Raw genomic sequence first — 144179 nt, 5'->3', positions numbered from 1 at the left:
AAAACAACGGGTCAACAGGTCGGGTTACACGGATCCTAGGTCAGATTCAGGTGAACGCGTGGATCCTTCTTGGCCTAAACGACGTTGTTTTGGGTGATAACTTTCTATATAAAAAATTTTTTTTTTGTTCAGCTCATTTTCCTTCCGTTTCAAAAAAAAAAGAGAGAGACTCTGGGGAAGAGCTTCGGGCTCTAGCCGTCGGGTAGCCGGAATGCCGCATTGGCCGTCGGAACGTCTCGTCGATCGCCGGAACGTCGCGCTGACCGCCGCCTGGTTCACCGTCGGTGGTGGTCGCTGGTGGTTGAAAACTTCAAAACTGACCAAGAGGTTCCGTTCAACCTCCTAAGCTCAGATCTGGTGCTCATTTCGTCGAAAACGGCCTTGATTCACGTAGATCGAGTTTTGAAGTTTTCGGTATTCTTTTCTTTCTCTTTTTTTTTTTCAAAAACTAACTGATACCCTTCTTTCTTAGTGCAGGTGACTCGACAATGGGTTCCTCCCTGCGAGGAGGATTGTGTTTTATTTTTTTTTATTTTTTATTTTTATATTTTCATAGATTTGTTTGGGTATTTGGGGGTTTGTTCACGTTTTTTTCTTTTTCATGTCTGAGAGGTTTTTGATAGGAGTGGAATGTGCGTATTTCTGGTGTTGTCGAGTGAGGGGTGTCTGAGAGTTTTAGAGGAAGGAGATCAAGTATTGTATAAGGTTAGAAACAATGGTTGTGTGTGTTGATGGAGTGAAGGGACTGGACGAGGGGGTGGTATGATGGCTGGGGTAGTGGCAGGGCGTGGGTGGCCAACAGGTGCCGTGTACCAGCCCTTTCCAGTTTGTTTCTTCTTCTGTTTGGATTTTTTTGTTTGTCTTTTTTTTTAAAATTTTTTATTTAATTAAATTTTTAATTATAATTAAAAAAATATTATTATTATTATTATTTTAAAAAAATATTATTAATAAAAAATATAGACCTAGACAAAATCCGGTGTTTACAAGTAGATGAGAAAGTTATTGTTGAAAAATAATCGAAAAAAGACAAAAATAAAGGGACAATAATTCAAAATTGCATTAATGATGCCATGTCCCACGCATCAATAATTCTTCAAAAATTCGTATGAGCACAAAAAAAAACTGGCGTGAATTAAAGGCATTGCTCCCAATTGTCAAGAAAAGGACATGATGCTTGGCCCCTTGTTTAGCTGTCTTCCGCTAAGTAATTGAACAAGGAAAATGGTAATAATGATGATAAAAGAGAATCAAAGAAATTAAACAAGTCAATCGTGAAACTTTTCTTTGTAGTTTCAATAGGTCACAGAGATTTCCAGCAGAACTTCTCAATATTTGTGGATACTCGAAGCTCTTTGTTCATTTGAAACAAAGTTGGTTTTTACTTCAATTTTCTTTGAACTCAGAAAACAAAAAAATTTGCGTGGATCGAAATAGAAAGCTCCATCTTGGATCCTGAACATTCATATTTTCTAGGTATATTTATCTTTTATTTTTGTTTTGTCTATCTCTCTACAATAAAAGTAACAAAAATAGTATTGCTGTATAATTTTTTGCTTTCTTTGCTTTCTATTTTGTTTCATGCTATATCTATTCTGATTTGCTCTTGACTTCAAAAAAAAAAAAAATCAATGTTTTTATAATTTTATTGTTGCTAATCTTTATTTCCTTTTTCTTTTAGTTGGTCCTTAATTCTCCTTTCCTAATGATCTCTGAAGTTGGTGATGTAAAAAATTCTCAGATCTTAATTTAGAAGGTCCATCCCCAATTAGGTATGCTTAAATAACTATTTTTATTTCCATAAATTTTTATATGCTCAAAAGTTGTTTACTTGTTTGTTTCCCTACCTTATTTAAATAAAAAACTGCATCTATAAGAAAAAAAAATGAAATAAATAGATTTGTTTAAATATTGAGAAAATATTAGATGGATTAATGATCTAGCACATGTAACATATATTCTTAATATACGCATGAACACTGAATAATTTCTAACATCTGCAGAAATTTCATTTAAAAAATTTCATGTAAATTTTGTTTTTTAAATAAAAACTGTGTTTTTAAGGAAAAAATGGAATGAATAGATTTATTTAAAAATTGCTAAAATATTTGATAGAATCATCTTAATATATACCATGCCTTTAACACATGTATGATATATTCTTAATATATATGCCCACGAACACTGAAGAATTTCTATCATCCGCAGAAATTTCAATTTTCAAGTTGATCCATCAACAATCGTTTCTGTTTCTTACTGCAATGGATTAGAGCAAGTCTTTGATTTTCCCAAAGAAATTGGTGAGCTTGAGGTACCTCCATTTCTCCATTCTCTTACTTGTTCTTTTGCCCTATTAGACAAAATAGCTAAAAGAATAAATGGATAGGGAGCTGAGATGGGGAATCCTGCATTTGTGCGAAAATTTTATTTATAACTATCAATTATCAAATAATTGTTACCTTATAAAAGAATAGAAAATTTTATTATAAGATTTTAATTTTGATAAATTACTATAAGCATTGCAGTTTCACAGTTGTCTAATTATCTTCCACTGAAGCTTTGAACCAGGAAAATGGTAATAATAATGATAAAAGAGAATCCAAAGAAATTAAACAATCTTTCGTGAAACTTTTTTTTTTTCGTTTCGAAAGGTCACAAAGATTTCAAGTAGAACTTCTTAATATTTGTGGATACTTGAAGCTCTTTTTTCATTTGAAACAAAGTTGGTTTCTACTTCATTTTTCTTTGAACTAAAAAAAACATTTTGTGTGGATCGAAATAAAAAGCTCCATCTTGGATCTTGAAATTTCATATTTCCTAGGTATATTTATTTTTTTTCTGCTTGTCTTCCTACAATAAAACTAACAAAAATAGTATTGATGTATAAATTTTTTGCTTTTTTTTTTAATTTCTATTTTCTATTTTATTTCATGCTATATCTATTGTGATTTGCTTTTAACTCAAAAAAAAAAAAAGAAAAAAATAATTAATGTTCTTATAATTTTTTTGCTGCTAATCTTTAGTTCGTTTTTCTTTTAATTTCTATTAAGGTTGGTCCTTAATTCTCCTTTCTTAATGATTTGTGGAGTTGGTGATGTAGAAACGTCCACAAAACTTAATTTAGAAGGTCCATCCCAACTAGGTGTGCTTAAATAATTATTTTTATGGATTAATATTTCATATACATAGTGTATCATTTTTATACACTGTCAGTGAATAATACAAAATATCTCATTAATGAATAAAATTTTAAATTTTAAATCCTTAAAAATAAATATTAATAAATTTATTTAAAATTAATTAATTAAAATTAAAACTTTTCTCTTCTTTGTCACCTCTCTCTGCATTTACTGCATACTTTCTTTTCTACTCTTTCTCTGTCTCTGCACGAGGGCACAGGCACACAGACAAGTTGGTTGAACTCTACTCTCTTTCAATTGAAAAGATTCCGTTCTCATCTGTCCGCTTCGTTTCGGAGCCTATTCCAAGTCTTGCAATTCGCATTCATTTCCACTGGGGAGTTCCCTCTGGTGCTCATTCCATTCAATTCGAAACACAGCCGGCTTAGCGTCCTTACTTGCCCTGCCAACAATGACCTTTGAAAAATTGGGTTCTATCCAGCCATAGGTGCTTGCTTTATAGCCTATATGTAGTTGTAGACCCGAAATTGACTAACGAAGGACTGTCGAAGGTGAGGCAAAAGACACTTTTGCACGTTCTATCTGATCCAGTTTTCTTTTGACTATCACGGGCAACTGGCAAAGCCGTCTTTGATCGTCGCATGTTTCGAGTTGGAAAGATAAGAAGAGCTTGACCGATCCATTCAGAAGGGAAGAAGCACACTGGGTTAATTAATTAAAATTAAAATTTTTCTCTTCTTTGTCACCTCCCTCTGCAGTTACTGCCTTCTTCTTTTTATTTTCTAATTCTTTTTACTTGATTTTAATTCTCTTATCTTCGTCTCATCAGATTCTGCTTTGTCATTTTTGGATTTGTAGAAAGATCAATGACACATCCCATATCTTTATTAATATTTATTTTTAAAGACTTAAAATTTAAAATTTTATTTATTAATGAGGTATCATTATATTCTTTACTGACAATGTATAAAAATAATACACTATCAGTTTATAAAATATTAATCCTATTTTTATTTCCATAATTTTTTATATGCTCAAAAGTTGTTTTCTTGTTTATTTCCCCTCCTTATTTAAACAAAAAACTGCATTTATAAGGAAAAAAGTGAAATAAATAGATTTATTTAAAATTTGAGAAAATATTAGATAGACTAATGATCTAGCACATGTAACATATATTCTTAATATACGCATGAACACTGAATAATTTCTACCATCTGTAGAAATTTCAATTTCCAAGTTGATCCATCAACAATTTGTTCTATTCTACTTCACAATTGGTTCCCAAAGTAAATAAGGTACTTTTTAAACATTCACAATTGCTTTTGTCTATCTAGCTGTTTATATGATTACTAATCATTAAAGTTGTTTTTCAACCTCAGATCCTCAAAGAATGGCAGCTGAATGTGCTACCGGTGTTTTTACCAATTGTGCGGGAAACCTTGCAGCAGAACATGCATCACCTTATGTTAGTTACTTTTTCCGATTTGGAAAAATTGTTGAAGAATTCAAGAATCGGAGAAAAGAACTTGAATTGAAAAAAGATCGGGTAAAAAATGATGTTGATGAGGCTGTAAGGCAAACTGAGGAAATTGAGAAGGACGTCCAGAACTGGCTAATTAGAGCAGAGAAAGAACTGGAAGAAACCCAGAGTTTGGAAGCTGAAATAGAACGTAACAAGTGTTTCAACTGGTGTCCTAGTTGGGGTTGGCGATGCTGCTTAAGTAGGAAAATGGCAAAGAAGACGATCTCTATCAATAAACTTCTTGATAGTTCTAACTTTCCACGGATGGGCTACCGTGCTCCTCTTCAAGGAATAGAATTCCTCCCCTCTAAAGATTTCATGCCTAATGAGTCTTCAAAATTTACTTTCAATGAGATCATCAAGGTTCTAAATACCGATGGTGTGAACATGATTGGATTGTATGGAATGCCAGGGGTGGGCAAAACAACTTTGGCAAAAGAAGTTGGGAAGCACGCTAAAGCACAAAAGCTCTTTGATAATGTTCTGATGGTTACAATGTCCCAAACTCCAAACATCAGCAATATTCAAGATAAAATTGCTGCCTTACTGGGTTTAAAATTTCAAACAAGTATGGAAGATTTAAGAGCAGAAGAGTTACACGGTAGATTGAAAGCCGTGAAGAAGATTCTCATAATTATTGATGATGTTTGGAGGGATTTTGAATTGCAGGATATAGGTATTCCATTCGGTGTTGAACACAAGGGTTGCAAAATTCTTCTGACTACACGTGGTGCAGATGTCTGTGATCGAATGAAGTGTCGAGAGAAATTTCAACTCCAAATTTTATCCGAAGATGAAGCATGGGATTTATTCAAAGATAATGCTGGTCTAAAAGATGTTTCTTCGACATTAAATGATGTAGCCAAGGAGGTTGCTCGTGAATGTAAGGGTTTGCCTCTTGCAATTGTAGTAATCGCAAAAGCTCTAAACGGTGCAGATCTAGATGAGTGGAAAGCAGCAAATCAGCGACTCAAGGACTCAAGACATTTAGACAATGAAGATGTTTGTGAAGGTTTGTACAACCGCCTCAAGCTTAGTTATGATCATTTGAAGGGAGACAACATTCGATTATGTTTCTTGTTGTGTTCCCTTTTTCCAGAAGACTTTCAAATTGGTCTTGGGTGGTTGATTATGTTTGGAATTGGTTATGGATTATTTTCTAATGTTCGTCCAATGCAGTACTTCCGAACGGAAATTTGTGCCGCACTAAGAAAACTCCAAAAGTCTGGTTTGTTGTTGAAAGTTGATGTTCGTGAAGGTGCTTATGATAATGATGTTCGTGAAGGTGCTTATGATAATGAAATCTATGTAAGCATGCATGACGTGGTTCGTGACTTTGCTCATTGGATAACATTGAGAGAGGAAAATATTTTCATGGTAAAAGAGGGGTTAACGGAGTGGCCAATAAGTCAAAGTTTTGGATGCCATACAGCAATCTCCTTTTGGGACTGCAACATAAATATTTTTCCTGAAAAATTGGAATTTCCAAAACTCAAAATTTTGATTTTTACAGGATGGACTTTAGTGAAAGTTCCGGTTGCATTTGTTAAAGGAATGAAAGCCCTTCAAGTTTTACATATGAGAAATGTCATTTTCTCACTAGAAGTACTTAAATTTATAGCAAATCTTCGGACTCTTTGCTTTGAAGATTGTGAGCTCGAGAGCATCTCATCATTGAGAAATATGGAAAATCTTGAGATTCTTGCATTTTCTGATACTAATATTTATGAGCTACCTAAGGAATTAGTAGCATTGCATGAACTAAAATCGCTTCATTTTTCTCACTCTGGAAGCAAACAGATCAATTTTCCCCCTAACTTGCTATCAAGGTAATAGTAGATGCAATCATTTTTTTTATCATATTGCTCAAAATTAAGTATTTAGTTTTATATTATTTTTTTTATTTAGTTTATTAAGTAATTTGATTTTAGACAATGGGAAACATATCTACTATAAGCTTTTGATCACTCCCATTATTATGAAGCATTCAAAGCTGTAGTACTTTTTATTTTTAAAAAATGCTAGTATACAACATGATTGTCACATGAATTACGAAATAGTCAAAAAATGCTCAAACCCTTTTTTATAAGAAAAGGGGCTGAGAAATCATGCTATATTTGCTGAGATAATTAAAATTAATTTATGTTTACTTCTATTTTTATGATTCACATGAAGTGTTTGATAACAGTTTTTGTATTTGTGTAACAAACAGGTTGACATCACTCCAAGAGCTACACGTGACATGTGAAAACAATGTTAACTTATTGGAGCTGAATTCATTGTCTCGTTTAACTGCACTGTCACTGAGAGTTTCTACTGCTCAATGTTTTCCAGAAAACTTTGTGTTCCCTAAACTACAAAGCTACATTATAGCTGCAAATGAAAATCTTCAATTTATGCAGGGGCTAAAATTGAGAACCTTGAACATCGGAAGTTTCTCATATTCATTAAGTGCATTCAAGGAATTGTTTTGCAATGTGGAAAAGTTGAATCTGGAGAATGTCAAGGGACACAAAAATATTGTCCCAAATGTAGATCCAAAGGGCCTAAATGGATTAACTTCTCTTCATCTTGGAGATTGGGATGATATGGAATGCTTGATGGATACAGCAGGAGAGAAAGGACCAACCACTGCATTCTCTAATTTGGAGAAATTAAGAATGATGGCAATGACTTGTTTGAAAGAGTTGTGCCATGGTCCACCTCCGATTAGCTTCTTACAAAAGTTAAACGATGTAACCATTTTTTATTGTAAGCAGTTGAAAGTAGTATTTGAAATGGATGGACTTCTTGAAAAGGGAGAAATTAGTCAGACGCCGCTATTTTCAAATTTAACAAGTTTGAGTCTAGATTCTTTACCAGAATTGGAGAGTATATGGAAATTACAATCAGCCCATCAATATCATGCAAGCCTCCAAAGTCTAAAGGTTGTAAACATTTGGAAGTGCGGTGAATTGAAATCCACCTTCCCTCCTTACCTTGCTCAAAGTTTGTTGCATCTACAACAACTCGAAATATCTGAGTGCGATAGATTAGAGCAAGTCTTTGATTTTTTCCAAGAAATGAGTGAGTTTCAGGTATTTTTTCTCTTTCCATTTCTCCTTTACAAAATAATGAGAAATTACTAAATTTTATATATTTGATCATATAATTAACTTCTGTTTAAGTTTAAAAGAAAGAAAGTTTAATTAAATTATATTAGTAACTAATCTAAATGTATATTTATTGCATGACTTGCAGGTTGAGAAAACTTACATTATACATCTTTTTTTTTCGTTATTAACACACATTATAAAATCATTGTATTTTTTCTTTTTTTTTTATTCTTTATTTAATAATATATTATTCAATAACTATTATTATTACCTTTGTATGTACGTCTTGTCCAGATATTTATTTACATTTTCAATCAATGAATTGTCAGGTACAGCCACTCTCCAATTTAACTTCTTTGGAGCTAGTGTCATTGCCAGAACTGAAGTGGATATGGAAAGGACCCACCCATCTTGTTAAACTCCAAAGTCTTAAGACTATGAGCATACAGAAGTGTTTGAAGCTGGCATATCTCTTTCCAACTCCCCTTGCTCATAGTTTGTTGCATCTGCAACAACTCTCCGTACAATTATGTGAAGGATTAGAGCAAATCTTTAATTTTTCTCAAGAAATGGTTGAGCTTGAGGTACCTTTTCTTTTTCTATTTCTCTTTTAATAAATAGTAAGAAAATATTAAATTTTATGTATTCTTCATATAATTAACTTTTGTTTAAGTTTGAAAGAAAGAAAGTTTAATTAAATTATATTAGTAATTAATTTAAATGTTTATTTATTACATAGCTTACAGGTTGAGAAAACTACCGTCATGTATCTTTTTTTCCTCTTTATTAACACACTTTATAAAGTCATTGTATTTTTTCTCTTTTTTTTATTCTTTATTTAATAATATATTATTCAATAATTATTATTATTACCTTTGTATGTATGTCTTGTCAATATATTTATATACATTTTCAATCAATGAATTCATGTCAGGTACGCCCACTCTCTGATTTAACTTATTTGAAGCTATACGCATTACCAGAATTGAAGTGGATATGGAAAGGGCCCACCCATCTTGTTAAACTCCAAAGTCTGAAGACTATGAGAATAGAGAAGTGTTCGAAGCTGGTATATCTCTTTCCAACTCCCCTTGCTCAAAGTTTGGTGCATTTGGAAGAACTCAAAATAAGCCATTGCGACTCAATGGAACATATAATCTTTGGAGAAGCAGAAAATGAGGATGAGATAGTTTCAAACAAAGATGGTTGTCCTCTCTGTTGGCCTAAGTTGAGAACTCTCAAGATAATTAATTGCGAAAGATTAAAATATGTGTTTCCAATCACTTTGGCTCAAGGACTTCCATATTTGGAATCTATTCAGATAACTGATTGTTCTCAACTAGAGCATGTCTTCGACGTGACAAAGGACAAGGATGGACGTCCACCACAAGACATTGTGCTACAGAGATTACAAATTTTAAGACTTAAAAATTTAGAGAAGTTGAATAGTTTTTGTTCAGAAAATTCTGTCATGTCGTTATCTTTAAAGGAGATCGAAGTTAGCAATTGTCTTCAATTGACTGACCGAGGAATTAAGACGTTGCAGGCTTATTTAAAGGTACTTCTTTTAGACTGTCGTTTTATTTCAATTTTGTTTATTTTGGTAATAATTAATTGAATTATTTACCTCATAACGTAAGCGACAAATTTTAGTGCATTCACATCTACATGTAAGTGTATTATATAGTGTTATATATAATTAGCTTCTGTTGGATTTTAAAAGAAAAAAATTTAATTAAATGTATATTTATTACATAGCTTGCAGATTGAGAAAACTAACACTATATTGTTTTTTTTCTTTATTAACACACCTTATAAAATCTTTGTATTTTTTAATTATTTATATAATAATGTATTATTCAATAATTACTATTCTTGAATTTATAAAGCACCTAAATGGTGCGATTTGGGAAAGGGAAAAAATTTTTTAAAAAAAAAAGAAAAGAAGAAACGAAAAGGAGAAAAAGAAAAAAAGAAAAAATTTAGGAAGAAAAATAAGAAAAATAAGGAAAAAAGAAATGAAAAGAAAAGAAAGAAAAGGAAAAGTAAAATTATTTTAAAAGTTTAATATTTTATAATCTATTAGTATTAAAAATTAAATTAATAAAATTATTTTTATTTTTATTTTTTTCCCATATAATTTTATTCTTGTTTGCGATTTTATTTTATTTTACTTTTACACACATCATTAATTTATAATTGTGTCCAATTTATATTCATATAAAAAATTTATGGATAAAAAAATATTTTTTATTCCTTGTCTTTATATTTAAAAATTATTGTATAATCATATTCTTATCTTGTTGTACTTGTATCACTTTTGTGCTTCTTATGTACTATTTATACTCAGTTTAATTTGGATTGTTTAAATTTCTACAGTAATGAACCTTTAGTGAAAAGCAAGGGATAAAAGAAATCTCATTATATGTTTCTAATTTTGCTGCTATTTCCTCTATATCAGGATGTTTCATTATATGGTTTCAAGGAATTGTTATGCAATGCCAAAAATCTTACAGCGGATGAAATCATATATCCCAAAAATCTCATTCCAAACGTAGATCCAGAGGGACTAAATGAATTAACTTTTCTTGCACTTAATCATGGCGAGGAGTTGGAATGCTTGATTGATACAACAGATCAAGGCCATGTCTCAACTGTTCCACTGCTGTCAAATTTAACAAGTTTGGAGCTGGAATCATTACCAGAATTGAAGTGGATATGGAAAGGGCCGAGCCATTATGTTTGCCTTCAAAGCCTCAAGGTTGCAGAAATTAGTCGCTGCAATAGATTGAAATATCTCTTCTCACCATCTCTTGCACAAAGCTTGGTGATGCTAGAACAACTCGAGATAGAATGCTGCGATGAACTGGAACACGTTGCCACTGAGTTGGAAAGTGATGATAATATAGAATCACATGGTGGGCTTGTCCATCCTCCGCTCTTGCCCAAATTGACTTCTCTTGGAATAAGTTACTGTCCAAGACTAGAATATGTTTTTCATATTCCATTGGCTCAAGTTGTTCCACAGTTGACGTTAGTTTCAATAACTAATTGTCCTCAGTTAAAACATGTCTTCAATGTGGCAAAAGAAAAGAATGGAGTTGATCATGCCATTGCGCTCCCTCACCTCCAACATCTAGAACTTGAAAACTTGATAAATTTGAGTAGCTTCTGCTCAGCAAACTATCCCATCGTTTCACCATTCTTGGAAGAGTTAATCCTTGTGGTCTGTCCTCAATTGGAAAATTTCATTATTCAACAAGCAATCCACAAACAGCTTCAACCAAAGGTATTTTTACACTCTTTTCCTTCTATTGTGGTTCAAAATGTTGCCTTTGGTCCATATCTTGTCTATGCTCATAAAATAATCATGTTTTGATTCTCTTTTCAAAAAGGGGTTTTTATATAAGTTTTACATTATAAAAATTAGAATAAATCATTCAAGACTTAAGTTCAACTCTCATATTTAACAATATTTTATGTTCAACTCATTCAAGACTTAGTTAAACTTGTATTTTTTTTTAAAATGTTCCGTTTAGTAATAGAAAAATAATAAAATAAGCTTTCTAACTATATTATAATCAATTTTTCGCTTAAGCCCTTAGTTATTGTGTACAATTTAGCCATCCTACATTTTTGTTTAATGAAACCCAATTTTGATGGAAAATTCAAATTGGTGGCATACATATAGGCAAACTTTGATGACATGACACTCATTGAGAACATTTAAATGACATTTCACTTGCTTATACAATAAATAGAATTTGAAAATCAATTAAACATATTTAATTTGTACTTTAGAATTAAACCTTGGAAATGACAATGGTATTTGTTTTACATATATATTAGTTTGCCATGCACAAGTTTTTTTATTATTTTCATAATTTAAATTTATTTTTAATCAACTTTAATATTTTATATTTCTTTACTAAAAAATATATAAATTTTATTTGATCAACTATATATAATTATACATTCTTAAATGCTAAGGTACGATTAAATGACAGTTTACACAAAATGTTGTTTAAAGTCTAATCTTTTACAAATTTTCAAAAAATTATGCAAACCTTTCCTTTTCATCAAAAAGTTATTTTTATTCAATTTATTTGCTAAAAATAAAAAAATTTTGCTGCTGTTTGATAAAAAAAAGAAGAAGAAGCAAGATTTAGTCTTTAAATAGTCAAGATTAATAATTATTTTTATGATAATGTTGATATGGATATAAAAAATATATCATTTTATTAAGTTGTAAAAAACAATTTTTATACTAGTAGAATATTCATAAACTATTAAATCTTATAAAGTTGAACAAAAAAAAATGTCAAATAATAATAATTTCTTATATATATTTGATTGAACAATAAAGCATAATTATTAATTTGGTTATAACCATTTGCTTTTTATTAGTTCTAATTTTTGACATATTTTAACATTTATAGTTGCTTTTTATTGGAGCATAAACCAAAGATAAATCTACCAAAAAAACTAAATATAGAGTTGAAATCTCTTAAAATTATGCATAGCAAATATTCAACTTAACTATATATATATATATAAAATATATAAATCAGATATTTTTTTTGAATAAATCAAATCTAAATGTATGCATTATATAGTAGAAGTAAGACCAAATGAAAAGTTTGAAGAAACTAACAAATGGTGGAAATAAAAAATAAAAAAAGAGGAATAACATATGGAAAAAAGTAGTGAACCCTATAATTGTTACCCAGTTGAAACCAATCCAAATGTATACCTATTTTCTTTCCATTAATGAAATCTGATAAAATAATTAACATCATTAAAACAAAAAATATATATATAAATTAAAAAAATAATCCAACACCATCACTTACTTATTTTTGCAATTAAAAAAATAAAATAAAAGAAAAATGAAAAATGAAGGCAAAAACGGACTTTCTTGTTCATAATATGATGTGGTTTACTCATCTTTTTAACTTTTGATCATTCCTATCGAAACTAATAAATCGTAACGGTCAAGTAAAAAGAAAAAGCTTGTATTCTTCAATTTCTATTTCTAATAATAATAAATAAAATAACTTTGGTTAAGGGGCAACGCTCTTATTTTATAAGCTTTTTATTTTTATTTTTAGATTTTGATTTTATTTGAAAAAAATTTATTAAGCGTATATATTTGAAACTATGATTAAATTTAAAAAGAAAAAATAAATTATGATTTAATATATTTAAATTCAAATTTTATGTAAAATTTTCAATGGAGTTTGATTTGAACTTGAATAGTTATCCAAAAATATTAAATTTAGATAATTTATTAAATAGAATTATTTGACAACAGATAAAAATGTATTAAGCATATATATATTTGGAACTATGATTAAATTTAAAAATAAAAGATAAATTATGGTTTAATATATTAAATTCAACATTTATGTAAAATTTTCAATGTTTGATAGAGTTTGGTTTGAATTTAAATTAGTTATTCAAAAATATTAAATTTAGATCATTTATTATATAGAATTATTTGATAATAGATAAAAATCTATTAAGAATATGTATATTTGAAACTGTAATTAAATTTAAAAAGAAAAGATAAATTATGTTCTAATATATTTGAATTTAAAATTTATGCAAAATTTTTAATCTTTTATAGATTTTGATTTGAATTTAAATAATTAACAAAAAATATTAAATTTAAATAATTTATTAAATAGAGTTATTTGATCAATAATATAATAATATAACATTATTTTATGTATCATAAGAGAGATCATCTAGGTAAACGTACATATCAGCACATCTAATCTGATGATTTTGTATCTTATAATACATATTTATATTAGATTTTGTATTTTAGAAGTCATAAATTCTTTAACCATTGTAATTTATACAAATTTTAACGAAATTATGATATTTTTATATTTATACAGGAATTACGATTCTCTGAGTTGAGACAAGATAGCGTGTGTGATACTATTAATTGGGAGAAAATATTTCAAATTCAGAGTGGATATTTGTTCTCAAGAATAGAGATTTTAAATCTAGAAGGTATACATCAATTGCAGGGTCCCATCCAAGTTGCAAGCCTTTGTCATCTTAAAGACTTAATGGTGTCAAATTGTAATAGGCTGAAATCTCTCTTCTCTTCTATGCTTGCTCGAAATTTGCTGCAATTGCAATTTTTGCATATAAAGTGCTGTGGGGAGTTGGAAGAAATCATTGAAACGGACCAAACTTCAATTGCATCATCATCACATAGTCATCTCCAACCTCCATCCTTCCCTAGTCTTCAAAGCATATCGATTTTTGGGTGCAGCAATTTGAAAAGCTTGTTTCCTATCAGTGTCACTCGTTCGCTTTCAAACCTCCAGCATATGGACATTGAAAGGGCTTCTAAACTAGAGCAAGTCTTTGGGTATCAAGGTGAACTAAACATTGAAGATGATCAAAAGGGAATAGTGCTGCCTAAATTACAAGAATTGAATCTTTCTGAGCTATCAGGCCTAAAGAGTTTTTCTCCAATGGGTTATCATTTCCGATTCCCTATTTTGTATAGTTTTCACTTAACCAAATCTCCCCAGTTGACCACAGGTGTCAGCATGGATTCAAAACATCCTGTGCCTGCCATAACAGAGGTACCTAACTGACTTTTTTTCTAACTATTATGCTTAATTAATTAATTTGTTGTTTTTGATCATATTGATACTCGTGATGTAACGATGATGGAAACAAAAGTTATGTTAGTATAGAACTACAAATTATTATGAAATGGATGACTCTTTTATATACACACGTCATATGCATAATTAATTAATTAATTAATTCTAGCATAACTTAATGAGAATTGTCTTTTGTTGTGAAGGAACCCCAACAAGTTCAGAATAATACAACAGAAGGTTTCACTACAATAGAAGAAATAGTTGATAATCAATCCACCTGCAATGATATATCATGGGTTGGCCTGCCAGATGGAATGCCTCTATATATGACTGTGGGAAAAACAAGGATAACGGTACAAGAGGAAGTGAAAAATTCAGGAGAAACTTGTTAGCTAAGCAGGTAAATATTGCTTTTTTCCATGTACAGTGGCGGATTTACATGGTATTGTGGGGTGTCCATTGAAAAACAAAAAAAATAATAATAATAAAGGAAAATTTTGTGTTGATACCCTTAAAATTTTTTCCAAACATCTAAAAATTAGAAAATAAAAAAAAATCTAAAGGAAAATTTTTCATGAACATCCAAATTCTTCTGAACACCATTTTGATAGATAAAATTAATAAATCTGTTGATGGTGTTTTATATATTATAAGCAAACACACACCCTGACAAAAATCTTGAATTCACCTTTGTCTATGTATTTATGATTTCTTAATCAAGTTTCTTGTTTAAATTCTTATTGATTCTTTACTTCAATGATAGGTGGTTAATACTTGATTGTGCTTATCATCCATTGAGCTTCATGTTTTATGGCGCCATTAACTGCTTGGATCTCTGCTTTTTCAGTTTTACTTGGCAGTGAATAATTAATTTACTCTACGTTGCATTGCATTTGCTTGCTTGTTTGATATTGTAAAATAAAGCCATGTTTAGCCATTCATTTAAGACAAATTTCATGCATTTTTTTTTATATATTAGGACTTGAACTCAAGCTTGCATGTCTGACAAATCCTCTCTTCTTATATCTTGGCCAAGAGATTGTTGGCAAAATTCATGTATTGTTTAAGAAATATGGTTTTTTGTGTTCAATTTGGTTTGCTGGTTCTTTATTAGTTCCTTGTAGCAGATTGTATGGATGAGTAGTACATAGTTATTTCTACAAGCATGTCATGATGGTTTTCCATGCTTGTTTTATTATGGTGATTTAATAATTAATTCAATGATATGTTATTTATACGCAATGTTATATGAACTCGTGTGATAGGACATTGAAAGTGAATAAATTTTGTTTTTACAATTTTTATAGTAATTTTGAAAATTAAAGTATCCTATACATATGAACATTAAAATGTTAAAAAGTATCAAGACCATATGGGTACATTAAAATATAATGAACCAAATATCGTAACGGTTTTGGGACCGTCAGACGTAAAGAACTTTAAAATAAAAAAAAATAGGGAGTTGCCACCAATCTTTGTTAAGGTGTGATTGGTCACCCAAAAGTTTTTTTTTTTAATAAAGTTATAAAGTTGGTTTAAAGTTTATCAAAAAGATAAATTTCGATCCGCGAAAAATCAAGTTAAGTTTGAGAGTCGGTTACGCATGCCCATAAATTGGTACTAATTAATCATGCGCTGTTAGATGAAATAGTTTTAACTTAAAATTTAATAATATCCCTTCATTTTACAAAAAATAAAATTTTGCTAAAATCTTTTATTTAGGAATTTTGAGAAATCTTCAAGTTAAAGAATTATCTTAAAATTCTTCAATATCTAGGCATAATTTAAAATAACTCTTTTTCGCTTAAGATTTAACACAACAGTCTTTAAAATAAAATAACACTCTTTATAGATGATAATTTTTGGTGACTCTCCAACATTTAGGTAGAGTACCAAGAATTATTTTCTTTGAAATGTTATTTTCGTTTTAGTTTATAATATCACAAATTTTGAAAAAAATACATTGTCCCTTTTTAATATAAAACATTTTATCATCAAGTAATAAATAAAAATTAAAGATAGAAGAATGCAAATAATTGCCTATGATAACATGCTAAAGTATGTATGCCAATGAATGTTATGTAAGATGAAATGCAATTTTAAAGTTGGGCTCTTAAGTATAATGAGACCACCCTGATTCTCCAATATCTAGGCAGAGCTTAGGTGCAACTGTTTATACTTAAGAGTCCAATTTACTATTATACATTTTATTCATTAATTTCATTATTAATGCGAATTAAGAATTCGTATGAAAAAATTTAATGAAATAAAAATTTCTAAATACCCTATCATCTAAGCAGCATTTGGGAACAAATCATTTCATATGAGATTTTCACATGTATCCTTAAAGTTTCAAAATGATTTTAAGTTAAAGAAAACGCGAACATCTCTAAAAATCTCCAACATCTAGGCGAACTTTCGAAGCAAGTTCAATTTTTATGAATTTCAAAAATTAACATTTTTGTTATAAAGAGTTTATATTAAAAAAATATTTTTTTTATAAAAATTCTTCAACATCTAGGTAAAATTATCATTATTTAAAGCATGATTGTATTCCTTCCAACATCTAGACTAAGAAAAGTTTTATTTTTATTATTATTATTTTATACATATTTTATATTTTTATTTAATAATTGGATTATTAAAAAGTATTAAAAAGAACTTAAAAGTTTTAAAATCATTTGAATTATTGTTATAGTTATTGTCATTTAATCATTATTATTGTTAATTACTATAAAAAAATATTTATTTTAATAAACTCTAAAAGTTTTAAAACAAGCATGAATAACAATAATAATAATGTTAAAAATGATATAAATAAATAATATATAACAATAAAAATAACAAAAAATTTTTTTACTTGAACCAGACCGATCAAGATCCAATCAATACTAGTTCGGTTGGGCCGAAAATAGAGGCAGTTTGACAAGCGGTTCGGTTGGGCCGGTTTAAGGGCAGTTCAGTTGAGCCTGTCCAAAGTTGGTTGAAGGATGGGTTTTAGGGTCAGGTCACGCGGATCTCGGGTCTGGTTCGGGTCCACACGTGGATCTTTTTGGTCTAAACAATGTTGTTTTGGGCTTTAGTTTTCTATATAAAGCCAAAATTTTTTTTACTCCATTTCAAACCTTTCAGCCTAAAAAAAAGGTTCCCCAGCCTCTAAAATTCTCTCTGGCTCCGGGCAAGATCCGGTGCCACAGTAACAGTCGTCTGAGTCATCGTCGGTGGTTGTCGCCGGTGATCGCCAATGACAAAAAAATTTAAAATTCATCGAAATGCTCTTTTCGACCTACTGAGCTCAGATCCATTATCCTTTTCATGAGAAATAGCCCCGATCTTTGTAGATCGGGGTTTGAAGTCTTTTTTTTTCTTGGAGATTAACTAATGATCCTTTTTTTTTCTTTGGTGTAGGTGGCTTTGGCACTGAGGCTCCTCCCTACAAGGAGAATTGTGTTTTGTTTTGTTTTTTTTTTTTGTTTCTGTGCATCTGTTTTGGGTTTTTTTTTTGTTTTTTTATAGGTAGGGATAGGGGAGTGTTTGGGTTTCTAAGAATGATTCTAAACTTTTGGGTGTGGGAGTTTTGTGTTTTTTGGGAATGGAGATGTGTTTAAAAGAGGCTTAAAAGGGAAAGGTTGGGTGCTTTATAGGGTTGGGAATGGTGGTGGTCGGTAAAGCATACATCTGGCGAGGTATGGGTGCGATGGTAGGGTAAGGTTGGTGGTTCTGAGCAATTGGGGCAAGTAAGGTGCAGAGGCTCTAATGGGATTGGGGATGGTAGTGACAGGGCGTGGGAATAGGTTGGTGCCATGCACGGCACCATGCTTGTCCTTGTCCCAACTTTTTTTTTTTTTAATAAGTTTAACTTTTTTTTAATTTTAATTAAACTAATATTATTATTATTATTATTATTATTATTATTATTATTATTATTATTATTATTATTATTATTATTATTATACAAAAAATTGAAAATGGTAGACCTGGACAAGATTCGATGTCTACAGCTAGTTCGGTTGGGCTGAAAATAGAGGCAATTTGACAAGCGGTTCGGTTGGGCCGGTTCAAGGGTAGTTCAGTTGAGCCTGTCCAAAGCTGGTTGAAGGATGGGTTATAGGGTTGGGTCACGCGGATCTCGGGTTTGGTTCAGGTCCACGCGCGGATCTCTTTGGTCTAAACAACATCGTTTTGGGCTTTAGTTTTCTATATAAAGCCAAAATTTTTTTTACTCCATTTCAAACCTTTCAGCCTAAAAAAAAAGTTCCCCAGCCTCTAAAATTCTCTCTGGCTCCAGGCAAGATCCGGTGCCACACTAACAGTTGTCTGAGTCACCATCGATGGTTGTCGTCGGTGATCGTTGGTGATCGCCAGTGGCAAAAAAATTTTAAAATTCATCGAAATGCTCTTTTCGACCTACTGAGCTTAGATCCATTATCCTTTTCATGAGAAATAGCCCCGATCTATGTAGATCGAGGTTTAAAGTCTTTTTTTTCTTGGAGATTAACTAATGATCCTTTTTTTTTCTTTGGTGTAGTTGGCTTTGGCACTGAGGCTCCTTCCTATAGGGAGAATTGCATTTTGTTTTGTTTTTTTTTTTTGTTTCTGTGGATCTGTTTTGGGTTTTTTTTTTTTTGTTTTTTGATAGGTGGGGATAGGGGAGTGTTTGGGGTTTTGAGAATGATTCTAAACTTTTGGGTGTGGGAGTTTTGTGTTTTTTGGGAATGGAGATGTGTTTGAGAGAGGCTTAAAAGGGAAAGGTTGGGTGCTTTATAGGGTTGGGAATGGTGGTGGTCGGTAAAGCATACATCTGGCGAGGTATGGGTGCGATGGCATGGTAAGGTTGGTGGTTCTGAGCAATTGGGGCAGGTAAGGTGCAGAGGCTCTAATGGGATTGGGGATGGTAGTGACAGGGCGTGGGAACAGGTTGGTGCCATGCACGGCACCATGTTTGTCCTTGTCCCAACTTTCTTTTTTCTTTTAATAAGTTTTGTAATAACTTTTTTTTTAAATTTTAATTAAACCAATATTATTATTATTATTATTATTATTATTATTATTATTATTATTATTATTATACAAAAAATTGAAAATGGTAGACCTGCTTGTCCTTGTCCCAACTTTCTTTTTTTTTTAATAAGTTTTGTAATAACTTTTTTTTAAATTTTTATTAAACCAATATTATTACTACTACTACTATTATTATTATTATTATTATTATTATTATTATTATTATTATTATTATTATTATACAAAAAATTGAAAATGGTAGACCTGGACAAAATTCGATGTCTACAGCTGCCCCTCTTTGCATGTTACTGAGAATCAGTAATAAGGCAAAGACAAAGACAACGATTTTGTTCGAAGCTAACTAGATGACTTTCCTAACTTTTGGTTTCTTTTTTTTTTTTTTTAGGAGATTAACTATAGATTAAGTGAAAAAGAATGATTGAGATGATAACGCAAAGTAAAAAATAATGATAGAGATAGAATGATTGGGGTTAAAATGTGAGTAAGAAGAAAAAAATGACAACTGGATTTGAACCACAAGTCAAGAAAAAAAAAACAATTGGGATTAAATTGTAAGTCAGAGATTCATGATGAGTGAGATTGAATTGCAAGTTAGAAAAAATAAAAATGACTGGGATTAAACCACAAGTCAAGAAAAATAAAAATGACTGGGATTGAACCACAGTTAGAAAAATAAAATCAACTGGGATTAAATCGCAAGTCAGATATTATAAAAATGACTAAGATTAAATCACGAGTCAGAGATTAACGACTGGGACTGGACTGCAAGTCAAAAAAATAAAAATGATTGAGATTAAACCGCAAGTCAGAGATTATAAAAATGACCAAGATTAAACCACAAGTTAGAGATTAATGGCAACTGGGACTAAACCGCAAGTTAGAAAAGTGATTGGGATTAAACCGCAAGTCAAAAGAATAAAGAAATGACTGGGATTAAACCATGAGTTAGAGATTAATGACAACTGGGACTGAACCGTAAGTCAGAAAAGTGACTGGGATTAAATCGCAAGTTAGAAAAATAAAGAAATGATCGAGATTAAACCATGAGCCAGAGATTAATGATGACTAGGACTGAACTGCAAGTCAGAAAAATAAAAAGTGACTGAGACTAAAACGTAAGTTAGAAGAATAAAGAAGTGATCAGGATTAAACAACGAGTCAAAGACTAATGACAACTGGGACTGAACTGTGAGTCAAAAACTGACTAAGATTAAATCGAAAGTCAGAAGAATAAAGAAATGACCAGGATTAAACCACGAGTCAAAGATTAATGACAACTAGGATTGAACTATAAGTCAGAAAAGTGACTGGGATTAAATCACAAATCAAAAGAATGAAGAAATGACTGAACCACAAGTCAGAGACTAATGACAATTAGGACTGAACCAAAAGTCAAAAAAGTGATTGGGATTAAACCGCAAGTCAAAAAAATAAAGAAATGACCTGGATTAAACCATGAGTCAGAGATTAATGATGACTGGGACTAAATCGTAATCAAAAAAATAAAAGTGATTAAAATTAAACTGCAAGTCAGAAGAATAAAGAAATGATCGGGATTAAACACGAGTCAAAGACTAATGACAACTGGGACTGAACCATAAGTTAGAAAAATAAAAGTGACTGAGATTAAACCATAAGTTAGAAGAATAAAGAAATGATCGGGATTAAACCATGAGTCAGAGATTAATGACGACTAGAACTGAATTGTAAGTAAAAAAAATGATTGGGATTAAACCATAAGTTAGAAGAATAAAGAAATGATTGGGATTAAACCACAAGTTAGAGATTAATGATGATTGGGACTAAACTACAAGTCAGAAAAGTGACTAGGATTAAACTGCAAGTCAGAAAAATAAAGAAATGATCAGGATTAAACCATAAGTCAAAGATTAATGTAACCAAGACTGAGTTGTGACTTGAAAAATAAGGGATTGGGTACTCTATAAACCAATAGTTTTGGTTTTAAGAATCGTGCCAGAGGTAACATATCACCTTCAAGGCCATCATGTTTGTTTTGAAAAAGAAAAATGCTATCCTTCCTGATGTTTCATAAAGAAACTTTTTATGTACCTTATCAAGAGGTATGTGATGTATGCAATGATTATGATGAATGAAAAGATAAAGATGCAGTCAATGAATTATATCATGCATTTTCATCCAAGTTAATTCAACTTTTTAGTTCAATTTTTTCAAACTTTAAAAGCCACTTTCAGTAGTCTCGTCTTTCTGATCTTCATCTAGAAATCTCCGTCTTTTGATGGACCTATTTGACTTTAGTCACTCTAAAATCTTCTTTGAATCTTTTTTTTCTCCTTTTTTTTTTTTTAGTGATTAATCAATTTCAATTCATTCTTTCTGACCATGTATTATTATTTCCTTCATCCTTATATTGCATTCTCTTTTCGAGCGATGCATTGGTCTATTATGAACTTTATCATCATTATCTTTATTTTAAATGACAAATGCAATGATTCCAAGTTCAAGTTTGGGTATGAAATACTGTCAACAATGGAGGTGTTTTGGATTTAGAAAGATATAGATAAGCTTTTTGGGATAAAAAGAATAGTTAACTCAAAAGTATTTGAAGAATTAAATATCAATTTTCTAGATAATGGACATCTGAATGACTTTGACCTATAGACTAGGTCTTTTCTAAAAACTCATTAAATTAGCAATCTTGCCATGTTTGATTTCATATAACCAATCTTTGCCTCACATTTGTGACTAATGAGAACTTGCCCCTAAAAGTTATCTCTCTTAATTTTGGCACCGATTCATCCAGTTGGTGTCACTCATTCGTTCTTTGAAGGGTTTTCTCCTAGCTCCACCTTTATTCAAGCTGTCTTTTAGGTTTTCAGCTTAAATGACTCTCTTTTGGTTTAAACTACCCTTTTTGAGTTTTTAGTCTGAATCACTTTCTTTTTTTTACTTTTTCTTTTTTTTGCTTTTTCTTTCTTTTTTTTTACGTAAAATATTTCTTGACAATATCTGAATTCACAGGATTTGGCAATTCATCACTATCCATTTTTACGAGGATCAGAGCCTCACCAGAGAATGCCCTTTTTATCACATATGGACCTTCTCAATTGGGCATCCATTTTCTTTTATTGTCATATTGGTATGGTAAAATCCTTTTCAAAACCAATTCGTCCTTATGAAAGCATCGTAGTTGTATCTTCTTGTCATGTGTTCGCATGATTTTTCTTTGGTACATTTGTTCATGGCTAAGTGCTGAGAGCCTTTTCTCTTTAATAAGATTTAGTTGCTCAAAATGATCTCAAACCCAATTTGCTTTGTCCAATTTTTCCTCTATCAAAACTCTCAGAGAATGAATTTTCACTTCAATCAGTAGTACAACTTCCATCCCATACATTAGCAAAAACGGGGTGGCCCCCGTGGAGGTTCGAATTGATGTTCTATAAGCAACTAGAGCAAAGGGTAATTTTTTATACTAGTCTCTATATGTATCAATCATTTTCTCCAATATTCTTTTCATGTTCTTATTTGTAGCTTCCACTGCACCATTCATTTTTGGACAATATGGTGCTAAATGATGATGCTTGATCTTGAACTATGCACACAATTCTTTCATCATTTTATTATTTAAGTTGCTAGCATTATTTGAGATGATCCTTTTTGGGAGCCCATATCGACATATTATCTCTCTTTTTATAAATCTACATACCACTGATTATGTAATACTAGCATACGAAGCTGCTTCTACTTACTTTGTGAAGTAATCGATTATCACAAAAATAAAACGATGCCCATTTAAAGCTTTTTGGGTTTATGGGTCTGATCACATCCATTTTCCACATAGAGAAGGGCCATGGTGATGTTAAGACATGTAGTGGGATTAGAGGGGAATGAATTTTATTTGCATAAATGTGGCATTTATGGCACTTTCTTGCATAACTAATGCAATCATTTTCCATTGTAGACCAGTAGTAACCCACTCTCATAATCTGTTTGGCTATCATATGCCCGTTAGAATGTGTTCCACAAATTCCTTCATGTACTTCTTTAAGTATCCTTTGTGCTTCCATAGCATCGACACACCTTAGCAAAATCTGGTCTCAGCTTTTCTTATATAGGATTTCACCATCAAGCACAAATCCCACTGCTAATCTTTGGATGATCCTTTTATCATTTTCAGAGGCTTGTTTGAGGCAGTTTTGGCACTTATATACTATATAATGTCATAATACCATGGTTGCCGATCTACCTCCTCTTCTACATTCGAACAATGGGCTGGTGAATCTCTCATTTATATTCTGATGGGCTGGATTTTTGTACTATCGTTTAACTTAAATATTGCTGCTAGAGTAGCCAAGGCATCAACAATCTGATTTTTTTTTCGAGGAACATGCTGAAATTGAATCTCTTTAAACTATTTTATCAAGCCAGTTATGTGCCTTTGGTATAACACTAGTTTCAGGTCCTTGGTTTCCCATTCACCTTTTAGTTGATAAATTACCAATGATGAATCCCTATATACTTCTAGTGTTTCAATCTTCTTGTCAATGGCCATTTATAAACCCATGACACATGCTTCATATTCAGTAACATTGTTTGTGCAATTGAAGTCTAACCTTACAGTACAAGGGTAATAACTTCCTTCTAGGGATATTAGCATTGCCTCAATACCATGCCCTATTATATTGGATGCTTCGTCAAAAAACATCTTCCACACTTTTCTTACAGGCTTTTCATATTCTTCCTGCAAGATCCCCATTAAGTCTTCATCTGGAAATTCAAACTTCATAGGCTCATAATTTTTTGTAGTTCAATCAGCAAGAAAATTAGCTATTGCACTCTTTTTTATGGATTTTTATGTCACATATACAATATCATATTTCGAAAATATGACCTGTCATCTTACTATCTTACCTGATAGGGACGATTTGTAAAAAATGTACTTGAGGGGATCCAATTTTGATATTAGCTAAGTCGTATGATAGAGCATGTACTGCCTGAGTCTACGAGTAGTCCAAGCTAAGGCACATCATATTTTTTCTATTTAGGGATACTTGGCCTCATACTCTGTAAACTTTTTACTCAAATAGTAAATAGCATACTATTTTTTACCAATTTCATCTTTTTACCCCAATATGCATCCCATTGATTTTTCTTGCATCGTTAGATATAAAATCAATGATCTTCCTACTACTAGTGGTATTAACACTGGTGGGCTTGTCAAATACTCTTTAATCTTTTCAAAAGTATTTTGACATTGTTCATCCCATTCACTAGGATTATTTTTATGAAACAATCTAAAGATTGGATTGTATTTCGAGGTAAGTTGAGATATGAAACGAGAAATATAATTCAATCACCCTAAAAGGCCATTCACTTCCTTTTGCATATGTGGTGCTGACAACTCTTGAATGGCTCAAATTTTATCAGGGTCTACTTTTATACCTCTTTCGCTTATTATAAACCCTAACAATTTTTTAGATTTAACACTAAATGTGCATTTAGCTGGATTCAACTTAAGCTGGTATCTCCATAATCTTTCGAAGAGCTTCTTGAGATTACCAACATGATCTTGACCTTTTTGGGACTTAGCTATCATATCATCAACATATACCTCTATCTTCTTGTGCATCATATCATGAAAGAGAGTGACCATCATCTTTTGATATGTGGAACCAGCATTTTTTAACCCAAAAGGCATGACTTTATAACAAAATATGCCCCACATGGTTACGAACATAGTTTTCTCCATATCTTCCCAAGCCATTTTGATCTGGTTATAATTGAAAAACCCATCCATGAATGATAAAGTGGAATACTTAGTCGCATTATCCATAAGGGTATCAATATGTGGCAATAGGAAATTATCTTTTAAGCTTGCCCTATTCAAGTCTCAGTAGTCCACACACATTCTAACTTTTTCATCTTTTTTAGGAACTAGGACTATATTGGCTACCCATTTGGGGTACTTGGCTACCTCTAAAAAACTAGCATTAAATTGCTTATTTACTTCTTCTTTTATCTTTAATAACATTTCTAGATTCAAGCATCTTAACTTTGGCTGTATCGATCAACACTCTAGTTTTAAAGGCAATCTATGTTCAACCACATCTGTGCTAAGTCCGAGCATATTTTGGTAGGACCATACAAATACATCCATGTACTTTTACTGTAAATTCACTAGCTTCTATTTCTCAATCAGTGATAATAAAGTATCGATCCTAACTTCTTTCTTATTCTCACCATCTTCCAAATTCAAAAAGTCAGTTGATTCCTGATCGGGTTCTATAATTTTCTCCTTTTGCTCCATTCATTTCAACAGAGCATGAGGTAAATCATAGTCTTCTGAATCAACATTGTTATCAAGCTCGCTAATGTGAATCAAATTTTCAAAATCAAACCTGATATTATTGCCTTGGTCATCCATAATGTTCATTATTAGAAAACCTGAAAGTGGGTATAATGACAAAACATATATATATATATACTGATCTTGGCAAAGGTAAGGAGAATAGCAATGAAAAAAGAAAAAAAAAGAAGAAGAAAGAATGGAAAACATGGTGTCTGTGAAATGCATCGCATTTATCATTTTATTAAGACAATGAAAATAAGCCTATACATTTAACATTCGCATGCTCTTAGGCAGAAGCAATTGGAATTTTCAAGTTAAATGGTTCAAGGATAACAAAAATGGTACACCATTCTTAGGTCTCTTAACCTAAAAAGAAAAAAAAAGATCTTTTTATCTTACATGACTTTTTCATCTGTTCTAATTTGAAATCGAGAAAAAGACTTCCTCCAATCCCATTATTGGTTCTTTTTGTTCAATCTTTGTTGATCCAGGATAGACATGCCTACCTGAATGAAATGTTTTATACAAATAAAGGAATACCATTTTTCTATCAATTGAATTTTGCCCTTTGAGGAGTGCCATTCTCTTTTCTTTCTTTTTCGACATTATGTTTTTCTATCAGTAGTCGTAGGCTTATAGCTTAACCCTTATCTTTTTTTATTTTCAACCGAGCATGGTAATATTGTGATTCCTTGTAGAGCTTTTCCTAAGCCTTGCCCAGCTTATTAACCCTTGCCAACAGTCTGTCTAATCACCATTTTATAGTTTTTGACAATTGAAGGATCGATATTTTTTACCCTTCTCTAACATAAGTAGTGTTTGCTACTTTAAAAGCTTTGAATGAACATTTGATCACTTTTTTTACCGTCTCAACATAAGGAGTAGTTAAGGTTTTTGTTACCAATAAATCCTCTTCACATCTATATAGACTTGTTTTTCTTTCACAATAAATTTTACCTTTTGGTGTAGAGATAAAGGTCATCTCCGATCGTATGAATCTAAGGTCTTCCTAGTAAACAATTATATGCAAGAGTTATGTCCATCGCTTGGAATAGGATGTTGAATGTACAAGGATCAATCTGCAACAGAATCTCTATATCACTAATTAACTCTCTTCATGCTCCATTAGATGCTCTTACAATTATATGATTATTTCGCATGTGAGAGGGATCCACCGAAAGCTTTAACAATGTCATAAGAGGCATAACATTAATAAATGATCCATTGTCAATCAGCACTTTGGTCATAGTGTAGGATTTGCATTTGACAGTAATGTGTAAAGCCTTAACACTAATTCATCATTCTGGAGGTATTTTGTCATCATTGAAGGTGATAAAATTCGGGGCTATAATATTCCCAACTATGTGATCTACCTTTTTAACAAAAATGTTATGCTCGACATAAGCTTGGTTGAGCATTTTTAGCAAAGCATTCCTATATGGGTCAAAATTCAATAGTAGTGACAATAAAGAAATATGAGCTAATAGTTTGTTTAGCTAGTCAACCACACTGTACTCACTATGCTTAATGATCTTTAAAAACTCACAAGCTTTTTTTTTTTTACACTGGTTTGTTAACTTGCACTTTTAAGCATACCACCAGCTAATAATCTTGACTTTTCCTTTTGTCTTATTCTCTTATCTTACCTTTTTCCCTTTTTAGCCTTTTCTGACATTTCAAGAGTGTAAATCCAACCACTTCGAGTCATTCTTCCTATTCCCGCTATGTTGGCAGTATTTCTCATACTTGGATCATTTAAGGTCACATCAGACCTTTGCATCGTCACATCATAATCATATTTCTATGGGACTGCTCTATCAATTCGATAAGGGAATGGACTAGGGACATAAATAGTCATTGATGTCCTGAAAGAGGGAATGACTTTCTCAGTTATGAGCTTCAATTTTTCATCATAATAGATAGTGAGCGGTTTGGGAATAAAAGACTTGCCAAGATGTTCATTTCCTACTGTATTCACACTGTTTTCATCACTTTCATCATAAAACTCAATGATTGCCTCATCCATCAAGCTCTGTAATATTCGTTTAAAGATTTCACAACCTTGGATTGAATGTCCAATTGTTCCCTTATGGTATCTGCAAAAATGGTCAAGGTCTTCATGACTTCCATTGTCATCCAAAAATAACGGTTGGATCATGCCCATCTCATACAAACAGTCATACACTCATTCAAAATGGGTTTTTACTTTATCCACGCATCTTTTGATCTTCACATCTTTTTCTTTACCCACCATATTAATTTTTCCTGTAGTGTGATATAACAAGGGGTTTTCACTGACACTTGGCTTGAATTTGGTGTCAAAAGTTAAGAGCCCATCATTTATCAAACCTTGCACCTTATGTTTAAGTGCCACGTAATTTTTAGTAGAGTATCATGTAACATAATAGTGATAATTGCACTTAGCGTTAGGGTCATACCAACTCGAGTAAAGTAGCTTTAATGGTTTCACATAGGAAGGAGCAATAAGATGGCCTCTCACCAACTGAAGGTGCAAATCGGTATAAAACATGAGAATTGGATTGAAATGAAGTCTTTCTCGATTGTTGTTGCTTTGTGGGTTTTTTTGGCTATTGTTTTGGTAGGTTGGTTGGGGGAATGGTCGGGCTAGAGGTGTGGAGGTGTAATTAGATGGTTGAGGGCTAAAACTTGGTCTGGGCAATGGTTGTTAGGGTGCTCGGTAATGATATAGTTATTAAAAATTTTGGTAAGTAGTAGGGTAGTAGAAGGGATATGGTGGACTTGGATTATACGAAACAAAAGGAAAATGTGAGAGATTTTTATGTGTGACAGCATGTGTCTCATGTTCTTTCTTTTTTGAATTTGCTGCCTTCTTTTCGAGCCCTTCAATTTGATAGGATTTTCTATCATTTCTCTTAAGATTACCATATCAGAGAAGTTTTTCGTGGCATTCCCTACCAACCTATCATAGTATGAGGCTTTCTACGTGTTGACAAATAGTATAGTTATCCCCTTTTCAGTCAGTGGTGGTTGGACTTGGGCTATCGCATCTCTCCACCGATGCGCATATCCTTAAAGGTTTCCATTAATTTCTTTTCTATATTTTGCAATGATAGCCTATTAGGGGCCGTATCTAGGACATGCTTATACTGAGCAATAAAAGTTTTGGCCAAGTTTGTCAACGAATGAATTTTGCTATGATCTAACTGCATGTACCATTTAGCTACCAAACCAGTTAAACTATTTTGGAAACAGTGTATCAGGAGTTTGTCATTATGGGTATGACCTGTCATCTTTTGACAAAACATGATAATATGAGCAGAATGACATTTTGTTCCATCGTATTTCTCAAAATCTGGGATTTTAAATTTTGGCGGGATAACTAAGTCAAGTACCAAGCTCAGCTCATTAGCATCAACAACCCCATATATGTCATTACCTTATATAGCTTTGAGCCTGTTTTCAAGTTGATCATACTTGTTTTGTATTTCTGAATTTATAATAGGCTCTAACATTTCATGAGACTTCTCCTGTTTAATAGGGTCATCAAGATTTGGCACTATGATAGGTCAATTGAGATAGGTCCTAAGTTAGTATTCAAGTGGGTTGGTTGTTGACTTGCAGAATGATTGACATAGGGGTATGGTTGCATGCTTGGTGGTCGTATATGTATACCTTGAGTAGCTTGAACTTGAGCTTGAGGCGAAGTAAATCCCAAAGGGTATAGTGGTTTTTCCATATTAATTTCTTCCCATGTCCTTGACGTACCAATGACTCTTTTACCTTTCAATGAACTAGACAACAATTATTTTAATTCAGTCATCTGTGTTTTGATACTTTGCTATATTTCCATCACTCTTTCTCTTATTTCCTCTTATGCCCTTTCGACTCTCTCAAATTTGGTTATATTTTCTTCTTCTATAGCTCAAGCTTGAGAACAAGTATTATATCTATGTGAGATTGTCTGACTTAGGTTCCTTGGCTTTACTATCCTTGAACCTTAGTTAATAACCATGAATTAAAACACATGATATAATATCATTGTTTATTATTGTTAGTATTTGCTTTTATTAAAATGCATGTATGAAATGAATGTAATGCAAATTGGGGTTTTGTCTTAGATCAATCATAACAAAAAGAAACTTTCATTAACCATGGGGATTTTTATACATCATCCAATCATTCTTGCGTTAAAACCATAAAAACATTTGATTTGAGCATATTGCTCCCTAGCTTCACATAAGTAGTTTAATAATCTTTGACTATGGCTTTGGGTTGGTACGATCTCCCATTCTAGTGCTTTTGCCTTTTAGACCATGTTACCTATTTTTAAGATAGCCTTATAAATTTAAGCAGTCAAATGTTCGATGTATTGCTATCTTTCTAAACTTTTTGCTCTCCACATCTCTTTAGCATCTATTTTCACATTACAAGTATAGGCCCAATAATCCTTCCTCTCTTGCCATTCATTCAAAATCTTGTCTATGTGGCTCTAATTGTTGGTCAACTGAAGCTTCAGACTCATTAATTCTTGCTCCAAAGCTTTTTTCTCACTTTGCAAATCAGAATTCCTATTCTGTTCCTTCCTTAGTTCGGCCCTTAGCTTTTTACTTTCATTTTAGCACTTTGCTACCTTTGTAGAAGCTCCTAAAAGTTTTTCTTTCCATTCATGCTGTTCTTTGGTGAGTGCAGAGATCACTTCTTTGTTCTCTCGAGCTCTATTCTTCAAATACTCCACCATTTCTCTTAATTTTTCCATGTCTTTCTTGGATCCCTTCGAAGGTCTACTGTCCAACCTTAATTTCTTATTTTCTTGATGCAAATTTTACAGATCTTCTTTTAATACCTTTCATTTCTTGGTCAACTTCTGTATTGTATCATCTTTTATCATTAAATCATATCTCAGTTGGTTGACCTGATCCATCATGGCCATCTTCTCTTTCTCTAACTTTTTCCTTTCAATCTTGAATTCTTGTCGGGCAATCTCAAAAGTTGACAATACCGATACTGAAATAAGAATGAGCAGCCTTTTTGAAATATCAGTTGGCAAAGGTCTAACTTCATTAACCCTCTTTATTCTTCACACAAGGTAACCTTCCGCAACATTATTTGCAAATCTAGCTGGGCTCATTCGGTTGACCTGCTTCCATTCTTTGTTGATTTCATAGACCTTTTTCACATAACTGGGTGCCCTATAATCAAACTCGAGTGAACTAAGTTTATGAGTCATAGAGATGAATTGCTGTGAGTCATTTTGTCTTTGAACCATAAAGGGTGCACAACTCATTGCCCCCATATTTCTAACAAGGGTACTCATGACTCATCCCCACAACTATACAAGATGGCCATAGAAAGCATCCATGGTGCCCTCCACATTACATCTTCACTAGTGAGCTCCAAAAAGAATGACATCCACTAACATTTTGTCTAATCTTTCCTTCATTTTTTGGCAGCAAACTCCTTGATAGGAATGAAATGAATGGAGAATGGCCGAAATGATATCTTTTCTTTTCCTCAAAAGTGACTTCTGAGCCAAACAAAAGCAATTGAGCACATCCTATAAATCGCCCTTCACTCTTCCTTCGACAAAAATTAAATAATCTAATAGTCTCTACCAAAATATTCGGTGAAGGGTTTACACCTTTATCCAATCACTCAAAAAAATCAAGTACTGATGCTTTTATATGTCCTAACACCTTAGGGAATATCATTAATCCATACACGGCCAAAACAAATACATCCAACTCTTGATTAGCATCAATATGCTTCTTTATATGCTCTAAAAGAAAAGCTGATGGAATGGCCTCAACCCTGTTTTTTTCCTTCTTGTGCTTGTCTATCTCGATCCCTATTTGCATAATCTTGGCTAATTTTTTTCTATATCTAGTAGTCTTATACTCATTCCAATAAATCTTATCTTAATTCACAAACTCTATTTGAAGAAAAGCTGAGTATTCTTCAATTGTGGGAGCCAAGTTTTCTTGGTTAAACATAAAGCATCAGTAAGATGGATCCAAAAATTGTACTACTACTCTAATAAACTGTTCATCAATCTTTACCAATGTGAGTAGTGCCACATCCTTATATTTCTTTTAAAAGGATTCCTTTCTTTTTGTTCCCCACTATTTCCAAATAGCCTCCAATTCTAATGTGTCATTTTGATTGAGATCCATATGCACTGACTACGGTAGCGATGGGATATGACTATCTACTAAACAATTACCTAAGTACTTTTTGATTGGCTTTTAACCTCTAAGTAGCTCTTACACACGGATGACATTCGTAGGTTTCCTAAAATTTTTTCTTACTAAAGATTGGTCCAAAATAATACCCTCTTGAGAAATGTGATACTTATATGATGCATGCAGCAAAATTGAAGGCAACAAAAAAATTAAACAAATTATAATGTAAATAAAACAAATAAATAAAGAAGTAAATAAATGAACAAACATGTATATGACATAACAGAATATATAGTGTCCTAATTTTAGGTAATTTTCTAAAGGATGACATAGCTCTATCCTAAGGCTGGGCCTTACAGCTCACTATATGTCGGGTTAAGATTTACGTGTCTAAAGGTTTTTAGATTATTCCTTACATCATTGTCCATTATAGACTAGTAAGGTTCCCCGATCCTCACCCATTACGAGTTATTAACAGAAAAGGTTCAATCTGAATGGAAGTATTTCGCTAGCAAATTGGGAGGTTATCACTTCACGAGAGCGTAGCTACTTCACTTCTTCCCATAAAGGACAGAGTCTGGGTCTAGAGCTTATGCATGTAAGTGTATATGCTAAAGTGTGCAGAGTGACATATTAATCAAGATATCATAAATGCAAAATTAAAACAAAATAACAACTAACATACAATTTATCTTATTTATTAACATGTATATATATATTTTTTGAAAAATTAAAATGAAGGAGATTAAATTAAATGTCAAGTAAAACCAATTAAATCCAACAATTCTTAATAGCGCATAATTAAAATTTTGGCTTGACTTTTAAGATGTCCCTAGTGGAGTCGTCAAGCTGTCATAACGATTTTGGGACTATCAAACGTAAAGGATTTTAAAATAAAAAAAGAGAAGTAGCCACCAATCTTTGCTATGGTGTGATTGGCCACCTAAAAGTTTATCTTTTTAATAAAGCTATAAAGTGGGTTTAAAGTTTATCAAAAAGATATATTTCAATTCGCAAAAAATCAGGTTAAGCTCGAGAGTCGGTTATGCATGTGAAGGATTAGCACCCCCACAACACGCATAAAATTGGTACTAATTAATCATGCGCTATTTTCGGTGTTGGATGAAATAGTTTTAACTTGAAATTTAATAATATCCCTTTCACTTTAAAAAAATAAAATTTTGCTAAAATCCTTTATTTAGGAATATTGAGAAATCTTTAAGTTAAAGAATTATCTTAAAATTTTCCAACATCTAGGAAAAATTTAAAATAACTCATTTCGCTTAAAATTTAACACAACAATCCTTAAAATGAAGTAACACTCTTTATAGATGATAATTGTTGGTGACTCTCTAACATCTAGGCAGAGTACCAAGAATTATTTCCTTCGAAATGTTATTTTCATTTTAGTTTATAATATCACAAATTTTGAAAAAAATACATTGTCCCTTTTTAATATAAAACATTTTATCATCAAGTAATAAATAAGAATTAAAGACAGAAGAATGCAAATAATTGCCTATGATAACATGCTAAAGTATGTATGACAACGAATGTTATGTAAGATGAAATGCAATTTTAAAGTTGGGCTCTTAAGTATAATGAGACCACCCCGACTCTCAAATGTTTAGGTAGAGCTTAGGTGCGACTGTTTATACTTAAGAGTCCAATTTACTATTATACATTTTATTCATTAATCCCATTATTAATGTGAATTAAGAATTCGTATGAAAAAATTTAATGAAATAAAGTTTCCCAAATACCTCATCATCTAAGTAACATTCAGGAAAAAATCATTTCATATGAGATTTTCACATGTATCCTTAAAGTTTCAAAATGATTTTGAGTTAAAGAAAATACGAACATCTCTAAAAATCTCCAACATCTATGTGGACTTTCGGAGCAAGTTCGATTTTTATGAATTTTAAAAATTAACCTTTTTGTTATAAAGGGTTTATATTAAAAATTTTTTTTTAATAATAATTCCTCAACATCTAGGCGAAATTATCATTATTTAAAGAACGATTGTATTCCCTCTAATATCTAGGTAAGGAAAATGTTTATTATTATTATTATTATTTTATACATATTTTATATTTTTATTTAATACTTGGATTATTAAAAAGTATTAAAAGGAACTTAAAAGTTTTAAAATCATTTGAATTATTGTTATAGTTATTGTCATTTAATCATTATTATTGTTAATTACTATAAAAAATATTTATTTTAATAAACTCTAAAAGTTTTAAAACATGCATGAATAACAATAATAATAATGTTAAAGATGATATAAATAAATAATATATAACAATAAAAATAACAAAAATTATGAAATAAAAATTAAAAAATTTTTTTTTACCTGAACTAGATTGGTCAATAATCTAGTCAACATTGGTTTGGTTGGGCTGGAAAATAGGGGCAGTTCGGTTGGGCCAGTTCAGGGGTAGTTCGGTTGAGCCGATTCAGGGCTAGTTGAAGGATGGGTCGTCGGGTCAGGTCGGGCGGATCCCAGGTTGGGTTCGGGTCCACGGGTGAATCTTCTTGGTCTAAACGGCATCATTTTGGGCTTTAGTTTTTTATATAAAGCCAATTTTTTTTTACTCCATTTCAAACCTTTCAGCCCCAAAAAAAAAAGTTCTCTAGCCTCCAAAACTCTCTCTGGCTCAAGGTGAGATCCAGTGCATTGTTGTTGCACCGACAATTGTCTAAGTCACCATTGGTGGTTGTCGCCGGTGATCGAAAAATTTTAAAATTCACCAAAATGCTCCTTTCGACCTCCTAAGCTCAAATCCGCTATCCTTTTTGCGAGAAATAGCATCGATCGGCATAGATCAGGGTTTGAAGTCTTCTATTTTTTTTTCTTGGAGATCTTTTTTTTTCTTTGGTGCAGGTGGCTTTGGCGCTGAGGCTCCTCCCTACGGGGAGGATGGTGTTTTGTTTTGTTTTGTTTTTGTGGATTTGTTTTGGGTTTTTTTTGTTTTTTCATAGGTGGGGATAGAGGAGTGTTTGGGTTTCTAAGAATGATTCTAAACTTCTAGGTATGGGAGCTTTGTGTTTTTTGGGAATGGAGGTGTGTCTGAGAGAGGCTAAAAGGGGAAAGGTTGGGTGCTTTATAGGGTTGGGAATGATGGTGGCCGGTAGAGCATACATCTGGCAAGGTATGGGTGCGATGGCAGGGTAAAGTTGGTGGTTCTGAGCAATTGGGGCAGGTGAGGCACAGAGGCTTTGATGAGATTGGGGATGGTAGTGACAGGGTGTGGGAATAGGCTGGTGCCGTGCACGGCACCATGCCTGTCCCTATCCCAACTTTCCTCTTTTTTTAATAAAATTTGTAATAACTTTTTTTAATTTTAATTAAACTATTATTATTATTATTATTATTATTATTATTATTATTATTATTATTATTACTGTTATACAAAAAATTGAAAATGGTAGACTTGGACAAAATTCGGTGTCTACACCAAATTGAATTTGAAGTTAATTATATCACAAATTTACATTCAATATACTTTATGGAGATTTTTGGTTTTAAGTTGTAGCAAAATTTGTAGAAGATATAACCCAAATCAAACACACGTTGATTCGATGATAAAGAAAACCCAAAAACTATAAATTGCACGACTACAAAGGAATATTTGCATGTATATATAGGTTTGATATTTTGTACCAGTAATTAATTTGGATCTATACTAAAAAAAATGACATGGATTAAAATTTTAACAAAAATCATATATGATTTAATAAAAAGAAAAAATATATTTTATATTTTCAATATTAACATGAATTATGACAATAATTTTCATGTAAACACAATAAAATATATAAAATATCAATTTTTAACACAATACAAATACACAAATTATTAAATATGCAATTGAAAGCATATGACTCCAAGGGATGGTACATGGGATTCAAATTCTTTCTTTTCAATAATAATAATAATAATAATAATAATTTAATGGATCAACATAAAACCAAACAAATTTAATATAAAATTAGATGAAATCTAAAAATAATACAAATTGAACTTTAAGATTTCAATAGTTTAAAAACTTCCTCTTCCAACCAAGATAAGATCATTAGCAATATCTTTAAACTTTTAAACTATGATAAAGTGATTCAACAATTCTGGTGAAATTCACTTGTGTATGTTTAGTTTTTTCACCAATTTGGTTATTGATACAATAGATTGAGCAGCTGTGGTAACTAATTTATGTAATTTTGGTTACAATTGAATTAAGAGTCATTATGAACGAAGAATTAACTCAATCATAAATTTATTTGTAGCATGAGACCACAATTTGAGAATAAAAGTAGCAAGTACTTGAGATTACTTCTTAAAAACAATTTTATAAACCAATTGAACTAAGTTTCGTATTCATATTTATGATCATTTAATTAGTAAACATGCTAAACAAGATTTGTATGTCATGAAGAAGTGGTGATAACGAGGTCTCTTAATGATGAATTGGTAGAAGAATGGAGGTTAATCTATAGCAAGTTTTAACCCAATGCAAGAGTCAACCTGAGTTCTAAAACAAGCAGGGTTCGGGAAAACCCCATCATGATTTTGACATCACAATCATTTGCAAATGTTATCCATAGTCACTGATGATTTAATATTCCATAGAGACATTTAGTTTCCACTTAATTGACCACATCTTAAGTCTCATGCTAAATACCTGGATGATCATAATATCAGGAAGCCATAAATATTTAACAAGAAGATGGTCTTTACCTAAGGGTCCAGCCATAAAATGCATCTTTCAATGCAATGGGAACCCTTCAATCGGACTCTCAAATGGACCCTAGATGATGATAAAGCATAAAGTAAATAGGTTTTCTATAAATCTATAAAGTGAAAAAAAATCCTTAATTCCAAGTAATGGAATCAGTTTTGATCCCAAGGTTAAAGGAAAGAAGATCCCATGCAACCTTTTGTACCTTAAGGTCATAACCCTCCTGGATCATTTAGTTCCTTCACCTAGTTTAGGATCTAAAACATTTGACAGTATCTATCTGATTCAACTAAAACAATCTACAAAATGTGAGCTAGCCCAGAACCTGCCAGTAAAATGCCTGTTGAATTAGACATTTGAAGCCTGTGAATGCTTGTTGGAATCTTAAATTTCTTTATCTCCATGCTCAGTTTCTCCAAAACCAATGGCTGGTTCTTCAGTGCGAGATGTTTGGTTTTCCCTCATGTTTTCCTGAACAGCCTTGAAAAGAAGTGCAGTGTATCAATCTATGTCAAACCCCAAGTGCATAATAGATTAGTCAATCGAGAATAAAATTCTAGTTCAAATTTATTATACTTTAACAGCTCAGTCATCTTTTCAGTTCTAAAATTTTTCAAATGTTTGAACACATAAGAAGAATGAATAGGTTGTACAACTTGTAGTGGTTCAATAGAGAGTGGCTAATCATCTTTCAGGTTATCTCCAGTATCTTTAACCAACAAATTACCACCTTGAGCCTCCAATGGTTGTGGGGGGACTTGAGTCCTTTTCATGACTATAGTTTCATGACAAATTAGATTTTGTACTTTTGAAGTCATATTCTTTTACCATTGTAATTTATTCAAATTTTAATGAAATTATGATATTTTTATATTTATACAAGAATTACGATTCTCTTAGTTGGGACAAAACAATGTCTGCGACACTATTAATTGGGAAAAATATTTCAAATTCAAGGCAGATACTTCCTCTCAAAGATAAAGACTTTAAATCTAAGGGGTATACATCTATTGTAGGGTTCCATCCAAGTTGCAAGCCTTCATTATCTTAAACACTTAAAGGTGTCAAATTGTAATAACCTAAAATCTATTTTCTCTTCCGTTCTTGCTAGAAATTTGCCACAGTTGATCTCTTTGGATATGAAGTGTTGTGAGGAGTTGGAATTGAAATGGACAAAACTCCAATAGCATCATCATCACAGGGTCATCTCCAACCTATATCCTTCCTTAGTCTTCAATGCATATGGATTTCTGGCTGCAGCAATTTGAAAAGTTTGTTTCTTATTAATGTCATTCGTTCTTTTCAAACCTCGAGAGCATCGAAATTGAAGGGACTTCTAAACTAGAGCAAGTATTTGGGTATCAAGGTGGACTAAACATTGAAGATGATCGAAAGGGAACTGTTCCCTAAATTACTTTACTTGACACTTTCAAAGCAACCAAGCTTAATGAGTTTCGCTCCTATGAGTTATCATTTCCAATTCTCTTCTTTGCTTTATTTTAAAGGAGCCAAATGTTTCGAGTTGACTACTAGTTTCAGCATGGCGGCAAAACATCTTGTATATGCATGTTTAGTGGCATTTTTTCAATGTTTAACTACGTTATAAATACAACTAAAAGATTTGTGGCATTTGCAAGAAGCATTAGTCAAAGTGTAGGCAATGCATGCGTTAGGGAAAATAACGACGCTTTTTATAAAATGCTGCTATATTAACGACGTTTGTATAACCAAAAAATACTGTTATTTTAGTGGTATTTATATCTTTGAAATACCGGTAATTTAGTGACCTTTTTATCATAAAAATGTCGCTAATATGGTGGTATTTATATGATAAAACATTGCAAAATTAACAGCATTTGTATAAAAAAAATGCTGCTAATTTTAGTGGTGTTTTTTGGTGTAAATGCCACTAAATTATTCATTTAGCGGCATTCTTGAATGCGAATGCTGTGAAATTAAGAAATTTAATTTTTTTAAATAAAAAATTCTTGTTAATATTTATTATTTTCATTGACAAGAAATGTTAAAAGAAATAAAAACGAACTTAAATTCAGAAACTGAAATTAATAAATACTTAATTCACTTTCAAATATGCATTTAATTAACACAAAGTTTAATAATTAATATAATAACATTCAATTTTTTTTAATACATTAACAACAAAATTAAAATGTATAAAATTGATGATTGTATAGATTGGAAGACTACTAATTGATGAAAGAATTTTTTCACCTTGGTCACTAGCGTGCTCAAAAACCTATTGAATAATACCATACCATTTTTAACACTTCATAGTAAGCTATTTTTATATTAAAAAATATAAATATTTACTAAATATAATACTTGAGTTGGTGAACCACCGAGATTATTTCTTGGAAATTGTTGTTGCACAAAATTCATAAAATGATCGAATTGATTATGGAACTACTAAAATTTTGCATACTCTTACTCATTCTAGCACGTTCTTCCTCAATTTTGGCACGTTTTTGTTCTCTTTCTACTTCTATTTGCTGAAAACGTTGTTGCATAGTTTGCAACTCCTCTCTCAATATCAAAATGTCTCATGAAGACTGACTTGCTGAGAGCTACGTCCATAGTAGGTAGATGGTGTTGGACCTAATCCAAGGCCTCGAACTTGTTCATGCCTTTCTTTTCCAACAACTTTTATGAATATCTGATTTTTCAATGCTTGCATGTTGACAGAACCATCAGATACTACTTCAATCTCAACAGCCATTTACTCTTTCGCTTTTTCTTGTAAATTAGTCATATACAACTATCAAATTTAATGATTAATTGATAATATGTTAAAAAGAGTGAATATTTACTTTTTGTTAAAATAGATGTTACAAATTACCATAATTTTTTGTGTTTCGACATTCATATAAGATCCATCTTTTTTTGTGTATGTTAAGCGAAAAAGATTCACACGTCCAATTTTACCACCCATCTTAATCTCCTATACAAAAACATATGTTATTGTTAAATGCATATCAACTATAACTTATTCATACATATCAAGCCTATCAATCAAGTTTAAAAATTTTAAATAATTTTAATATCATGTATTTAATCTATCTAATTTGTTAAAATATAAATATAACTGTAAATTTATATTTTGGCCCCTTAACAACACAATAGTCATAAACAGACACAAACAATAAAAGTATTTTGGCCTTTCACACATATCGATCATGAAAACTAAATTCAATTATTTGGACAAGTTTAATATCATGGATTGAAGCCATACAAACTGTTCAAACCATCCAAAAGTTTATAATGTATTTTTGCCTTTTTCAAGGCAAAAAAAGTCCCAAATAGACATAAACGATAACTTTTTCACACATATCAACCATAAAAACCAAGTTCAATCAATCGGACAAGTTTAATATCAAGTATTGAAGCTATCCAAACTGTTAAAATAGAACAATAACAATTTTTTTTTACCTAAATAGACGTAAACAATAACTTTTTCATACATATCAATCGTGGCAACTAAGTTCAATACTTTCAATAAGTTTAATATCATGTATTGAAACTATCAAAACTATTAAAACAGAACAATAAATGTTAATTTGCATATTTACCTTTTAATGGCACAAAATGTTCTTTCATTGGAATAAGTTTCAAATCATAAACTTACTATTTCTTTTTGCTTTCTTGCAAAACTTTTTGAACCACTTGTGTGGCTATATTTTTGTTGCTTTCTCTACTAATCCCAATCCGTTCTCTTTCCTGTCATAAAAAATAATTGCGTATATGGTAGAAACACAAATATTACCAACTTCAAGTATAAAACACTTTCATTATTTCATTCTACTATACAAAGTTATAAATTAGTACCTTTCTTTTTCTTGAGAACCAAAATCTAACTAATTGTTCATATTGCCAGCTAATCACATTATGGGGTAGATTTTTCATTGTCGCCTCTACAGTAGTATTTCGATTGAAATATTTATTCTTCAAATTATGCTTATAGTTTTTCCATTTTTTTCCTAATGACTTAAGCACAAATGAAGTTGGTATTTCAAGTACAAATCTTGACTGTAAAAATACAATAAGAAAAGTTTGAATAAGTAAACAAAAAGTAAAATAATTATATTTTTATATGTAATTAATTACACTTATACCTTAAAAAAATTTAAAGCATCGACCTTAACTTTTGCTGGAACTTTATGCCATGTTTCATAATGAATAACCAATTTCATTCTATTACAGGCAAGCATGCCTAGAAATCCAATCAATAGTTGAGCCTCTTCACCAATTGGTTGCCTATCAAAGTTTGCAGACACTACAATATGCTCATTCGGAGGTAGTTCAAACAACTTTTTCAAAGTTGTCCGACTTTTAGTCCTCCGTTGACCATTATTATCAACTGTAAATACTAAAAAACCAATTAGTAAAATGTCAATGCTTTAATCATTATAATTGAATTCTAAATATGGGGTATATGATACTTGCATTCAAATTTAAAACATAATCAATTGACGAGATATTATGTAAACTTGGACTTCCCGTATTGCCAAATCCAATAGCGGTTGAAGGTTAGAAGTGATTGAGTTAGAATCGACAGTACATTCATTCTCCTCCAAATGATTTAGTCCATAGCCAATATCAATAGGTGTCGTAGATGGTTCTAAACTAATATCTTTGATATGTATTCCTTTCAATCTACTCTTTCGCATTGTAACTTACTTGCATCATAAAAGCGAATATATAAAAGATATTAGTTTTGAACATATATAAAGACATTGAGAAGTTAAGAAATCATAACCTATGATATATAAAGAACATATTGCTTTAACTAAATCAAAAGATAATGTATGATTTATAATACAATAAATATAAAATAGCAAATGCAACATTAATTACATACAAGCATTTACTATATTATGTCTTAAACACTCAAATTAAAAAATATAGATGATCCATCTGGTTCATAAATGTCTTTATTAATATTTTTGTAGACCCACTAAGTGTAGGTACTAGAGATATTTTCATCCAAGTTTTGTTCAGCAAAAGGATAACATTCAATTCCATGTTCAACATCATCTCTGGTATTAACCCCATATCAAATAAGTCTCTAGGTGTGTTTTAAAGAACAACAAACCAACCTAATTTTTTGGAATCTTCAGAATAAAAAACTTATTTGACTTAAAATGAAAAAACATAAGGTTCATTGATGAGCTATTGTTCAATGGGAATTAATCGAAAAAAATTCATAAGTGTAAATCTATACTGATATTTCTTAATACCCATCGCACTATTCATATCAACCCAATCATATCGAAATAAGACTACTTTCCATTTGCAATAATAATCCAATTTAATGATGTCATTAATATGCCATAATAGTCAACATTTCCCTTAAAAGGGTTTGTGTCTCTAGCAGTAGCATAGCTAGTAGTTGATAAAATAACAACTCTTGAATTTTGTGTACTTTTAAATCTCTCACGGGATTTAGTGTGAAATCTAATTCCATTGATGATGAATCCTTTGTATCATTTCATAATCTATTCGGACCATGTGAAAGATACTTCACCTCTTCACAACAAGCCTTCCACTCTAAACCTATAAAAGTGGAATAAATATATATATGTTATTAATGTTAATTATACTGTAAGCATTCTATGTTGATTTCTCATAAAGGGAAGTATGGCATTACTTACAGTTGCTCCTAACCATTCATGAAAGTTTTAGCAAATAACTTATCAAGCTCTCGAGGGTTTGATCGTTGATAATATGCACGAGCTCTCAAATTATTTGATAAAGTATTAACAATAAAAAAATACAATAAATTATGCTTAATGTAATGAATAATTTTCTTGCTAAAAAACTTATGTGCCAAATGATTCAATAAAGTCATGATAAAAAAGAACATATCGATATGCTTGTGCCCAAGATTTATCATCTAAGTCCACCATTTTAGCTTTGCCTATTGGTTGTCTAAAACTTTGAAAAAGATAACTGTAGGCAGAGTCATGTTACTGCATACCAACATTTCTTGATGGTCTATTAAACCTCATTTCAACATTTTTCAAATAATGAGAACAAAATATCAAACACTCTTCTACTAAATATCTTTCAGCAATAGAACCTTCCGAATAGCGTTTATTGCGATAATAAGACTTTAACCTGCCTATAAACCTATCGCATAAAACATTAGTCATATATCTTTTTAACTAGAGTGGCATGATCATCAATAAAAACCTAATCAATCTATTAAACAATAATACATTTTGATAGGATACATCCATCGATAATAAACCGGCCTACCGACTTTTGCTTCATATGAAAGGTGGATAACCAAATGCATCATAATAGTGAAGAAGTTAAGAAGGAAAATATTCTCTAAATGGCATAAAGTAATTATAGCTTGATCTTAAAATTTGTCAATCTCTTCCACATTCATACATTTCCCACATAGAGATTTAAATATGTTACTCAATTCAATTACCACAGAAGTGACTTGCTTTGACATTGATGAACGTAAAGTAATTGGAAACAAGTTTTGCATCAAAATGTGATAATCATGTGACTTCAATGAAAAAAGTTTCGCTCCTTCAAATTCACACATATCAATATATTTGACGTATAGTCATCTGGAACTTTAATATTTTTCAAAACCTTTCAAAACACATTTTTTTTTAGATTTAGAAATCCCAAAACAAGCAGCAAGCAATCGATATTTGCTATTAGGAAGCAACTTTAGATGAAGGTCAGGGCAAATCCCCATATCAACTAGGTCAAGCCAACTATTTAAGTCATCATTTGATCTTCTATTCACAATGAAAATTATCTCAATAAAATTTTCACAAATATTCTTCTTTATGTGCATCAAATCAAGGTTATAGCATAATAAATTATATTCCTAATAAGGTAACTCAAAAAAGATACTTTTTTCCACAGCTTAAACTCATTGGGGTCATCTTCTTCATTATCCTATTCATCATTTTGAACATCAAGATCACCAACGTCAATATCAGTATCACCAACTTGTGTAATATGAGGCCAGACACCTTTAAAGATGTCCCTCACTCTTTTTCTTAATGGAGTCATTTTTTCATAAGTGAAATTGATTATCTTTTAACTTTGACAAGATATTAGACCCACTAATGGGTAAAAGTAATCTCCTCAACTCTTCGGTTTCGTTAAACATATATTTTTGGAATCTAAATCAATGATTATCATCTAACCATCGATGATGTTTCATATAACAGAACTTCCTACCATTAGGTAAACACTTCGAAAATGTCTATACAGCACAATATGGACAACCATAATGACCTTTTGTACTCCAACCAGATAAATTTGCATAAGCAAAAAAATCATTGATAGTTCATAATAAAGCAGTAGACATATTGAAGTTCTCTTTTTTTTATGCATCATACATCTCAACTCTTTCCCATAATTGCTTTAACTCTTTAATAAAAGGTTATAAGTATATGTCTATATCATTACCTAGACCTTTTTCCTTAGGAATAATCATAGACAATAGAAATGACTATTGCTTCATATCTATCCATGGTGGCAAATTGTAAGGAATCAATACAACTAGCCAAGTACTATAACAAGCACTCATCATTTTAAACGGGTTGAATCCATCAGATGCTAGTCCAAGAATAACATTTTGAAGATCAGATACAAAGTATGAAAACCTATAATGAAATGATTTCCATGCCAAAGAATTTGTAAGATGCCTCAATGATCCATCATCTATCCACTTTTCATGATGCCGCCTTATTGAATCTACAGTTTTGGAAGACATGAAGAGTCATTGAAGTCTTGGTATTAATGAAAAATAGTGAAAACCTTAATAGGCTTCTTTTTATATTGACCTCATCACTATCCTTATTCAACCTTTCATCAGGATTTTTGTCCACCCAATGAGAAATACCACACACATGACAAGATTCTTTATTTTTTCTATCACCCTAATACAACATGCAATCATTGGGATAACTATGAATATTTTCATATCTAAGACCTAAATCCTTGATTATCTTCTTTGATTCTTTACAATATTCAAGAATTTTTCCAAAAGGAAACATTTCTTTCATAAACTATAATAATAAAGTTAGAGAGTTTCCCGTCCATCCATATAAGCATTTCAAGTAAAAATGATGAACACAAAAAGATAGACTTGAATGCTTCGAGCCCTCATAAAGTTCTTCATTCATATCCTCAAGCAACCTATAAAACCTTGATACTTCTCCTCTAGGTTGTTGGTCAGCTACACCTATCCCAAGTTCACTAAATTCATTCATAACATTGGACTGATTAAATCCATCATTTTAGGGAGAAGGATTATGAAAATGTTGGTTATGAATGTTAAAAGCATTTTGCAATGTGCCTTCAATGTCATCTGCTATAAAAGGATCATGTTGGTGTTGGAAAGCTTTTGAAGTTGAAGAAACTTTAGTGGAAGACCTTGACGATACAGACACTCCATGAAAATACCAATTAACATATCCCATGAGAAATCCAATACAAATTAAATGCAAAAACAACTTGGCGCATTTGTCAATCTATATTAGCACACTTCACACATGGGCATAATATCATATTATCTTCACTTGTATTCTTAAATGCAAAGTTAAGAAAATTTTCCTCTCCATCTTTATACTCTTGACTTAATCTTGACTTTTGCATCCGACTCTTATCCATTTAGTACTTGCTACATTATCAAACCAAATGTATATAAATAATTTATATGAAAACGAACATGTCAAATACTTAAGTTTACTATGTTTTAAACAAAAGATAATAACAAGACCAGTACTTACAGAAAATGAAAACTCCTTGTTATAAAGTATTTTATCAGGTACCTAATATTATGAATGTTAAAATCTGCTGCTAACATATATGGTATCCAAGATTTTTTGTAGTTGGGATTGAAATAAGGTAAAATAGGTATAGAAAAAAACCTAAAAAAAAAAAGAAAACGAAAGGGAAAGGGAAGTGAATGATGGGTTACAAATGGGTATTTGAGGAAGGTAGGTTTTGGAGAAAATTGTTTAAACCAAACTGAAAATCGCCAATTACAAAAGTTAAAAGAATAGTCGAATTAAGTAAAAATATCAGTAAATAACTAATGAATAGTCAAAATAGGGTTCTAAAAGACAACGCTCGAATAGTAAAAGCTGAAGGAAAGGGAAAGTAAATTATAGTTTGTCTGAAAAAAAATAGTAAAATAATGAAGATGAAGCTTCAAGTTGGTGATTAGATGCGCTAAGTTTGGAGACAATTTTATTGGACCAAATTATTGAAGGCATTTACTAAGAAAAATGCCTTCAATAATTTCCTCCTAAATATTTTTTAAATATATTATAGGTGCCATCAACAGAATCGTAGTAGAATAGTTTGTGATTATTAAAGGCATTTACACCCTAAAAATGCCTTCAAAAATTTCATCTAATTTTTATGATGTATTTATTGAAGGTAATTTTTGCATAATACGCCTTCAATAATTCCTTCCTTTTTATCTGTGAATATCAATGAAGGTGATTTTCTACTAAAAATGCTTTCAATAATTTTCTTTTAAAAATAGTTTGGGATTATTAAAGGCATCTTCTACACAAAACGCCTTTAATATTACATTTCTAAAATTTGAAAGGATCATTGAAGGCATTTTCTAGAAAAACGCTTTGACTAAATCTTTTTTTTATTGAAAGAATTTATTAAAGGCATCTTCTATTGAAATACGCATCAATGTTCCACTACTCAAACTTTAAGACAGTTAGCAAAGGCGTTTGTTGAGAACAAACGCATCAATAATTTCCTTTTAAAATTTTTAGGATTATTAAAAGTATCATTCAGTGAGAAACACCTTTAATTTTCTGCAACTCAAATTGTAAGACGATTAGTGAAGGCATTTATTCTAGAAAAACATCTTCACTAATTCTTTCTAATTTACGTACATAACTATTAAAGGCATTTTTTAGAACAAACGCCTTCAATAATTTTCTCTTAAAATTTTTTAGATTATTAAAGGCGTCTTCCAGTGAAAAACATTTTCAATTTTTCACAACTTAAATTGTAAGATGGTTAGTGACGGCATTTATTTTATAAAAACACCTTCACTAATTCCTTCTAATTTACGTACATAATTATTAAAGGCATTTTTTTAGAATAAATACCTTCAATAATTTCCTCTTAAAATTTTTGAGATTATTAAATGTGTCTTTCAGTGAAAAATGCCTTCAATTTTTCACTATCAAATTGTAAGATGGTTAGTGAAGGCATTTATTCTATAAAAACGCATTCACTAATTCCTTCTAACTTACGTACATAATTATTGAAGGTATTTTTTGAGAACAAACACCTTCAATAATTTTTTCTTAAAATTTTTGGGATTATTAAAGGCATCCGGTGAAAAATGCCTTTAATTTTTCACTACTTAATTTGTAAAATGGTTAGTGAAGGCGTTTATTCTATAAAAACACCTTCACTAATTCTTTCTAATTTACATACATAATTATTGAAGGTGTTTTTTTGAACAAATGCCATCAATAATTGCCTCTTAAAATTTTTGGGATTATTAAAGGCGTTTGCCAATGAAAAATGCCTTCAATATTTCACTACTTAAATTTTAAAATAGTTAGTAAATGCATTTATTCTATAAAAACACCTTCACTAATTCCTTCTAATTTATGTACATAATTATTGAAGGTGTTTTTTAGGAACAAATGCCTTCAATAATTGCCTTTTAAAATTTTTGGGATTATTAAAGGGTCTGCCAATGAAAAATGCCTTCAATATTCTACTACTCAAATTTTAAAATGGTTAGTGAAGGCATTTATTCTATAAAAGTCACTAATTCCTTCTAATTTATGTACATAATTATTGAAAGTATTTTTTGAGAACAAACACCTTCAATAATTACCTCTTAAAATTTTTAAGATTATTAAAGCCGTCTTTCAATGAAAAACACTTTCAATATTCCACTACTCAAATTTTAAAACGATTAGTGAAGGCATTTATTCTAAAAAAATGCCTTTAGTAATTCTTCTTAATTTTTGTACATAATTATTGAAGGCGGTTATCTACTAAAAATGTCTTCAATAATTTTTGTTCAGAATTATCAAAGGCATTTTTTGAGGAAAAACACCTTTAATAATTTTCTTTGAAAATTAATTTCTATATTACTAAAGGCATCTTCTATTAAAAAAAATGCCTTCAATAATATTTGAAAGGGATTATTAAAGGTGTTTTTTTCCAAAAAAATGCATTTAATAATAAATTTTATATTCATTCCCTGTTTTGGACAACAGAATCACAAACTATTAGTACACAGAATGATTAAAAGCTACATTGATCAACCAAACCAAACCAAACCCATAAACACATTTCTATTACACTTTTGGTTTCTTTATCCCTATCATTGCCATCGACCTTCAACAAATCAATGGCGCACACCTCTTTGTTTACCAGTATGTCTTTATAATTTTTTATTGTATTATTTATATTATTTGATAGAGCTATTTTTTTTAGTTCCTTACTATTTACATATGGATATATATTTTTATTAATTTCACTGTAAGCATAGTTTTCCAAGCACCTATCATTGCATGTATGCTATTGTTGTGTAGTTTTCTGTTAATAATGTGGTTTGTTAAACCTTGTTGTATGATATTATTTTGCTGAATGATATTGTATGATATTGGTATGATAAATAGTATGCTGAATAGTGTCTCTGAATGTTGTTTCTAAATGGTTTGCTGAATGGTGTTTTTGAGTGGTTTGTTGAAGGGTGTGTCTGAGCACATTGTTGATTGGTTTGCTGAATGGTGTTTCTATACATAGTATGGTATTGGTTGTATTTTTTTACATACAGTGTTAAATTTAGATTGTCATTTTATGTAATTCGTATAATTATAATCAAAATTGCAAGTCTTATGGACTTTGAACAACATCATTCTCCTTCTATTAAACATGCCAAAGACACACCTATATGCCAAAAAAGAAAGGGAAAGGGCATAAATAAACAAATTAAAGTGAGTGATACAAAAATTCACATTCACTTCAATCAAAGTAGGCAGCCTATGTCTGAAGGAGTTGCCAAGTTGGCTACTCATATTGGAGTCGTTGTCCATCGTAGGATTTTAATTACGTACACCGATTGGTGACGAGTTCCTGATGATCTAAAAGGATGATATATGGTAGTCGGTTGTGATATGTTTATTCAACTATTTTGTAAAATTTGTTAAATGATCATTTAATTAAAATTCAATGTGTTTTTACTAATTATGTTAAATAATTTAGGAATGGTTTGATGTCATAATTGACTATGAAAAGATTGTGTTGTAATCTACTACGAAAGCATTAAGAGACTTTAAAAGTATATTGACAACCCAATATATTTTACTGCTAGCTGATCATGGTAATGTATTGGCTATTCCACCTGCGGCATATGTAAATGTGATAAGTGTTGAAGATTGGATAAATTTTGTTCGATATCAGCTTTCAGAAGATTTCTCATTACGCAAACCAATTACCAAAAATATTATTTATAAGTCTTTATGCAATATAGCTTTTGATCTTCATATGTGATTGACGTAATTTCTTTCTTTTACAGAAAATCAAAGAAAACCAATGGAACATTTGGGCTAAATAATAATATCACCATCAGACAGCGAGAAAAGGATATGCAAATGTGAAGTATGAGCTTGTATGTATTCGCACACTTGTTTTGTACTCATTAATGAATATTTATGAGCATTCATTTCATACATTTTGATTCTTGTATTATGGTAATTTAATAGGAATCAACGAGCTTTGGCATCGAAGTTTCTAGATGGGATGTCTAGAAACAAGGACATTTACGAAAGGATGGATCCTTTACAGATGAAGCAACCGAATAAATGGCAAAAAAAATTGTATGTATAACTACTTTTTTAATATAATGTATGATTGGCATTATGGTTATATGCATGATTGTATACTAGCTTGTATAGATTTGTTATTACAGCCCATCTTGTTATTATCTTTTAGGATGATTATGCTACCAAAGTCAAATCCAGTGAACTGGCAACCCAGTATGGCACAAATCCTTTGTCTTTAGTATTAGATGCTAAAGAAAGCTTGGTTGGGTTTGTGAGGTTGGTAAATTTATCTTGCCATCAAAGTTTTTTGGTAATCAACACAAAACCCCACGAATGAGAAATACACAATATGAAGCAATCATTATGTAACAACAACAACAAATTGATGACCAAGAGCAACACCTCAATGAGCAATAACAAAGACTTGCTGTTTTGGAGTCCATGTTAGTAGTAATGCAACATAATATACCAGTAGCCCAGTCTGATAGCATTGTCCACATAGGACAAGCTTTCGTTACAAGTAAGGAAGTGAACCCATCCTCTACTACCAACTAAGAAGTATGATTTTGTTTATTATATTTATTGATTTGGTTTTAATACTTATATTTCATTAAATATTGTAGCAAGATGTTGGAACTCACAATATGACCCTTGCTCAGGCTACTATGGATAAGTTATCCAAATATTCGTTAGAGTATTTATCTAGAGGAAACTTCATAACCATTGAGTCTAAGGAAATGTTATTTGATAAACCATCATTTTCTTTCATTGGTGTGGAAGAGGTTAAAGAATTTTGTGAACTAGATGAATTATCAGCTGTTGATATTGTTGCTTATATGAAGTTAGCTTATAAATACAAATATGCACATTCAATATGTATTAACCTATATTAGGGTGTATTACTAACTAGCAGTATTGATTGTTATCGTGTAGCTTCCTATATAGAGAGCTCCAAGGGAGACAGTTGACCAATAGATTTAGATTCATTGACCCCAACTTCATTAGTGAGCAAAGTGGCACAGTCGCTTACCGCGCTAATCATGTGATCGAATGCATGAAAAGATTGGTTGATTATTATTTACTCTTGTATAATGCGTAATAAGTTATATTCCAACCTTACCCAAATTTGATCTGATGCGTAATCTGAGTATATCATTGTTATTATTTTGCAGTCGTCATTAGGTGCTTATTGTGATTGACATCAAATCCTTAACATCATACTTACTTAATATAGTTAATCCAACAGTGATGTCTAACCTCGATATTCAAACTTTTATACAGAGGTATTACACTTTATTATATCATATATCTTTTGTTACTTCATAAGTAATTTTATTTATGTATTAAGTAATTTTTTTTCTTTCCAATTTAGGGTAATATCTGCATTCCATAAGAAGACAGAGAAATCAAAATGGGTGTCATTATCGAAAAATATGAAATTTATTCTTTTATGCTAAGTTTGTGTACATAAATGCTTCCTAAACCCACTCAATTTAATTTTCAAGTACCTTGTCAGTCCAGTAATACTAAAGGTGGATATTATATCCTTTGTTTTATGCGGGAGATATTGTTAGATGATTTATGATCACACCATTCAAGGTTAGTATAAATTTCATAAACTCATTATATCTTCAAAAAAATAAAAAGGTACATTATGTTCTCATTTATTAACATTTACTTCTGATTTTTTTTTAGTGGAAGAGTAAAGAAAGCTTCATATAAGAGGTACTAGATGAAGTCCATAAAGAATGGTGTGAGTATGTATTATCATTTATCAATGTTGATAAACCTTGAGGTTAGACATTGTTGGTTGAATGTAAATATTTGAGGAACAAATTGTTATATTATTTTTAACATGCCATGTTGAATGGAAACTTTAAGTTTGTACATTGGGGTATTGGTTTAACATTATTGCTATACTTAATATGAATACACTATTTGTACTTAATATATTATTGAGAATGATTATTTCAGAAAAGTATATTAATATGGCAACGTTATCAATTTTAATTTTGGATGTGTGGTCAATTTATTGAAATACAACAATGTTCATTATGTAAATTCTAAAATATAATTCGTAGTATCACATATATAAACCAAATGTTTTTCGGGCATAAATATATAACAAATTCAAATGTTTTCTAGGCATAAATATACAACAGACTTTAAATGTGAAATGAAATTAATTAATAAAGATGCATGTGAAAATTTTCTACAGTCTTAAATTCGAATTATTAGGTTACTAGGTTTATTTATTTATTACTTATTATAAAAAAGATGCATTTCTATAGATAAAAAGTCAAAAAGTAAACCATGTGAATTTTAGGCTAATAATGCATAGCTAGCTGCTTAACACTTGCATACATCTTTTATTTTTATTTTTGATTTTTCTTAATATAATTAAAAAGATTTCGATTCTATGGTGAAGATAAGGTTTCTCTCCAACCATGGGCAAAGAGATCACTATTAGAAATCAAAATTGCGAGGTTGGAATTCAAGGCAAAAAAAGAGAGGATGCTAAAAAAGAATCTAAGACTTCAAGAAAAATTAAGATAATTGAGATATGGAGGCTATCATACAAAAAAAAAAAATCAACTGAAGAATGTTAAAAAGGACAAAGATGTAATTTGTGATTACCTCAAGAACTTGCATGAGGAAAATAAGAGATTAATAGGTTAGTTGAAGGATGAAAATATCAGACCCGATGGGAGGCAACCAAAAAAAAAATTGTTTCATTTAGTAATAGCATAACAATAAAATAAGCTCTCTAACTATATTTAATCAATTTTTCACTTGAGTCCTTACTTTGTTATTGTGTCATTAAACCCACTAACTTTAGTTTAATGAAACCAATTTGGATGGGAAATGCTAGTGATGATCCTGTTAATTCAAATTGGTGGCATGCATATAGGCAAACTTTGATGACATTGAACTCGTGGAAAAAATTAAAATGACAATTCACTTGCTTATAAAATAAATAAAAATTGAAAACTAATTAAACATATATTTGAAGTTATACATTCTTTGACCTTTGTAATTTATTCAATTTTTAATGAAATTATGATATTTTTATATATTTATAAGAACTGCAGTTTTCTAAGTTAGGACATGACAACATGTGCAACACAATTAATTGGGATTTCCTATGATAGGATAAAGATTATAAATTTAAAGCGTATAAATCAGTTGTAGGTCCCATTCAAGTTGCAAGCCTTCAATATCTTAGAGGTTGAAATCTCTCTTTTCTTCTATGTTGGCTAGAAATTTGCCGCAATTGAACTGTTTGCATAAAGATTGTTATGAGGAGTAGCAAGAAATCATTGAAATAGACCAAACTTCAATAGCATCATCATCACAAGGTGTCGTAATGGTTTTGTGTCCGTTTGACGAATTTGGAAACGAAATAAAAAATAACGGAGTCACCATCAATCTTTTTTTTTTACTAGGTGCGATTGGTCACCTACTAAAACATATCCTTTTAATAATGCTTTAAAATTAATTAAAATTTATTAAAAAGATAATTTTATGGTTTGCGAAACAGTCTGAGTTCGAGAGTCGGTTACGCGTGTGAAAGGATTAGCACCCTCACAGTGCCCGTTAAAAATGGTACCAATTAACAACGTGTTATCTTTTGATTTTGATAAAAATAGTCCAATTTTTGGTGTTCGAAAAATAATTTCATTGATTTTTAATTTATTAGAAAAAAAAATTTATTCTCGAGAAAAATAAATTAAAATATTTTTATTGAAATAATTCTTAAAATGTTCCAGTACGTGGGTAACATTAGAAGAATTTTTTCTCACTTAGAGATTTCTTAGGCATCGTTTCGCGGAATACCTTAGAATCTCATCCTCGAAGACTCAAATTTACTTTTCGTAAAAAATGTCATGCATGCAATACAAAATGTTACCATGTTGATGCACACATTTTATTCTCCTTTGTTAGAAATTTTATTAATTATTTTATTAATATTCTTATTTAAAATTTTGAAGAAAAATGAAATTTTCATTATATTGAAGATTTTCTATAAATATTTCAATACACTGGTAATATTTTATAAAAAATCTTCTCACCTAGGAATTTCTTAAAGCATCTCTACTCGAAATACTTTTAAAATCCCATCATCGGATAAAATTTCTTTTCTTCTCATTTTTATTACTTATATTTTTAATTTATTAATCAATTTTAATTTATTACTATTTTATAAGAAAAAAAAGAAAATTTTTATTGTATTGAAAATTTTTTATAAATACTCCAATACACTGGTTGTATTTTAAAAATATCATCTCACCTAGAGATTTCGTAAGTATCACTACTCAGAGTACCTTTGAATCTCATCGTCAGATAAAATTTTTTTTTCCTACATTTTTTATTAGTTTAGTATTATTATTAAATTTATTTTTATATTATTTTGTTTTGAAAGTTTATTTTAAAAATTAACAAAATTATAAAAAAAATTTAACTACATATTTCATCATTTAATCTAACAAATATAAATACTTTAATATGCATAAATATTAATAAAATAGTATATAAAAAATAAGAAAAATTCAAAAAAAAAATTTTTTTTACCTGAACCGGACCGGTCAACGGTCTGGTCAACATGCGGTTCGATCCGGTGGTTCAGGTGTGATTCGGATCAATCTGGGCATCGTCTAATTGGTTTAGTAGTTCGGTATCGGTTCGATTTAGGTTTAACGGTTCGATTTCGGTTCAGTCAGACCAATTAGAGGCAAATGGAAAAGCGAGTCGCGGGTCAGATGTGCGGACCCCGGGTCGGGTCGTAGGTTGACGCGTGCATCTTGGGTGCTTAAAACGACGTCGTTTTGGCTATTGACAGCTTATATAAAAGCTCAAATTTTTTTCTCGATCATTTCCTTTTTTTCTCAGAAAAAAAAAGCCTTTTTTTCTCTTTTTTTTTTCAGCCGACCTGGGCAAATGGCCATCAGTCAAGATAGTTGCCGTCGTCGGTGCCAAAAAATTCTAAAAGATACCCACAAACTCCTTTCGACCTCTTGAACTCAGATCTAACCTCATTTTCACTAAAAAGAGTCCACACTTCCCCATATCTATTTTCAAAGTTTCAGTGAAACTATTTTTTTTGTATTTTGACTTTTTTTTAAACTGACCTTTTTTTCTTTGTGCATGAAGCTCTTGGCGCTGGGTTCCTCCTTACAGGGAGGACTATGTTTTTTTTTTGCAATGTTTTTCTTTATTTTTTTACAGTGTCTCTCCTTCTCTGTTTTTTGTTGTCCAACCATGAGCTCTATTTATAGAGCTCTAGCAATGCCCTGTGCCTAAAAGAATGGCACATGGCTAGGCATGAGGGTGCAAGCACGAGCCCCATGCCTCTTTTATTTGTTTTTGGCAACATCTGACAATGATAGGGTTAGATAGCAGGATGGGTGGTAGGGCATGGTGGTCAGAGGGGTGGAGGGTAGGGTATGGTGGTAGTGGTGCCAGGGAAGACACCAATGCCATCCCCTATTTTTTCTATTTGTTTATTTTTTTTGGTATTTTGTATTATTTTTGGTATTTTTTTATATTATGTATTTTTGTTTAATGTTTATTATTGTATTTAATAATCTTTTTATTATTTTATTTATTTAATAAAAAAATAAAGCTATTAAGGATAAATTTGATGTCTACAGCTACCCATTTTTGCACGTTGCTGAGAATTAGGAATAGGGCAAAGACAAAGACAAAGACAATAATTTTGTCCAAAATCCAAATGGAATTTTCTTTTCCTTTTTTCCTCTTTTTTTTTTGAACATAGACTATTCAAAAAAAAATTCAAATAAAAAATGCTTCTCTCACTTGAGGCTCGACAACTTTTGAAAATTTAAAATCTAAAAAAGACTCCTCTTACCAAAGGTTTAACAACTTTAAAAAATTCATCTTGAAAAGGCTCCTCTCAGCAAAGGCTCAACGAGTTTAAAAATTTCATCTAAAAAAGCTTCTCTCAACAGAGGCTTAACGACTTTAAAAATTTCATCTTGAAAAGCTCCTTTCAACAGAGGCTCAACAACTTTAAAAATCTCATATGGAAAAAGCTCCTTTTAGCAGAGGCTCAACAACTTTAAAATCTTGAAAAAGCTCCTCTTAGTAAAGGCTCAACAACTTTAAAAATCTCATCTAAAAAAGCTTCTCTCAACAAAAGCTCAACAACTTTAAAAATCTCATATGTTCTTCAAATCGAGTTCTCATATTTGAACAAGTAAATTTTTCTTTTTTGAAATCTTTTCTTTGATTAAGAAATGGAAAGTCTTTGTCCTCATTATTCATGGATGCATGTATTGAGTGCTCTAAATGCAATGCATGTAATGCAATCAGAATTATTCATTGTGGTAAAAAGGTTCTTAAAATCTTTCGCTTTTTGCTTCTTTAATCAGAATTCTTAATAATTGCCAAATGATCAGTCTGTTCTCAACATTTGACCATTGAATTTTTCCCTACCAATACTTTTCTTCAAAAGTCTACAACATCAATGTTTTGTCATGCTTTTCTCTTCCTTTTTCATTTACCTTTGTCAACTTTTCAAAAAGTAATGCTAAGATCTTTCATGTTTGTTTTTCTTTCCATTATTTTAAGTCCAAGACCAATAAAATGTGATCACACATTTCTCTTATTCGTATGGCAATAAAAAAAAAGAGAATAAAGGAATGGATAGGTGTTATTTCCAAAAGAAAGATAGCATATTTTATTAGACTGGTAACAGGTGCATGGCAAAGTATTTGAGTTGAAACAAAGGTGCCCAAATAATGATCATAAGATAATCATGAACAAAATATTCCTAGATTCTTTTTCTAAAACTAAATTAGATGACTTCCTTAATCCTTCAAAGTTCATCAAACTATACTTGCCCCCATATTGTGGAATGATGCTTTTTCTTCGCATCCAAGCATTTTTTTTCAGGTTTTCAGCTTAGATGAGTCATTATTTTTCATTTTTTACTTTTTTCTCTTTTTTTTTTCAAGCAAAATATTTTTTCACAGCATCTAAGTTTATCAGAGTAGGTAAATCACTTTCGTCTATCTCTGCCAAAATTAATGCCCTACTAGAAAAAGCCTTTTTCATCACATACAGGCCTTCCCAATTTGGTGTCCATTTTTTCCAATTATCATATTGATTTAGAAGGATCTTTTTTAGCACTAAATCTCATTTCTTAAAGCAATAGGGATAGATTTTCTTATCATGTGCTCTCATCATCCTCTTTTGATACAATTGATCATGACAAAGTGCTGTAAGTCTTTTCTCTTTAATGAGGTTCAACTATTTGTAGCGATTTTGAACCCATTCTGCTTCCTTTAATTCTACCTCCATCAAGACTCTTAGCAAGGGAATTTCCACTTTGACCAGTAACACAGCTTCCATTCTATATACTAAAGAGAATGAGGTGACCCCAATAGATATTCGGACTGATGTTCTATAAGCATGCAAAGTAAAGGGTAACTTATCATGCCAATCTTTATAAGTATTAGTCATTTTCTCTAGGATTCTTTTGATATTCTTATTTGCAAGTTCTACTGCCTCATTCATCTTTGGACGATATGGTGCAAAATTACGGTGATGAATCTTGAACTGAGTGCAAACTTCATTCATCATTTTACTATTTAAATTTTTGGCATTATTAGAAATAATTGTCTCTGGAAGCCCATATCTGCATATTATCTCTCTTTTTATGAACTTGCATACCACAGATCAGGTCACGCTAATGTTTGATATGACTTCTACCCATTTTGTGAAGTAGTTAATCATCACAAAAATGAATCTATGTTCATTTAAAGCTTTTGGAGTGATGGGACTAATGACATCTATACCCCACATAAAGAATGGCCATGGAGGAGCCAAAACATGCAATGCTATTGGAAGAGTGTAGATCTTGTCAGCATATATCTGACACTTATGGCATTTTCTGGCATAATCAATACGTCACTCGCCATTGTCAACCAATAGTATCCAGCCCTCATAATTTGTCTAGCCATCATATGACCATTTGCATGTGCCCCACAAACTCCATTATGCACTTCTTCAATAATCTTTTTCGCTTCAGCTTTATTCACATACCTTAAAAGTACTTGATATCAACTTTTTTTATAGAGGACGTCTCCATCAAGAAAGAAACTCATAGCCAATCTTCTAATAGTTCTCTTATCATTTTTTATTACATGTTCTGGGTATTGTTGGCTTTTAATGTATTGTATGATGTCATGATACCATGGCTTCCCATCAACTTCTTCTTCAACACCTGAATAATGTGCTAGTTCATCCTTCACATCCAACTTAATAGGTTGAATTTCAGTATTTACATCTATTTTAATCATTGCAGCTAGAGTAGCTAGTGCATCAGTAATTTGGTTTTTCTCTCTAGGCAAATGCTCAAATTGAACTTCTTCAAATTGTTTGACCAATTGAGAGATGTACTTATGGTACCGTGTCAACTTGGAATCTCTGGTTTCCCATTCTCCTCGCAACTGATAGATGACTAGAGCTAAATCTCCAAACATATCTAATACTTTGATTTTTTTTGCAATTGTTGCTTGCAGACCCATAACATAGGCCTCATACTCAACCACATTATTTGTACAATTAAAATTTAACCTGGCTGTAATGGGGTAATAGTGCCCATCAAGATATATTAAAATTGCCCTAATGCCATGATCCAAAGCATTAGTAGCTCCATCAAAATACATTCTCCAAGACTCTTTAACATGTTCATTTTCTTTAATGGCCATCACATCTTCATCAAGGAACTCTAGGTTCATTGGTTCATAATTTTTGGTAGTATGATCAGTAAGGAACTCAGCTACGGCATTTCCTTTTATAGGTTTTTGAGTCACATAAATGATATCATATTTTGAAAGCATAACTTGCCACCACATTATTCTTCCTGTCAATGAGAGCTTTTTAAAGATATACTTAATAGGATCCAACTTTGCTATGAGCCAAGTAGTGTGATAAAGCATGTATTGTCTAAACTTTTGAGTTGTCCAGGCCAATGCACAACATATCTCTAATGGTGAATACTTAGACTCGTAATCAGTAAATTTCTTGCTTAAGTAGTAAATTGCTCATTCTTTCTTGTTAGTTTCATCTTTTTGCCCCAACACATATCTCATTGAATTTTCATATACTGTTAAGTACAAGATCAAAGGTATTTTTGGCATTGACAGCACCAACACAGGTGGATTTAACAAGTATTCTTTAATCTTATCAAAAGCTTCTTGGCATTCATCATTCCATTCTTCTGGATCATGTTTTCTGAGAAGCTTAAAAATAGGATCGCAATTATAGGTGAGTTGAGATATGAAACCAACAATATAGTTTAATCTCCCTAGGAAACCTTGCTTTTCTTTTAGGGTATAAGAAGGAGATAAGTTTTGGATGGCTTGTATCTTATCTGGGTCTATTTCGATTCCTCTTTCACTGGCCACAAAGCCCAATAATTTTTTAATTTAGCACCAAATGTACATTTAGCAGCATTCAACTTCAGCTGAAATCTTCTCAACCTATCAAATAGCTTTTTGAGATTGACTACATGATTTTCTCCTTTACGAGATTTCACAATCATATCATCCATATATACCTATATTTATTTATGTATTATGTCATGAAAGAGAGTCACCATTGTTCTTTGATAAGTGGCACCAACATTTTTTAACCCAAAAGGCATGACTTTGTAATAGAATGTCCCTCACATGGTCACAAATGTAGTTTTCTCCATATCATCTCAAGCCATCTTGATCTAATTATAGCCTGAGAAGCCATCCATAAAGGAAAATATGGAATGCCTAACAGTACTATCCACTAGAGTATCGATGTGAGGTAGAGAAAAGTTATCCTTATGGCTTGCCTTATTCAAATCTTGATAATCGACACACATTTTCACTTTTCCATCCTTCTTAGCATCTGGTACTATGTTGGCTACCCATTCAGGATATTTTACCACTTTCAAAAATCCAGCATCAAATTGCTTCTTCATTTCCTCTTTAATTTTTAGTAGCATCTCTGGTTTCATGCGCCTTAGCTTTTGCTACATCGGTTTACATCCTAGTTTTAAAGGCAACTTGTGCTCTACAATATCAATGCTGAGTCCTGGCATATCTTGGTAAGTCCACATGAACACATCTACATATTCTTGGAGCAACTTTTTTAGCTTCTATCTTTTAACTAGTAAAAGAGATATACCAAATTTAACCTCTTTTCTGTTTTCACCATCTCTCAAATTCACTAATTTCATAATTTTATGGTGGGGTTCAATTGGCTTATCTTCATGTTCTATTAATTTTAACAAATCAAGAGCAATGTGTAGTTATCTAAATCTTCCTTATTATCAAGTTCATCAACATGAGTTAAGTTGTCAAAATCAAATTCGAGATTATGACCATGATTATCTTCGTGTTCATTGTTTGAGACCTTGAAAAGGGTAAGATGAAGAGAATATTGGCACATAAAAATGGAATGGCAAGAAAATGATGGAAAGTGAAGAATGAAAAGCAAAATAAAAATGAAAACAATAGAAGAAATGTGGATACATCTTCTAAGTCTTTTATTAAAACGACAAACATAAACACACCACAAAAGATCTCTTAATACTCGTAAAAAACAATTAGGGATTTAAAGTTTCATAGTACATTACTTTTCCAAATTTTTAAAGACAATAGGTAGCTCTATAACTTTCTAATTATCCAGCTCAAAATTTGAAGGACAAGGGTACACGAACAGCTCTTCACTTTAACTCTTCTTTTCTCTATCATCCACTATTTGAATGACCAGCTCTAAAAATTCTTCCATGAATCCTACACTTAGGGCTTTCGGTAAATCTAGATAAATATATCCTCTCGAATGAAAAGAATCATAGAGGTATGGAATAACCATAGGCTCTGATTCCGGCTCATATCCTCTAAAATTAGCTATCCTCTTATTTATTTTCTCATTCACCATTCTTATTCTATCCCCTCTTGTTGGCTTATATCCCAAGCCAAATCTGTCTCTCTTTTTATATATGGTCGATGACTTTGTGATTCCTTGTAGGTTCTTCCTAAGTCTGACTTCAGGTCGCCATCCTATCTTGGTAAGCTGTTTAACTACCATTTTAGTTATCGTAGACAAGTGTGACAAATACAATTTAGATCCTCTAGCTATATATGTTGCATTGGCAATCTCGAAGAATCTATAAGAGCATTCCAGAGCTTCATATGTTGATTCCATATAAGAAGTATTTATCGGTTGAGTTACTAATAAATCTTTTTCTCTTACCACACATGTTAGCTTCCCTTCAACAATGAATTTGACTTTTTGATGTAATAAGGATGGAACAGCACCTGCCATATAGATCTACGACCTATCTAATAAATAATTATATGAAGGAAAGATGTCCATAACTTGAAATTTCACGTTGAAAGTGCATGGGCCAATCTGTAATAGCATTTTTATATCTTTCAGTACCTTTCTTCTGGTTCCATCAAAGGCTCGTACTATCATATGTCTAGGTTTCATATAAGATCCATCAACAATAAGTTTTTTCAAAGTAGTTATAAGCATAACATTGATGGATGAACCATTATCAATCAAAACTTTAGCGATTATATGACTTTTACATTTAACAGTAATGTGAAGAGCCTTGGTACTTCTTCTACCTTCAAAAGAAATCTCTTCATTACTGAAAAAGATATAGTTTGAAATCATCAGATTACCAACAAGCTGTTCCATATATTTAACAGAAGCATTGTGAGACACATATACTTGATTTAGCACCTTCAGCAAAGCATTACGATGAGACTCTAAACTGAACAATAATGACAATAGTGAAATTCTAGCTAACATTTTGTTAAGCTATTCTGCCACATTATACTCATTATGTTTTATTAATTTTAGAAATTCACATGTTTTACTCTCAGAGATTGGCTTCTGACATTTTTTTTTTGGGCTGTGTCAAGACCACTCTGACTTTCTTTTTCTTTTCCTACCTTGGTTTTCTCTTTTCTAGCTTTTTTTAGAGCCTCTGGGGTATAACACCTCTTACTTTGAGTTATGCCTCCTACATCTATTATGTTGGTAGTATCTGGGTTGACTACGACATCATAATCGTATTTTTAAGGTACTGTTTTATCATTCTGATATGAAAAAAGGCCAGAACTTTAATTGTCACCACTGGTCAAGAGACGGGCTTTTCTAGCTTTGATGTTGGCTTCTCATCATAATAGATAGTTGCTGGTCTATGCATAAATTTATTCTTTGAATCAATGGTAGACACTTCAGCTTTCACCAATTTTTCTCTCTCTCAGTAAAACTCTATTTGACCCATATCCATTAACTTTTTCACCTTTTGACGAAATTGGTGACAATTCTCGATAGAATGCCCTAAAACACCTCTGTGATAATTGTAGCTTCAGTTAAGTTAATATTAGCTTCAACATGTTGGCTTTGATCAAGACTTCGAACACCTTAGCCATCAGAGTCTTAACTTCATTTATTTTTTCCTTCACGTGGCTTCTTTGCCCATCAATTAAGGCATTTATTGATGGTCTGGTATGATTTGGTAGAGGGTTCCCATTAACATTTGGAGTCCCTTGTTGGTTGGTATCAAAGTTTAATACCTCTTCATTGATTAACCCTTACACTTTACACTTCAAAACAATACAATTTTCAGTGGAATGACCTAGATTCCCATAGTGATAATCATAATATGCATTGGAGTCATACCATTTAAGAAACAAAGATTTCAAGGGTTTAACGATAACAGAAACAAGCAGATGTTTCTCAACAAGTTGAGGATACAAATCTATGAATATCATGGGAATGGGATCGAAAGTGAATTTTTCTTAGGTATTTCTCGAGGCTCTCAAACCACTATTAGAACTAGGTCTTCATTCTGATTTGCTAGGTACAATAAGATGGTTATAGGTGGGTGTTCAAAAGGTTGGCTAAAAACAGAGTGGATAAGCCGATTGTGGTAATGACTAGTATGGATAAAGAATGGATGTAATATTATTTATGGAAGGGTAATGGGTTTGGTAGACTAGTGTAGGATAAGGTGTGAAACATTTGAATTGTTGCCCCATATAGTTCACTGCTTGAGCTTCATTCTCTTTCTTTTTAGGAGCTCCACCTTTTCTTACTCCACTTGTCTCTCTTGCATCGAGCTTGCCATTTTTATGGTACTTTTCGATAATCTCACCTGATATCACCTTATCTACAAAGTTCTTGGTTGCATTACCTATCAATCTCTCATAGTACGATGCTTTTAGGGTGTTCACAAATAAAATAGTTGTTTCTTTCTCAGTGAGAGGAGGTTGAACTTGTGCAGCCATATTTTTCCATCTTTGTGCATATTCTTTGAAGCTCTTAATTGCTTTCTTTTTCCATACCTTATAAAGATAGACGATCTGAAGCTAAACCTTTGACATGCTAATATTGTGTAAGAAATGCCCTTGTCAGCTCTTGCCATGAATGAATACAAGTGCTGTCTAGTTGGACATATCATCTAGCTGCAGATCTCGTAAGGTTATCTTGAAATATGTGCATCAACAACTTCTCGTCATGAGTATGTGCTATCATCTTATGATAATACATGGTGATATGAGTCATTGGACATTTCGTGCCATCTTATTTTTCAAATTCAAGGACCTTAAATTTTGGTGGAGTGACCATATCTGAAACTAAACAAAGGTTAGTCGCATCTGTGGTGCCATAAAAATTCATTCCCTCTACAGCCTTAAGCCTTTCTTTCAATAACTTCATCTTTTCTCAGGCACTGATATCTTCCACTTTCTTAGGTGTCTGTAACACCTAGCTTTTCTTTTTCCTTGGGATCATCCAAATCAGGAACTAAGATTGGCTCAGGTGGTTTTTTCATTATGACAAGATTAATAAAATTTTGAAATTATCCTGGAACAGGTGTGGATGTCATTCCTGGATAAGGATTGGGATATCCATTAGGAGTAAGAATTGGCACTCTAGTTCCTTGAGAAAGTTAGGTCGATCGTGGCTCAAACCCTAGAGGTTAAACAGGATCTACCGTATCTGACGATTGCTCTTGAAAACTAGGATTTTTTTCACTACTTTTCCTTTGTCAAGTTTTCTGAGCATATCCATTATTGTACTAAGATCCCCTCTTAGTTCTTATTGAACTTTTTCTATTCTCTCAAATCGACTGGCCTGTTCTTACTCCATGATTCTTGTCTGAGTTCTGGTATTGTATGGATGATGAGTAGGCTGGGTCAAAATTTTTGATGGATGAGCTATTCTTGAACCTTTATTACCACAAATTTTTATGAAAAAAAATAAGAATGCTATGTGTTAAAAATCTTCTTTTTTTATGTATTTTATGAAAATGATGTATATAATGCATTAATGCAAGTGGGAGATATTTGCTCTTGGATGAATTTCAACATTAGAAATTTTTATTGATTCCATACAACTTTTATTACATGCGATTTACCATCCTAGAATTATATCTATAGAAGCATTTGACTTGCTCATAATAGTCTTTTGCCTCATCTAGAAAGTTCACTAGGCGGTGTCCATATTCCCCTATGGGATTGATTTCTTTTCTTAATGCTTCTACCTTTTCAACCATCTCCTATGCTTTCTTTACTGCCTTGCAAACTTGATTAGTCAAGTGCTCTATGTATTGTTGCTTCCCTAAGCTTTTTGTCTTCCATCTCATGTGAGCATCCCTTTTTGAATCACATGTGAAGATCCAATCTTTTTTCCTTCTATGCCATTCATCTATTATTGCTGAAATATGGCTCTTGTAGTCTTGTAGTTGTATCTCTAACCTTTGGATCATCTGGTGAAGTGATTCTTTTTCATTCAGTACTTCGAAATGTTTTTTTCTCTCTTTTGTGAACATGACTTTCAACTTTTCCTTTTGGTTTTGGCATTCTACCAATCTTGTTGAGGTTGTAGAGTATAATGCTTTCCAATTCTGACATTCTTGAGAAATTCTGATGGTCTTCTCTTGCTTTTCTTGAGCTTTGCCCTTTTATGAGTTCATTCCCTCTAATAGCTCATCCATTTCATGTTGTCGACTAAGGTAAGACTTTGTGACTTTTTCAGTTTTGAATTGAACTCGTAACCTCTTATTTTTTTTATGTAGATCTTTCAAATCATTATTGGCCACATCTCATTTTTTATGACTTTTTCTAATTTGCTCCATTGTATCTTTATTTCATATTTCAATTACCTTACTTTCTTGTGAAGTTTCAAATTTCTCTTCTTATTTCTTTTTCTTCAGCTTCTAATTCTTTCTTAACAAGCTCAACTTCTGATAATTACACCTCTTCTGAAAGATTAACCAATTGATATGAGCTATCATCAGAAGGGAGTACTATATCTCTAGGCTACCTTACTTTCCAAATCTGGTAATCAGAAGTAACTTTGTCGATGAGAGGCCTTAACTTTATTCTTTGTGTCCTCTTCCATACTTGGATCAACTACTCTGAAGTTCTTAATGGATTCGATTCCCCATAAATGAATTCTACTTAGACTAAGCCATGAGTAGTAGGAACAAACTGCTTTGCAACAAATTACCTAAGTACCATCAATGAAGCATAACTTACAATACCCCATAATCTTAACAACGGTATCCATGGCTCATTTCTTTCATGATACAACAAAGGCACTCGAGGCATCCAAGGTGCCATCCATTCAATTTCATCCCCGGTAAGCCTTCGTAAGAAAAGGATCCACTCTTCTTTAGTCTTCAATGTTGGCCATTGACTTTTGCAAAGCTCTTCAATTGGTGTTTTATTTTGTAGATATGACTTTGAAAATGCACTCTTCCCACACTTGAAATGACTCTAACCTATACATATAATAAAGATGCACATCCTATGAATCATCCTTTTCCATTTCATCGATAAAAATTCAATGACCTGATGGTTTCAGCTAGGACTGCTTGGGCAAGATTAATTGCTTGGGTTTCAATTTGCTCAAAAAAATCTACCACGGTTATCTCAATGTAACCCAAAGTTTTCAGAAAGATTACCATGCCATACAATGCGAGAGCAGACACAACCATACCTTGATCATCATTTAAATGCCCTTGAATGAAGTTTCGAAGAAAATCCCAATGAACGCTGAGATGTTCACCTTTAGGCTTCACAAAGGAATTAATGGTTTCTACTTTAACCCCCATAAGCTTGGCTAACTTTTTGCGATAACCTGATTTTGACTTTCGGTAAATACTTTATCTAGATATTGTAGCTTTATTCCAAGCAAAATTGAATACTCTTTAATAGTTGGCACCAAATCTTCTTGATTAAAAGTGAAGCATCTATAAGATGGATTCCAAAACTGTATAACTGCTCTGATAACTGTTCATCAATCACTATCGAAATGAGGGATGCAATCTGCCTATACTTTTTGTAAAAGCTTTCTTTTCTTTCTTCATTTAATTGACCCCAGATGGTGGCTAAGTCTTCTATATCATTTTGTGTGAGATTTAAATGCACTTTTTCAGGTAATTCAGACACATAATCGATAGGCAAACAATCTCTATTCTTTTGTTGAGCTTTTTTCGACTAAACATGAACTTCATTATACGGCTCACATAGCACACTAATTGAGGATGAGCAAATCTGTAGTTCTATGGGATCCATGAAAACTTATTAGGAGAAATATGTCCTAGAGCAAATATCTCGATGCAAAATTGTATGATATGATTAATGCAAAAAGGAAAAAGAAAATGAAACAAAATTTAGTGTGAGGATGTGGTTTAAGAAAAAACATTTTTTGTTTTTTAGTTTTTTTTTATGTTTTGAGATTTTTTGTTTATTTTGTTTTGTTTTGTATTATACACAACTTTTATTCTTAGGTATTTCTTACAAAAAGGTGGACAAAGCTCTACATAAGGCCGGTTTCCTAGGTTTATTATATACTGGGTTTGGATTGACAATGTCTAAAGGTTCCCAAATTATTCCTCACTATCGTCCATGTTGGACTAGTAAGGCATCCCGATCCTCATCCATTACAGGCTACGAACGGAAGTGGTTCAATTCGAGTGGAAGTATTTCGCTTGCCATTGCAGAAGTTATCACCTCACGAGAGCATAGGTACTTTACTTCCTCCTATAAAGGACGGAGTCGGGTATAGAGCTCATGCATGAGATGCATCGTGCCATTGTGTGCAAATATATCCTAATTTATTGAGAGTAATATATACAAAAAAATAAAACATAAGCGGCATAGTAAAAGAAATGTGTGTAAATTTTTTTTTGCTTTTTATTTTCAATTTGTTTTGTTTTTTGTTTTTTGACCTTTTCTTTTTAAATGAAAAATAAAAATCTAAGAAATTGATTAAGACTGTTTAAATCAAAATTTGAGGATAACAAATAGTTAATTTTGGCCTGACTCTCGAAAATAAAAGGCAATCCCTAACGAAGTCACGAAGCTGTCGTAACGGTTTTGTGTCTGCCCGATGAATTTGAAAATGAAATAAAAAATAACAGAGTCGCCACCAATCTTTTTTTGGGCTAGGTGCGATTGGCCATCTACTAAAACATATCCTTTTAATAAAGTTTTAAAATTAATTAAAATTTATTAAAAAAATAATTTTACGGTCTGCAAAACAGTCTGGGTTCGAGAGTTGGTTACGCGTGGGAATGATTAGCACCCCTACAGTACCTGTTAAAAATGGTACTAATTAACAACGTGTTATCCTTTGATTTTGATAAAAATAGTCCAATTTTCGGTGTTCGAAAAATAATTTCCTTGATTTTTTATTTATTAGAAAAAATTTTATTCTCAAGAAAAATAAATTAAAACCTTTTTATTGAAATAATTCTTAAAATGTTCCAGTACATTGGTAACATTAGAAGAACTTTTTCTCACCTAGAGATTTCTTAGGCATTGCTTCTCGAAATACCTTAGAATCTCATCCACAAAGGCTCAAATTTACTTTTCGTAAAAAATGTCATGCATGCAATGCAAAATGTTACCATGTTGATGCACACATTTTATTCTCCTTTATTAGAAATTTTATTAATTATTTTATTAATATTCTTATTTAAAATTTTGAAGAAAAATGAAATTTTCATTATATTGAAGATTTTCTATAAATATTTCAATACACTGGTAATATTTTATAAAAAATTTTCTCACATAGGGATTTCTTAAAGCATCTCTACTCGGAATACTTTTAAAATCCCATAATCGGATAAAATTTCTTTTCTTCTCATTTTTATTAATTATATTTTTAATTTATTAATCAATTTTAATTTATTACTATTTTATAAGAAAAAAAAAGAAAATTTTATTGTATTGAAAATTTTTTATAAATACTCCAATACACTAGTAGTATTTTAAAAAAATCTTCTTATCTAGAGATTCCATAGGTAGCACTACTTGGAATACCTTTGAATGTCATCGTCGGATAAAAATTTTATTTTCCTACATTTTTTATTAGTTTAGTATTATTATTAAATTTATTTTTATATTATTTTGTTTCTAAAGTTTATTTTAAAAATAAACAAAATTATAAAAAAAATTTAACCACATATTTCATCATTTAATCTAACAAATATAAATACTTTAATATGCATAAATATTAATAAAATAATATATAAAAAATAAGAAAAATTCAAAAAAAAAAATTTTTACCTGAACCGAATCGTTGACGTGCCCGGCGGTTCGACTCGATCTGGGCGCGGTCTGGTTGGTTCAGCGATTCAGTACCGATTCGATTCAGATTCAGTGGTTCAGTTTCGGTTCAGTCAGACTGATCAAAGACTGATGGAGAAACGGGTCGCGGGTCGGGTGCACGGACCCCAAGTCGGGTCGCAGGTTGACGCGTGAATCCTGGGTGCTTAAAACGATGTCATTTTTTGTGTTTATTGAAACGACGTTGTTTTAGCTATTGACAGCTTATATAGCCCAAAATTTTTTTCGATCATTTCCTTCTTTCCTCAGAAAAAAAATGCCTTTTTTTCTCTTCTTTTTTTTTTTTCAGTCAACTTAGGCCGGTGGCCGTCTATCATGATGACCGTTGCAGTCCTTACCTGTGGCCAGCTCCGGCCACCATCGTCGGTGCCGAAAAATTTTAAAAAATATCCACACTCCTTTCGACCTCCTAAACCCAGATCCAACCTCCTTTTCGCCAAAAAGAGTCCCCACTTTCCTAGATCTGCTTTCAAAGTTTCGGTGAAATTATTTTTTTTTGTATTCTAACTTTTTTTTTTAAACTGACTTGTTTTTTCTTTGTGCAGGAAGCTCTCGGCACTGGGTTCCTCCCTACGGGGAGGACTGCATTTTTTTTTACTGTATTTTTTTTCATTTTTTTGTAGCGTCTCTCCTCCTCTGTCTTTTGTTGTCCAGCCATGAGCTCTATTTATAGAGCTCTAGCAATGCCCTATGCCTAAGGGAATGGCACAGGGCTAGGTATGGGGGTGCAAGCACGAGCCCCATGCCTCTTTTATTTGTTTTTGGCAACATTTGACAGTGGTAGGGTTAGGCAGCGAGATGGGTGGTAGGGCATAGTGGTCAGAAGGGTGGAGGGTAGGGTATGGTGGCAGTGGTGCCGGGGAAGGCACCACTACCATCCCCCATTTTTTCTGTTCTGTTTGTTTGTTTTTTTTTTTTTTATATTTTGTATTATATTTTGGTATTTTTTTTGTATTCTGTATTTTTGTTTAACGTTTATTATTATATTTAATAATCTTTTTATTATCTTATTTATTTAATAAAAAAAAAAAAAACAAAGCTATCAAGGACAAATTTGATGTCTACACAAGGTCATCTCCAACCTATATCCTTCCGAAGCCTTAAACGTATATGGATTTATGGGTGCAGCAATTTGATAAGCTTGTTTCCAATTATCATTATCAGTTCTCTTTCAAAACTCAAAAATATCGAAATTTGTGAGGCTTCCAAATTAGAGCAAGTCTTTGGGTATCAAAGTGAACTAAACATTGAAGATGATGAAAAGGGAATAATGTTCCTTGAATTAAAAGGATTGGGACTTTGAGAGCTATTAAGTTTAAATACCTTCGCTCCAATTGGTTATCATTTTCGATTCCTTTCTTTGCGATATTTTGGAGTAAGAGGTTGCCCCAATTTGAGTGCAACTTTCAGCAAGGATTCAAAACAGAGGTACCTAACCAACATTTTCTTTGCCTATGCTTAATTTCCTGTTCTTGGTGATTTTAATTAACAAAATCAATAATGAAAAGAAAAGTCATATCTATTATTTTGTTCTCATTGGAATACTCGAATATATGCACACATGAAGTATTCGGTCCATCACCTAGCTACACAAAATCAATTAATTAACTAATATACTTTTTTTAACTGAAATTATCAAAAATTAAATCTGAGTAATTAAACTAATAAGTCTAATAATTTATCAACAAATCACAATTAACATATTTTTCTATCCTTTCTTTTTCTACCCTCCTAACAAGAAAATAATAGTCTTAATTTGCTGTAAAGGCACCCCAACAAGTTGAGTATAATACAGCGGAGCGTTTAACCAGAATGGAGGAAATGGATGACAATCAGCCCACCTGCAATGATAAATTTTGGCATATATTTCATTCCTTAATTAAGGTGTGCTTGTCTAATGGCTCATGATAGAAGAGTTGTTCATTTCTTTGCTTCAATAATAATGAAAGTGATTGATATCAACAACATTTGAGCAGTCTGTTTTCATGGCACCATCAACTGTTGGATTTCTGTGTTCAGCTTTATTTTGCAGTAGTATAGTGAAGAACCAGTTTACTCTATGCGTCGAACGATCAATAAATTTTTGGTTGTTGGAGGCATTTGATGTTCTTACTCTTAAATATTGTGAAATAATGCTATGTTTAGCCATTTGTTTGAGTGAAAATTAATTCAACTACTCTAAAAAAGAATTGTTTTCTCTGTAATTCCATGGATCGTATGAATGATTATTAAGTCTACTTGCAACTCTGATGGAGTCACACATCAAAGAAATTTCCTGTGGTTTTCAAATGAAAAGTCTCTAGTTCTAAATTTTGAATTATTTGGTTACCAGATTTTTTTTATTTGTTTATTATAAAAAGATTTAAAATTTGAAAAACTCTTATGCTAATCCTAGTTTTGAAAATTCTTTGATCTACAAAATTCAAAAGTTCATTGTCCCATCTTCCATTTTGAATTTCTTATGTTTTTTATTTTCATATTTTTTTATCTTTTTTTAATTAATTTCCACAATAATAATGATAAAAAAGAAAGTAAAATAATTAATAATTAATAAATGAAAATAAAAAAATGCAAAAGAAAAAGAAATAAAGTTAGAATTGGACCTTTGAATCAAATCCAGTCAAATTGTAACTAGACTTTAAACAGACCAGATTAAGGTCCAATTAAGAATTAGAATTTTATTAACAATCTCAAATCGAATTTAAAAGCCCTGAACTAAACGAGGAATCTACAATATTTATTTATTTTTTCTATGTTTATCTATTTGTAGTAAAAGGAAAAAGTGTTACTGTATAAATTTTTTGGTTTTTATTTTATTTTATTTTATTTCATGTTATATCTATTCTAATTTGTTTTTAACTAAAAAAAAATTAATTCTATGTTCTAATAATTTTATTGCTGTTGGTCTTTTATTTCTTTATTTTTCTAATTTTTATTGAAGATTGGTCCTTAAATTTCCTTTCCTAATGGTCTCTCAAGTTGGTTAAAAAAGTCTACACATCTTAATTTAGGAAAGTAACCTCAAATCCATCAATCATATAAGTAAGTAGAGGTATGATCAAATTATAAATCATCTACACAAAAGATAACAATTAAATATGGTTCAATCCAATCGAAAGTGGCCTACATCCACGAATAAAAAAAAAGATCAATTAATTGTTTCAACATGTTTAACATTCAAACAAGCGGAAGTAAAATCAAACCATAAATTATCTATATAAGAGACAATAATTTAATGTAGTTCAGTTTAATCCAAAATAACCTATATTCATGGATGAGAGAAAAAATTAAATAATTATTCGAATATATTCGATATTCAAGCGAGCAAAACTAAAATCAAATCCATCAATCATATAAGTAAGTAGAGGTATGATCAAATTATAAATCATCTACACAAAAGATAACAATTAAATATGGTTCAATCCAATCGAAAGTGGCCTACATCCACGAATAAAAAAAAAGATCCATTAATTGTTTCAACATGTTTAACATTCAAACAAGCGGAAGTAAAATCAAACCATAAATTATTTACATAAGAGACAATAATTTAATGTAGTTCAGTTTAATCCAAAATAACCTACATTCACGGATGAGAGAAAAAATCAAATAATTATTCAAATATATTTGATATTCAAGCGAGCAAAACTAAAATCAAATCATAAATCATCTATATAAGAGATAATAATTTAATGTAATTCAACCAAACTCAAAGTGTTATATAGCAACAATTTAGCGTAGTTTAGCCTAACCCAAAATGGCTAACATTTATGGATAAGAAAAATATTCACTAGTTATTGAGAATTTATACAATTAAATCAATCAACGCTCACAATCAATATCCATAAAGTCTTTTATTCTATTCTAATCCTATAAAATATACTCAATCCAAATAAACAAAATCACACACATAAGGATGCTCTCAATCTTCTTTACTCCAGTCAAATATACATGCTCATATGGACCTTCTTAATCTTCCCTAGTACTATAAGATGTCTACTTGATAAACCCTACAATTTTCTTTACATTTTTCTGTTATACCTAATCCCTAACATTTATAAGACTTAACTTATCACAAAAAATAATTTCTCTTAAAATTTTTTCCTTTCTAGTTTTTTTATCCATCATGCAATACTAATTAATCTCGAAATAATTTCGAACAAGTCTATGTCGAAGTCTTTTAAAATCTGAATTAATATTTCTGACAAACATGTTCAGTGATTTCTTCGTATAGTCATATATGCCTTTTCATGTTTAGATTTCTTTTACTAAATGGTTAGAAAGTTGAGATGGGAATTCTGCATTTGTGAAGAAATAAGAATCAACATACAACTATGAATTATCAAATAATTGCTACTTTATAAAAACAATAGAAAATCTTACTATACGATTTTAATTCTGATAAATTATTATAAGTAGTAAAGTTTCACAACAAATGTGGAAAAATAATTTAAAAAAAGAAAAAGAAAAAAAAATAAAGGGATCAATAATTCAAAAGTGCATCAAGGATGCCATGTCCCATTAGCAAAAGCAGTGAAGAATTATAAAAAAAAAAAAAATCTGTGAAGAATAAGTTTGCAATCTTGATAATGATAAAAAGTTAAAGGTGTAAACTTAATTGCCTTTTGAGTCATGGTTCAATAACAAACAAAAGATGTTTGGTCCTTTTGTCTTCCACTAACGAGGATTTGAATGACACCCACCTCCCTCTTGCCATTGCACTTCCCGAAGAGCATCGTCATCTTAATTTTTTTTCTTCTTTTTCATTTTTTTAGAGATGTAATTGGAATACTTTTTCTTTTCTTTGAGATCATGATGGATTTAATTATTTGTCTTCTTCTATCTTAACCTTTTAATCATTCATATTTAGCCTTTAATTGAAATATATATTATGTGTCTTCATAATTTAAGATATATTAAATCAATAGACTTTAGCTAGCTGTCTTCCATAAAGGATTTGAGTAATAAAAATGGTAATAATAATCATAATAAAAGAGAATCCAATGAAATTAAACTAGTCTTTGATGAAACAAGAATTGCATGATATCTTTTTATACTCTAATTAAAGTATCTTTTGATATTAAAAAATTAAATAATAAAATTTTAAATGTAAAAAATTTAAATACGGAATTTGTTTTGATATAAATTTATTTTATATAATACTAAATTTTTTAGTTTTTTGATAAGTGAGGATAAATCAAGGGAGGGAAAAAAGATTTTGAATCATGAATCCATTTTTTGTTTGGCCATTAAATCGTGCATCTCATGGACCACAATTTGATATAGAATTTTAATCCCTTGAATAAGAACAGAACTATGAAAAATAATAAAAAAAACACAAAAATAAAAATAAGAATTAAAAAAAAGAAGTTAGAAGAGAGTACAGTCTCTTATCGACAGATACTTTTCCTCGTAGTTTCAAATGAATTGAGAGAATACTTTTCCTCGTAGTTTCAAATGAATTGAGAGATTTGAAGCAGAGTTTCAAAATTTGTGGTCAGTTGAAGATTTCCTATGCATTTACATCCTAGTGAGACGCACACCTCTTGCCATTACACTATTATTTTGGTTAAATAATTTAGGAAAAAAAGAAAGTAAAGCAATAGCCCCATAAAGAAAAAGATGTTTGGGCCCTTCTCCCGTTGTCTTTCACTAAGGATTTGAATAAAAAAAATGGTAATAATAATAGTAGGAAAATTAATAGGTTTTTAATGTTATTTACTCTGATGTTAATTTCAATTTTCAAATGTTAATTTACCATTTTTTTCGTGAACTTTTGAGATTATACTTTTCATACTACTCTTTGAACAATTTTTTTGACCTTTTTAATTTATGAAACAACCATTAGAATTATTCATATATATCGAATTATGAGATTTGTCTCTTTATTTTAATTAAAATAAAGATTTAGTTTGTTGGACATGAAATCTTGTATCGCATGTTGCATAATTCGATACAGAATCTGATCTCATGAAAACCAACAAAACTAAGTAGGTGAAAAAATTATGATGAAAAATAATTGAAAAAAAAAAGAAAGACAAAAATAAAAGGATCAATAATTCAAAAGTGAAATCAATGATGTAATATCCCACTAGCAATTGCTGTAAAGAGCTAGCTTTAATAATAATCAGGTTTCTTCGAAAGAAAAGAAAAAAAAAGTTAAAGGTGTGAACTTAAATATATTTCTCCCAAGACAAGGAAAGGATGTTGATTTGAACCCTTTTGTCTTTCACTAATAATAATAATAATGATAAAAAAAAGACTCCAAAGAAATTAAAGAAGTCTTTGATGCAATTTCACTAGGTAGTTTCGATTAATTACAAAGATTTCAAGTAGAACTTTTCTATATTTGTGGATAGTTGAATTTTTTTTTTTTCATTTGAATCAAAGTTGCTTGAATTTCATGAGTTTTCTTTGAACCCGAAAGAAAATTGAAATTAACAGAAATTCATCTCTTATATTAATAGAATATTTTGAAAATATTTTTATTTATTATTTTTATTTCAAAATCAATATATTAAAAATACAATGACAAAGTTTAATATTAAACCGTACTATAATGGCAAATTAAAGAAGGTACATCTCCCAAGAAAAGAAAGAGATGTTTAGGCCCTTGTCTAATTGTCTTTCATTAAGGATTAGAATAAGAAAAATAGTAATTACAAAAATAATAAACAAAGACTCCAAAGAAATTAAAGAAGTCTATGGTGAAACTTTTCTCTGTAGTTTCAATTGGTCACAGAAGTCTTTGATGGTTGAATTTTTTATTCAATTGAAGTAAAGTTGTTGGATCTTGAAACTTCATATTTCCTTGTTATCTTTTCTTCTTCTGTGTTGCTGCCTTACTTTACTCTTACAACTCTCTCCTCAAACAGTTTCCATTGAAGCAATCAAGCGTCGTCTTCTATCATTATCTCCACATCTTCCAGCTAGCTAAACTACCAAATCCTTTGTTTGATTCTGCCTTATTGCTTTTCTTTTTATAACTCAACAAAAAAATTTTGGTGCTCTTTTAATTTCCTTGATTTTCTACTTTGCCTTTATAACTAAAAAAAGGGTTTTTTTTTTTTTTTTACTTTTATTGATTTCTAATTTTCTGTTCTTTTAACAGGGAAAAAGAAAAAAAAAAACTGATCGACGCAGTTGGTGAAGTAAAAAAGTCTATACAGCTTTTGAAGATCCATCCCAAGCGAGGTATGCTTCAATAAACCATTTATATATAAATTTTATTCCCCATAATTTTTGCTATGCTCAACTTAATTTCTCGTTTGCCTCTATTAGTCTTCACTGTACGTACTACAAAAATTAGTCTTCGATTTTACACTTTCTTAGTTGTTTATGAATTTACTTAAAAATAATAATTAAAATATTTATTTTTAAAAAACTTTAAATAATTGGTATTTCTTAAAATAGCTAAAAAGTATTATTAAATAAAAAGTATGATTTTATATAAATTAATAAAATATTAACATAAAAAATAATTTCAAGGAAAAATGTACAAGAATTGATATTTTAAAATGAAAGATTAAAAATATATATTAATGTAAAGAAGTGAGAGTTAGGAATAGTAAAATTTGTATTAATTGACATAAAATGTGTTAGAAATGTTGTAATATCTTAAAAAATAAGTTATGAAAATTTTAAAAGTAATAAAAGGTAAGAATAAGGCTTTGCTTGGTATAGAAGATGAAAAGGGATAAGAAAAAAGCTTTTTAGTCTAATGGCTAAGCTACAAAATAAGAAAGTAGTTACAAATTTTAATGATTGGATTAACAAGTTTTTCATTCATAACCTTTTCAATCTTTTTAACCAATAACATTAAGTGTTAGAAGATATTATTTTAATGTAAATAACTAAGTTTGTAATGCAAAATTTAAATTAATTATTTTTCTAATAATTAGATATATAACATCAATGGCTAAACAAATATTTCCAAGGCTAAAAATAAGTTAGAAGTGTTGTAATATCTTAAGATAGGATTATAAAAATTTTAAATATAATCAAAGATAAGAATAAATGTAAAAAGATTTTTTTAACATAAAGAATTATGTTGTTATGTAAAATTTAAATTAGTTATTATTCATATAAATATTTTTAGGCCAATGACTAAAAAATACTTAAAAGTAAAAAAGGACAATATTAAAAAATTAATGTTTGAAAATTAAAAAAAGTTCAAATAAACTTATTAACGTAAACAAGTGTGGGAAATTATAAAATTAGTATAATTTGTTGCAAAATGAGTTAAAAGTGTTGTAACACCTAAAAACATAACTATAAAAATTTTAAACATAATGGAAGAAAAGAATAAGTATAAGAAGATATTATTTTAACATAAATAATTAAGTTGGTAATATAAAATTTAAATTAATTATGTTTCTTGTAAATATTTTTAGGCTATGAGTAAAAACTATTTTAAAGACTAAAAAAATAAAAAGACAATATTAAAAATTAATATTTGAAAATAATTAATTTTCAAAAAAAAATATTAACACAAACAGGTGAGAGAAATAATAAAATATATATCATTTTCTGTAAAATAAGTTAAAATTGTCTTAGCACCCTAATAAAGAATTATGAAAACTTTAAACATAATAGCAGGTAAGAATAAGTGTAAGAAGTTATTATTTTGATGTAAGTTAACATCGTAAAATTTAAATTAATTATTTTTCTTATAAATATTTTTAGTTCATGGCTTAGAAAATATTTTAAAGGCTAAAAAAGAAAAGATATCTTTAAAAACTAATATCTAAAAAAAATTTCAAAAAATTATAAGTATGAATAGGTGAGAGAAAAAAATTAAATTCGTATTATTTGACGTAAAATAAGTTAGAAATATCATAACATTCTAAGAATGAGCTATGAAAATTTTAAATCAATTGGCATAAAATAGGTTATAAATGTCATGTAACACTTTAAGAAAAACTATGAAAACTCTAGATGTGATAAAAGGTAAGAACAAAAGTAAATAGGTGAGAGTAACAATTTGTGTAAATTGGATTAAAAGTGTCTTAACACCATAAGAAAGAGTTAAGAAAATTTTAAACATAATAGAAATTAAGAATAAGTGTAAAAATATATTATTTTATAGTAAATAATTATGTTGATAACGTAAAATTTAAATAATTATTTCTCCTACAAATATTTTTAGGCTAGTGCCTAAAAAATACTTTAAAATAAAAGATAATTTTAAAAATTAATAATTGAAAATAAAAAATAAAAAATTATTAACATAAACATGTCAAAAGAATAATAAAATTCGTAGCATTTGACTTAAAATGGATTAAAAGAGCCTTAACATTCTAAGAAAAAGTTATAAAAATTTTAAATGTAAAAAACTAAGAGTAAGAAATGGGCTTTATCCTATTATACATAATAAAGCAAATGAGCCTTATCCATTATAAAAAATAAAACAAATGGGTCTTGTCTTATTATAATAAAAATATTTTTTAATTTTTGGGTCGAGCTAGGTCAACCCGATCCTTAAATGGTAAAATCCAAGCCCGGCCCTATTTTTTTATCGAGTTTCATTTATTTGTTCAAATCCATTTAACATGTTTAATATTAATGTCCAAACTCCTTAAAATTTTGTTTGGTTTTTTGGTTTAGACAAACTGCTCGGCCTATGAGCAAGTTTAATCGGTGTATGTTAAGCTAGACTTGTTGTAACACTATTATAAGAAATAACTAAAAAATTTTGAAAAAGTAAGAATAAGAATAAAAGCTATTATTTTAACATAAATAATTAAATTGGCAACTTAAACTTTAAATTAATTATTTTCTATAAATTTTTTAGGCTAATGGCTTAAAAAATTAATGTTAAAAATTAATATTAAAAAATTAAAAATAACATAATTAGAAGTGTCATAACATGATAATAAATGTAAAGAAAAGTAAAAATAAACATAAATGTGTAAGAATCATAATAAAATTCGTATCAATTAAGGTAAAATGAGTTTAAAATATTTTTAAAAAAACTATTAGTGTAAATAAGTGAAAGGAATGATAAAAATTCATATCAATTAGTATAAAATGGTTTAGAAGTGTCAAATCACTATAAGAATGAATTATGAAAATTCTAAATATAATGGAAGAAAAGAATAAATGTAAACACATGAGAGTATTAATCAAATTCATATCAATTGACGTAAAAAGTGTTAGAAGTGACATAATAGACTAAGAATGAGTTATTAAAATTATAAGTGTAATGGAATATAGGAGTAGACATAAGACAATATTATTTTAACATAAATAACCTAGTTGATAACGTAAAATTTAAATTTATTATTTTTCCTATAATATTTTTAGGTTAAAGGCTAAAAAATATTTTAAAGTCTAAAAATGTTAACAATTAATATTTGAAAATAAAAAATAAACTTCTTTAAAAAAATTAATAACATAAATAAATGAAAAAGATAATAAAATTAATATCATTTGACGTAAAATAAGTTAGAAGTGTTATAACACCTTAAGAATGACGAAAATTCTAAATATATCATAAGGTAAGATTAAAGTAGGCAACATAAAATTTAAATTAATTATTTTCTTGTAAATAGATAAGGTAAATGGCTAAAAAATACTTTTCAGGATAAAAAAAACCGTAAAAGGATTGATATTTTAAAATTTAAAAAATATCATAAAAGTATTAACTTAAATAGGTAAGAGGAATAATAAAAACATTAACTTAAACAGTGTTGCTGTATTTTTTTTGCTTTCTTTGCTTTCTATTTTCTTTCTCATTTTTATTTATAAAAAAGTATTGTATTATTTTGTTTCATGCTATATCTGTTTTGATTTGCTTTCAACTCCAAAGAAAGAAAAAAAATAATTCTATTTTCTTATAATTTTATTGTTGTTGATCCTTATTTTTCTTTCTTTATAAATTTCTATCAAGGTTGGTCCTTAATTTTCCTTTCCTAATGATATCTGGAGTTGGTGATGTAAAACGTCCACATATCTCAATATAGAAGGCCCATTCCAAGTTAGGTAAACTTAAATAATATATTTTTTATTTTTTATAATTTTTTATGAATTTATATTTGATGCACTGTTAATATATAAATTTTATATACTGTTAGTGAACTAGATGATACCATTTCATTAACAAAGTGAATCAAATAATGCTACTTCATTGATAAGTAAGGTTTTTTTTTAATATTAATTTTTGTATATTAAATTTAAAGGCCGATATTTCCTTATTAATAAAGAGGCATTATCTAATTTACTAACAGTATATAAAATATATATATTTACAGTATGTTAAATATAAACTCAATTTTTATATGCTCTAAAGTTTCTTACTTGTTTGTTTCCCTGCCATATTTAAAAAAAAAAAACTGCATTTATACTATGCTTTTACTCTTACACATGTATGATATATTCTAAATATATTTGCGAATGAACAATGAAGAATTTCTACCATCTGCAGAATTTTCAATTTCCAAGTTGATCCATCAACAATTGTTTTTGTTTGTTACTGTAATGGATTAAAGCGTCTTTGATTTTTCCAAAGAAATGGGTGAGCTTGAGGTACCTATTCTCTCTTCATTTCTCCATTTCTTTTACTTATTTTTTTTCCTATCAGACAATATAGTTAAAAAGGGTAAATGGTTAGAGAGTTGAGATAGGGAATTCTGCATTTGTGTGAATAATCTATTTACAACTATCAATTATCAAATAATTGATACTTTATAAAAGAATAGAAAATCTTATTATAAGCCCTTTTCTAGTTGTCTTACACTAAGGATTTGAACAAGGAAAATGGTAATAATGATGATAAAAGAGAATCAAAAGAAATTAAACAAGTCTTTAATCAAACTTTTCTTTGCAGGTTCAATCGGTCACAAAGATTTCAAGCACAACTTATCAATAATTGTAGATAATTGAAACTCCTTGTTCATTTGAAATAAAGTTGGATTCTATTTCAGTTTTCTTTGAACGAAAAAAAAAATCTGCGTGGATCCTGAAAATTCATGTTTTGTAGGTATATTTATCTTTTTTTCTATGTTTTTCTCTCTACAATGAAAGAAAATAGTGTTGCTGTACATTTTTTTGCTTTCTTTTCTTTCTATTTTCTATTTTGTTTTATGCTATATCTATTCTAATTTCCTTTTAACTCCAAAAAAATGAAAAAAAAAAATTCAATGTTCTTATAATTTTATTGCTGCTAATCTTTATTACCTTTTTCTTTTAATTTCTATTAAGGTTGGTCCTTAATTCTCCTTTCCCAATGATCTCTGGAGTTGGTGATGTTAAAAGTTCACACAGCTTAATTTAGAAGATCCATCCCCAATTAGGTGTGCTTAAATAATTATTTTTATTTCCATAATTTTTTATATGCTCAAAAGTTTACTTATTTGTTTCCCTGGCATATTTTAAAAAAAAAAACTGTATTTCTAAGGAAAAAAGTGAAATAAAAAGATTCATTTAAAAATTGAGAAAATACTAGATAGATTAATGATCAAAAAATATGCTATGCCCTTACTAACACATGCAACATATATTCTTAATATACACATGAACACTGAATAATTTCTTCCATCTGCAGAATTTTTAATTTCCAAGTTGATCCATCAACAATTTGTTCTCTTTCATTTCACATTTTCGTAGAGCTATATATTACTCCTAAAGTAATTAAGGTACTTCGCAGCATATCAGTTAAGATAATCTAAAAATTTACTTCTTTCAAGTGTTAGGATGAATCAATGGAGGAGAAAAAAAACAAGCGATTTAGAATCATTAAACCTTTCTTTTGTTTTTTTGGTCATTAAATCTAATTGCATTGCATGGGGCATAATTTGATACAGAATCCAATCCATGAACCATCAAAACCGAGTACGTGAGAAAATTATTGTTGAAAAATAATTGAAAAAGGAGAAAAATAAAGGGATCAATAATTCAAAAGTGTATAAATGACGCCATGTCCCACTAAAAAAAGCTCTGAAGACCTGACAATTGTGATAATGATATATCATATTTCTTAAAAAATTCATAGTACCACAAATAATTAAAGGAGTGAACTTAAAAGGTATTGCTGTTAAGTGCATAAAGGTTCGTAAGCTACAAAATTTAAAATTGATATATTTATTATAGAGTTGAATTTGAATTTGAATAATTTTATATATTGAGTGAGTAGAATTTTATTATTTTAATAATTAGTTTGAATAATTTGTGAGTTTAATTGAATTATTGTATTAACTTAATATATATGTTTTATTATTTTAATTAAAAATTATTAGTTTATTTATATATATTAATTTGAATTCAAATTTATGTTTGAAAATAAATAATTGAATTTAAAATTAAAAAATTAAATTTATTTTTATTCAATAAATAAATTTAATTAAATTAATTTAAATAATTTAATTTTTATTTCAAACTAAATTTATATTTAAAAATTAAAATTCAAACCAATTTAAATTAAACTTCAACATTGACTTTGAAATTGAACTCCAACTATAAATTTTCACCATATTTGCACGACTATGACGCTATTAATATTATAGCCGTAGTGGCTCCCAGACCCCAAGAAAAGGAAAAGATGTTTGGGCCATTGTCTTGCTGTCGGTCTTCTCTAAGGATTTGAATAAGGAAAAAAAATAATACTCCCTCATTCCTTTTTTTTATTATTTTTATTTAGAATTTATCTTTTTTTATTATCTAAAATTTTTATTTTTTATTTTGAAATATTAAAAATTATGAAATTTTAATTTTATAAAAAATTTAAAATTTAAAATTAAATATTAAATATATTTAAATCAGTTTCTTAATTTCATAAAAATCAATACCATTTAAATAATTTAAAAAGGAGAAAATAGTAATAATGATAAAAGAGAATCCAAAGAAATTAAAAAAAAATTATTCGACGAAATTTTCTCTGTCGTTACAATTGGTCACACAGATTTCAAGCGGAACTTCCTAATATCTATGGACACGTGAAGTCTTTTTTTTTATTCATTTGAAGTAAAGTTCATTTCTACTTCAATTTTTTTTGAATTAAAAAAAAAAAAAAACTTTGCGCCAACTTTATCAGTGTCTTTAATAAGTTGTGCGTGGTGGAAATAAAAGCTCCATCTTGGATTCTAAAAACTCATATTTCCTTGCTATATTTATGTGGGGTTTTTCTTCTGTGTTGCTGACCTATCTTAATCATACTACTTTACCGTCAGTCGTCAAACAGTTCCATTGAAGCAAACCATCGTCTTCTATCATCCCCACATCTTGGGGCTAGCTACAGCACCAGACACTTCGTTTCATTTCTGCATTGCTCTTCTTTCTATAACTCAACCAAAAAAAATTAGGTACTCGTTTTTGTTTCAGTTCTTTTTTTTTTTCATTGGTTCGGTCTATACTTATCTTTTTTATTATTATTTTAATTTTATTGACATATATATGAAATCCATACATAGGCTGGTCCTTGAATTTCCTTCACTGATCTATGGAGTTGGTGAAGTAAAAAGTCCATATAGCTCTTGAAGATCCATCCCAAGTGAGGTATGCTCCAATAAACCATTTCTACTTTATTCTCCAAAGTTGAGAAAATATTTGATAGAATCATGGAAATATATACTATGCCTTTACTCTAACACATGTATCATATATTCCTAATATATATACACATGAACACTGATATACCTTTACTCTAGCACATGTATCATATATTCTCAATATATATGCGCATGAACACTGAAAAATTTCTATCATCAGCAGAATTTTGAATTTCCAAGTTAATCCATCAACAATTGTTTCTGTTTGTTGCTGTAATGGATTAGAGCAAGTCTATGATTTTCTCAAAGAAAGGGGTGAGCTTGAGGTAACTTTTACATCTACATTTCTCAATTTCTTTTACCTATTCTTTTTCCCTATCAGACAAAATAGCTAAAAGAGCAAATGGAAAGAGAGTTATTCTTTGTAGTTTCAATAGGTCACAAAGATTTCAAGCAGAACTTCTTAATATTTGTGGATACTTGAAGCTCTTTGTTCATTTGAAACAAAGTTGGTTTCTATACTTCAGTATACTTCAGTTTTCTTTGAACTAAAAAAAACGTTTTATGTGGATCGAAATAGAAAGCTCCATCTTGGATCTTGAAAATTCATATTTCCTAGGTATATTTATTTTATTTTTGCGGTGTTTATCTTTCTACAGTAAAACTAACAAAAATAGTATTGCTGTATAATTTTTTGCCTTTTTTTATTTCTATTTTCTATTTTGTTTCATGCTATATCTATTCTGATTTGTTTTTAAGTAAAAAAAAAAAAAAAGAAAAAATAATTCAATGTTCTTATAATTTTTTTTCCTGCTAATCTTTATTTCTTTTTTCTTTTAATTTCTATTAAGGTTGGTACTTAATTCTCCTTTTCTAATGGTCTCGGGAGTTGGTGATGTAAAAAGTTCTCACAGCTTAATTTAGAAGGTCCATTTCCAAGAAGGTATGCTTAAATAATTATTTTTATTTTCATAATTTTTTATATACTCAAAAGTTGTTTACTTGTTTGTTTCCCCGGCTTATTTAAGCAAAAAACTGCATTTACAAGGAAAAAAGTGAAATAAATAGATTTATTTAAAAATTGAGAAAGTATTAGGTAGATTAATGATCAAAATATATACTATCCCTTCAATCTAACACATGTAACATATATTCTTAACTAGTTTTTGTAACGTGCATAATGCAGGTGTAATTCTTATCTATAAAATTTTATTTTAATAAATAATTTTTATATTATGATAATATTGATAAATACTAATATTTTAATTTTAATTTTGATAAAATATAAGTAAAATTTGATAACTTTTAATATAATTTTAATTTTGATAACTTTCAATATAATTTTGGTAACTTATGATATAATTTTGATAACCATTAACATAATTTTGCTAATTTTTTATAAAATTTTAGTAACCTCTTGATATAATTTTAGTAATCTTTTGATAACTTATGATAGATTTTTTTGTAATTATTGATAAAATTTATATCATCATATATTTAATAATAGATTCCTCTATGAAAATGGGAGTTCAGCTATAGTATAAAATAATTTTTTTTATACAATAACATTATTATTATATTCAAATTTAGAATTTTTTCGCTAAATTTTTTTTATTGAATAGGTTTATGGTAGTTTTATCCTAGTCTTTCAAGATAAAATTTCTAGCTCCATTTTTGCTAGTAACTAAAATTCAATTCCTAACAACTTTAAGTATAAAAAAATTTATCAATGATTGACAATTACGTTATCATTAATTTACTATTATATTCTCAGCAATTTACTACTAAACTGTTAATCAAATACTGTTAAACTATCAATGATTTACCATTAAATTAGTATTTATTTACTACTAAGTTATGATTAATTTAATACTAAATTATTAATGATTTATTACTAACTGATGATTTATTACAAAGTTATAATTGATTTACTATGAATTTATCAATGGTTTACTACAAAGTTATAGTGATTAACTAATTTGCCATTAATTATCACTTATTTACAACAAATTATTAGTAATTTACTACTAAGTTATCAATAATTTACATCTAAATTATCAACTATTTACTATTATGTTATCATTGATTTACTACTTACTTTTGGATTTTTTACTACAAAATCATCACAAATTTATTACAAAATTAACCATGATTCATTATCAAATTATCATTATTTTATATTAAATTGTTCATGATTTACTATCAAGTTATCATTAATTAACTATTATGTTATTGATGATTAACTACTACTAAATTACATTGATTTACTTTTAGGTTTTCAATAATTAACTACTAAATTATCATTGATTTACTATTAAATTATTTATGATTCACTACTAAATTTATCAATTAATTACTATTAAATTGAAACTAATTTACTATTAAGTTATCATTAATTTTCTATTAAATTATCATTGATTTTTTTATTAAGTTATCAATTATTAACTAATAAGTTATCACTTATTTTTTATTAACCAATCATTGATTTACTATTATGTTGTTATGTATTTACAGTTATGAAACATGAAATTTAAAAATCCACTAATAATATATGTGATAATTTTCTCTTTATACAATAACATTATTATTTTATTCAAATTTATAACTTTTTTACTAATTTTTTATTGAATATGTTTCATGGTAGATTTATCCTAATCCCTAAAATGAAAATTTTGACTTTATTTTTGCTAGTACCTAGGGATCAATATCTGACAATTTTAAATACAATAAAGCTATCAATGATTGATAATTAAATTAGTAGTTGTTTACTACTAAGTTATAAATAATGTACTACTAATTTATGAATGATTTGCTACTAATTTAAAAAGATTTGCTATTAAGTTATGAACAATTTACCAATCATTATTGGTGATTTACCATTAAGTTATTGATGATTTATTATAAATTTATAACTAATTTATTACTAATTTATTGGTAATTTACTAAAAAGTTATCAATAATTAACTAATTTATTACTAAATTATCACTGATTTATAACTAAGTTATTAGTAATTTGCTATTATGTTATTAGGGATTTACTACTAAATTATCAATTTAATACTAAATTATCAATGATTTACAACTATATTTTTATATATTTATTATTACATTATCATTGATTTAGTATTTATTTTTTAATTATTTATCACAAAATTATCATTGATTTATCACTAAATTATTTATGATTCACTACCAAGTTACTACTATTTTTATTAAATTATGGAAGATTTATTATTAAGTTATCATTGATTAATTATTATATTGTCGATGATTTACTACTAAGTTGTACTGATTTACTTTTAAATTTTCAAGGAATAACTACTATCAATTAATTATATTAAACTGAAACTAATTTACTATTAAATTATTGCTAAAATTAGCAATGATTTATTACTAAGTTATAAATAGTTAACTATTAAGTTGTCACTTATTTTTTGTTTAATTATTCTTGATTTAGTACTAAACTGTTATACATTTATAATTATATTATAATTAATTTACCATTAAAGTCTTATGCATTTATTATTGTATTATTACCGATTCAATAAAAGGTTATCAACTATTAACTATTAAATTATCATTCATTTATTATTAAGTTATTACTAATTTACTATTAAGTTATTGATGATTACTACTAAATTATACTAATTACATTTAAGTTTTCAATGATTAATTACTAAGGTATTAATTATCCACTACTATGTTATCATTGATTTATATATATCCAAAAATAAAATAATCACAAGGTATGCTATATGATGTAATTTGTAAGGTAAAGAAACAAAAAAGAAAAAGTTCAAGTGTAAATTACTTGAAAAATATGAGTAAATACTTTTAATTTATTATCAATATTTTAACACATAGTAATAAATTAAAATCATAATACTAATGTAAGTATTAAAATTAAATTAAATTAAATAAATAAATATAATATACATTAAGTATACATTTCTAAGATGTTCTTCAAAACTTTTAGTTCATGATAAAATAGTACATATTAAGATAAGCTTTGTTAATTATTTGATTGAATTATTAGTGTGTATATTTCCATACCTGTTAGTGAAGTACAACCGTATATAAAATATTAGAAAATTTGAAATGTTCTATCACCAATAAAAGTAATAAATTTTGTCTTATGTTTCTATCTTTAAGTATATAATTTTGGGTAAAACTTTTGTTATATATGTGATAAAAGAATGAGAACAAATTTACTAAATAAAATTTATAAAAATTAAACAAACTATAGTTTTAAAAAATATTAAATTTACAATAATTACCTTTGTATTCTACATTAAAATTTTATTCTACTAAACAAAAAGATGATATATTTTTAATTATTGCTTTATTGCTATTATCATAATTCAAAATGGCATTTTTTATATTTTGATGCGGATCAACTTCTTTATTTGAAAAGAATAAAGAAAATTATAAGGGATCATAACAACTTAAATAATGTTTAACTCTATGTTATCTTCTTGGCCGAGTATAAATTATGATATTTCTGTCAAATGAAATATTTGAATTGTTCTTCTCAACTCATATAACCACAACTTCATCAACAAATTATAAACTCATTGATTTAGATTAACTTTTATGCTATATGAATTTAAAAATCCTCAAAAAAAGATTTATGATTTAATCTCTGCAAAAGTTGGACATAAAGATTTCTTCTTTAATTATTATTAATATCTCTATATTTTGCACTTAAATTTATAAAATGTTGTGTTCTCATTCTATTTTGAAATTTTATTTAATGTCACAAAAGTATAGCTAAAATAGCATGGATTAATTAATTCAAACTTAAAATAATTCAAAACTCAAATTAAGTATAAATAAAATTTTTACTCATTTTAAAATTTAATTTAAAAAAATATAATATACATAATTATAAAAATAAACTAACTTGACTCGATTTTAATTTTTTTTAAAAGTCAACAATTTTGTAGTTATTTAAAATCCGAAATGATTGAACATAACTAAAATTCAAATTGAAACAATAACCCAATTAAAATATAATATTTCTTATTTATCTTCCATAATAATTTAAAAATTCCTTATTTAAGTTTTTTTTCTTAATCCTCAATGTCTTATTTTTATTGTCTTTGTGGTTGAATTAATTAATTAATTTTAAAATATTTCTAAAATGAAATTGCAATTATAAGTAATTGAGTGTACTTTTTTATCTGGATTTAGAATGATTTGAATTCAACTATTTAAATAAAGAAAAATATGCATTAATTATTGCGTCAAATTTACTCAGTTGCAGCAGAAGTAAATAATTGAGTAGAATAGAATATGCCCTTACTAACACATGCAACATATATTCTTAATATACACATGAACACTGAATAATTTCTTCCATCTGCAGAATTTTTAATTTCCAAGTTGATCCATCAACAATTTGTTCTCTTTTACTTCACATTTTCGTAGAGCTATATATTACTCCTAAAGTAATTAAGGTACTTCGCAGCATATCAGTTAAGATAATCTAAAAATTTACTTCTTTCAAGTGTTAGGATGAATCAATGGAGGAGAAAAAAAACAAGAGATTTAGAAATCATTTAGCCTTTCTTTTGTTTTTTTGGTCATTAAATCTAATTGCATTGCATGGGGCAGAATCCAATCCATGAACCAGCAGAACCGAGTACGTGAGAAAATTATTGTTGAAAAATAATTGAAAAAGGAGAAAAATAAAGGGATCAATAATTCAAAAGTGTATAAATGATGCCAAGTCCCACTAAAAAAAGCTCTGAAGACCTGACAATTGTGATAATGACATATCATATTTCTTAAAAAATTCATAGTACCACAAATAATTAAAGGAGTGAACTTAAAAGGTATTGCTCTTAAGTGCATAAAGGTTCGTAAGCTACAAAATTTAAATTTGATATATTTATTATAGAGTTGAATTTGAATTCAAATAATTTTATATATTGAGTGAGTAGAATTTTATTATTTTAATAATTAGTTTGAATAATTTGTAAGTTTAATTGAATTATTGTATTAACTTAATATATATGTTTTATTATTTTAATTAAAAATTATTAGTTTATTTATATATATTAATTTGAATTCAAATTTATGTTTGAAAATAAATAATTGAATTTAAAATTAAAAAATTAAATTTATTTTTATTCAATAAATAAATTTAATTAAATTAATTTAAATAATTAATTTTTATTTCAAACTAAATTTATATTTAAAAATTAAAATTCAAACCAATTTAAATTAAACTTTAACATTGACTTTGAAATTGAACTCCAACTATAAATTTTCACCATATTTGCACGACTATGACTCTATTAATATTATAGCCGTAGTGGCTCCCAGACCCCAAGAAAAGGAAAAGATGTTTGGGCCATTGTCTTGCTGTCTGTCTTCTCTAAGGATTTGAATAAGGAAAAAAAATAATACTCCCTCATTCCTTTTTTTATTATTTTTTATTTAGAATTTATCTTTTTTTATTATCTAAATTTTTTTTATTTTGAAATATTAAAAATTATGAAATTTTAATTTTATAAAAAATTTAAAATTTAAAATTAAATATTAAATATATTTAAATCAGTTTCTTAATTTCATAAAAATCAATTCCATTTAAATAATTTAAAAAGGAGAAAATAGTAATAATGATAAAAGAGAATCCAAAGAAATTTAAAAAAAATTATTCGATGAAATTTTCTCTGTCGTTACAATTGGTCACACAGATTTCAAGCGGAACTTCCTAATATCTATGGACACTTGAAGTCTTTTTTTTTATTCATTTGAAGTAAAGTTCATTTCTACTTCAATTTTCTTTGAATTCAAAAAAAAAAAAAAAATCTTTGCGCCAACTTTATCAGTGTCTTTAATAAGTTGTGCGTGGTGGAAATAAAAGCTCCATCTTGGATCCTGAAAAGTCATATTTCCTTGTTATATTTATGTTGGGCTTTTTCTTCTGTGTTGCTGACCTATCTTAATCATACTACTTTATCGTCAGTCGTCAAACAGTTTCCATTCAAGCAAAGCATCGTCTTCTATCATCCCCATATCTTGGGGCTAGCTACAGCGCCAGACACTTTGTTTCATTTCCGCATTGCTCTTCTTTCTATAACTCAACCAAAAAAAACTAGGTACTCGTTTTTGTTTCAGTTCTTTTTTTTTTTTTCATTGGTTCAGTCTATACTTATCTTTTTTTATTATTTTAATTTTATTGACATATATATGAAATCCACACATAGGCTGGTCCTTGAATTTCCTTCACTGATCTACGGAGTTGGTGACGTAAAAAGTCCATATAGCTCTTGAAGATCCATCCCAAGTGAGGTGTGCTCCAATAAACCATTTCTACTTCATTCTCCAAAATTGAGAAAATATTTGATAGAATCATGGAAACATATACTATGCCTTTACTCTAACACATGTATGATATATTCTTAATATATATGCGCATGAACACTGAAGAGTTTCTACCATCTGCAGAATTTTCAATTCCAAAGTAGATCCATCAACAATTGTTTCTGTTTGTTAAAGTAATGGATTAGAGCAAGTCTATGATTTTCTCAAAGAAATGGGTGAGCTTGAGGTAACTTTTCTCCCTCCATTTCTCAATTTCTTTTACTTATTCTTTTTCCCCATCAGACAAAATAGCTAAAAGAGTAAATGGAAAGAGAGTTATTCTTTGAAACAAAGTTGGTTTCTACTTCACTTTTCTTTGAACTAAAAACATTGTGTGGATCAAAATAAAAAGCTCCATCTTGGATATTGAAAATTCATATTTCCTAGGCGTGTATATATATATATATATATATATATATATTTGTGTTTATCTTTCGACAATAAAACTAACAAAAATAGTATTGCAGTGTAATTTTTTGCTTTTTTTTTTTAAAATTTCTATTGTCTATTTTGTTTCATGCTATATCTATTCTGATTTGCTTTTAAGTCAAAAAAAAAAGAAAAAAATAATTCAATGTTCTTATAATTTTTTTGCTGCTAATCTTTATTTCTTTTTTCTTTTAATTTCTATTAAGGTTGGTCCTTAATTCTCCTTTCCAAGGGTCTCTCGAGTTGGTGATGTAAAAAGTTCTCACAGCTTAATTTATAAGGTCCATTTGCGATAAGGTACGCTTAAGTTATTATTTTTATTTTTATAAATTTTTATATGCTCAAAAGTTGTTTACTTGTTTGTTTCCCTACCTTATTTAAACAAAAAACTGCATTTATAAGGAAAAAAGTGAAATAAATAGATTTATTTAAAAATTGGCAAAGTATTAGATAGATTAATCATCAAAATATATACTATGCCTTTACTCTTAACACATGTAACATATATTCTTAATATTTTCTGAATAATTTCCACCATCTGCAGAATTTTCAATTTCCAAGTTGATCCATTAACTATTTGTTCTCTTCTACTTCACAATTGGCTCCCAATGTAATTAAGGTACTTTGCAAACATTCACAATTGCTTTTGTCTCTATAGTTGTTTATATGTTTACTAATCATTAAAGTTGTTTTTCAATCTCAGATCCTCAAGGAATGGCAGCTGAATGTGCTACCTCTGTTTGTACCAATTGTGTAGGAAACCTCACAACAGAATATGCATCACCTTATGTTAGTTACTTTTTCCGATTTGGGAAAATTGTTGAAGAATTCAAGAATCGGAGAAAAGAACTTGAATTGAAAAGTGATCGGGTAAAAAATGATGTTGATGAGGCTACAAGGCAAACTGAGGTAATTGAGAAGGACGTTCAAGACTGGCTACAAAGAGCTGGGAAAGAATTGGCAGAAACCCAGAGTTTGGAAGTTGAAATAGATCGTAAGAGGTGTTTCAATTGGTGTCCTAGTTGGGGTTGGCGATATTGCCTAAGTATGAAAGTGGCAAAGAAGACGATCTCTATCAATAAACTTCTTGAGAATAACTTTTCACGGGTGGGCCACCGTGCTCCTCTAGAAGGAATAGAATTCCTCCCCTCTAAAGATTTCATGCCTAATGAGTCTTCAAATTTTACTTTCAATGAGATCATCAAGGCTCTAAATACTGATGGTGTGAACATGATTGGACTGTATGGAATGCCAGGGGTGGGCAAAACAACTTTGGCAAAAGAAGTTGGGAAGCATGCTAAAGAACAAAAGCTCTTTGACAAAGTTGTGATGGCTACAATGTCCCAAACGCCAAACATCAACAAAATTCAAGATAAACTTGCAGAATTATTAGGTTTGAAATTTGAAGCAAGCACGGAAGAAGGAAAAGCAGAAGAGTTATGGAGGGGACTGAAAGGCGTGAGCAAGATCCTCATAATTCTTGATGATGTTTGGAATGAATTTAAATTGCAGACTGTAGGTATTCCATTCGGTGTTCAACACGAGGGTTGCAAAATTCTTCTGACCACACGTCTTGAACTAGTCTGTGTTCGTTTGAATTGTCGACAGAAATTTCAACTTCATATCTTATCCAAAGATGAAGCATGGGCTTTGTTCAAAGATAATGCTGGTCTAAAAGATGTTTCTTCGGCATTGAATGATGTAGCCAAGGAGGTTGCTTGTGAATGCAATGGTTTGCCTCTTGCAATTGTAACAATCGGAAAAGCTCTAAAAGGTGCAAATCTAGATGGGTGGAAAGCAGCAAATAAGCGACTCAAGGACTCAAGATATTTAGACAATGAAGAGGTTTCTCAAGGTATCTACAACTGCCTTAAGCTGAGTTATGATTATTTGAAGGGAGATAATATTCGGTCATGTTTCCTATTGTGTTCCCTTTTTCCAGAAGATTGGAATATTGATATTGAGTTGTTGATTATTTTTGGAATTGGTTATGGATTATTTTCTGATATTTACTTAATTGAAGACTTGCGCAGGGAAATTCGTGTAGCTCTAAGAAATCTCCAAGAGTCTGGGTTGTTATTGAGAACTGATGATGATGAAAAATATGTAAGAATGCATGACGTGGCTCGTGATTTTGCTCATTGGATAACGTCTAGAGAGAAAGATATATTCATGGTAAAAGAGAGTTTAACGGAATGGCCAATAAGTCAAAGTTTTGGATGCCATACAGCAATCTCCTTTTGGGACAGCGACATAAATATTTTTCCTGAAAAATTGGAATTTCCAAAGCTCAAAATTTTGATTTTTACAGGAAAGACTTTAGTGAAAGTTCCAGTTGCATTTGTTAAAGGAATGAAAGCCGTTCAAGCTTTATATTTGAGAAATGTCATTTCTCACTGGAAGTACTTAAATTCATAGCAAATCTTCGGACTCTTTGCTTTAAAGATTGCGAGCTCGAAAGCATCTCATCATTGAGAAATACAGAAAATCTTGAGATTCTTGCATTTTCTGATACTAATATTTATGAGCTACCTGAGGAATTAGTAGCATTATGTGAACTAAAATCGTTTCATTTTTCTCACTCTGGAAGCAAACAGATCAATTTTCATCCTAACTTGCTGTCAAGGTAATAGTAGATGCAATTATTTTTTTTATCATATTGCTCAAAATTAACTATTTAGTTTTATGTTATTTATTTTTCTTTTATTTACTTTATTAAGTAATTTGATTTTAGACTATAGGAAACATATCTACCCTAAGCTTTTGATCACTCCCATTATTATGAAGCATTCAAAGATGTAGTACGAAATAGTAAAAATAATGCTCAAACCTTCTTTTATAAGAAAAGGTGCTGAAGAATCAAGCTATATTTGCTGAGATAATTAAAATTAATTTATGTTTACTTCTATTTTTATGATTCACTTGAAGTGTTTGATAATAGTTTTTTGTATTTGTGTAACAAATAGGTTGACATCACTTCAAGAGCTACACGTGACATGTGAAAACAATATTGACTTATCGGAGCTGAATTCATTGTCTCGTTTAACTACACTGTCACTAAGAGTTTCTACTGCTCAATGTTTTCCAGAAAACTTTGTGTTCCCTAAACTACAAAGCTACATTATAGCTGTAAATGAAGATCTTCGATTTATGCAGGGGCTAAACTTTAGAACCTTGGAAATTACTAAATTTTCATCTTCATTAAGTGCATTCAAGAAGTTGTTTTGCAATGTGGAAAAGTTGGCTCTGGAGAATGTTGGGGGACACAAAAATATTGTCCCAAACGTAGATCCAAAGGGCCTAAATGAATTAATTTCTCTTCAGCTTAAAGATTGCGATGATATGGAATGCTTGATGGATACAACAGGAGAGAAGGGACCAACCACTGCATTCTCTAATTTGGTGAAATTAAGCATGAAGGAAATGACTTGTTTGAAAGAGTTGTGCCATGGTTCGCCTCCGATTAGCTTCTTACAAAAGTTAAAAGATGTGACCATTGACTATTGTAAGCGGTTGAAAGTGGTATTTGAAATGGATGAACTTCTTGGAAAGGAAGAAATTAGTCAGATACCGTTACTCTCAAATTTAACAAGTTTGGATCTATATTCTTTACCAGAATTGGAGATTATATGGAAATTACAATTAGCCCATCAATATCATGTAAGCCTCCAAAGTCTAAAGGTTGTAAACATTTGGGAGTGCGGTGAATTGAAATCCATCTTCCCGCCTTGCCTTGCTCAAAGTTTGTTGCACCTACAAGAACTCGATATATCTGAGTGCGATAGATTAGAGCAAGTCTTTGATTTTCCCCAGGAAATGGGTGAGCTTCAGGTACTTTTTCTCTTTCCATTTCCCCTTTAATGAACAATGAGAAATTACTAAACTTTATATATTGATCGTATAATTAACTTCTGTTTAAGTTTAATAAATTATATTAGTAACTGATCAAAATGTATATTTATTACATAACTTGCAGGTTGAGAAACCTAACATTATATATCTTTTTTTTTTTTTATTAACACACTTTATAAAATCATTGTATTTTTTCTCTTTTTTTATTCTTTATTTAATAATATATTATTCAATAACTATTATTATTACCTTTGTATGTATGTCTTGTCCATATATTTATTTACATTTTCAATCAATGAATTTATATTAGGTACAGCCACTCTCTAATTTAAATTCTTTGGAGCTAGAGTTATTGCCAGAACTGAAGTGGATATGGAAAGGGCCCACCCATCTTGTTGAACTCCGAAGTCTTAAGACTATGAGAATAAGGAAGTGTTTGAAGCTGGCATATCTCTTTCCAACTCCCCTTGCTCAAAGTTTGTTGCATCTGCAACAACTCTCTGTACAATTTTGTCAAGGATTAGAGCAAATCTTCGATTTTCCTCAAGAAATGGGTGAGCTTGAGGTACCTTTTCTCTCTCCATTTCTCTTTTAATAAATAATAAGAAAATACTAAACTTTATATATTGATCATATAATATACTTTTATTTAAGTTTGAAAGAAAGAAAGTTTAATTAAATTATATTAGTAATTAATCTAAACGTATATTTATTACATGACTTGTAGGTTAAAAAAACTAACACTATATATCTTTTTTTTTCTTTATTAGCACACTTTATAAAATCATTGAATTTTTTCTCTTTTTTTATTCTTTATTTAATAATATATTATTCATTAACTACTATTATTACCTTTGTATGTATGTCTTGTCCATATATTTATTTACATTTTCAATCAATTAATTCATGTCAGGTACCGTCACTCTCTAATTTAACTTCTTTGGAGTTAAAGTCATTGCCAGAACTGAAGTGGATATTGAAAGGGCCAACCCATCTTGTTAAACTCCAAAGTCTTAAGACTATGAGGATACAGAAGTGTTTGAAACTGGTTTATTTCTTTCCAACTCTCCTTGCTCAAAGTTTGGTGCATTTGGAAGTACTCGAAATAAGCCATTGCAACTCTTTGGAACATGTAATTTTCGGAGAAGCAGAAAATGAGGATGAGATAGTTTCAAACATGGATGGCTATCCTCTCTGCTGGCCTAAGTTGAGAACTCTCCAAATAATTAACTGCAAAAGACTGAAATATGTGTTTCCAATAACTTTGGCTCAAGGACTTCCGTATTTGGAATCTATTGAGATAACTTATTGTTCCCAACTAAAGCATGTTTTCGACGTGACAAAGGACAAGGGTGGACGTCCACCACAAGACATAGTGCCACAGAGATTAAAAATTTTAAGACTTAAAAATTTAGAAAAGTTGAACAGTTTTTGTCCAGGAAATTTTGTCAGGTCACTATCTTTGGAGGAGTTCAAAGTTCGCAATTGTCCCCAATTGACCGAGCTTAAGGTGTTGCAGGCCCATTTAAAGGTACTTCTCTTACACTGTCGTTTTGTTTCAATTTTGATTATTTTGATAATAATTAATTGATTTATTTATCGTAAATGTCAGATTTTAGTACATTAACATCTACGTATAAGTATTTTATAAACTATTATATATTATTAGCTTCTATTGAAGTTTAAAAGAAATACAGTTTAATTAAATGTATATTTATTACATGGTTTGCAACTTGAGAAAAAATAACACACTTTATAAAATATTTCTAAGGTTTTTTTCTTTTTTTTTTTAATATATTTTTTTATCTTATAACATATTATTCAATAACTACATACTTTCTTTTTATATTTATTTTTTAATTAAATATTTTTTATATTTATTTTTCTTTTTATATTTAATAAATATTTTTATATTTTAATTTTTTTATAGGCCTCATTAGATATTATTGATTAAAGTTTCGTCTCTCCCACAGATATATAAATATATATTTTTTATTATTTATTTAATTTTATATTTATATGTGTATTATATTAATAAAGTTAATATTTAATATGTTAATTTGATAAATCAATGTGGCATTCCCATTTGGCTCATTGTTTTGTCATTTTTTTTGTTTTTTATTTTTTTAATTAGATAAATTTTTTTAAAAAATCGGTAAATGTGAAGATATTAAAATAACTCATATCTCAAGAGTTTCAATTTGTTCCCATCCAATATGTGAGGGTTTTAAAAAAATTTGAGGTCAAGTCAAGGTTTTTCCTTTTTAAAATCGGGATTTGGTCAGAGGATAACTTAAAGTATTTTGACTTATCCCAAATATATATAATTATATTTTTAATTATTTATTTAATTTTATATATGCATTATATTAATAATATTATTATTTAATATATTAATTTAATAAAAATATTATATTATACATAATTAAGATTTAATCAATCCATCTATTATATAAATTGTACTCATTTTTATTTTTGTTTTATTTTCAAAAAGGTATTAACGTGGCACCTTTTTATATTTTTTATTTAGATAAAACTTACAACATTTATAACAAAATGTGTCAATAAATGGATAACCCAAAACAATTTATATATGACATATTTTGATTCATCCCAATCCAATAGGAAGTTTTTTTTTTAATTGTTATCTAGTTGTGATAGGTTACGTTTTTTTTTAAGGTAAATGGGATCAAGATGTAAGTGTGTTAGAGTGCTTTATTTCGATCCGTTTCAGAGTATATATAAAATTATATATTTATTGTTAATTTAATTATATATACTATATCAATAAAATTATTTGATATTTTAATTTTAAAAATTAATATTTTAAGCTCAATGAAGTATTCATGTGGCATCCTTTATGTGCTATTTTCTTCTTCTTTTTTAATTTTTTCTTCTTTTATTGTCTTTTTTCACTTTTTTATTTTTATTTTTTATTAGATGAATTTTATAAGAAATGAGGTCAGTTAAAATATCTACATGTTACATTATTTAGCTTTTTTTTTTTTTTACCTTTAGCCTTTTCTTTAATAGGTAAATTTGCAAAAAAAAAAAAAAAAAACCAATGAATATGGATGGCAAAACAAAAAAATATTATTTCGCGACAACACATATAAATCCACGTAATTTTTTTTAAATGTATATCTTGTTAATATTTATTTACATTTTCAATCAATAAATTCATGTCAGGTACCGTCACTCTCTAATTTAACTTCTTTGGAGTTAAAGTCATTACTAGAACTAAAGTGGATATGGAAAGGGCCCACCCATCTTGTTAAACTTGAAAATCTTAAGACTATGAGAATAGAGAAGTGTTTGAAAATGGCATATCTCTTTCCATCTCCCCTTGCTCAAAGTTTGGTGCATCTGGAAGTACTCGAAATAAGACATTGCGACTCTTTGGAACACGTAATCTTCGAAGAAGCAGAAAGTGAGGATGAGATTGTTTCAAACTTGGATGGTCATCCTCTTTGTTGGCCTAAGTTGAGAATTCTCAAGATAATTAATTGTCAAAGACTGAAATATGTGTTTCCAATCACTTTGGCTCAAGGACTTCCGTATTTGGAATCTGTTGAGATAACTGATTGTTCTCAACTAAAGCAGGTCTTCAACATGACAAAGGACAAGGGTGGAGATCCACCACAAGACATTGTGCTACAAAGATTACAAATTTTAAGACTTAAAAATTTAAAACAGTTGAGCAGTTTTTGTCCAGCAAATTTTATCGTGTCACTATCTTTGAAGGAGGTCAAAATTAGCAATTGTCTCCCATGGACTAACCAAGGAGTTGAGATATTGCAATCTCATTTAGAGGTATTTATCTTATATTGTCGTTTTGTTTCAGTTTTGTTTATTTTGGTAATAATTAAATGAATTATTTATCTCATAGCATAAATGTCAAATTTTAGTACATTCACGTCTACATGTAAGTGTATTATATACAATTAGCTTAGCTTCTATTGAAGTTTAAAAGAGAAAAAGTTTAATTAAATGTATATTTATTACATGACTTGCAGATTGAGAAAACTAACACTGTATAAATTTTTTTCTTTTTTTTTAACACATTTTATAAAATCTTTTTATGTTTTTTTGTTTTTTTATTCTTTATATGATAATATATTATTCAATAACTATTATTATTGGATTTATAAAACACCTAAACAGTACAATTTGGGAAAGGGAAAAAGGAAAAAAAAAAGAAAGAAAAAAAGAAGCGAGAGGAAGAAAAAAGGAAGAAAGAAAAAAAGAAAATGTAGAAGAAAAAGCAAAAGAAGGAAAAAATGAGAAGAAAAGAAAAGAAAGAAAGGAAAAATGAAATTATTTAAAAAGTTTAATATCTTATAATCTATTAATAATAAAAATTAAATTAATAAAATTATAATTATATTGACTATTTTTTCCTATATAATTTTAATCTTGTTTATAAATTTATTTTATTTCACTTTTACACACACCATTAATTACTTTATAATTGTGTTCAATTTAAATTCATATAAAAATTTTATGGATAAAAATATATATAAAAATATTTTGTATTGTTGTTTCCTTCTATATCAGTGTCCTCTATTTTTAAAATTATTATATCGCCATGTCCATGTCATATCATACTTGTATTGTGTGTCACTGTCCATGCTTCTTAAGTACTATTTATGCTCAGCGTAATTTGGATTGTTTAAATTTCTATAGTAATAAATTTTTTATACAATGGGAGGGATAAAAATAATCTTTTGACTGAAATATTTCTTTCCTAATAACAAAAATCCCATTATATGTTTCTAACTTTGTTGCTATCTTCCATTATATTGTGAATTTATCAGGATGTTCCATTATATGTTTTAAAGGAATTGTTATGCAATGCCAAAAAGCTTACTATGGATGGAATCATGTATCCCAAAAATCTCATTCCAGACGTAGATCCAGACGGGCTAAATGAATTAACTTTTCTTGCACTTAAACATGGCAAGGAGTTGGAATGCTTGATTGATACAACAGATCAAGGCCATGTCTCAACTACTCCACTGCTGTCAAATTTAACAAGTTTGGAGCTGGAATCATTACCAGAATTGAAGTGGATATGGAAAGGGCCGCGCCATTATGTTTGCCTCCAAAGCCTCAAGGTTGCAGAAATTAGTCGCTGCAATAGATTGAAATATCTCTTCTCACCATCTCTTGCTCAAAACCTGGTGATGCTAGAACAACTCAAGATAGCATATTGTGATGAACTGGAATGCATAGCCACAGAGTTGGAAAGTGATGATAATATAGAATCAGACGGTGGTCTTCTCCATCCCCTGCCCTTGCCAAAATTGACATCTCTTAAAATTCATGATTGTCCAAGACTAGAATATGTTTTTCAAATTCCATTGGCTCAAGTTTTTCCCCAGTTGACATCAGTTTCAATAACTAATTCTCCTCAGTTAAAACATGTCTTCAATTTGGCAAAAGAAAAGAATGGAGTTGATCATGCCATTGTGCTTCCTCATCTCCAACATCTACAACTAGAAAACTTGATGAATTTAAGTAGCTTCTTCTCAGAAAACTATCCCATCAAGTCACCATCCTTGAAGAAGTTAATCATTCTGGTCTGTCCTCGATTTGCAAATTTCATCATTCAACAAGTAGTCCACAATCAGCTTCAACTAAAGGTATTTTTACACTCTTTTCCTTCAAATGTGGTTCGAGATTTTGTCTTTGGCCCAAATCTTTTCTATGCTCATAAAATAATCAATGTTTTGAATCTCTTTTAAAATTGGGGTTCTTATGTAGGTTTTACATTATAAAAATTAGAATAAATCATTCAAAATTTAAGTTCAACTCTCATCTTTAATAATATTTTATGTTCAACTCATTCAAGACTTAATTAAACCTTTTTTTTTTTATTGTTCCGTTTAGTAATGGAAAAATAATAAAATAAGCTTTCTAACTATATTATAATCAATTTTTCACTTAAGCCCTTACTTTGTTATTGTGTGCAATTTAGCCATCCTACATTTTAGTTTAATGAAACCCAATTTTGATGGAAAATTCAAATTGGTGGCGTGCATATAGGCAAACTTTGATGACATGACACTCATGGAGAATATTTAGATAACATTTCACTTGCTTATACAATAAATAGAATTTGAAAATCAGCTAAACATATTTAATTTGTACTTTAGAATTAAACCTTGGAAATGACAATGGTATTTGTTTTACATATATATTAGTTTGCCATGCACAGGTTTTTTATTATTTTCATATTTTAATTAACTTTGCTTGTTTATATTTCTTTAATAAATAATATGCAAAATTTAATTGATCAGCTATATATAATCATACATTCTTAAATGCTAGTGCACAATTAAATGCTAGTCTACACATAATATCGTTTAAAGTCTAATCTTTTACAAATTTTCAAAAAATTATGCAAATCCTTTTATTTTTCATCAAAAAGTTATTTTTATTCAATTTATCTGCTAAACATAAAAAATTTTGCTATATACTGTTCAAAAAAAACGATTTAGTCTTTAAATAGTTAAGATTAACAATTGTTTTTATGATAATGTTGATATAGATACAAAAAATATTATTTTATCAAATTGTAAAAAACATTTATATTAGTATAATATTCATAAACTATTGAATCTTATAAAGTTGAACCAAAAATAAAACTTCAAATAATAATAATAATTTCTTATATATATATATATATATTTGATTAAATAATAAAACATAATTATTAATTTGGTCATACCATTTTTTTTTTTTGACATACTTTAACCTATATTGCTTTTTATTAGAACATAAACCAAAGATACATGTACCAAAAAAAACCAAATATATGAATTGAGAACCCATATAGATTTGAAATTTCTTGAAATTATGCATAGCAAATATCCAACCTAACTTAATATATATAAAAATATATAAATCAAAATTTTTTTAGAATAAATCAAATCTCAATGTATATATCGTATAATAGAAATAAGACTAAATGAAAACTTTGAAGAAACAAACAAATGGAAAAAATAAATAATAAATAAAATATGAAAAAAGTAATGAACCATACTTATTACAAAGTTGAAACCAATATAAATGTAACTCATTTTCTTTTCATTATTGAAAGTTGATAAAAAAAATGAATATCATCAAAAATATATATATATATATATATAAAAAATAAAAACAATACAACACTATCACATATTTATTTTTACAAAAATAAAATAAAATAAAACAAATATAAGAATAATAAATGCAAAAATGAACTTGCTTGTTCATAGTATAATGTGGTTTACTTTTTTTTTCTTTAATTTTTATCCATTCTTATCAAAACTAATGAATAATAACCATCAAAGTAAAACCAAAAAAAAAAAAAAAAAAGGTTTGTATTCTTCAATTTCTAATTCTAGTAATAACAAATAAAAATAAGCTTGCTCACAAGCGATGCTCTTACTTTACAAGCTCTTTATTTTCAATTTTAGATTCTAATTTCATCAGATAAAAATTTTTAAGCATATATATTTGAAACTAAGATTAAATTTAAAAATAAAAGATAAATTATAGTTTAATATATTTAAATTCAAAATTTATGTAAAATTTTTAAACGCTAATAGAGTTTGATTTGAAGTTAATAGTTAACCAAAATTATTAAATTTAGATAATTTATTAAATAGAATTATTTGGCAGCAGCTAAAAATCTATTAAGCATATATATTTGGAACTATGACTAAATTTGAAAAGAAATGATAAATTATGATTTAATATATTTGAATTAAAAATTTATGTAAAATTTTTAATCTTTTATAGATTTTAATTTGAATTTAAATAATTATTCAAAAATATTAAATTTAAATAATTTATTAAATAAAGTTATTTGATAAGTAATATAATAATATAAACATAATCATATATGTCATAAAAATATTATCTATGTAAACATATATGTCAGCATATCTTATGTGATAATTTTGTCTTTTGTAATACATATATATATATATATAGTCATGTGATAATTTTGTCTTATGTAATATAATATATATATTTAAGAATTGATTTTGTACTTTTGAAGTAATATATTCTTTGCCATCGTAATTTATTCAAATTTTAATGAAATTATGATATTTTTATATTTATATAGGAATTACGATTTTCTGAATTGAGACAAGACAACATGTGCAACACTGTTAATTTGGAGAACACATTTCAAATTCAAGGCGGACACTTGCTCTCAAGGATAGAGGTTTTAAATCTAGAGGGTATAAATCAGTTGCAAGGTCCCATCCAAGTTGCAAGCCTTCCTTATCTTAAACACTTAAACGTGTTAAACTGTAATAGGCTAAAATCTCTATTCTCTTCTATGCTTGCTCAAAATTTGCTGCAATTGAAATTTTTGCATATAGAGTGTTGTGGGGAGTTGCTAGAAATCATTGAAATGGACCAAACTTCAATAGCATCATCATCACAGGGTCATCTCCAACCTATATCCTTCCCTAGTCTTCAATGGATACAGATTTCTGGGTGTGGCAATTTGAAAAGCTTGTTTCCTATTAGTGCCACTCGTTCTCTTTCAAACCTCCAGCACATGTACATTAAAAAGGCTTCTAAACTAGAGCAAGTATTTGGGTGTCAAGGTGGGCTAAACATTGAAGATGATCAAAAGGGAATAGTGCTCCCTAAATTTCAAGTATTGTGTCTTCATGAGCTATCAAGCCTAAAGAGTTTTGCTCCAATGGGTTATCATTTTCGATTCCCTTCTTTGTTTCGTTTTGACATAAACAAATCTCCCAAGTTGACCACAAGTGTCATCATGGGTTCAAAACATCCTGTGCCTGCCATAACAGAGGTACCTGACATACTTTTTTTTCTAAATATTATGCTTAATTAATTAATTTGTTGTTCTTGATCATATTGATACTAATGATGAAACGCTGATGGAAACAAAAGTTATGTTAGTATATAAATACATATTATTATGAATTGGATGATTCTTTTATATACACACAAGTCATATGCATAATTAATTAATTAATTACTTCTAGTATAACGTACTTAATGAGATTGTCTTTTGTTATGAAGGAACCCCAACAAGTTCAGAATAATACAACAAAAGGTTTCACCACAATGGACGAAATAGTCGATAATCAATCCACCTGCAATGATATACACTGGTATCGTAGCTGGGACGAAAAAACACCTCTATATATGACTGTGGGAGAAACGAGAATAATGTTATGCGAGGAAGTGAAAAATTCAGGAGAAACTTGTTAGCTAAGCAGGTAAATATTGCTTCTTTCCATGTACAGTGGCGGATTTACATGGTATTGTGGGATGTCCATTGAAAAACAAAAAAAAGAAAAAGGAAAATTTTGTGTTGATACCCTTGAAATTTTTTTCAGATACTCCTAAAAATTAGAGAATAAAAAAAATTTAAAGGAAAATTTTCATGAACATCCAAAACTTTCTTTTGAACACCATTTTCATGTAAAAAATTAATAAATTTGTCAATAGTGTTTTATATATTATAAGCAAACACTCCCTGACAAAAATTTTAAATTTGCCTTGTATTTATGATTTCCTTAATCAAAATTTTTATTTAAATTCTTATCGATTCTTTGCTTCAATGATAGGTGGTTAATACTTGATTGTGCTTATCCTCAATCGAGCTTTCTGTTTTATGGCGCCATCAACTGATTGGATCTTTGCTTTTTCAGCTTTACTTTGCAGTGAAGAACTAATTTACTTAATGTTGCATTGCATTTACTTGCATGTTTGATATTGTGAAATAAAGCCATGTTTAGTCATTCATTTAAGACAAATTTCATGAATTTTTTTTTTTTTTATATTTGTACTCAAACTCAAGCTTACATGTCTTATATATCCTCGTTTTATCACTTGACCAAGAGATTGTTGGCAAAATTCTTGTACTCTTAAGAAACATGGTTTTTTGTGTTTAGTTAGGCTTGCTGGTTCTTTATTAGTTCCTTATAGCAGCTTGTATGTATGAGTAGTACATAGTTATGTCTACTTGCATGTCATAGATGGTTTTCCATGCTTGTTTTTATTGTGGTGATTTAATAATTAATTCAATGATATGTTATTTATACATTATGTTTTATGAACTCAAGCGGTATAACATCGAATGTGAATAAATTTTGTTTTTAATAATTTTTATATTAATTTTGAAAATCAAAATATCTTATACATATGAATACTAAAGTGTTTAAAAAGTGTTGAGATCATTGCGGGTATCTTAAAATATAATGAACTAAATTAAATTTTAAGTTAATTATACCACAAATTTACAAACAATATATGTATACTTTGTGGAGATTTTTTGTTATAAGTTGCGGTGAAACTTGTAGAAACAGCCCCAACAATAATACCAAAAGATATCATGCAATAATGATGATGAATTCATGACATTTACAAAGGAAAATAAAAAACATAACCCAAATTAAACACATGTTGGTTTAATGATAAAGGAAACCCAGAAACCACAAATCGTACAGCTACAAATGAAAACCCATGTTTAAGATAATTGATGAAGTTATAAGAAATTTTTGGAGACAAAAATTAAAAGAAAGTTATATATAAGTTTAATTAAAGATAGTTATATACCTTACTTTAAGTTTAATTTCTGTGATAAGAGAATATTTATATATATATATATAGAGGTTCGATATTTCGTACAAGTAATTAATTTGGATCTACACTGAAAAGAATAAAAAATAATACAAATTAAAATTTTAACAAAAAACATATATGATTTAATGAAAATAAAAAAATATATTTTATATTTTCGAGGTTGACACGAATTATAACATAATTTTCATGTAAACATGATATAAATATATGAAATATTAATTTTTTATATGATACGAATATATAAATTGTAAAATATACTCAAATTGAGAGCATATGACTTGGGGTAGTACATGAGATTCAAATTCTTTCTTTTTTCAATAATAATAATAATAAATTAATGGATCAACATAAAACTGAACAAATTTAATATAAATTTTGATAAAATCTAAAAATAATAGAACTTGAACTTTGAGATTTCAATATTTCAAGAACTTCTTCTTGCAACCAAGATAAAATCATTAGTAATATTATAAGAGTTTTAAACTATCATAAAATGATTCAACAATGCAGGTGAAATTGACTTGTATGTCATTTTTTTCACCAATTTGGATTATTGATAAAACAGATTGAGCAATATGGTAACTAATTTACATAATTTTGGTTAAGAATTAACTCAATCATAAATTTATTTATCGAACGAGACTACAGTTCAAGAATAAAATGAGTTACAAAAAGTTTAGAGATTCGAATTTCAGATATGTTAAATACCACTTCTTAAGAATGATTGCATAAAACAATTGAGCTAAGCTTCATATTCAAATATTCAAATCTACGATCATTTTATAAGTAAACATTCCAATCAAGATTTGTATTTCACGAAGAGGTGGTGACAACAATGTGAATCTCTCGATGAATTGGTAGAAGAATGGACGCCAATCTATTATGTTCAATGTGAGAGTCAGGACTCTTCTTTAGATCCGTGACATTCTCCCGCACCCAACCTCGTGACGCTCTCATCACGGAGGCTGGCCACCCTACCTACCTACCTCCCTCGAGGTGTTCGGCATGGATCGAATGGTTTAGGGCTAGCTCTGATACCACTTGTCACGGGTCGAGACTTAAGCTCCAAACCCGCACCCGAGACTTAAGCTCCAAACCCGCACCCAACCTCGTGACGCCCTCGTCACGGAGGCTGGCCACCCTACCTACCTCCCTCGAGGTGTTCGGCATGGATCGAACGGTTTAAGGTTAGCTCCGATACCACTTGTCACGGGTCGAGACTTAAGCTCCAAACCCGCGCGGCTCCGGGACCTGGGCATTCACCCTTCCGACGTCCCAGATCAGCCTTCCTGTCACGGTTCACCCCCTTGTGAGGTATTGTCCACTCAGGCCCCACTGGCCTCACGATTTTGTCCTACAAAGGACGTCTCACAAGACAGAGGTGGTGTGAACCCTTTTATACCTAAATGACCCTCTTATTATGTTCGATGTGGGATTCAGAACTCTTCATTAGGTCCGTGACACAAGAGTCAACCTGACTTCTAAAACAAGCAGAGTTAGGGAAAACCCTATCATGATTTTGATATCAATCATTTGAAAACGTTCTCCATATTCACTGATGATTTGATATTCCATTCAGAGACATTTAGTCTCCACTTAATTGACCACATCTCAAGTCTCATGCTCAATACTCGGATGATCATAATGTAAAGGAAACCACATATATTTAACAAGGAGCTGGTCTTTGCCGTTTACTAAGGGAACCATAAAGGGCACCTTTCAATGCAATGGGAGCCCTTCAATCGGACTTCCAAATGGACCCTAAATGATGACAAAGCATAAAGTAAAATGAAGATAGATTTTCTATATATCTATGAAGTTAAAAAAAAAAGAAAGCTTTAATTCCAAGTAAAGGAATCGGTTTTGATCCTAAGGTTAAAGCAAAGAAGATTCGATGCAGTCTTTTGCACTTTAAGGTCATAATCCTCCAGGGATCATTTAGCTCTTTCACCTAGTTTAGGATCTAAAACATTTTACAAAATCTATCTGATTCAACTGAAACACTCTACAAAATGTGAGCGAGCCCAAAACCTAAGAGTAAAATGCCTGTTGAATTAGACACTCAAAACCTGTGAATGCTTGTTGGAATCATGCATTCTTTATCTCCATGCTCAGTTTCTCCAGAAGCAATGGCTGGCTGTTCAGTGCAAGATGCTTGGTTTTCCCTCATGTTTTTCTGAACAGCCTTGAAAAGGAATGCAGTGTATCAGTCTATGTCAAACCTCAGGTGCACAACAGATTAGTCAATTGGAAATAAAATTCTAGCTCAAATTCATTATACCTTCAGCAGCTCAGTCATCTTTCCAGTTTTAAAATTTTCCAAATGTTTGAGCACAAAAGAGGAAGAAGAAGAAGAATTAGGCTGTACAGCTTGTAGTGGTTCAATATAGAGTGGCTGATCATCTTCCAGGTTATGTCCAGAATCTTTGACTGACCCATTACCACCTTGATCCTCCAATGGTTGTGGGGGGACTTGAGTTCTTTTCATGACTACAGTTAATAGTTTCTCAAAAGGCATGCCAGTCATTGACTTGGCTTCTGTCTCCTGCAAAACCTCTGTTGCGGGTTGATTATATGAAACAGTTTCACTTTGTATGCCTTTTGGCATGCTGTGGTTACTACTTAGAGATTTAGTAGGAAATATTTGGTTTCCAACTGTTGGCATCTGGTTGGTAGGTGTTCCCTTCTTTGATGTATCAGCAGCTTCAGACATTTGTTTGCCTTTATAGGCCATCAAATGAGCTGGTTGGCTTGCAACCAGAGATGGTTGGTTGGCAACTGATTCGTGGTTTGATAAATTAGCAGGTTGGAACACAACAGGCAGCACATTGCCTCTGGTCATTAGTGGAGAAGTAGATTGCGTTGACACCAACTGCACATGTTTGCCTTTTGAGCATCCAAGATTTGAAAACCAGGCTCGAGGCTCCTGGTTGACAACAGTTGGTTCATTGAATGGATGAGCAGATACATTTCCACGAGAATGCACATGCTGCTCATTCCTCTCCCTTGGGAAGGAAATCTCATTTCTTCTCATCATTTGAACATCTGGAGCCACATCATTCTCAGCTGAAACAGGAACAAAATGCCCAGGCTTGAAAACCACACCCCTTAAAGTGGCGTCAGAGTTACCAACCCTAACAGTGAGCAAATATCCTACATCAAATGCTGCCTCAATAACACCATAAACAGCCTGACCCACCATTATATTACTTGCATCATTGATTGAATTCACTTGAAGGGGTTAATTTCCATTCACCCCTTCAAATCCAGGTCGGATACAGGTATTCCCTGCATGGTTCAGATTGGATTCTTCCCCTGAATTAGATTATATTTTGGATGTTTCCTCGGGCGACCATGACTGCGCTTCAGCAGAACATCTGCTGATGCATCAGGGTTATTCTCTTGGTCATTGTCTTGATCCATCACAGTATTTGCAGCAAAGAAATTGCTTTTTCCACAAGTCTTAATACTATTTCCTTCCTGGAAGACAAAACGCAGGTATAATAAAGTCTATACAATCAAGCTGGTACAAAGCACAACTGTGTTTAACCAACATGTCGAAAAGCAAACATTCAACTTCATAAACCATCAAGCAAGAATGATGCCTTCTCAACATCACTGCAGGTCATTAAGGCCATGTTGAACACCTTTCCTCTTTAGGAATATCCAGGTCAACGGTCTTGTATCTTATTTAATGAATCTATCGAGGTAATGTCGGCGAAAATGGGCAATCACAATCATGTATCTTATCAAACATAAGGCATGTCGATGTCAATAGTACTCATGCAACATATATAGATCCAGCAAAGCAACATATTTCATAGCCAACAGGTTGAATTAGCTAATTACAATAGGAAGTAAAACCATGAGATCATGGCTGAACATATTTTACTACACATCTATCCGTTTGCATTCCTATAACAAAAAATAGACTATAATTTTTTTTCCCACAAATTAAAAAATCTCCTCAAATTTCCATAAAAACTCTTAAAATTGTTCCTACAATTCAAACTTTCCACAACTTAAAGGGCATTTGATAAAAACTTTGACAAAAACAACAGGATAAAGATCTCCCTCCAGCCTTGGATTCATTGAAGACTAAAGATACTTGGATTCATTGAAGACAAAAGATAAACCCCCGATTAACATGTTTCTTTTCTAGAATTTATGAACACTGATTTAATGCAAAATTAATAATAACAAACAACTCAAACAAAGAAACTCAATTCATGCATGCAATCTATGAGATAAGCTACACATTAATTTAATGACAACTAAATCATAATTACAAAATAATAATAATAATAATAATAATAAAAGCCCTTCACTCAATATTAACAACAAATTGCAAACATGCAATACATGCACAGTGACAGTAACATAGAGGAAATCAAAGAGAAAAAAAACGCAGGATAAAGAACCCAACAAAAGCCTAACATCTGAGTCAGAAGAGTAAAAAAGCATTACAAAAACCATTGAAACCAACATTTTCAACGATAATAAATAAAAATTCCATAAATTACTGGTGAGAAAAGTGAAAAGAGTAGACCTTTCCACAGCATTTTCAACAACTCCAATCAAAAGGAAAATCCTGCAACAAGCATAAATAAAGCGTATATTAATAGATATGAAAAAAAAAAAAACCCAGAAAGGAAAGGGAAGTGAACAAAACTGCAGAAAAAAAAGCAATAAATTTAAAAACCCAAACTGTTTTTTTAAGACAAAAACCTTAAGTTTTGCGAAAACAAAAATATATACATAGATTTCTTACAGGGTTACATGAAGTTAGGGATTAAAAGAAAACGGCTGACTCTTTTTTGATGGTGTCTTTCACTTATGCTTGTGTGGGTTTTTTGTTTTTTTTTTTTTTGTTAATATGTGACCCATAAAATATATATTTTTCATAATTTAGTATCTATAAAATATTTACAATTAGATACTTAAATTTTGTTTGTGACAAACATTTTGTTCTTACTAATAAATTAATGTAAAAATGATTAATAAAATCATAATATGTCATGTATTTTTATTGATCAATATTTATTATAATAAAATTTTAACTTAATTAATGGTATAAACTGCTTGAAAAAACAAATTTTGAATACCTAATTTTAGTTTTTTATAAATATTAAATCAATAAAAGTAATTCCTTAAAATTACTCAAATCTAAAACAATTTCAACTCAAAAAATTTCAATTTCAATTTCATTCAAACTCAAAAGTATGTTGAAATAATTATATCTTATATAAAATTAAAAAAATACCTGATGAATCAAACTTAAAAACTTAAAAAAAAAAAAAAAAAGAAAAGAAAACTTGAATAAAAAAATACCTATATATTATATTTATCGGTTAAATTTCCACCAAAGGTAAATTTGAAACTTATCTGTATCTAGTTCTATAAGTTAATAAATTTATTAGACAGCAAAAACCATTAATTTCTAAAAAGCCCAAAAGATCGACATTTTGCATAATTTCCCTCTAATTTAATACTCCCTTCACACAACGTGCAAAAATTATTAAAATTTGCATTTCTTGAAGCCTGGTTATTTTGCCTCAAGCTAAGCGAGCAAATACGAGATTTTCTCTCGATACCATCTGCACTTCCTCTTTCAATTTCTTTGGGTTTCAATTTCTCTTTCTTCTTATTCTTATCGACAGATTGTTACTCTATCAGGTAAATTATGGTTCCTTTTACTTAAAGCTATTACCCTTTTTTGTTCTTTTTTTTTTTTTAATTTGTTGGGTTTGGATATTTCTTTTTAATGTTGTCAAAGATATGGGTTTTATTTGGTTTCTGATGAAATAGGAAGAAAATAGAAATTTTGGTCTTTGGGGCATTGTTTTAAAACAAAAAAGTTGCAAAAGGCTTCAAATTTGGTGCCTTTTAGTTTCTTTTGTAATTGAATTTTGAAAAGACAAATTTTATATTTTTCTTTTGTTTTCTTAGCTAATGGCTTCTTAGAAATTAAGCAAATTGTTAATGGTTTAATGCTGGTTTTCTTCTTTGTAGCTTTTGGTGGTGATTCTTTGAGGTATAAGGAGGAAAATTTGAGAAATTTAATGCAATTTAGTTGTAGAGTTTGATTCAATCAAGGTTTTTTTTTAATTTCCTTGGTGGGTTTTGGATAAAATTCTTGTTTGTGGTGAGTTGAAATGAGTGTTGTAGGTTTTGATATTGGAAATGAGAACTGTGTTATTGCTGCTGTAAAGCAAAGGGGTGTTGATGTGTTGCTCAATGATGAATCCAAACGTGAAACACCTTCTGTGGTGTGCTTCGGAGAAAAGCAGAGGTTCATCGGCTCTGCTGGTGCTGCCTCTGCTATGATGCACCCCAAAACTACGGTATCTCAAGTGAAAAGGTTAATTGGTAGGAAATTTCAGGAACCTGATGTTCAGAATGAGTTAAGATTGTTACCATTTGAAACTTCAGAGGGTCAGGATGGTGGCATTTTGATTCACTTGAAGTATTTAGGTGAGACTCATAGATTTACGCCGGTGCAGATTATGGCAATGCTCTTTGCACATTTGAAATATATGACAGAGACAAATTTGGGAGTTCCTGTTTTGGATTGTGTTATTGGGATTCCATCTTACTTCACTGACTTACAAAGATGTGCGTATCTGGATGCTGCTACAATTGCTGGGTTAAAGCCTCTAAGATTGATGCATGACTGTACTGCAACTGCACTTGGTTATGGGATTTACAAAACGGATTTCTCCAATGCTGGTCCAACATATGTTGCATTTATTGATATTGGTCATTGCGATACCCAGGTCTCAATTGTATCGTTTGAGGCTGGAAACATGAGGATATTGTCACATGCTTTTGATAGCAGCTTGGGTGGAAGGGATTTTGATGAGATTTTGTTTGAATATTTTTCGGTGCATTTCAAGGAGCAGTATAATATAGATGTATACACCAATATCAGGGCTTGTATCAGGTTAAGGGCAGCATGTGAAAAACTGAAGAAGGTTTTGAGTGCAAATGCAGAGGCACCTCTAAATATCGAGTGTTTGATGGACGAAAAGGACGTCAAAGGTTTCATAAGGAGGGAAGAATTTGAGAAGTTGGCTTCCTGGTTGTTGGAGAGGATTAACGTTCCTTGTACTAAAGCTATAACTGATGCAGGGTTAGCTGTGGAGAAAATCCATGCTGTTGAGCTTGTTGGATCAGGGTCCAGGATACCAGCTATAACAAGACAGTTAGCTTCTCTATTTAGGAGAGAACCCAGTCGGACAATAAATGCAAGCGAGTGTGTGGCACGGGGATGTGCTCTCCAATGTGCGATGCTCAGTCCAATTTTTCGGGTTAGAGATTACGAGGTTTGTAATTAGGTCAGAAGTATAACTCTCTGTACTACTTCTAATGATTCTTTTCTACATGGTTCTTTCTTTTGTTCACATTTTGTTACTAGTTTCACCATGTTTACATTTATGGTAATAATATGGAGTGCAAAAGTTTACTTCAACTTTTGCAAACACATTCTCCCCCTCCTTGCTCATTGTTCTCCATGATATAACAACAGAGATCAAGGGTTAACCACTGCATGCTCTCTCCTATATGAGGAACTATTTTTTGCTTATTTTTATGCATTCTTGTGTATGGTAAAGGCAACTTTGTGTGTTATTTTTTGTAGGTTCAAGATTGTATTCCATTCTCCATAGGATTCTCTTTAGATGAAACCCCAATTTCACAAGAAGAGTCAAATTGCGTGTTGTTTCCTAGATGCCAACCAATTCCAAGTGTTAAAGTTCTGCAATTACAGAGAAGTAGTTTGTTCCATTTGGAAGCATTCTACGCTAATCCACATGAACTGCCTTCTGGAGTATCCTCGAAAATAAGTTGCTTCACGGTATATATACCTTAAATGAATGTTTCTTGTTTGAACGGAAAAGTCTGTCATATAGATTGATGATCATTTGGTTTTGCAGATTGGCCCTTTCCAAGCTTCCCATAGTGAGAGGGCAAGGATTAAAGTCAAAGTTAAGTTAAACATTCATGGCATTGTCACCGTTGAGTCAGCTACAGTAAGTAGGATTTCACATTTTCTTCAATCATCTTATTGATATTTCATTTCTGAGAGATTTTGCCTTCAGTTGATCGAAGAGCATGTAGATGATACAGTTACAAAGAATTATACACATTCAGAAATGAGCACAAAGGAGGCCCAGCATGTAGCAAATGGCGGTGAAGATGGTACTGTTGTGCAGTCCAAACCATCACATGCTTCTGTGAGTTTTTTGTCCAATGCTAACATGGCATGAGTATATTTGTTTCCAGTCCTGCAAAGATATAATTCTCTCTCTCTCTCTCTCTCTTGATGGAGGAGAAAGCCTTGTAGTTGAAAAGTTCGTTATGTTTTCTTTTCTATGCAGGCTGATGGTAAGACCAATGATAAAGCAACCAGGAGGCTTGAGATACCAGTTCGTGAAAACATATATGGTGCAATGACAAAGACCAAGCTCATCGAAGCTCAAGATAAAGAACTTAAGTTGGCCCAACAAGACAGGACAATGGAACAAACCAAAGAGAAAAAGAATGCTTTGGAGTCTTATGTCTATGAAATGCGGAATAACGTAAAACACTTGATCTGAACTACAGGTGTTAAATTTCTGTCTGTTTTTCTCAATATGCTGACTTATAATAATATATATGTGAAGCTTTTCAACACATATAGGGGTTTTGCATCTGATAAGGAGAGAGAGGGCATTTCCCGGAGCCTACAGCAGACAGAGGAGTGGCTTTATGATGATGGGGAGGATGAAACTGAAGGCGCTTACACTTCCAAATTAGAGGCTCTCAAGAAGGTTATCATTTATTTAATCTTAAAGTTTACCTTTGTTGCTCTCGACTTCTCCCTCACTGCCTATTTTGTTTTATAGTTGGTGGATCCAGTTGAGAATCGATACAAAGATGAAGAAGCAAGAGCACAGGCTTCAAGAGATCTGCTGAAGTGCATTGTGGATTATAGAATTTTAATAGAATCTCTGCCAAATGAGAATAGAGAATTGGTATGATAATTAGTGATTACACATTATAAATGCGATATTCACTCACATTCAAACTGATTGCAGCTTTTTGTTTTTCAGATCATGAACGCGTGCAATCAGGCTGAGCAGTGGCTGAGAGAGAAAACTCAACAACAAGACTCTTTACCTAAGAACATTGACCCTCTATTATGGTCAAGTGAGATTAAGAGCAGGACTGAGGATCTAAACATGTACTTTTCTTGTGCTTCCAGTTTGCACTTCTCATTCAGATTTTTACGGTTCAATTTTGGCTTCTTGGAACAATTTTATATCTGTGAATCTTAGATGTCATCTACTAATTATTGTTTAATGGATTTCAGGAAATGTGAGCGAATAATGACACGCAAGGCTTCTCATCGGGATGTAGAGAACCAGGGCCCGGACCAGCAAGAATAGGTTAGATGTGTACGGAACATCTTTGCAAAAGTTTACAGTTCACACACGCTTTCAGTAATTAGAAGAGCACACTGATTAATTGAGTTTGACGTTGCAAGAAGCAAGACCTCATTTGAATTCAGTGCATAGGGGGAGGGAGGGTCACGGACCAGGTAATATACGATTGCCTTTTGAGGGATAGTAACTCATTAGAAACTTTGATGTAGTTTAAGAGCTTGCCAATTCAACCAGGCTTTTTGTTGGACATACTCGAGTAATGACATATAAGTAAATTTAATAATTCGTGTATTTGTATTTTTTTGTTTCATGTTTAATACATGTAAAACATGAAGATTGTTGTATCAGAATTTGTACACGTCAAACACATAATACTTATGTTTTTGCCCAATCATTTATGATTTTTGTTAAAATTTAAAAAAAAAATGCAAGTTTAATTTGTCAGTCTCCATATAATGTTGCAGTCATACTGAGGTCATCAAGAACCCAAAGCTTGATATGGGTCCTTCAATGACCAAATTAAATCAGAAAAATAATGCATATGGGTCCTTCCTTCACATTATCAAAACATAAAACCAGATTTTGTTCCATCAATTTTTCTAAACAAAAGCAACAAATTCCATCAATTCAGACCTCATCACATTTTTAGTTTGGAAAAACATGAATCAAAACACAACTTATAAGTACCACATATTATGAAATTGAAAATTTCTATGGTATTTGGTAAATTTAAGTTCAAAAAAGAAAATTTTGAAGGTTTCCCTTTGTTTTTAATGTTTTTGGCATTTTGATTTGTTCAAGATTGAAGTTTTGAGTAGTTGCTATTTGAAGCCATTATCAAACCTTCATTTTTGTTCCTGTGATGTCATTGTCACAATCTTTGGTGGTTAAATGAGTAAGAAATGTTTGAAAGCCAACTTGAAAATCAGCATAGTGACTTACAATCTGACAGTTGAATGGATAAATTTCATGAGTCAGCAAATAAAAAATCTCTTTACTGTTCAAATATAAACTAAGCTTTTATCTAAGTACCTTTCAAACTAATAATTTGAGTTATAATTACCTAATAAATATGACTGAATCATCATCAGCATATATACCGAGTCAGATTTGAACAGAAATTTTAATTAATTAACAAAAAAATCAAATATGAAACACTTTAATCAATAAAATAAAAAAGGTACTGTTTAACTCTATACAACAAAACCTTCTTCTTTCTATATACAAACTGATCAACAAAATCTATAGAACTTTTCTCTACCCTCCATTTCTGTCGCTTTCCCAAGAAAATAAAAGTACCATACAAGAAAGAAAACCCCAGTAATGAAAATAAAATTTCTAGTTTTCTTTCCCTTTTCACCATGATCAGCTCAATTCACCTCAGGAATGCTTTGCAGTGCAGGCCTCCAGGACCGTTGGTTTGTTTCATATTGATTACTAACAGTGATCAACTGTGCCAAAACCTGTTGCACTGATAACTCTTTTACAACAACCCTACCTAATAACTCCTCCAGCTGCTTCTTTGTTATCTTCACTTTCACTTCATGAGTAGTAGTAGGAGATGAAGATGTTGTAAAACCAATTTTTTGATGATTTCCAATAAGACCCTTTTCTTCTATGTCCATCATACCCTCATATTCACACGTGTCACGTCCTGTTTCGTCATCGTCGTCCCTCGCCGATGTTCCCCAATCATCGCCGGCCCATTGTGCCGATGATTGACGCCGCAAACAATTTCCCATTGGTTTTTTTTTTCCCCCTTTTTTTTTTTTGTCTGAATAAAGAGAACAAGGACTTGAACGTTAATAAGTAATGGGGTATATATATAGGAAGAGGAGGAAAGGTGGTGGTGGCGGAGGTGAAAAATTCAAACCTAAAATGTTGCCACGTAGGATGACATGCCGTCCGACGTGGCTGATGATAAATGGTTGACCTCATCACCAAGTATTTCGGTTGGTTTTGGGTTTCAACTGAAATGCATGTGATTGACAACTTTATTGGCTAACGATGTCGGTGAAGTTGGCTTGGCTTGGGTATGGCTTAGCTTCTTTAGATTTGTTCTTTGTGGCCGCCCATTTAATAGTAGTTATTAGATATGTGAAATTTTAACATTTATTTTAATTTATTCGTACAATTATTTTAAAAAATAATATTTAATAAATTTTAATTTTTTTTATTTTTTATATAAAAATTAAGAATTTGATTGAATATTTTATTCAATAATTAAAATATAATTTTGTATTAACAATAAGATTTGAATTTTCTAAATAAAATAATAAAAAAAGATTAAAAAGAAAAACTTGTAGTTATTTACCGTGATTAAGCTCTATTTTAGTCCATAGAGCTATATAATAAGGATCAAATTATAAAACATTACTATTGTCAATAATTTTCTAATCTCATCAAAATTCAAAGATGTAAAATCATAAAATAAAAAAAATAAATAATTAAGTATATTATGATTCGAATTATTTTAATAAGATGTCGTGAATAATAATTAAAGGAATTTATTAAAAAATTTAGTTATTATTTTTCATATGCTTTTGTTACTACATAATAATGTTTAATCAAAAAGTTTGATTTCTTATATTAGTAAGGAGTTTTCTTTTATCTTGAATAAATGCAAAAAATATATATTTATAGAAAAGTCTTTGAGTTGGGATATGAACTCAAGCCATAAAATTCAATTAATATCCAAGCCAACTAGCCAAGCCATTTTCAAGCTTTAAAATAAAAAAAAATTCATAAAGCAGCTAAATCAAGCCTAAGATGGCACAGGTGTGAACGCGGTTAGGAGTGGAATCTAACAAGTGTGAACACAGGTTAGAGAAAGGAATCTGACAAGCACAGGTGCCATTTTGCGCTTTCACGTGTGCTGTTGCTGCCTGGCATTATTACATGACACGATTTTGATTTGTAATCTAATCATGTTTTTGTTAATTAACCACTTTCATCATTTCTTAATTATTCACAGAAAACTAAGAAACCAATTTTTTAAGACACTGTAACGCAAAAAATTCTTAGTATTTGTGTTATGTGTTATTGTCAAATATCTAAAATATAAAAATCACCTTATTATAATTTATATTGATACATGTAAATATAAGAGAAATTTTTTTATTTTTTTCAAATTTTAATATATTTTTATCAAAATTTTAATTTATATAAGTTTTATATTAATTTAATATTTTTGTTATATTATATTATCATATTTAAAATTATCGATTTTTTTGTAAAAAATAACTACTAAGATAAAAGGAAACCCAATTTTTTTCTGTTTAATAAGTTTGGCATGCAAAAAAAGATATGAAATAAATATTTAATTCATACCCATTGTTTATCTTTTTTGACAAGGTAAAAGGCAATTAATGTTGTTTGAAATTAGATTATTTTGGTAAAAGAAAGTATTAAAATCTATTAAACCATGAGTAAAAAAAATAAATTTGTGATGGGTACACCAATGGAGAAAATTAGAATCCACCCTGATAAAATTAGCTAAAAAAAGGGTGACCCTTTATTTGCGGCAGGTTGGTGAGTCTAAATTGGCTCCTAACCCTTAAATCCCAATCCTCTAATCCAAAAATCACTCACCAAAAAAATGTCTAAAAATCTTTTGTAAATTGCTTTCATAATCCTAACATCTATATTGTCGTCATCTTTCACCTACTTGATGGGGCTAGCTGGTTTTTTACAAGTGGCACTCAATTTGCATGGTTTTGAAGAATTTTTTTGTGATGATTTCCATACATGATGTTGATAGCACCATGTTGATTGAGTAGGATTGTGGGAAAATTAGGAGTCAGCTTTGCATAGTGCTGTTAAAAGCAACCATGGCAATTTGCCTGTTGCCTTTTCTTTTTCTCATGTATGTGGACAGTGGACGTGATTATCAGAAACAAAGATTTTTGTTTGAAATTCTCATTCTGAATAGTATATAGATATGTTAATTTAAATAAGATATGAAAAAATGTATAAAAATAATATGATTTAATATTTAATAAAAATTATATATTAATTAAAAAATAAAAAATATATTTTGTTTTGACGTATTGATAAAAATTATAATATAATAATTTTCCTGTTTTAATATATTAGATATAAAAAAAACAAATTTGAATACATGAATTATTAGATATAATAAAGAAAATATTTCTTTTCTTTTCCAAAATGAAATTGTTGATTTCAGTGCAATGAGAATACTTACCAAAATAAACCATTCGTTCACGTAACTTAAATAAGACAAATTTAAAAAATAACAATAATAATAATAATAATAAAACGACAATGGTGAGACTTATTACTTATAAAATGAGAAAAGTTACATTTACTTTATGTAGTTTTATAAATGTCAAGTGAATCTTTATATAAGTAAATGAAAATAAGAGCATTTGTCTTGTAAATAAAAATGAATAATATTAAACCAAATTTGATTTCTTTCAATATGACAAAAAAGAATTGATATGTTGATGAAATTAACTATATAAATCAACAATCCCATATCATTTATTTTTTTTAACAAAAGGGGTTGTACTATGGATATATAATAAGGGATTATAAGTATTAAAAGTTGAACTCTAAATAATTTAGATGCGAGTGATTGTATGAATCGAGTAGATTTAGGCTAAGTTCAATCCCATCCCATATCAGTGTTGTTCCTTTGAAATAGTTAAAAGATTCAAAATGAACGTGAATAATTAGTCTATAAATCCAACCAAATTCTGTTGTCCCAACCTTAGTTTTATCACCTAACCACTATTTTTTTTTATATACATAGTTACTTTTTTGGGGGGGGCAGAATAGTAGCTTGATACGAGATGCATAGATTCTTTTCATGGAAATTTTTGCCCCTTTTTTCATTATTGTATCATTTTCTTTCCTTGGGGTAGGTGGTCGTTCGATATCTATGCACTTCCCTGGAAAATTTCCAGCATTTGGCCGTCAGAATTTGATGATTTCGCAAAATTAAAAGCTTATTATATAAAAAAAATTAACTTTATTCCATATTGATTCAACAAATTTGATGGGTGAGATCTATAATATGCTCCAATATTTATCCAATTTGGAAATTTTCCAGCCGTCAGCCTCCAAATTCTGCAATGTATATAAAAACTATAGCTCTGCAATAGAGTACAAATGTAACGCTTAATTCCACATCCGAATTTGAGAGACAACGTTATAATATATATATATATATATATATATATATAATTATAAGATTTTGGAATATTTGAGAGTTCACAATAGTATATATGTGAAGAGATTTGAATTTATACTTACATTATAATATTTTTTGTGAGATAAAATTATAAGATCTTCACATTAAAATAAATAATATTTTGTAAATTAAATATGATTTTTGTAACAAAACCTACTATTCATTTGCATTTTTGTATATATAAAAGAATATTATTATTATTATTATTATTATTATTATTATTATTATTATTATTATTATTATTATTATTATTATTCTTTTCTCTTGTTACTACAAGTTGTTCACTTAACAAACAGTAATCAAACAAACAATATTTTTTAGAATTTGACCCAAATATACGTTCTTGATGATTAGCGTACGCTTTGAAAGAGAATTATTCAACCAAGTTGTAGTTTTATACATAGGTTACTATTTATGATTCTTTTCTCATGCATTGACCTGTTTATAGATAGCTGACTTGATCAAGTAAAGAGTTTGGTTTAACATGCACATCTTATGATTTCGATAAGAGGTAGGACATTTTCAAGTGTCCAATTAGGTTAAGATGGGTTTGAAATCAATATAAAGTGAGTGGAAAGCTGCATAATTTGTGTAGAAATTAATATATGAGTCGAAAATGTTTTACCTATGGCAATTTCTATACATTTAATTATAGGTAACATATTAATTTTTGGTTTAGTTGCAAAGAGAAGGCTCTAAAATCTTAAGGTCTTAAGTTCAAGTTTCACTGTATGTGAATTTGATTGTTTAGTTAAGTTTTAGTTTATTAGTTAATTATTTAATAATGTAATAATTGATTATATAAATATATTACTTGATTATGAATGTAAATTAAAAATAATTATAGATACCATAGTCCAATTTTGAGAAGTTTGGTAACAATTTGAATCGTTTACATGAAAATTTGTAGTACAAATCCAAATTCAAAAAACTCATTTACTTCATTTGAATTTGAATCTAACTCAATATGATATTTGACTAGTGAAAATTAATAACTTGAATTTGTCTAATCCAAACTTGAAATAATTCAAATTTTAGAATTTAACCTTTTTGATTGTCAAGCCAAGTTTGAAGCTTATTGCTTAAGGTTTATTTTATATGATGGGAGGAGAGTATGTCCGACTTATCAAGAGAAAAAAGTTTTAGATTTCGGGTGTACTCCGATGCCCAGATTAGTGATTTGTCTAGCAAATGATTCAAATGAGGAGGATAATTACTATGGAGAGTAAATTATCTTACCTTTCAACTTTTTATCTTGCAACTCTTATATCTGTAAGCATAATTACATGGCTTAGACCAGAATAAGTTTGATGCTTGCCTTCTTTATCTATGGGCAAATCTTGGTTAGGACAAATGGCATACATGTGCATCCTTGAAGTATATCTAAATTACTCTTCCTTTGTGGGTCTTGTAGATCTAACTTTATCTTGAATCTTTAGCTTAAAAAAAGGTGTTTGGATCCAATACATATGATGACTTATTTTTATTAGAGTTTTCAAATTTCAATTTTCAATTTGACTAATCTTTAGTACTATATTAGTCAGCGGACCATTGGTGGTGACTTTCTCTAAATGATCAGTCATTCCCCAATCCTATTGCTATCATAGGTGTGGAAGAACCATTACCCCATTTAGACTCTCAATTGTTCAAATCATTCAAGACCTTGAAAAGAAAGGTATCAATTTGTTTATAATCTTCACTTTTCCATCCCTCAATGTTTGCTAGGCGAATCAAGAGTGAATTTTTGAGCATTGGTCACATGGCTCTCACTCACTCCTTTTTTGACAACAACAAAAGAGAGAAATTAAAGTAATATTTGGTCAACCACTAGATATTGCACCTCCAAACAATTTAAACTATTTTTTTAAAGAATTTAATTATTAGGACATACATTATATTTATATGAGATTAATCAAGCTTAATTAACCAATCTTGTAATTTAGTTTTCTGTTTGAATTCATACAAACTTTCTTTTTTTTTGTATTTTTTATTATTGGTGTTTGAACTCGTGACTTTCACTAACATTAATTTTTTTTTTTATAAACTAGCATTAATTGTTACAAATATGGCCATTGCGTCATAGATCACTTGACTTATAATTAGTTGAAACTTGAAATATAGTGATATAAATGCTTATAGACAAAGTTGCCTTATAAAGTTATTATATCAAGCTTGTGATGATAAAAGGAAGGAAAAAGAAAAATATTTTTTATGCTGATTTGATGGTGGAAGGTTTGAATTTCTTGGTTTTGTTATTAATTATGTTTCAATCATATAACTTGACAAGTTGCCAAATATGAACTTGAAAGGACAACAAATTAAAAAAAATATATGAGAAAAAGTAAATGAAGATCTAAATAATTAATTTTTTTTTTATTTTCATAAAAATCCATACCCAACTTAGAAATTATTATTTAATTTAATTTAAAGATTTCAAGGTTTTATCTAAAAAAATGCTTCATAAATACAAATCACGTCTCTATATTATAACAGATTGTCATGGATATTGAAACGTTTTCTTAAACAAGTTGGAGTAGACATCCCAAATAATTTCATCAAACTTCATTAGGCCGGCCTTCTAACTTTTTCAACTAGTTCATACTAAAAAAGACAAAACATCCTAATCCTTAAAAGAGTGACGAAAGTATGAGTTCAGTCTTATGAGAATGTATGGCCAAGCTTTTTTTTTTTATTCTTGATAAACCCAGAATCTGATAACCCTCCTTGACATTGCTTGATTTTAACATTATTTCATTGGGCTTTGCAAGTTGCATGTGGGCAGACTAACACCTATTGCTAGCCCATCTCCAAGCAAACTTTAGCCAGAACCCAAGCATGGGTTGATTCTTGGTTTAGACAGCACCATAGCCTAGGCTACAACTGAAAATCATGCTGCAAACCCATGCAAACAATATAAGTTTTTTAGGTCACTGGAAAGTCTAAAACCCATGTAATTATTTTATAGCATTATCATAAGGAAAAGAAATAAAACTAGCTAGACTGGTATTGAATAATTTGCATGCTTTTTAGGCTTTGAGATGTATCATTAAACAAATCTCCACTCATGCATTTCACTGATTTTGATGCTCTTGTTTTTATTTATAATAATCACAAAAGCTTTTATTTATGTCTTAGCCTTTCTTAGGGTTGGTTTGGATTCTATACCATCCAATTCAATTTTTTGGGGGATAAATTATATTGTGTAGTGCCTTTAGATAATATCCAATGAATCATTGAATCTTAGGATAGTTAGTTGTCTTATTGTAAAAAAAAAAAAAAAAAAAAAAAGATAAAGAGATTTTTCAATTATGGTAATAGATTATTTTTAGTGAGATAATCGACTGTTATATTTAATTTCGAAAATATATTACTTATAATAATTATAATACAATCAATAAATTATAATTAATAATTATATGGAGATCATTAAAATTTATATGGGATCCACACTTTTAAGTAATAAACTCTTATATAATTTTTATTGTAATTGGACAATTATTGTATTATAATAAAAAATTTATAGGTAAAATGCTTCTTCCATCTCACTGTTGTAACTATATTTGCATTTAACATATATCTTTATTATTAATCTCATCATTATAATATTTAATTTTATCTAATCTTACAATTACTACTATTTTTAATATAATCCAAAATAATTCCATTATCCATCTAAATAGATCTAATTAATCTTCTTCAAGCTATCTAAAGGCCCATAGCTGACATAATTTCAGTCGCTAGCTAATGCTTAAAAGGTAGGTGATTAGGCATTTTATATGACTAAAACTAATCCTACCCTTTTGATGGACAACAGTAATAAAAGTTCTCTCAAGTAACAAAAAATTAAATGAACCCTTCAATTATATAGAATTTTTAGAAGTTCTTTTCTTTTGTTTTTCACCAACTCCTTTCAAAGATTTAAATTTAAACTTAGAGCAATTTTTAACAGATATCAAAGGCTTAATTAAACTATCTCACCGTGAAAGTCATATCTAGAAATCAAATGTCTAAGCCAATAAACTTTTAATGCAAAAGTGCAATATTTATTAGATATCAAAAGCATGTTATGTTAAGAATTTCAAATTTAATTTTGTTAATTTATGCTATCTTTAAAATGTAACGTCCAATAATATTTATAATATTTTTTTACTTTTAGACTGTAATTTTTTATTAAAAAAAAGTATATTATGTCGGTAAAATCAAAGCTCACGAGGCAGAAAACTTCAAGGTTGTGTACTTTTTCTACAGTAATAAGTGACCTAGAAGGAACCTTAGACAGGCTCTAAATAATGTGTAGTGGGCACCAATTTATCTTTCACCTTATTGAAATTATCCAAAAAAAAGTTGGGTCTACAATCTATACATTCTCATTTAATGTCTCCACCAAAGGGACACCAAAAGAAGAATCATGGGAGTTCCAAGCTATACGGTTTGTATTGGAATTAAAAATTTAATATTAAATTAATAGATTATCCCACGGTTGATTTTTTAAGAATTTTGTGATCTCTTTAATGTGGTCTTCCAAGCTTTATACTCAAATAAATACAAAGGGTGGAAATGAGAACAAAGAAAAATGTTTTTGTCCAAAAAATGAGTTATAAAAAAAATAGATTAAAAATTTTATTTTAGTTTATCTTCTTAAAATTTTATATGAATTATTGTTCATTTTTTTAGGGGTTTTTTTAGTAAAAGAGATTATGAAATGAAAAATATTGTAAATATTAAAATTTGAATTTCAAACTTATTGAATATTATTTTTAAAAATAATTATAAAATTATTTACTTTAAACTCTGTGTGTATTTCCCAAAAATTAATTAATTATTCTCCAAATTTTACAATATAAAATTTATGTATTCAAATTGTTCATGATATAGTTAGCAGCCTATAATTTTTCTTTGTATTCATCATGGGTGAGCAGTCCCTCATTGATTTTATTCATGGGAATAGTGAATTGCAAATTACATGCAAGCCACACATATTAAAGGGGATCTATTCATGGACCCCTTCATTCTTGTCCTTAAGCTGGTGCAATTATTTGAAGCTGTTATTTGCTGTTAAGAATAATTCATGCACGTTTCAAATACAAACAAATCCTTTTCACATTGTTTTTCTTCAAAGATTTTGTTTCTTAGTATGTAAGAAAACCAATTTCTATTGGTCCTAATGTAGCTTCTTTGGTACAAATTTCAAGCTATTAATTCCAAGTAATAAAAAAGATGGAAAATTAAACGACAACAATATGAGTATTTTATTTATATTTTTTATTATGATATTATAATTATTCAATTATAATAAAAAAAATATGTAAGAATTTGTTATTTATAAGTAAGTTTCATATAAAATTTTAATAATTTTTATAAAATTTTAAATTATAATTGATTAATTATATTATAATTATTATAAGTGATATATTTTCAACAATAATAACAACAACAATATGAAAGTTTAGAATTGTCTTGGCTAATTAAAAAGGTGATAATTTGAAGTGAAGGTGGTTCATATATTTTTTTAAAGAGTAATTTTCAGTAGGTTTAAGATATAAATTTGAATAAATGTGATAATTTGTATATTTATATCATATTTGTATAGTGTCAAATAAAAAAAATTATAATGCAAATTCGTGTTAGCATGCTTAATATAAAATTCTTTTTACTTTAATTTTTCTAAACCCATATACAATTATTGTTAAAAGTTTAAATCAATTTATTTTCAATTATTCTTTTTTATTATTTTTTTATCATATCATCATATTATATTTAAAATTATCAAATTTAAATTCCAATACCTACATTCTTAAAATCTATGATCAAGTGTTCATCTAATCAAACCGATAATATATGATTTGAACTTATTGACACCATTGCCAACACTAACATTGTCACATGAAACTTGATAGTTAAAAAAAGGGGATTAAAAGTTTTAATTTTGATTTTAAACTTTTTTAAGATCAAGTCAATGGGGCTACAAAACAAAAAGGATGAACATTTCAATTGGCCTTTATCATTAACCTTAAAACAAAATTGGACCCACATGGGTTTAACAACAGATTAACCACAAAATCCCATGGAAACCCACTTAGTACAATACTGAAGACCCATAATTTCATGTCTGTCTCTTGGGGGGGCAGAATCTTGACTGTATCAAACAAATATAAAGACAAGAATTTTCTTTAAATAAGAGCGTTAGCCACAAAAATTATGGGACAAGTATGATTAGTTTAAGGGTTTGGACTACTTAACATTTGGATTTTAGCTGTTTTCTTGGACCATGATTAATGTTTACATTAACAAGTGAAATATGTAAAAATAGGATCATTTCAATCAATTCATTAAGTTAGTTCATTCTTTGGATTTGAGCGTTGGTAGTCCTTTATTTTTATTATCCAAAATATAAATTCGGATTTATTTGAACAATGGTAAAATTTATTCTAATAAAATTAAAAATAATAATGATAATAAAATTAATTTTTATAACAATAAAATTAAAATTAATGATAAAAATATGTTGGATCATTTAAATATAAGATGATGAGATTATGATCGCAATTGATCGTCCCACTAAAAATAGTCTCAATTGAAAATTATATTTTATTTACATTAACATTAAAATAATTGGTTATTTTAAGATTTAGTGATTTAATGAATTTATAAAAAATTATTATTTTTATATTTTTTCATAAAATTCAAATTTAAAAAATAAAAAAAAAACACTTTTATTACTTGATCGAACGTTAGTCTACTCTTTATCTTTTTAGTATGATATCAAATAACTATTAATTTGTTAATTAATTAAGATTAGATCTATATCTAAGTAAAAAAGGCCATAAGATTATTCAATTTTGCTTTGGCTCGAACATCAAGCCACCCCATGTGAGTGCAATTCGTCCGCTTGCAGAGATGCAAATTACAAAACACAAAGGTTTTGTTGGATGACTATTGGATTGGGGTAGACGTCCACGTGTAATATGTACATAAAGCCACGTAGTATTTCCCTCGGATGCCTTTTGAAGCAGGAGTAGATAATGCAAAGAGTTAGATCTGCCAAAGCAAACAAGGGGATTTTTTGTGTAAGAAATTGTTGAAAGCTTGTGGACATGGGTTTCCAAATTGGCCATTTTTGCATTATTTTTTTGTACATCAATCATCAATGTCTTTAAATAAGTGTTGTCACACTGTTAAGAACATGGAAGTTATTACATCAATCTCTATCCAAAAGATCAAAAATATTTTTTTACAAAAAAAAAATTCAAGGTAGTTCAATTTTTTATATGAAAGTAAACGTAATGATAATTTAAAATAAATAATTATAGATCGTATATTTAAAATAATTTCAATAAATATTATTGATAGAATTAAAATTTAAGATTTTTTTATTAAAAAAAATGAGCATTATCACAAAATTTTTAACTTTATAAAATAAAAAAATCTTTGATTTTTTTTATTGAGTGGTAAAGAGTTTTTAGCTTTATTGAATATATTTTCTCTTGAATCTAATAAATTTATAAGAAATTATATTTTTATAATTTTTATAACGATGATAAATATTTGAAAATTAATTCATAAATATTTTTTATTATAAAAAATTATCTTAATTTCCAAGATTTATACCCTAATTATAAAATCTGCTCCAACCATTCAAAACGAGGTCGTTTAATCCCCCCATTTAAAATTATAAATCCACAACGTCTCTCTGCAACCCACCGGCCACCGCTAATCAAGCAACCAAAGTGCTCACGCTCGTGCAAAGCCCCGTCCTTGTCGCTCTTAAACGGCACCGTATCTTATCCAGAAGTCTCAGTATACGTTGACTGTATAAAAATACGTAAATCTATTACCGTATTTCAATACACATCTGGGGTACGTCCTTTTCTCCATTTTAGAAACAAGCAAAGAAAAAAACATAAAAACAGACTCTCTCAGTCCTCGCTCAGCTCAGCTTCTCTCTCTATTCCTCTATCTCTCTCTCTTCTTTTTATTTTTGTTTTTTCCACTCACCATATTCACTAAATTTACAAACTATTTTTTTTTTTTAATTTGGGTTGGTTTCTTTTTCTAAAAGAGAAGGAAATTTTGGGTTTTGTTTTGGAATGTTGATGGAAGAGGTTTGAGTTTGAGAGGGATGAAGGTGACGGGGAAAGCGAGTTTGCCGGAGACATTTTCGGGGAGGAATCCAGCGGACGCGGGTCTCAAGCCGACGACGAAGCGAAGGACACGGAACACGAGGTGGAGGCGGGTCGGTGCACCGGTGGTGGGGAGGCGAAGCAGGCCAGAGACGCCATTGTTGAAATGGAAGATGGAGGAGAAAGAGAGAGGGAGACAGAAAGGCAGAGTTGATGAGGAGCTCGAGGATGAGGAGGATGGTGGCCGGAAAGGTGGTTGTCGGGGACGACGGAGGAAAGGAGCTTCGACGGTGTCTGCTAGGAAGCTTGCAGCTGGATTGTGGCGGTTGCAGCTGCCGGAGACGGTGACCCCCGGTGGCGAACACAGGAGGAGGGATCTATTAGGGTTTAAGGTGAGTTTTTAACGTTTTTGTGGCTCCAAGATCTTTGCCTTTATATATTTTTTTTCCTGTCTTTATAGGCTTTTGTTATAATGAGAATGATATGATCAAAAGTGTGATTTTGAAGGGATTATTTCTGGATATTTTTCTTGTTAAAAATTTTTAATTTGATACTTACATTTGAGGTTTTAAGCTTTGATACAGAAAATAATGCTGATCTTTATAATGCCATTATTGTTCATTGTTCAATTTTTTATTTTTTATTTTTATATTTATAATGCCTTAGGTTCTGCTGCATGTAAAAAGATGAAGCTTTCAGTAATTGCTAAATATAATTGATTGATATGATTTTTCGCCCAAACAATCTGTTTTTTAATGCATTTATAATGTTTGAAGTTTATCATCATTGTATGCTATGGTATGGATTTATTTTTCTATTTATAAGAGGCTTTTCCAAGGTGGGTTTTACAGGATTTGTATGGATATTTTCATGATAAAGAGTTACACTATTCAATGGTATTTCTGTTTGCTTGATTCTCGATGAATATGTTTGACAATTTGTTTAAATTGCTTCTGAAAGTCGTGCTGCTTGCTGTCTTTATTGATAGTTTTACTGTTTTGCTTCTTGATCGATCGGTTGTATTTAAGCAATATGAGATTTGATTCATGATTTCGAACATTTTGAGTTCATCAATTTGTAATTTCCTGCAGCCTGGTAACGATTTTATGGGTGTCCCATTCCTTTATCATCACAAGGACAAAATTTATGGTTCAGATGCAAAGGATCCATTGCAGAGCTCTAGTTCTTTCTCTGGCACAAAGAATGGCCTCCCACATAAGGTATGATAGCTTCCTTGAGCTCCATAACTGAATCTTGAACTTTTAATGACCTGATCAATATGGAAAGCATTGAATGGAACTCACAGAGGAAACCAAACCTTTGTCATCTAAGTCATGCGGCACATGTGCCATGCAGCATGTGGTACCACATTTGGTGGTTTCCTTAAGTGGGGTTTGCTTTTTTCCATTTTGGTGATTTTTTGAAAGAAAAAAACCATTTCTTTTTGGCTCTTTCTGGCATTTCAAATGTTACCAAAGCCGAATGCTTGGTCCTAGATAAATGCAGAATAATTTAGTATTTATTGGTATGAAAATTTAATCATGTGCTGGACAGGTATATTATTTGTCTATTAAAACCTTTAACATTATCATTGCCTATGAGAGATTCTTGACAAATCTGGACAAACTAGGAGGGAAAAGAATAGAAATACTGATTACTTGCATTTATTAGTACATGAGTCAACACGGTGTTAGTTCTATCACTTGAATGAACAAGATCAAGATAAAAAATAATGGATTGCCACCAAACACTTGAACTCTGGGATAAACTAGGGAAATCACTCAATGACGGATATTTAAAGAAAAACTTAAACAATGCAAAATGAGGGCTTTGTTGCCTTTTGTTTCTTAGTTTCTTAAATTTGTCAAACATGCTTGTAGCTTGCTGTAATGCATGAAAAAAGCAGTGAGAGGTGCATACTCTGTATACCGATTTCTTTAATTCCCTACCTTTTAATTGATTTCTTTACTCTTCTGATCTTAGCTGCTTTTTCCCTTTTAAGATTGAGCCTTCAATTCAATTTTCAAACTCTGTGATGGAGGGGGCAACAAAGTGGGATCCTGTTTGCTTAAAAACAACAGATGAGGTACGGCAAATTTACAGCCACATGAAGCGTATTGACCAACAAGTAAGTGCTGTATCAATTGTTTCTGCCCTTGAAGCTGAGCTAGAGCAGGCTCGAGCTCGCATTGAGGAGCTTGAGACTGAGCGCCGGTCCTCAAAGAAGAAACTTGAGCACTTCTTGAGGAAAGTTAGCGAGGAAAGGGCTGCATGGCGGAGTAGAGAGCATGAGAAAATACGTGCATTTGTTGATGATGTTAAAGCTGACTTGAACCGAGAAAAGAAAAATCGCCAGAGGCTGGAAATTGTCAATTCCAAATTGGTGAATGATCTGGCTGCTGCCAAGTTATCAGCAAAGCAATATATGCAGGACTATGAAAAGGAAAGAAAGGCCAGAGAACTAATTGAAGAAGTATGTGATGAGCTTGCTAAGGAAATTGGAGAAGACAAGGCTGAAGTGGAAGCAATAAAGAGAGTTTCCATGAAGCTTCAAGAGGAAGTCGATGAGGAAAGAAAGATGTTGCAGATGGCTGAGGTCTGGCGTGAAGAACGTGTTCAGATGAAGCTCATTGATGCAAAGGTGGCCCTTGAAGAGAGGTATTCACAGATGAACAAGCTTGTAGCGGATTTGGAGAGTTTTCTAAAGTCAAGAACTGGAACTCTGGATGTGAAAGACATGAGAGTAGCAGAATCGCTTAGACAGGCTGCTGTTTCAGTCAATGTCCAAGAAATCAAGGAATTTACATATAAGCCTTCAAACCGAGATGACATTTTCACTGTTTTTGAAGATGTAGCTTTAGCCGAAGCCAATGAAAGGGAAATTGAACCATGTGTTGCACATAGTCCTCCCAGCCATGCCCCAAAAGTTCATATGGTGAGTCCTGAAATGAGCATTGTAAAAAAAGACGGCATTCTGACACATTCAAAGGTGTGTGTTGATCAGAATGATGAGATAGAAGAAGATGAGAGTGGGTGGGAAACTGTCAGCCATCTTGAGGATCAGGACTCAAGTTATTCACCAGAAGGAAGTGCTGCATCTGTGAACAAGAATCATCAGGACAGCAATTTCTCAGGTAGTGGAACTGAATGGGAAGATAATGCATGTCGAGATACCCCAATCACAGAAATTAGCGAAGTTTGCTCATTGCCTGCTAGACAGTTGAAGAAGGTGACGTCAATAGCAAGGCTTTGGAGATCATGCCCAAATGATGGAGAAAATTACAAGATAATCTCAGTAGAAGGAACAAATGGCAGGCTTTCAAATGGAAGGAAGTCAAATGGAGGCATTATGTCCCCAGATCGACGGTCAGGTAAAGGTGGGCTCAGCCCCCCAGACTTGGTGGGACAGTGGAGTTCACCTGACTCTGGTCATCCACACATAACCAGAGGGATGAAAGGGTGCATCGAATGGCCTCGTGGTGCACAGAAGAATAGCTTGAAGTCAAAACTTTTGGAGGCAAGAATGGAAAGTCAGAAGGTCCAATTGCGGCATGTTCTTAAACAGAAGATGTAGAACCAGATGGTGATTTCAACAGCCTAGCTTGTTCATCACGGTAGCTGAATTAGGCAACTTCTGCTGCTAATACAAAACTGGATAAAAGATGAGGGAGCATGTGAATATGGACACCTGATTGGCCTCATGGATTTATAGATTCTCTGGTTATCCGATTCTTGCACCTTAGCTCATGCTATGCTGAGAGTTCCGTTGCATCCCTTATGTTGATATCTTGGTACGATGGTCTTGATGAAACTGTTGGACCACCTCCTTTCATCCGTTGTTGTAATCTGCCCGGGAGCCATAGTCACTCTCTTTGTAATCGAGAAAGTAATGTATGCCATTTGTACTTTATCCCTAGGATCCGAGCAAGGAAAACAAATTCAAGGTAGACTGAAATGATAATATTTTCCTCTCTAATTTTTTGTAATTTTGTTATAAGAGATGCCTCTTTGAACTTCCTATGGATAAAATAAAGGACCACAATAGTATTCTCTGACCGACTGGGTTACTATCTGTGGCCAACCCGAATAGAATAAGGATTATTTGGTTTTCAATCCGTTGGATTATATAATTACTCTTAACAGATGGTATTTATATTCTTAAGAAATATGTCTGAAATTCAAATTTCAACCTCTATTAACTCCTATCTTCAATCATCAACTGCGATCCCTTTTGTAAAAGAAAAATGGTGAAGCACTCCTAATAAACTGCTGGATTCTTGTGGCTGATAGGCTGCATTCAATACTGGATTGATTCAGAAGTTAACAGAATGAAATATTTTCTTCCTCTGATAAAATCTTACAGCTAAGAGAGAGAGATGAAACAAATCTAAAAACAAACAATCTTAAAACAGTGGCAAATATGAAATTATGATTAAGTAAAAGACTATTTCATGCTTTGGTAGTCTTACAAAAATTATTTTAAGGTGCGTTCATATGAAAGATTTAATATGGGATTTATTTGTAGAACAAATACATATTTGGCAGGTCTAATGTAAAGAATTGTCATCAGCAGGCACAATTACTCCTGTTGTGAACCAGATCATGAAGGCTTGGAAAATTGTTTTGCTTATGTCTACCCCAACAAGAAGTCTGGGTCCAACCCTGCTCACACCCACCAGAGCGGTGGCCCGGGAGGGACCCATTCAGCAAGAGAAACTTGCACTGATGACGATGATAAACTGGCAAGATATCAAAGTATTCGATTTACTGTTCTTTAGTAGGTACGTACGTGATTTAGCTGTTATGGAGGTTTATCAACCAGGCATTGCACTGAAGAAAATCTGAGCAGTAGAGGTGATAGTATACACGGTATTCGATCGTATTCATCTCCTACATTGAAGAACAACGATTATCTGCTCTGGCTAAACAAGAACAAATATATAAATTCAGAACAACTCAGACTTTTATTAAGTTCAAAATCACATTTAAGTTTACTCACTGTAGCTGCTACATGAATTGCTGGTTTCTAGATGCCAAATGGGATCACTAATTGCAATTAGATAGCTGCATCTTAACTACCCTTTTCTCTTTTCGAGTCTTAAACAAGTTCACCAAAGAAATTAGAAATGACAGCCAAATTCAAAGTCGAAAAGACTATAATCTAGAAGCTCATTTTCCTCCTTAATAACTTCGACTTTTTCTGCACAAACTCCCTTTCATCATGCCTTGAGTGCAGCAATGCATTCGATTTCAATCTTGGCATCCAACGGCAATGCTGCTACCTGATATGTTGAACGAGCTGGAGCAGGTGAAGGAAAGTCTGCAGCACAAACCATGTGGGGAGACTGAATTAGAAAATCTGGTTTCTACAGATGTTATCAAGCCACCTATGGAGGAGGAAAAGTCACAAAACATTCCTCCCATTTTAGTCGACAATTTTGATGAGTCACAAGTTTATAGTAAAGCTTCATCAATCAAGAAGTAAACACCCCACATATAACTTTTGTATTTTATTTCAATGCAATGTTCAGATTAACACATGTGACAGCAGTGAAAGTCCTTATGGACAACTCGAATTTTTTAGTCAGATTTGCTGAAAATGGAAATGGCATTGGCATCCATCATATGTCTGGCCAGCAGAACAAGCTGATTGATTGTAATGCCAGATTTATCAGATGATAATTCAGGGGTTAAGTCTACTCCATTATTTTAACTCAAATCCAAATACCAAGTTATGTATATATGATTCTATGTTCTTGTTTTCCTTCGTCAACTCTGACAATGAACATGAGGTTTAAGACAAACTCACAAAACCTTATATGAAACCATTTTTGAACATAAACAGATTTTAACTTAACTATTGTACTCACATTTGGCATAGATCTCATTTACTTTCTTGAAGTCTTTCAAGTCGGCCAGCCTGCATGAAGGAGACCAGAGAAATGATAAAGATCTTATCCATTAAAGACTATCAACCCCCATCAACATAACAAACAAAATTGGCAGAATAAAGTCAAGAAGGATCATACATAATTGTTGTCTTAACAACACAAGAATAGTCAGCACCACTAGCTTTCAGTATTTCTCCCATATTTTTAAGTAACTGTAGATTTCCATAGAAGCATCTCTTAACAACGTGTGTTCAATTCGATAATAGGAAAGCTAAAATAGCACATTTATAGGATCATTAGTTCACATATTAGAAGGTTACCTGCTCTGTCTGATCCTCTACACTGTCTGAAATGAACTTTCTAGTCTGGAATAGAAAATCAATAGACATATTCAGTACCAGAGGCGGATCCAAATGGTTCAGTGGGGTGTTCATGAACATCCCCAAAGATTGAAAACAAAATAATTTGAAGGAAAATTTTTTCCACACCCCTAAAATTTTCTCTTGGACACCCTTTTCGTCAATAAATTTGATAAATCCATCAACGGTATTTTATATATATTATAGGTGGATGGCCTGAAGAAAAATCCTGGATCCGCCACTGATCAATACCTTGTGCATGTAATCGAAATCTAGAACTCAAACATTAACATATGAAGACTGAAGAACCTTCAATGAAATGTCACAAACCTCTGGAATAAGGCCAAGAACACCAGAGACAAAGAGAAGATTATTGGCCTTGATGGCCTGAGAGTACGGTCCCAATGCTGCTGGAGCTTTATCAGTTGCCACAGCCTCCTTTATCCCTACAATCAAGGCATAGACACAAACCCCAAGCGTCAAATGAAACCAAGGCCCATAAGAAAAGCAGAAATGTGACAATGAAAGAAAAGAATTTTACAGAGTAAAAAACCTATGATCAATTAAACCTAACGTTCAAGTGGAAACAGATTCACCCATTTTCAACCATTTTCAACAACAACCCATCAGAGAAAGCTCAGAATCAAACGGTAAAAAGAAATGAAAAGAAATGAAATATTCTTTTAATGATAGTCATTCTTTTTTACCAGGAGAAGTGGAAAGGCTTAAGCAAGCAAAAGGAGAGGCTTTTCTCGAGGAAGATCGCCACAAGGAAGAGCCAGCAACAACTCCAACAGCTGCCGCTAATGGAGGGCGAGTGCGTAGTACGCCCACATCGATGGTTGGAACATGGATTGATCTTAAACTACACCAAGCCATTTCACCCTTTGTCTCTCTTTCTTCTTCAATTTCTTTGTCTTTGGACCGTGTAGGTGAAGTGGAGCGAAGTGAACTGCAGTGAAAAAAAAAAAAACAGTAAAATAAAAGTACTGAAACTGATGGAATATTCCGTTTTTATTTTTACCAGATTGCCCTTTGGCTGGTGAAATCCAAACCGATGATGTGCGGGATGGAAGGGTACGGTAAAAAAACTAAAAATCTTGACCCCAATATACTATATGGCCTCGATGGGTTAATGCTTCTAAATCCATTTTTTTTTTTTTTAATATTTTTAAGTAAAATTATTTAAATATATATATTTTTATAATTTTTCAGGTATCCATCAATTTTTAAAAGTTATAACATTTTTTGAAAATGCGTTTTTAAAAGATCATAATATTTTTCGTAAATATATTTTCGAAAGTGAAAAGTAAAGTTTTATAAAAAAAATATAAAAAAGTTTTATTAAAATTATTTAAAATTAATATAATGAAAAAAGTTATTATTATAAAAAAAAATCATAAATTTACTATTTTATCTTTAATCTAATTAGAGTCTTATAAATATTATTCTTTTTAAAATGAAAATAGTAAAAGTAATTTTTTTAATATTTTAAAATTTATGATTTTTTAGTAATAACTTTTTTTATTACATGTATTTATAAATAATTTTAATAATTTTTTTTTATAATTTTTCATAAAATTTCACTTTTAACACTTTCGAAAATACATTTTTGAGAGTATTATGACTTCTTGAAAATAGATTTTTGAATGTTATAAAATTTGTTATAGGATTATTTTAATAATTTCAATTACAAAAATTTTTGGAAAAAAAATTGGAGTGTATTAAAAAAAAGCGGAAATGCATTTAGAATTCCTCCAATATTAAATGTTGATTTTAAATGCACTTCTATATTTTTACATACTATTTCTTTTTTTCAAAATTTTTATTTAGATAAAATTATTTATTTAGTTTTTTATCTTAATTTTAAAACTTTCAAATATAACTTATAAGAAATGCATATTTGAAAATATTTGAAAGTTTTTAAAAAGTTATTTTTAGATTTGAAAAAAAAATCAATTGAAAAAATTTCTTATAGAAATTTGTAAGGTTTTGGATATGTAAATTCAAAAATTTTTAAATATGCAAATCCAAAAATTTTTAAGAGTTTTTAAATTTATAAATTCAAAAACTTTTAAAAATTTCCGAATTTACAAATCTAAAAATTTAAAAATATAAGAGATGGTAAGAGACAAGAGAAAGGATAATTAAATAATTTAATTTAAAAATAATTTCGAAAAAAAACATATGAAAAGTAAAAAATGTACTGTGAATTGAATTACCCAATCAAAATCCAACGTGAGTAAAATTATATCTAACTGCGATCAATTTTTATTCTACTAAAGCCCAATTCTAATTTTTTTTTAAGTAAGAAAATTTTAGATTTTGTTCAATACATTTTTTTTTGAATTTATTAAAACAAGTTTATTCATGTTGGATTTAACGAATTTATAAAAAATTATCTTCTCACAATCTCTTAGATTTAAACTCAAGCAAAAAAAAAAAAAAAAAAAGAAAAACCCTATTTTATCACTTGAGCTTACATCCGTTGGTAACTCAATTCTTTTTTTTTTTTTTTTATTTCATTTTATATCGTTGAAAATGATTTCAGCGAAAGTTATTTTTGATTTTTTTTTTAATGTTTAATTGTTAAAAATTGTAAGACAAATATCTAATTTCTTTTTTAATTAATTGTGTTATCTTTTTAGTATATCTTAAGAAATATATATCATTATGCTAAATCTTATTTATAAAGTTTAAAATTTTACTGTTGGTTGATGAAATAATTTCTCTAAACGTAAATATAAAACCAACCCATCTTCAAATAAAACATTTTTCTTACATTGTTAATTTCTTTTACCTTAACAAGGTAATAATTAAAAAAACTAAGAGTAAAAGTATATGTTATAGAAAAAATTAGGGGCATTTTAGTAAATGAATATGATTTTGAAAGGATTGAGGTCAAGTCAATTCTTGAATTAATATGAATATAATACAATGGCCAAAACTTTTTCTAAATCTGTTTATTTTATCATAATTTTTCCTAGTATTTTTCTGTTTTGAAACGACAAAAATTAGCCAATGCTCAAACAAAAGTTGCTAGGAAACCTTGCAATGGTCTATATATACAACAGTTTCTTTTTGCATCACATTCCATCATTCATTTTCCTTTCAAATTGTGCATTGGCACCATTCAGAAACCACTCACCAGCTTTGTTTTTTTTTTTTTTTTTTGGTGAATTAAAAGTTTGATGATTTACAATTCCTCAGCATCATTAAAAACATGTTCTCTACACATGGGACAAGTGCCTTGCCGGCTTAGCCATTCATCTATGCAGTTTAAATGGAAGATGTGGCCACATTTGGGAAGATTTCTTGCAATTTCTCCATCCTTAAGCCCCTATAAACATATAGAAACATCTCATTTGAACTGTAATCTGATTAAAAAAGCATGTTTTCTCATTGTTTTTGATCTTCTTGAAACCTTGATCATAAGTCATTGTTCTTACTCGTAAGCAAATTGAACAAGAAGATTCCTCCCTGATCATCTCACTGGAATGAAATTCATGCACTGGAAGCTTTTGAATGCAACATCTGGACAGACCCCTTGCTCCATTTACATCATATATGTCTGAGATTTCTCTGTACGTCGATTCTAGTGAGTTCATCTGAAATTTCATCAGGTTCCACATTAGATATAAAGTGAACCAAAATCCCAATGCTTAAAAAAACCTATAATTTTTGTTTGGCTACTGAGAATTTTACTTACTTGCCATTGATAAGCTTTCAGCACTGCTGGACTTACCCATTCGATGAAGACCTTACCATTTACTAAGCTAACTAATAAGGCTACCTGTAAAACAGAAAATTAAACAAGGAATTAACAAGTTTTTCCATGTACATTACACCAGATGCGTAGCTAAAAATGCAATTGTTAAAGGTAATATTCTATAATTACGTAATCAAATGTACTATTAGATTATGATATCTATGATTACCATATCTTATGAGATTCTTTCTTTAATCAATGAAAGACTGAAAGTCTTTTGTAAATAAATAAGGGTCCTATGTACTCTTTCATACAGGTCAGAATATGAAACTAACAAGCAATTTTCCACTTGAATGTCACTAGTGAAGGATGAAATTAATGCAATGCTCAAATGTGGTAAATCTGGAAGTTATATCTCAGATTTCATCAGCAAATGCTACTGTACCTTGGACAATGACTCTCCATCAGCCAACGATTCCAGCAATTGAACAGCTGTGATAGCACCTGCAACAGCACCAATTCCAGCTCCCCTTAAAAACCCAGTTTCTGTTGTCTGGCCTTTCATTGCTCCTACAACGGTTCCAACTATTGCACCTCCTAAAAAACCAAACAAGTTTGAGTTCAAACAGATGGAAGCTAGAAACTTTGCACAAACTTTCCCATTATTAGAGACAATTAGCCAGGATAGGCCGTGAGCAAAACTACAGTTCACTTTGTCTATGGATTTATTTTCATGGAAAAAAAAAGTCAACAAATAGAATCTGCTCCATAGGCCAAGATCAATGGTACAACTCTACATTAATATTTTGATGTAAGTGAGTATTCCAAGATGTAACTAACAATCTGCAAAAATTACTAATGTATTAATTAGCCATCTAGAAGAAACTAAGAATGCTACAGGATTTCTAGTTGAAACAGAGATTTCAATCATGAAATTGGTATCTTTTGTTTTGATGCTAAGAAAATAGGTAGGTATAACTGAAATGACTTTTAATTTAAGTGATCAGCTCCAAATCTACAATTTCAAATTCCAAAAGAATGTACAAAACTGAAGTGTTGCCAGTGATCAGGATTCAAATCCACGGTTTCAATTACCCAAAAATGTAAAAACTGAAGTGCTGGTGACTTTATTGATGAACCCAAGCAGCTGAAAAACTCAAGGAAACATATAGTACTGTTGAACAGAAATTTGATCATAGAAAACATACCCAATGCAAAAATGCAGGTGAAAGCAGCAAGCACAGTTCTCTTCAACATGCTAATCAAGAACCCAATTCCAAGATCTCTCATCGCAGCAAAAACCCAACAAGAAACTGCTTCTCCACACCTAAAAACCACCTCAGGTATGCCTGGAAACCACTCCTTTAGCATTGGAAAAGATCTAAAAAGGGGACAGAGAAGGAAGAAGAGTGAAAACGTCGCTTGAATGGTTAGAAACAAAAGGGAGGGTTGGTTGTAAAAAGAGTGGGGAAGTTTGTGATGTAAATACAAGCATTTATAGAGTCAAGAAATGCAGGGCGGCATTTATGAGGCTAAGGACCAAAGCTAGACTTAAGCATGCACAAATTAGCAACGGATTTTAGATTCTCAAAGGAAATGAAATGACACTAGAAAAATGAAAGAAAAAAGCTTTAATTTGAGCTGCCCTCTATAATTGATAAATGGGCCTACTAGTTATTGAATTTTGTTATGGTTAATAATTGAATTAATGTGTGATTTAATTTATGAACTTGCTATTTTCTATGATTTGATATATATAAAAAAATTATGATTAGTTATCCGAATTTTGTTTTTGTCAATTTCATTTTATACATTAATTCTATTAATGATAAGTTAATGTAATAAAGAAAACAATTATATCATAACACGTGATATATCTTTGTTTTTTAATATTTATCACATCAATATTTTAATTAATAGTGTTAATTAATAGCACAAAACGCTCGACAAAAATAAAGTTTAGATTTTTAATCATAATTTTTTTTATAAACTTTAAATCATTAAAAGTAATAGAGTTAAATGGTTAGATTATTTATTAAATCTAAAAAATTTAACATTAAAATTAATAAAAATATCATTATAAATAGTATCTTATCTAATTTTAATAAGTGTCCTTAAACACTATTAGCAAAAATTTTAATCATTTTTTAATAAAAAATAATGCTAAACCTTTTTTTTAATGAAAAAAGAACATGCTAAATAATCAAGGAATTAACGTTGTCATGATTATCAATCATGGATGTTATTTATGATTTTGATGATATATTTTCATTAATTCAATTTCTTATTGCGTTTCATGCTATAATTACATAATGAAACACCCTAGTACACAAGAGGTTAGAAGCTAAAACTTCTTTAAAACAAAATATTAATGGCATTAGGTGAGAAGACCCAAAATCACAATAAATTTGTGGTTTTGTAGAAGAGTTTCCATCATTTGCATGTTTTGGTCACGAGAAATTAGAAGGCTTACCTACTCTTTTGCCTTTGATGCCTAAAGTTGCTTTTAATGAGGACAAGATTTAGTTTGTGGACAATATACCAAAATCCATAATTTGAAAGAGTTAATATATTATTTTTAATGATATGATACCTATAAAAAAATTTATGATTATGTATCCGGATTTTGTTTCAGTTAAGTAACTTACATCAATAATTAAACTGTTGACTTGATAAATATTAATCAATAAAAATGTGTCACATGTTATGATATTATTTATTATTTTTTTTACCATGATAGCTTACCATTAATAGAACTAGTGTATGAAGCAAAATACTTTATAAAAACAAATTTCGAATACTAGAAGTGATAATGGTTTGAATCAGATTGAATTCGATTTAATTTTTTAAATATTATATAATATTATGAATTTTTAGAATCCAATATGGACTAAACTTTATATAATCTGATTCGATTCAAATTGAATTCAATTTTATTAGTTTTTGAAATTTAATTTTTTGTTTTTTATGTATTAATTTAATATAAAATTTTAATCTTTAAATAGATTTTGATATACAATTATTAGTTTTATTTTATAAAATTAAAAAAATATATAAAAATTAATAAAAATATATAATTTGGTTTGATTCATTTTTTTTTTATTTTTTATTTTTTAATTTAAACTTAATATATATACTTAATATTTAAATTTAATCCAAATCAAATAAATAAAACTTGATTCAAATCAAATCGAACACTAAAATTTTAATTTATTTTTTTATTTTCTTAATTTTTTCTCTTTTATCAAATACTTAATCATGAATATTTTTATAAATATCAAATCGTGAAAAATAATATTATTCCATAGGTAAATCACATGTTAACCCAATTTGAAAAACATGTGAAGACAATAAGAGAGGTTAAAATATACCTAATGAAATTAATAAAAATAACAATAAAATAAAGGTAAGTGGGATGTTCAAGTTCCAACATGAGCCCAAAAAATGAGAAAAAAAAAAAGGTTGTGTGTATCTGCATTCTATATTGAATGCTGATTTAAGTCATCCAATTCTCACTAGTCAAAACTTTTGGCTACAGACCAATGACTGTAGACGGAAGACTGAAGACTGAATTTGGGTTAAATCCAATTGGGCATTAGAGGAAGAACCCTGGCAAGTTGTCTGCAAACCATAGTCAACTGGAAATAGAGACATTGGTTGGCCATAGCCAAATTTCTACCAATGTTTAAACCAGTAGATTACATGTAATAAAGGGATTTCTTTGGCTTGTCAGTTGCCTTAAAAAAGGCAATGGGTACCAATAACAGGTTAAGCAGATTATAGGAAAATCTCAGAGAAACCATGTGCTAAAGTAAAGATCGTGGTTTTAATAAAACTTGGCAATCTAAAACATCTTGATATAAAAAAGAATTGATATAACTCAAAATTTTATCAAAAATCATGCATAAAATTAAAAAATTAAAAAAAAATATTTTATATTTTTACATTAAATATAAATTATTACACATAATTTTTATATAAAATATTATAAAAATACATTAACGAGTTTTAATAAATTTTCATATCAGGTGCTGCAAAACTTGAGTCGATGGAGTTGGGAGTACGGACAATCCTGCTTAGGATGGAGCAAGTGGTGGTCATTTAAATGCATTAATGGGTTTTATCTACTAATGGATAGGTTCCCCTCGTTGATTCAGCTCCCTGATATTTTTATGTGCTTTAATTGATTCTCACCAGAATCTGTTATTGAAACCGTTACTTACCGTTTCTTGGCTTTTCACAATAAATAAGTAAATAAAACTGAAATTAATGATTTTTTAAACCTTGATTGTACGGAAATTAATGTCACATGCATTAACTATTCAAGATATTAATCCATTTGTAATATATCAACAGCACTATAATAATAGTAATGTGATTTATTAATAAATTTGATAATTTGTATATTTATATTTAATTATTAATATTAAATATATAAAATATAAAAATTAAAACGTCAAACATGAAATTTATTTTTTAATTTTTATTAAATATATATAATTTTTATTAAAATTTTAAATTATATAAATTTTATATATTTTTTTGTATTATATCATCAAATGTTTTTAAATTTATCAAGTCTATTTATTAGTAAAAATATTTAATATTTAATTTTAATAATCAGGTTTTAACATTTGATAATCTCAAGTATAAAAATTATTAATAGAACATTAAAATTTTAATTTTAACAATTAAAGTTTAGTATTTGGCCGCTTCGAATAAAAAAAAAAAATCTAAAAAACGTTTGCATAAAACTACTATAGCTCATAAACTAGAATAAAGTGGTCTTTGATAGATCAAAAAATTCAATAAGTTCTGATAATTTCGTAGGCTAAAACAATTTTGTTGGTTAAAATAAAAGTTAAAAAGATGAGAGATTTTTTAATTGATAGATGGTTGTTTACAAACTGAAATAGAAAAAATATTGATAAAAAAATATATTTAAAATATATACAACAAATTAAAGATTTCAAAATGAATATATAGCTAAACATGACTGAACGAAATAAATTATATTGAGAGTTTGGATTTGCAATAAATTTACAATTTCTTAATCCATTGTCAAGCATAGTCACCAGATGGATAAAAATGGTTGTTGGAAAAAAAAGAGAGTATAGTATAGTTTATTTATGTAGCTATTTTAAAAAGATGACGTTTAACAAGTTTAAAATTTAAATTTTAACACTTACAATTATTTTCTTATTTTTAAACTACGATCTTATTTGTAAAAAAAAAGATTGACATATATAAAGATTGGTTGTAGTATTTATGTTTAATAGTGTTTTAGTAGCCAATTGTGTTTCTTATATATATATATATATATATATATATAAGAAATATTTAAGAGAATACTATTTAAAAAAAATCAATCAATTGGATTTATTCATCTAATTTTAAGATTTAACAAGTATATTTACAATAAATAAAAATTTGCAGTCTTAATTTTATGTAATAAAAGATCAATGACTTGTTTGCATTTTGAAGTAAAGTTTAAGAGTTTATTTGGGTATTAAACTTTATCTATTTGTATATAAATTTTTTTTTTTAACTTAATAGCCGAGGATTATTGGGTTTCATCTGGTATATCCTCTCTCCAAGTCAATTCAAGTAGGTTTATTTACATCAAGCCGAGTAAATTTATGTGAAATTACGTTCCCATAGATTCCCAGCATATTCGAATCCAAACAATAAAGATAGCACACTTTTTTTTTTATCACTTTAGCCAACCATCCGGTGATTTGTATGTAAATCTTTGATAGGCTATTAGAAAAGATATTTGATGGTTGGTAAAGCAAGCCAAAATCTATTTATGTTAGAATTTTTCTATGAGATAACTTGCTCAACTTCTTTGATACTTGCTTAACCAATGCTCTAAATAGCTGAAATAATCAAACATAGTTTTAAAAAGCAACTTGTTTTGTCAACAAAAAATGGGTTTTTAGAGATGGACCGTAAGAAAGCTACAAGAAATCCTTGATTTTCATTACTTTAAACATTATTTTGAATGCTTATCTTTTTACATATGGAGAGAGAAGAACAACAGATTATATAAAAATTTATAAAAATTTTCCATTTAAATCCTAAGCAGCTTGTCGACTTGATATTAATAAGATTGAAGCATATTCCTACATGTTGTAGAAATTCTTTTGTAAAGGTTGGGATTTATAAGATTCTAATATCCTAATCAAACTCATGAGAGCATTTCCCTAAAAAAAAATAGAATTATAAAAAAGAACAAATAATAAGAGTGTTTTCCTAAAAAATAAGAAAAAAAAAATCAAAAGAAACAACTAATGAAAGTATTTTCCTAAAAAATAAAATAACTATCAAAAGGAACAATTTAATAAATATGAAAATAAGTAATGTAAGTATTTTCCTAAAAAAATTGTAAAGCAAGTAATGGAAGTTTTTTCCCAAAAAAACTAATAGAATAAGTAATGAAAATCTTTTCCTAAAAAATAGAAAAATAATTAATAGAAATGCTTTTTTTAAAAATATAAAAATAAGTAATGAGAACGTTTTTTTTTTAAAATAGGAGAACAAGTAAAATGAATATTTTCCTAAA

At 29.9% G+C, this 144179-nt stretch overlaps 9 protein-coding genes and 1 long non-coding RNA gene across 21 annotated transcripts; 6 read left to right on the top strand and 4 right to left on the bottom strand.

Moving 5' to 3' along the window:
* The first annotated feature begins 1261 nt into the window (after nt 1-1261).
* LOC111289083 (uncharacterized) lies at nt 1262-15505 on the top strand. 8 transcript variants are annotated; one of them, XM_089759629.1, is made up of 12 exons: nt 1262-1476; nt 1682-1772; nt 2209-2311; nt 4361-4435; nt 4520-6491; nt 6875-7739; nt 8087-8341; nt 8692-9315; nt 10219-11046; nt 13664-14368; nt 14596-14792; nt 15156-15505. In XM_089759629.1, the coding sequence occupies exons 5-11, from the start codon at nt 4531-4533 to the stop codon at nt 14782-14784; spliced, it is 5427 nt and encodes a 1808-aa protein (XP_089615755.1). In that variant the 5' UTR covers nt 1262-1476; nt 1682-1772; nt 2209-2311; nt 4361-4435; nt 4520-4530; the 3' UTR covers nt 14785-14792; nt 15156-15505. The 8 variants fall into 8 exon arrangements, with proteins under 8 accessions (XP_089615755.1, XP_089615754.1, XP_089615756.1 ...); XM_089759628.1 differs by lacking the exon at nt 4361-4435; XM_089759630.1 differs by lacking the exon at nt 15156-15505 and having other exon boundaries at nt 2209-2300; nt 14596-14909.
* Nucleotides 15506-50942: 35437 nt separating this feature from the next.
* On the top strand, nt 50943-51354 carry LOC149519167 (uncharacterized). Its single transcript, XR_016341565.1, has 2 exons — nt 50943-51068; nt 51165-51354. It is a non-coding gene; the product is annotated as an uncharacterized LOC149519167 (long non-coding RNA).
* Nucleotides 51355-74855: 23501 nt separating this feature from the next.
* Nucleotides 74856-92576, top strand: LOC111288714 (disease resistance protein UNI-like). 2 transcript variants are annotated; one of them, XM_089759636.1, is made up of 12 exons: nt 74856-75083; nt 75243-75325; nt 79023-79114; nt 79557-79657; nt 82297-82428; nt 82537-82621; nt 82838-82940; nt 83466-83557; nt 90624-90714; nt 90962-91036; nt 91121-92272; nt 92451-92576. In XM_089759636.1, exons 11-12 carry the CDS (start codon nt 91132-91134, stop codon nt 92462-92464), a joined length of 1155 nt encoding a protein of 384 aa, XP_089615762.1. In that variant the 5' UTR covers nt 74856-75083; nt 75243-75325; nt 79023-79114; nt 79557-79657; nt 82297-82428; nt 82537-82621; nt 82838-82940; nt 83466-83557; nt 90624-90714; nt 90962-91036; nt 91121-91131; the 3' UTR covers nt 92465-92576. The 2 variants fall into 2 exon arrangements, 1 of the variants encoding a protein (XP_089615762.1); XR_016341564.1 differs by lacking the exons at nt 74856-75083; nt 82297-82428; nt 82537-82621; ... (4 more) ...; nt 91121-92272; nt 92451-92576 and adding an exon at nt 79959-80058 and having other exon boundaries at nt 75192-75325.
* A 20-nt stretch (nt 92577-92596) lies between these two features.
* LOC111288713 (uncharacterized) lies at nt 92597-104349 on the top strand. Of its 2 annotated transcripts, XM_089759634.1 has the most exons (9): nt 92597-93043; nt 93384-94248; nt 94580-94834; nt 95183-95800; nt 97459-98082; nt 99087-99914; nt 102389-103093; nt 103327-103526; nt 103878-104280. In XM_089759634.1, the coding sequence occupies exons 2-8, from the start codon at nt 93568-93570 to the stop codon at nt 103516-103518; spliced, it is 3903 nt and encodes a 1300-aa protein (XP_089615760.1). In that variant the 5' UTR covers nt 92597-93043; nt 93384-93567; the 3' UTR covers nt 103519-103526; nt 103878-104280. The 2 variants fall into 2 exon arrangements, with proteins under 2 accessions (XP_089615760.1, XP_089615761.1); XM_089759635.1 differs by lacking the exon at nt 95183-95800 and having other exon boundaries at nt 103878-104349.
* A 2167-nt stretch (nt 104350-106516) lies between these two features.
* Nucleotides 106517-109758, bottom strand: LOC111287510 (protein METABOLIC NETWORK MODULATOR 1-like). 3 transcript variants are annotated; one of them, XM_022878121.2, is made up of 4 exons: nt 109667-109741; nt 109445-109486; nt 107177-108375; nt 106680-107080 (listed from the first exon to the last, which is right to left on the bottom strand). In XM_022878121.2, exons 3-4 carry the CDS (start codon nt 108095-108097, stop codon nt 106958-106960), a joined length of 1044 nt encoding a protein of 347 aa, XP_022733856.2. In that variant the 5' UTR covers nt 108098-108375; nt 109445-109486; nt 109667-109741; the 3' UTR covers nt 106680-106957. The 3 variants fall into 3 exon arrangements, with proteins under 3 accessions (XP_089615763.1, XP_022733857.2, XP_022733856.2); XM_089759637.1 differs by having other exon boundaries at nt 106517-107080; nt 107177-109486; nt 109667-109758; XM_022878122.2 differs by lacking the exon at nt 109667-109741 and having other exon boundaries at nt 106540-107080; nt 109445-109617.
* A 689-nt stretch (nt 109759-110447) lies between these two features.
* LOC111287967 (heat shock 70 kDa protein 16-like) lies at nt 110448-114714 on the top strand. Its single transcript, XM_022878665.2, has 10 exons — nt 110448-110571; nt 110908-112220; nt 112535-112750; nt 112830-112925; nt 112995-113129; nt 113274-113474; nt 113559-113705; nt 113781-113909; nt 113988-114118; nt 114248-114714. The coding sequence occupies exons 2-10, from the start codon at nt 111051-111053 to the stop codon at nt 114321-114323; spliced, it is 2301 nt and encodes a 766-aa protein (XP_022734400.1). The 5' UTR covers nt 110448-110571; nt 110908-111050; the 3' UTR covers nt 114324-114714.
* A 772-nt stretch (nt 114715-115486) lies between these two features.
* On the bottom strand, nt 115487-116121 carry LOC111288861 (uncharacterized). The gene has a single exon (XM_022879819.2). The coding sequence runs from the start codon at nt 116060-116062 to the stop codon at nt 115691-115693; it is 372 nt and encodes a 123-aa protein (XP_022735554.2). The 5' UTR covers nt 116063-116121; the 3' UTR covers nt 115487-115690.
* An 11070-nt stretch (nt 116122-127191) lies between these two features.
* LOC111288486 (uncharacterized) lies at nt 127192-131630 on the top strand. The gene is made up of 4 exons (XM_022879392.2): nt 127192-127392; nt 127595-128047; nt 128747-128875; nt 129658-131630. The coding sequence occupies exons 2-4, from the start codon at nt 127655-127657 to the stop codon at nt 131227-131229; spliced, it is 2094 nt and encodes a 697-aa protein (XP_022735127.2). The 5' UTR covers nt 127192-127392; nt 127595-127654; the 3' UTR covers nt 131230-131630.
* A 966-nt stretch (nt 131631-132596) lies between these two features.
* On the bottom strand, nt 132597-134860 carry LOC111288485 (reactive Intermediate Deaminase A, chloroplastic-like). The gene is made up of 6 exons (XM_022879391.2): nt 134613-134860; nt 134236-134351; nt 133867-133911; nt 133685-133758; nt 133526-133575; nt 132597-132975 (listed from the first exon to the last, which is right to left on the bottom strand). The coding sequence occupies exons 1-6, from the start codon at nt 134782-134784 to the stop codon at nt 132875-132877; spliced, it is 558 nt and encodes a 185-aa protein (XP_022735126.1). The 5' UTR covers nt 134785-134860; the 3' UTR covers nt 132597-132874.
* Nucleotides 134861-136941: 2081 nt separating this feature from the next.
* On the bottom strand, nt 136942-139223 carry LOC111288282 (NEP1-interacting protein 1-like). The gene is made up of 5 exons (XM_022879102.2): nt 138823-139223; nt 138060-138211; nt 137615-137698; nt 137355-137513; nt 136942-137245 (listed from the first exon to the last, which is right to left on the bottom strand). The coding sequence occupies exons 1-5, from the start codon at nt 138983-138985 to the stop codon at nt 137102-137104; spliced, it is 702 nt and encodes a 233-aa protein (XP_022734837.2). The 5' UTR covers nt 138986-139223; the 3' UTR covers nt 136942-137101.
* Nucleotides 139224-144179: the final 4956 nt, after the last annotated feature.

Source organism: Durio zibethinus, chromosome 4 (genome assembly GCF_047325235.1).
Source record: "Durio zibethinus cultivar Kanyao isolate XHJ-2024 chromosome 4, ASM4732523v1, whole genome shotgun sequence".
Lineage (NCBI taxonomy): Eukaryota > Viridiplantae > Streptophyta > Magnoliopsida > Malvales > Malvaceae > Durio > Durio zibethinus.
This window is presented reverse-complemented; position numbering and strand designations above follow the sequence as displayed.

What these genes read in the sequence shown, in the direction of transcription:
- LOC111289083 (XM_089759628.1), top strand. Translation starts at nt 4,531, where the DNA reads ATGGCAGCTGAATGTGCTACCGGTGTTTTTACCAATTGTGCGGGAAAC. An exon ending in AAGAAATGGTTGAGCTTGAG is followed by an intron (nt 8,342 to 8,691) that starts GTACCTTTTCTT and finishes AATTCATGTCAG; the next exon opens with GTACGCCCACTCTCTGATTT. An exon ending in CTGTGCCTGCCATAACAGAG is followed by an intron (nt 14,369 to 14,595) that starts GTACCTAACTGA and finishes TTTGTTGTGAAG; the next exon opens with GAACCCCAACAAGTTCAGAA.
- LOC111288714 (XM_089759636.1), top strand. Translation starts at nt 91,132, where the DNA reads ATGGCAGCTGAATGTGCTACCTCTGTTTGTACCAATTGTGTAGGAAAC.
- LOC111288713 (XM_089759634.1), top strand. Translation starts at nt 93,568, where the DNA reads ATGCAGGGGCTAAACTTTAGAACCTTGGAAATTACTAAATTTTCATCT. An exon ending in TGTTGCAGGCCCATTTAAAG is followed by an intron (nt 95,801 to 97,458) that starts GTACTTCTCTTA and finishes AATTCATGTCAG; the next exon opens with GTACCGTCACTCTCTAATTT. An exon ending in TATTGCAATCTCATTTAGAG is followed by an intron (nt 98,083 to 99,086) that starts GTATTTATCTTA and finishes TGAATTTATCAG; the next exon opens with GATGTTCCATTATATGTTTT.
- LOC111287510 (XM_089759637.1), bottom strand. Translation starts at nt 108,097, where the DNA reads ATGGTGGGTCAGGCTGTTTATGGTGTTATTGAGGCAGCATTTGATGTA. An exon ending in AGATGACTGAGCTGCTGAAG is followed by an intron (nt 107,081 to 107,176) that starts GTATAATGAATT and finishes TTCCTTTTCAAG; the next exon opens with GCTGTTCAGAAAAACATGAG.
- LOC111287967 (XM_022878665.2), top strand. Translation starts at nt 111,051, where the DNA reads ATGAGTGTTGTAGGTTTTGATATTGGAAATGAGAACTGTGTTATTGCT. An exon ending in TTCGGGTTAGAGATTACGAG is followed by an intron (nt 112,221 to 112,534) that starts GTTTGTAATTAG and finishes TATTTTTTGTAG; the next exon opens with GTTCAAGATTGTATTCCATT. An exon ending in CAAATGAGAATAGAGAATTG is followed by an intron (nt 113,910 to 113,987) that starts GTATGATAATTA and finishes TTTGTTTTTCAG; the next exon opens with ATCATGAACGCGTGCAATCA.
- LOC111288861 (XM_022879819.2), bottom strand. Translation starts at nt 116,062, where the DNA reads ATGGGAAATTGTTTGCGGCGTCAATCATCGGCACAATGGGCCGGCGAT.
- LOC111288486 (XM_022879392.2), top strand. Translation starts at nt 127,655, where the DNA reads ATGAAGGTGACGGGGAAAGCGAGTTTGCCGGAGACATTTTCGGGGAGG. An exon ending in GGGATCTATTAGGGTTTAAG is followed by an intron (nt 128,048 to 128,746) that starts GTGAGTTTTTAA and finishes AATTTCCTGCAG; the next exon opens with CCTGGTAACGATTTTATGGG. An exon ending in AGAATGGCCTCCCACATAAG is followed by an intron (nt 128,876 to 129,657) that starts GTATGATAGCTT and finishes TTCCCTTTTAAG; the next exon opens with ATTGAGCCTTCAATTCAATT.
- LOC111288485 (XM_022879391.2), bottom strand. Translation starts at nt 134,784, where the DNA reads ATGGCTTGGTGTAGTTTAAGATCAATCCATGTTCCAACCATCGATGTG. An exon ending in TTCTTGGCCTTATTCCAGAG is followed by an intron (nt 133,912 to 134,235) that starts GTTTGTGACATT and finishes TTTCTATTCCAG; the next exon opens with ACTAGAAAGTTCATTTCAGA. An exon ending in TAGAGGATCAGACAGAGCAG is followed by an intron (nt 133,759 to 133,866) that starts GTAACCTTCTAA and finishes GGAAATCTACAG; the next exon opens with TTACTTAAAAATATGGGAGA.
- LOC111288282 (XM_022879102.2), bottom strand. Translation starts at nt 138,985, where the DNA reads ATGCTAAAGGAGTGGTTTCCAGGCATACCTGAGGTGGTTTTTAGGTGT. An exon ending in CACCTGCATTTTTGCATTGG is followed by an intron (nt 138,212 to 138,822) that starts GTATGTTTTCTA and finishes TTGGTTTTTTAG; the next exon opens with GAGGTGCAATAGTTGGAACC. An exon ending in TGAAAGCTTATCAATGGCAA is followed by an intron (nt 137,514 to 137,614) that starts GTAAGTAAAATT and finishes ATGAAATTTCAG; the next exon opens with ATGAACTCACTAGAATCGAC.